At 43.1% G+C, this 116494-nt stretch overlaps 2 protein-coding genes across 4 annotated transcripts; both read right to left on the bottom strand.

Annotated features, from left to right (window-relative positions):
* Positions 1-45257: 45257 nt before the first annotated feature.
* On the bottom strand, positions 45258-68416 carry KIAA0408 (KIAA0408 ortholog). Of its 2 annotated transcripts, none has more exons than XM_087776358.1 (7): positions 68382-68416; positions 60891-60994; positions 56354-56552; positions 53243-53584; positions 52817-52896; positions 50097-51471; positions 45258-48176 (listed from the first exon to the last, which is right to left on the bottom strand). In XM_087776358.1, the coding sequence occupies exons 3-7, from the start codon at positions 56486-56488 to the stop codon at positions 48003-48005; spliced, it is 2106 nt and encodes a 701-aa protein (XP_087632484.1). In that variant the 5' UTR covers positions 56489-56552; positions 60891-60994; positions 68382-68416; the 3' UTR covers positions 45258-48002. The 2 variants fall into 2 exon arrangements, with proteins under 2 accessions (XP_087632484.1, XP_009459038.1); XM_009460763.2 differs by having other exon boundaries at positions 56354-56497; positions 68382-68396.
* A 164-nt stretch (positions 68417-68580) lies between these two features.
* MTCL3 (MTCL family member 3) lies at positions 68581-99402 on the bottom strand. 2 transcript variants are annotated; one of them, XM_087776355.1, is made up of 7 exons: positions 98413-99399; positions 97849-98073; positions 94226-94384; positions 71835-71906; positions 70022-71197; positions 69108-69122; positions 68607-68717 (listed from the first exon to the last, which is right to left on the bottom strand). In XM_087776355.1, exons 1-7 carry the CDS (start codon positions 99370-99372, stop codon positions 68607-68609), a joined length of 2718 nt encoding a protein of 905 aa, XP_087632481.1. In that variant the 5' UTR covers positions 99373-99399. The 2 variants fall into 2 exon arrangements, with proteins under 2 accessions (XP_087632483.1, XP_087632481.1); XM_087776357.1 differs by lacking the exon at positions 69108-69122 and having other exon boundaries at positions 68581-68717; positions 98413-99402.
* Positions 99403-116494: the final 17092 nt, after the last annotated feature.

Here is a 116494-nt window from a genome sequence, read left to right as displayed (position 1 = left end):
TGAGGAGAACCCCCGGTAGCACCGCATCGGGGAGGCAGCCACCGCGGGGGCCGGGAGGTGGCAGGGGAGCGGGTCCTGCGGCAGGGCGGGCCCGGGGGGGAGGCTGAGGGGCTGCACCCCAGCCCCCCGGCTCCTGCGGCCACTGGAAACACTAAATCGATGTTGGGTTTTGTTTAATACAAGGTTCTAGTTCCCCTTTTCGGATGAAGAGCTAGCGAGTGGTTCCGGGTGAAATGGAAAGGGCTGTGATGCGGTGTGAGGGTTGTTGCTAAATGAGAAGAACTGGAATATTTTTAGGTACCTTTTTTTTAAGGTAGCATTATTCCCTGCCTCCATCTGCCTTTTCATTGTTTCTATTCCTTCTTTTCTGGTCATCACTATTTTTTGCTCGTAATAATTTTCTAGTTCACACTTTACAGAGAAAGAGGAAATTGTGAGAATTGAGTAGTGTCAGGAGCTGCAGCGCATTTCTCTTTAAAAGCAGAGATGGCTTTATTTTTCTGAAGTACGCGTTATGTAAGTGTATTGCTTCCACAGCTGAATTATTTCAAAAGATGGATAATGAGGTTCTCAGCTGGGTTGAGGCAGAGCAGCCTGCTGAGCCCTATGACCCCACTGTCACGGGAAAGCTGACCGGCTTAGAGCTTATCGTGTAATAGATCACATTACATAGAAACACAAAGCATGTAAAAATACTCTAATGGTAAAAGAGGTAATTAATAAAAAGAAACTTCTGACTATCACCAGAGATTTCATGGTATTAAATCTAGATATTTTAATAGTACTAAAGAAGTGTTAATGGCTGCGATCATGTCTCTGAAGTAGTTAATTTAGGAATAAATTGATTTATACCTACATGTTAGTATTTTTTTTAGATTGTAAAATGCTGGGTTTGTATATATTTTTTTATTTTTCACAGAGAAAAATCTTGAATATCTACTGTTCTTAAAGCCTTTAAAGATTCACTGGGCCCTGCACTTTTCCTCCACCGAAAGCATAATCCTGTACAGGTCTAACGTTCTAACCCATCGCTCTTTTTACAGTGTCAAAATTTACTGCTTTTGTGGTTTAATTCGAAGCTAAAACCAAATGCAGAGAGATTTGGAAGCAAAATAAACCTCTCGAGATTCCTCTTGTGTTACTGGTGCTTCCTGTGCTGACCCATTTCCCCCTGTTAACAGACGACAACTGGACAAACAACATACAAAATCTCAGTTAACTGTTTGGGGTTTTTTTAATAAATAATTTCAGCCTAAAGTAACACTTAACATGAATAACACTGGAATATGAATATCTGTGAGTTAGCTTATCATTCTTGCTATGTTTTCACTAGCAGTGCGGTCAAACCTTATTTTACTTAAGTTGATCTAGATAGGTGCATGTTGCCAGCTGGCCTAAAGTAACAGGGGTGCAAAATCCCTGGACTATCAAAGATAACCAGGGGACGGCAGGCTGGAGTCAGCCTGAGCGTAAATTTATATGATCTGTGTCCCTGAGGCAGGGCTGCTCCTGCTTGCGTTGGTTGTACATAGTCTGGTTGTATATTCAGTCGGATTTATTTCAGGATGCTGCTGAGGAGTGCCTCTGAAAATATGAGCAGCCTACCCTGACAAGAAATGGCATAAAGAAATGAAAAGATCACTTCATCGTGTTTATCATCTCTCTTTATTGCCTTTTAGATACATGTGAATAAGATAGGATTTAAAATATTAACAAAAAGCCTGAATCTTCACAGAATGCCTTTCTGTCTTCTGGTGCTTAAACAACATGTACTTCCCAGTAATATACCAAGAAAACAAATTTTACAAGCTTTTAACTGCTGAATCAAGTGAATAAATCACAATTAATAATTTATTTAATGCAGAGAAATTTATTTTTCTATTCCTATAAAGCCAGTGATGAGGTACCATGTCATCATTTCCAAAGGTGATTAGGATTTGTGTTGTTTTTCCCTCCGCACTTGTTAGCCAGGCGTTACTGGGAGGCTGGGTTGGTCTGCTCCGAGGGTAGCTGGTCGATGCACGTGCGTGCGCGCACGCTGGCGCGGTGCTGAGCACAGACCTCGGTGCAGTTTCACAGGAAGGCAGGGGATGCTCTGCCCATGGGGCTGAGCTAACATCTCTGCTGAGAGCGAGCAAACATTCCCCGTCGATGAAGACAGCAGGCACTGGCAAGGGGAGCCGCCTGCCTTTCCATTTACCTCCCCTTCCCCTTCTGCAGAATGATAGATGGATGGCTAGACAGACATCCTTTATAGAGTGTTTTGTAACACTAGGTATTGGTATTATTATTCATCAAATGTGGTCAGACATCTGTGGCCATATATATTTTAGCAGCTTCTAATCTGGCATGCTGTGCAGTATTCTGACTGCTGTTTTCTCATCCAAGCAGGCAGAGATGGGTAGAGAGCATAACCACATCTTTAAAAAAAAACCTGCCAAGGCAAATAACAGAAATTCATCTTTATACTGACTGTGCACAAAGATGTTGTGTGGGGAACTAGCCTCATCTCAAGGCCTAGGTGGTGAAAAACCTGCCTGCACACCTGGCACCCAACCTGCCTGCAAGTTTGGGAACCTCAGAGCAGCTGCTGTGCTCTAAATGTCATTGAGGGAGGATGGGACACCCAGCACAAAAGTGAACCAGGAAATTTGCCAGGATCCAGTGCATGAGACAGGTTCTGTCTGTCACGTGCTGGGTCACACAGCGAGGGCAGAGACCCCCGTAAGTAGCACGAGCACTCACCTGTATTCATGCCGCTCCCACAGCACTTCAGTCTCTTCCTCTATTGCTCTGTGGTGCACCACAGCCGTTTGTCAAACAGCTACAGCAACGCGTCCTTACAAAGTAGAAGAGAGGCCAAAGTGCTACCTGAAATGCACGTGATAGAGGGCTTTGAGAGGAAGGTGGAAAAAGTGTTCCACCCAAAATGCGGTGGGATCTGGCAGATCCCGTCTCCCAGTGGGCTCCAGTGCGGCTGACTGGTGGGTCCTTGCAGCGGTGCTGGGCTCCTGCTATGGCCCAGACTCACTCAGAACCAGGAGCTGAGCCATTGCTTCTCACAAAGGTTTCTCAGAAGAGAGAAAGTTTTTTTTCCGTGCTATTATTAAAAATCTGTGTTGCTATGACTTGTAAAGCCTTCGTCGATGCAAATTATCAATGCGAATAAGCTCTTCCATACTAGAAGATGGAAGGTGGGCTTATTGGCTTAGGAACAGAAGCCACCGTTTATTTTGAGACCTTTTTTCTCAGGATTCGTTTTGTCAAACACCACAAATAAAATGTAGAAAACACTAGAAGTAATTCTCCAAAATTTTCTCTGTGTTAGCTGCTGTATGAGCTCATTCCTCTTCCTCCTGTGTCCTGCTGCCACGTAACAACCTGGGACTTCGCAGGTCCCTTATATACTACTGGGCCTCTACTCCGCCACATTGCTTTTGAAGTGGAATCAATACCGTTTCAAACAGCACTGAAATTCCATCTTAATTTACTAAATCTAAATGTATATTTAAGGCTGTAAGGTGAGAGAAGACGACAGACCACAGCAAGACCAGCATTCATTACCCCCTGCACTCAAGCCTAGGAGACTCAGTACTGGGACTGACTGGACATTTTTTTCCGTGAACGAGAAAAAAAAAGGAGGTGTGCTTTCCTGTGGATTTGTGCCTGCCTGGTGACTCATCTCGCTCCTTTGCAACAACCCGATGTTCCCCATAGGGCACCCCAAGGCAGAGGCAGCACACCCCAGCATGTGTGCTGGGTGGCTGCCAGTGCACTGGGTGACCACTGCCACAACAAGGGAGTAATGGTTGTTTTGCTTAACTTTCTCTTGAAAGGGAATTAATTTGAGTCCACTAAGGTGATTTACATGAAACTTTCAGGAATCCAAATACCTTTGAGACCTGGAGACCTCTGTCGGACTTGACTGACATAAAGCAAAGGATGCAGAAAGGGGTGACTGATGTGCAAACAGCATAATCCCATAAAACTAATTTTCATGCTAAGAATCATGGTAATAAATGTGGTGTTCACACATACATTGTGTTTCTTATGTGGATTCTTCGGAGACTGCTAAAGAAGGACTAAGAATGAACTGTAAAAAAATTAAAAATGGATATTCTCACATAATTATTTGACTTACGTTTGGAAATTTAAACTGGCAAAATTCCTTGGAAATAAAGTCATTGAGTAGGTAAGGGTAAGTGCACATCAGAGTTTGCCTACTTCTAACAGATGCTGTAGGTTCAGGGAAATTCTGGTGGCCAAGCACCTTCTTCCCCATTTTACAGATAAGGATTTTCACTGGGAAAGGTTTCTTTTGGGCTGACATCCTCGCTGGCAGCCTCTGCAGATGCTGGCTTGCAATCTGGAAGGGGGACAAATGTTCACAGCCTCCAGGGCTTCCTGCCTGCAGTGTTTGGTGCTGTGAGAGTAGGTCAGCAGCAAGGATCGACCTGGCAGCCCCTAAAGAAGGGGAAGCCTTGGAGTGAGCCAGATCACCTGGAGTAGAAATTCATGTCTTTTTGCGCCACCTCTACTCCTTCTCTTCTTGATAACTGATTTAATTATGGCATCAGTTTTTCTTCTGGTTCCTGCAGTAAAGGAGATTTGTCTATCTTTGCTTCCATTTTGAAGCATAAAGATGCTTTTGTAAGACCCCACCTGGCCAGATGGCTGCTGCTAGTCTTAGCGCTTCAGCAAGTGAACACAAATTGTCAGATTACCTGATTACATCACCCTCTGAACATACATGCATTTGAATACATTACTTGTTTACAGCATAATAACTTCAGAGCTAATGATGATGCAGCAAGAGAAGCAAGGCCAAGGACTGGGGGCCATTAACACCTCTCACTACGCGTTGGATTGGACTACAGACTTGTGTTCATGATGTGCCGGGCTAAAGAGATCACTGTCCATGGCTGCAGGGACTAGAGACATTGCATTAACAGAGTTTCCCCACATTTGTTAGCAGTGCTGCAGCAGTTTATATTACTATATACCTTCCTCGAGGAGCTCACTCCTAACCCAGTACCTCCTCCATCATGTTGGCACAAGGGTTGGTATGTCCAGATCATTAACTGAATTGATGCTTTTTTGATTTGGCTGAAGAGTAGCACAGCCAAGGAAATGAAAGTTGACTTTCAGACAGATAAATTCTCTGATCTAGTTCATTGCATGACTATACAAGCCGTTGTGCCAGGCACAACGAAGGAGGGAAGCGCAGTGTAGGTACAAGATGCCAAGGTGAGAAGGAAGAACGGGCCACTTCAGCAAGCGTTGCTGCAGAATAAAGGCCCACAGAGCCATAACCCAGTCTGCTTTAGCAGAAACTAGTATTTCTGATCATTCCTGCAACAAGTATTATCTCCTGCTTCAATAAGGTATAGAGACCCTAGCCCTTCTTGGCAGCTTTTCTATCTTTTTAAAAATAAAATGTTTCAACAGTAATATGTCTGTTAGATGACACAACATAGCCGAGGCATACATCTGAGCTATCATAACAGCTTTTTCAACAGTAATAACATAATAAATATAACATTTCTTGCTTTCTCTGTTCCCCAGTAGTTAATGTCTTTTTTGACATTTCATCCGCATTGCCCTGTGCTCCGAGATCCCTTTCTGGATCCAGTCAGTCTGATACGTGGAGCCGCGTGTACCTTACAGCAGTTCGCATCAGGGAAACCTCCGCTTTTTCCTACAAGCAACCAGATACACCAGATACTAGCACCGTTTCTGGTAAATATACCTTTCCTCTGACACCAGACTTACACGCATAAGGCCTGCACTAAATCATAGGATTGCACGCATACCTGTCACCTGCAAGCAGAATGAGCTTAGAGAAGAAATTTGTTGTTGTAACATGGTCATCTGCCCAAGATATTCAGGGCTTCCTGACACACTTTCCCAGGTTTTATAGCTCATGTGATATGGGTAGCTTAAGGACTTCAGCTGCCTTTTCTGACTCTCCCAGAGGCACAAAGGCAATGTGGGAGCCTGCAGCCTGGGAGCAGTGGAGTCTTCATCCTCTCACAGTAATAACATTTATGCTTTCCAAGGGGGCTGCTCCTCTGTTCTTGCCTTATAGAGTCAAGGCAGGAAGGAACAAGGAGCAAGGCATTAATAACAATGGCAAGTTTATACAGCGAAGGCAGAAGGGAAGTGTCAGGAGAGTAACAAAAAGGAGGAGGAGGGGAAGAAGATGGGTGAGGTGGTGTGCACAGAGAGCTTATTTGGCCTCACCAAGACAGGAGACAAACAAATCTATTTGCAAAGACGGTATTGGCGGGTCAGCGCTTTTGACATGAAGCAGAAGGATCCCTTGCTGTCACCGTGCTTTTTGAGCTTTGCAGCTGCAGGGCTTGTGCTGATAGGTAAACACTGTGTTGTATATCAACGCCCAGGTGTCATCCTGTCTGGGATGGCTGTATGACACAGGTCATAATCCATTTACCGAGGCTTGGGTGAGAAAACAAAGATGAATTCCTTTAGCATGTAACACTTCATGGTGGCCCACCTGGAGAAGAAACCAGGAAGCAATCTGTGTTATAGATAGGTAGATGGGTAGGTAGGTAGGTAGATAGATAGATAGATAAACAGACAGACAGACAGATAGACAGAGGTGTGTGTGCATGCATACAAATGATACTGTTCCAGGTTTACCTTGCCATGCTCTTTGAAAGAGTGGTGCATTTTGATAATCTTGAGGTACCTACTCTACATAGTCTTGCCTCGGCATAGAACAAGAATGGTAGTTTTAGCAGCAGGACCACCCTACTCTGAGACCTGCCTTTTGAGTTAAGGGTGGATGCTGAGAGCAGACACAGAATTGTTATCCAAGCACGTCCTTCAGCCCCAGGTTCAGGGGCTGCAATGAGTTTCTAGAGGAACATGCGATGAGGTGCTCCATTTAGTCCCAAGGACTCGAAGGTCATAGAAACAGTGTGATTCACAGTAACATGCGCCATGCAGCCCGGTCTCAGACTCAGCCTACATTTTCTCCAGCACAGGGATACAATTGCCCCTTCCTTTCCCAGCGAGAGTCACTGCACCCACGGCAGACCAGGGGAGAGCTTTCAGCGTGGCTGCCTGCAGCTCCCTGAGGCCAGAGGCAGAGGCCGCAAGCTCTGGTGCTCCAGCTGCCACCTTCGGGTCTGGGACAACTACTGGGAATGGTTTGCTCTAAAACAAATAGCGGAAGAGCTGCCGGTTGTCTTAGCATTTCCTTCAGATTAAACAATAACAACCGTTATTAATCAGTAATAGTGGTTATATGCATTCCTGTAGTAGAGCGATACCTTAACAAAACCAAATGGAAATATGGTTTTCCTACAATAATAAACCAATTCAACTTCCCTGTAGGGTTATACAAATGGGGAAACCCAATGTCTACATAGGACATCATAGCTGGCGCATTGATGATGTTAATGATACAACTGCAGGGAAGGCAACACAGCAATCAATATGCATTTTAGTTTGGCCTGGTATTCACAAGACAGGCTTGACTTCAAGAAGGAAATAACGAAGCCTTGCACCTGAGGTTTACCTCAGAATGGAGACTTCGAGAGTTGCAGCTTCTTGATAGGAAAACACCTCAGCTCCTCATTTACTGCTGTCTTCACCTAGCCACGAGGGATGGACACACTTTCTGCAGTGGAGATGCCGGAGTAATTACAGTAAGAGGGAGGGCCTCAGGTGCAGGTGAGGGTGAGGAGGCGAGGCAGGCAGCCCACGCCTGCAGCACTCGTCTGCACCAGGGGAGGCTCACAGGAGCCATGCTGAGGCTTGTGCATCACATACACCTTGGCTTGGTTTCCTCGCCCAGGTGCCCACACCAGGAGGAGGTACCTTCACACCAGCAGAGAAGAAGTCCTGATGTGAACCAATGTGAACCAGTTAATGCCAGGTGAGAAATCTTTCATGTTTTCAAGTGAGAAAATAGACACCCATTTTTTAAGCACAGGGGTGGAGTAAGGAATCAACCATGGGAACAAATGGCAAGAGAACTAGTGGGGGTTTTAGCTTTTGGTGTGCGTTTGACTCAAGTGTCTTCCAATCAAATTCCAAAAAAACTTATGCTTAATATAGGAATAAATGGCTGAAATGCAATGCTCTGTTTTGTTCAGCCGGTCAGTGAGATGGTTCCCAGTCTGTCTTGGCCTCAGAGTTTAAATCAGTGTCCAGTACCGAGTGCCATCTTGAGTACAGTGTTACAGAAGGCCAAATGTTCCCTGGGGATAAAACCAAGCACTTTTAAAAAATATCAGTGAGGGCAGGGAATGTATGATGATATAACCTAAACTTCAGTCAGTGGGGTCCCAGACTACAAAATGTGACTGTCCTACAAAGCCTATGTACAGCTGTGGCAGCCAGAGCGGGATCTGCCAGCTGTTTCTGTGTAATTCAATAATCCAGTGTCACAGCCCCCAGCTGGGCTGGCTCCACTCCTTCCCTCAGGCAGGCAGCAGAAGTTACATCACCGTAATTATAAAATGGCCCGGACACACTCATCAGGCAGAGGCAGATATGTGCCCATCTCATCGTGATGTAGTCCAACACATGGCTCCATGAAATGTGTTTTCAGCTGTCTTGCAGAAGACTGTTTCCCAGTCCTGTTGTGGGAAGGAGTCAGCTGCCTGCTGGCCACAAGCTGCTTTTCCAAGGTGCTGTATAGAAGAGGTGACCAGCTCTGATCGATAGCACAGAGAAACTTCTGCTGTATAACCCTGCTGAAGTTGGCTTTTATTAGGGATTTGCAAAATGACCATGGTTTGACCAGCTGGTTCCACCACCCTAGCCTGAACTGCCTCAGCACAGCCTTGGTTTTTTCCTTAGTGATCCAGCTCCTCATGGTGCCTAAGTGATTTGACCAGAGAGGGTGACCAAAGAGCCAATTTTCTAACATTTTGTGCAGAACACATATATCTGTCATTTTAAGCTGCGTTTTTTCAAGCTGCCACATTAGGACCAGATTCCAGTCCCTCTGTGTCTACAGCTGTATTCGGTTAATGACCTGAGACTTCCACTAACACACAGCAGCTACAAAGCACATTTCAGGTTTATGGCCACTGTGTACCTGTGGTGCTTCAAAACAGCTGCAGCAGACCGATGGATCTGACCAACGTGGTAATCAAATATTCAGGAACCTGTGTGGGAACAAATGGGGCAGTGTAAAAACAGTTGACTATGGGCAGGGTTTTGTGGGAGAACTGAGGAAAAAATATCCTGTGGTGGCAAAGACCGATGATATTTTGAAATTGCTCATCATGAAGTTCAGTTATTGCTCTGGATATCTATGCCAGGGAATACTCTATTCTCTTCCATACAGTTACCAGGGAAATTAAATAGGAGGTTGCTACTATTTCAAGACTCAGAATGAAAAATAAAAGTGCTGGCTTGGTGCAGCAGAGTGAATTTACAGGGAGTCTCCGGCCAGGCTGTTGAAGCAGACTGAGAAGTGCACATGGGTCTTTATTTTTCATGTCAAAAGCAGACTTAGGCTCTGATTTTTCAAGCAGAAAAAAACTGTAGTGGAGGTGTGTGCCCCTTACTTTGCCTGCAGTACGGAGTGAAAGAAGTTAAATGTGCAGATGCTATTCAATGAAGCACAGCTCTGCCTTAGTTAAAGGTGTTGCAAAGACTTTAATGGGAGGAGTGCTTTTCTGCTGTTAAATTACTGCTGTGCCTCATTTGTAACCCCTGGTAGTTACTCTGGCAGCTGCACACTGATATAAGAAGGTCGCCAAGAGAGGCTGAATGCTGCTCACAGGGCTTGAAGATGTGCTGCGGCTGAAGTAAGAACCAGAGCTTCAAACAGGAGTTTCTGCGACGTGGCCCAAGAGCGTTCCCTCCCTTCTCCAGGAAGTCTGGTTTCTTTTTCATCACGGGCTTAAAAACGCTCAAGTGTATATTGATGCAAGGATCTGGCGTTAAACAATGAGGATAAATGTGGAGAATCAGTTATTTGCTGTACAGATTTATTACCCCAAGTCACTACAGGAAGAGCAGTGGCAAGCAAAGCCCTCCCCTAAGTTATATTTTGATAACTCCATCAAATTAATGACATGGTATTACATCCTGAAATTCACTGGCAGTTCCTCTGAAACTCCCTCTTGTGCTCTGCAATGGCACATGAAAATGCGTCCTCTGCTGTTGCTGCTCCGAGTCAGAGGAATGAGCGATCTCCTATGAGGCACCGTATCTTCAGTGCACTGACAGTGTATCAAATGCCAGAAGTCCTCAGTGAGCTCCAGAGCATCTATTTAAACGAACAGCGGGCATCAGGGTAGAGAAGAACAGGGTGTTAATCCGATACTGCCGAGGAGTGCCTCTTTGCTGCAGGGACACACGCTACCTTCACTGACTCCTGTGATGGCTGGGGCAGCGTGGAGTTAAATGGTGTCGCTGGAAGAGCGGGAGACCCCTGAAAACAGAACAGCCTCTCGGCAGAGCCCAGCCCCGTCCTGTCAGGCCACGCACCACAGGGCAGCCGATGTCACTGCTGTACCTTGAGGCGTGGCACTGCTGTACCCTGAACTCATATCAGAAGCGACAGAAGTCATCTTCAAATGCTGCTTCAAACCTCTGCTCTCCTCCTCCCTCTGCCTGCCTGTAGCTACAAATGAAACACAAGGGGTTGAGTCTGTCGGATTTGCAAAATATTTACCGTAAACATCACAAATTGTGATTTCGTGAGAAATGCCACAAGGGGGAAGAATCGTATTATTTACAGGGCAGCATTCCTTTAAAACATTTGGTTTGTTCAGTCAAATTAAGACTGAGGTTGCTCTACATACCCTTTGTTGGGTGAGGCAGGGAGGGATAGAGGAGAAAGGATAGAGTCAAACAAATCTCTAAGACCCAAGGAAAGCTCAGTCGAACTCTTCAAACAACTCTGGTTTTGTACCCAGAGTGGGCAAACTGAAGTTTTGCATCATATTGGTGAAAAAAAAAAATACTTTGTCTGGCCCATGCAAAATCAATCGTTTTCAAAAGCAGGCATAGCAGGCTCTTAGGCAAACTGCTTTTGCTTAAGATTTCGTTAATCTGTTCAACAAAAGATTATAAGTTTAACAGATTGCCCAGCTCTACAGCTGATAGTACTTCCTCTGTTTTTAATAATATATTGCAGAAACCAGCCCCGAGAAGGTTGACAGAGGCACCCCGTGGCAGCATGGCTAGTCAAAATGCCTGTAGGCTCAGTGGGTATGATTACCCTTTTAAAAAGTTTTTGTTCTCATCACTCTAACAGCATCTAAGCACCTTGGTGGAAAATGAAAATCCCAGCCACACGTTTCAGTTTCGTTTGAGGGCAGCAGCGCTTGCTTAGCAAGCAGAGCTGTACGTTGTGCTAACACTGCGCTCCAGAGCACAGCCGTATGGCGATGTGATGCTGGGTTTTTACAGAAAAAAAGCGGAGGCCAAAACAACCTGCTGCTTCAGATTAGCACATCAGCTTTACAGCCTATAAGCCGTAACCGCTAGAAATGTATATATACATATACGAGCATCGTTATGCTCATGGATTGACATAATGAAGACATGCTTGCATGACATTGTCATTTGGGTGCTCTTAGATAGCTGAGCAGTTCAATGAGACAGCGTAATGAAATACCGAGTGTGAATTGCTTTAAAATAGTCTTGGATGTTCCCAAACTTTTGCCTGAGTGCTTTGACTATAAGAAGAGAAAGAAGAGGGGCACTGAATTAGCATTCCTGGCAAATGAATAAACTGTTGCTGCCCGATCAGGAAGGCAGACGTAACATTTTCTCTCCCCAGGAAGTAACAAAAGCTGAGTTCATACTGCAAAACATAATGAGGGATGTTTGTCATAAGTTAAAAATCAATGAACTCCAGCTGTTCCTGTGGTCCTGGAAGGTTCATTTTCAATGAAGAAATATTTCTTCTTGCAGGAGCATTCCAGAAAACAGACTTCACTCTCAGTTACAGTGTGGAAAGTCAAGTTGGATGGAACATAGCTTTCCAAGCTAGTAGAGAGGCTCTCTGATGTGCCCTGAAAATAAAAAAAATAACATGCCAAATGAGGATTTTAGCCCAATTTCTATAATTAGAAGATTAACAGAATGAGTCTTGCCGCTTCTTCTGAACAGAGGTTCAGCCTCTGTTTTGAAAGTCGTCTCCTGGCTCACCAAGAAACACTTTCTATTACCAGTCTGTCACACCGAAGTATCCAGGAGACAAACCAACTTCAGGCACAAACCAGACTAGCCTTAGGGTGTCTATCTAGTAAAATATTGACTTATCTAACCAAGGAAGTATCTCACTAACCAGAACAGATGGATCATATGGGATTTTGGCTTCTCCGTCTTCCAGTCCGGATCTGCTTCCTCTTTATCATTCAAGAAAGTCTTCTGGGTAAGTGTGTTGCCTCCGCACAGGGATTAAAGATGCTTTAAGTCTCCTTTGAACAGGAGGAGTTGGCTCAGAAGGCACGTGAGGGATGTGGATTTCCAGTTCTGCTGATTATTCCATATGAACATGGCAATAAACCTGCGTGATGGTGAGGAGGGAAAATTAAATGCAAACTGTGCACCCAGGCAATAAATCTGACAGAACCCTCTTTACTGTTGGAAAAATGTCCCACATACAGCCTGTTTGGGTGGAAAAGAAATGATTTCATAGTTTCTGGAGTTCCTTTCCTGTTTATGTCAGTGTCTCTCCCAGGAAAAAAAAAAATCAAAATTCTAGTGGGATTTTTAAGCTGGGGTTAAAGCCAGCCAGCCAGCCATCAGAAGTGATCATGTCACTCCTGAGAGCAAGCCTGGCAAGAAGTAGTGTCTGGGGAAATGGCTTCTGTGTCCAGTTCGCAAGCTCTAATAATGCCAGCACATGGGTGAATTTAACGAAGAAACGCACTGGAAGAAACCTACCTGTACTGCAGGCAAATAAAGATCAGATTCACAGAGCGGCTTGGTTGCTAGCCATTATTCACACACACTGAGTAAATAGCTGTGTCAACATGAAAGAAGACAAGGGAAGTTACAGTGAAATCTTGGTTTCACATTCTTCTTTTAAGAAATGTAAAAACAGAATAATGTCTTAGGGAAAGTGGAAATATTCCTGAAATTTCCTGAAATATTGCTGAAATTGCCTTCTATCCAGCATTTATTCAAAGGATCCCCAACTACAAGTTGGAGCTGTGACTTCCCAGGAGCGCAAGGCTCATAACTAATGAAAATGCGATGTTTCACAAGTTTTATCATCTTCTAATGGCGGTCCAACCAAAGGATTATAGGGTCTCACCTACAGTGCTGAAATTAGGTACTGCACTGTATGTATTAAATGGTAAGTGTAAGTTAAGTGCATTCATTTGCATGGTAAAGCCGTTAAAAATGGGAGCATTTTTTCTTCTCAGTTTCCTCAGGCCACACCTTTCTTGTAAAGCTAATTCTTGCCACCAGCTGCAGCCATAAGTGGTACTTGTCCACAAATGCATTTCTCTGATGTCATGGATTTGGATTCAGTGATCCTGCTTTGGAATATGTTACTATAAGTGAATTCAATTTACCTAAGCCAATGAAAAAGACATTTTTTAAACTACAATCAGCTCTCCTTAAAAAAGCCCACACAATTTTGCAATCAACATATGCACAAAATGTTCCAGAAAATAATGTATTTTTCTTAAAAAGATTTAAATAGACTTTTCTGAAATCTGAATATGCAATACAGCCTGATTTTTGTTGGCTTTCATCCAGGAGTCATAGAAAAATACACTAAAAAGATCAATGGCCTTCTGTCATTATTTCTGATAAATCCTAAATACTTGAGAAAATCCCAAATCTGGAAGTATTCAAACGAACACAAAAGAAGACTCAAATAACTGCAGGTTATCTACCCTGATATCACATTCCGTGTAGTATGTGTGGACAGTGTCAAGGCACATAGTTTATGGAAAATGTTTAGTGTAAGACAACCCTGATTTCACCCATTGAAGAGTTTAGTTGATAAAAGTAGTTTGCACATGTGTAACTTTTCATTATTTTGGATATTCTAATAAGAGATATGACCTTAACTTAAAACTTTGTCCAACTGTGTAATGCAATCAGCTTTGAAACACACAACATTCTTGTTTTAAAAATGAGTACTCTCCGGCACTCCAGTACAAAGAGATATGTGACCCCATATCTCAAAACTGGTTGTTAGTGAGGAATCATCATTGAAAGAGGATGTATCTGGGGAGCTTCTGCAGACTTCAGCTTGAGTCTAGCCATAGTCACCATTTTCGTGTGGACCAAGAAGTAAATACCAAAGCACAGATGCTAAAACTGGTGGCTTCAACAAGATGAAAGAAGTAGATAAGATCAGGCTAAGACTGTCAACCCTAGTGATCCTGATCACTTGGTAAACTGGAACTATTCAGTGAAAATGGCTTCAACACAAACCTGCAAAGTTTCATATCAAGGAAGAGGAGATACAAGACAGGCTAGCAGACTGAAAGGCACTATCCTAGGAAACAAACAAGCAAGCAAAATTACTTAAAGAGTTCAATCATGAAAAAAAGATTACATGGTTACCTGGTGACATTTCATGAGGAAATACATAGGGTTTAAAATATCTCTAGTTGTATAGACGTGGTGTTACAAGAACAGTGGCTGGAAAATGAAGCCAAACCAATTAATGTGAGAAATCAGACATATACCTATAACCTGCCTTTGTGTGTATGTCTGTGTGTGTGCGTATATATATATAAACTCAGCAATCCAGAACATGCTGAATGTTATGAGAGGTTCCCCATCACTGTGGTCTTTAGTTTCTTTCCAGAAGCCTTAGCTAAACACATCACTTTTCGGTCAAAAATTAATTATTCCACTCAGTACAGGAATAGCTGGATGAAGTGTAATGGCCTGTTGTTTTACAGGAAGCCAGATTTGCTGATCTAACAGTTCCTTTAAATCACTGAAGCAACAAACTAGCAGCATTAGCAAGAGTATTAGCAATAATTATTCCAAAAGCCAGTCCCAAGCAAAATATTCAGTCAGCATAAATGCTTGTGTTTCACACATATTGCATTGATGCCCCAAAATTATGCTCTGGAAACACCATGATATGGGCTATTGTGGCCACATGTTCAAAGACCCTTGGTTCCTCTGTGCCCAATGAGGGATTAACTTGTGTGGGATCCCAGCAAGGGATCTGCCATCTTTTTTTTGGCAGTGTGTCTGTTTTACTGTGGCTTATGAAGTGGCTTGGGGAGGCAGTGTGGGCTGCCCACTGCATGGCAGAAGGCCGCACACAGCTTTTTACAAGAATTTGTTTCTTATAGATTTTATTCATACATATTGATTCAATGAAAGAAAGTTACATGTGAAAAGCAGATCCTCAATGCATTTCATAGAATCTCAACAGGTTTCCCATTTAGATGCTCGAGGAGCAGAGACACGTGGAGAAAGACAAAAGATAAAAATCAAAGCAGATAGATTATAAACTAGATCATCCTTAGTACGTTACTAAAAATTCCTGCTGGCGCCCTTCATGCCTATTACCTTCATGACTTGCAATAGCAACAGTAACCCTTAAGAACAGAAATCTTTACTATACCTATTTCAGGGCTGACAATGGACCTTATAGTTTGATACTGATTTTTAACTTGCACATTTCAGATGCAAAATAATATATCCTAGGACAGTGTGTTGAAACCTTTTTTGACTTGCTGACTCTTAATTTTATTTTTTTTAAACATGTAGCCTGCCACTGAATTTAAACCTAGTGACAATAGGGTTGCCTTCCTTAGTTCCTTCTCATAGACCTTTTAGAAGTAGTATACAAACCCTAGGTAAAAACACACTGCTCAAGGCAGTATGAGCACATTGAGTGGTTAGGGCTTAGTGACTTTTATCTTCACAATATTTAATGCCAATCACAGCAGAGTAGGAGCACCCAGAAATGCTTGTGCCTGTTGGAACCAAGGAGCTCCCTGGCATTCAGGAGAGCTCTTCTCCAACCACCATACCCAGTTGCAAGTGGTAAATACTTGGTGATGCCTATTTGCAGCAATTTGTGTAGAAGGCTAGGACCGCTGCTGACAGGTGATCGTGTCCCTCAGTGGGGCACACAGAGATGATGGCCCGAAGCAAGCTGAAATGTAAGTGCTAGGAAAATCCCAGGTGCAGAAAGACACCAGAGTCTTTCCCCATGTAGGCAACATGATTGCAAGTGCATCAGCTGGCGTCATCTAGAAATCCAGGCCATCACGTACTCTGATACCTGCTAGTGTCTTCAAATATTGCCTTAGCACTGCTTTAGATTTGGCAATGCTAGAGGGGTCTGGTTTGATGGGAGCACCTAGCATATGATATCAGCATTTGAAAGAAGACTTTAGCAGGGTGGGAGATGAATGAGTGGGGAAAGCCCAGGGTTGAAGTTGGATTTCAGAGGCAGACAGTAAAACCCAGCAGCCAGGAGACAGAGCAAATTCAGAGCCTGCTTCTGCATGCCTTGGTTTTCCTGGCTGCTGGCTGCAATAGAAATGCTAGTGAGGAAACTAATCTAGCCGTTAAAGGCAGAAAGGAGCAATTTGGGTTGCGATGAAGCACAGATACACAGTAAAACTGTCAAACGTCACTTGAGCTATTCCACCTTCACCGGGTCCCACCTGTTTTTATACTTTACTTTGCAGAACACACAAGTTCACTATCATTTTACAAACTTCACACGTCAGGGGGCCTCTCTCCTTTGAGGTAATTTTCTTTAGACAATGTAAATGTCAGCTGCCAGTTGTAAGTATTATTATTTACATGGAGCTGTCAAGGAGTGAGGGGGAAACAATGCAGGCAGCTCACTTCTGTCTTGTTAGCTCTCAGGAAAGGTCGGCAGAGCCCTTCAAATGGGACATGCTGTCAAAGCTGAACCGTCTTCCAGAATCTGCTCTGCAGAAACAGTGCAAGACAGCACATGCTTTAAAGCCAGCCAAGGTAGCACTAAAGTGCCAGGTTTTTTTTCTGTTGCCAAAAAGCTCCATTACTTGTGGCGTAAGAACCCAAAGTGGCCAGAGAATGGACAGAGCTCACGCTAGTAATTGCATCCAGCTGCATTTTGTGTGCTTTGGGGATTACTTTTTTTAGTCTTCTGTTTGACCTAACTTACATCTGAGCAAATTTCATCCTCTGATGAATATTCCCACATATCCCCATTTCATCCTTCCTGAGCTGCCAGTACACAGAGCAGCTCTGCACCCCACGACCTGGATGGGGGCAGAGGAAGGCCCTTCTACCCATGCGCTATTTCTTACCAAGTTGTATAGCTCCCAGCTCTAACGCTGAAGGTAGATTTTGTCCTTGAAAACTCAGAAAAGGAATATGGGACGTGCAGCTGAGAACAGTAAGATTCAAGGCAGATTATGGCACTCAGCTGTGGACAGACTGACCAGAAATGTTCTAAGTGCAAAAAGGAGATCTCTTAACAGAGGTTTGACTCAAATCCCAAAAATACTTAGGTGCCTAATTCCCAAGGAAAACAATAGAAATCAAATGGCTAAATGTCCTGCCTGTTACATAAAAGAAGCAGCAAGAAATGACTTTACTTCTATCAGAACTGATGATGCAATTCTGTGAAAATCTCCCCAATAGGGACAAGATTAAAGGAGGAAAGGCAAATCCTAGATTAATGCCATGAACAACTTTGTGGTATCCAGAGGTGCTCTCCCAAGAACATCCCAGCCCAGAAATACTCTGGAATAGTTTCAAGCATGTTGGATTTCAGACTATTAAATCCACCTTCCAGTTTTCGGCTTCACCCAATTAAAAAAAAATCAGAAAACCCTCACATTTCCCTGAAGGCATCTAAAAGAAGAGAGACCCACTTACTATTGCTGCTACATAATACTTCAAGAAAACAAAAATGAGCAGGGCTTTATGAACTCTGCCCACATCAATATTTGCTGTTGTGCCTACTCCTTAGCCAGATCCACGTTGTTAAAGAAATGGGATCTGCCCCCAGAAGGATGTGGGTGAAGCCACATAGGAAGAGTTGAGTCCCTCCCTCCTGCTCCTGGTTTTCCGATCTGAGGGCAATGCTGAGCTGGACTGCGTGGTTGCAGAGCCTTGCCCCTCTCGGCGTAGCTACCATTTCTATTTTTACTTTATTGGTGCACTCAGCTGTTCTTTTTCCCCTTGGCCCGCACCATGTTGGGATCTCAGCTCCTGAGCCCTGCCTACAAAATTCACAGACAGAAAGCACTGAGACAGAGAAGCATTAAAATGAAAAGTAGTTTCATGTGCACTTAAGCCTACTGTTACTGTAAGGCCAAGTCCTTTAAGAGAACACTGTGGTGTACTTAAATCGGAGATTGAGGAGCTTGTTTTCACTGCTGTTTCTGATTCTGCCATAGGAGGTCCTCAGGAGCAGAAGCACGTGAAGACAGACAAAAGCCCGCTGCCAGACCACATTTTGGATGAGGTTATCATGGCTTGAAAAATACACTGCTCATTTACCCGTGAGGTTGTTTTCCCTTTGACCCAGAGTTTGTCTTTGCTAGCAGATACTGAAAGCTCGCTGGGAAGACTTGCCAGAAGTTGTGCTCATGAGGGAGAGGGAAACGTTGGTTCTTTGGTTCCTCCGACTCTTCACCGTCAGCCATAGCCCCTCTGGCCACCCCAGCAAGAACCCTAACCCTAACCCTTTCCTGTGGGAAGCAGAGACCGCTTGCCATGGCTCCTCAGCTCCTGGCTGGACCCCCCCCCCCCCCCCCCCCATTTTATTCCCTCATTCTGTCTTTTAATTGTCTTGTCTGGGGCACTGCGCTTGCTAGATAGCTCCCGGGTCCCTGCATGCATGCGAGGGCTGCTCTTATGCTCCAGGCTCATGGCTGGGCTGTGTGTCTGTCCTAGCGATGAGGCTGGCCGGGCAGGCATCCCAGAGCTGCTGGTGGTGTGCCAAGCTGCAGTGCCTTGTTGGCCACTGTGCATGGCCCTGATATCTACCTAGAGGGCTGTGTGAAGAAAGGTCCAACTCTCAGCTCCCCACAATTGCCCCTTTGGAAAGTCTAGCACTGGGAAGCCTATTATTCCCATGCATAAAAAGCATTTCATCTTCTCTGATGGCAGCATAGCTCTGGGACTAATGTTGTTAATCAAATATTGCAGAAGGAGAGTTCATACACACTGCCATTTTATAAGTTCTGAAAACCTATTTGTAGTTAAAAGGAAAACCAAAATTACACAACCACACAGCTCAGATTTATTGTAAAGATGGATTTTTAGAATTAAAAAGTGATAGAATTTAGGGGAAAGAGTTGTTACCAAGAGAACAATGTTCATATAGATTAGCTCTGTGGGCAGTTTTGTAGGTTTATGTAAGAAGTGAAATTAATCCATTCAAGATGCACAGTCAGCCCTTTCTCACAAATAAAATAAGGCGTCCAATCACATTTTGACAATAGGAAACAATATGTGTGTTGCAAGCTGGTCTGGCTGGGACTGAGTTAAATTTTAAGTTATTTCCATCTGTTTCAGATATCCCAATACATTTATCACAGTGAAAATACTGAAGAGCACCATTTCATGATAACCTGAGAGAATAAGACACTGCTTTACCTAGTTCTATGCGCTCTCTTCCCATTTCCCTGACCTGTGAAAGTCACTTACAATTATTATGCCAAGAAGCCAAAAGCCAGCAAAAACGTGGGTTGCCTTGGTAGAGGAACTGCAGTGTATGGGGGGAGGAGTGTGCTTGCACACAGACTATCCTGAGCAGACAGTTTTTTTATGTCCCTCTGGCTCTGCTTGTGCTCTGACAGCACTGATGGTTTAAATGCAGCAAACAAGTCTGAACAAAGGTATTGTCTAAAGCTTGTGCAGGACCATGTTCAGGCTTTCTACAGCAGGGACCCTTCCGGCAACCATTTTCTGCAGAGGGCAAACCAGCATGGACAGGACTGCCCTGGAGTAGGATCTTTGCTGCAAAGGCCTGGTAGGCATGAAAGCAAATGCTGTGAGGAGAAAGGGAAAACCAATTCTCCATGGCAATAGCGGGTAAGACAAGAAGGAAGGGTTTTAAATGAAGTGCAACGTCAGATGTCCTGTTTAGCCTATGGAGAAAGCTCCCTGACATCAGGGTTAGCAAGCCATGGGAAGTGAGCTCTCTGAGGCAGTTCAAGTCTGGCTGATCTTGCCTTGATATTTGAGACTCTTCCTGAAGCTGCTTCCATCCCTATTTCCTATCATTTTATGAGCTATTCCAGAAAGCAAATATCTTTTCCTGGGATTAAACTAGCCTGGCCAGTGAAGTTGTCTTCTGTTTCAGGCCATGCATCATACAAATACAATTTTTCTTTTATTAAACCTCAGGGCATCTGGGAGTTTCCCAGGCTATTCCGTGTGCTAATAGTTTTAGTGTCATTTGGTTATGTGCGGAAATGCCTGTAATTCCCTGAGAATTCCTGCCTTAGCAGGTAGTCCTGCATCAGCCAATAAGCACAATAAGTCCACAGAAAGTATAGCTAATGTCCATGTCACCTATATATGGCCATATAGCTAATATAGAAAAAAAAAAGAGAAACAATGGCAGCTCTACAGCACACTGGCAAAGCCACAAGCATGTAAACTCACAGGCAGCCCTTGCTGAAGAGAAGCTAAGCTAGCCCAGTGCTTTCCAACTTTGTTTTCAGAGCACCAGGCATTTCCCAGAGGAGAAGGAGACCTTTTTTCTCACTTTCCTGAGCTTGCTTTTCCTTCTGTGAACCCCTCAAGAATCAGTCCATGCACACAGTTGACCACAGATACTGCTATGGGAGACAGCTAGTTCAGACTACATTTCTGAGCTAATTGGAAATGCCAGGATGCAGAAGGAGAAATGGACGGGCAGTTTCCATGGCAATTCACTACCCTATTAAAAATAATCAATATAATGGTAGTAACAAGTAGCAATTTGTTACCACAGTGCAGGGAAGCAGGGAGCAGGTTCACATTGTCTGCACCGTACCAGTGCGGTGTTCTTGAGATGCTGACGTGGAACCAGCAAAACAGAAAACCACATTTGACCTGATTTTTAATTTTTAAAAGGTTACTGCATCCAGAAACATTCCTGACATGAGCAGGAATTGCATGTGTCAGCATCTCTGAAAAACAAGGCCCTAACAAGTATATACATGAATGCAGTATCAGGATATGGACCGTGGCAAGAAACGGCCTGCTCGTACACATATTTATTTACAGTCTGCTTCAGTCAATACAATTCTATTTCTAATGAGATGCCAGACACCAGACCATTTCCTGAGAACACTTACATCAGTAAGGAAAGACCTATAAAACAAGATGAAGATCTCAGGAGGCTTGTTTTAAGACATTATAACCTTGACAGTTATGAAGTAAACAAAGCTGTTTTCACATCTGTAAGCAGAGATTTTGAAGAGTCAAATATGCTGAGAATTTTTACTCTTAGTGCCAGGTATTTGTACTCTTATGTCTTGTTCAATAGAGTTTATCAAATGCATGCTCTGTTTTTATGTTTTTAAGTGATTCTCAATACATCTTCATGGAACAAATGCCATTTTTTCCAGCTGGATTTCCAAAAGAGCTTGCTGCTCGGGCACATCTGATTTTTACAGAATTTTACTTTACTGCTGTCTTTAATGGAGTTGCTGCCATGGGCAAATGCCTCCCTATGCAGTGTCGCAGGCAGGCTTCTCACCACCCCTCTAGTATGTTGGCAGGGCTGCCGCACAGCAGTCCCCTCAGTGCACAGCAACATATATACCTCTTCGAACACGACATTGAAGTGTAGCTCTCTAATGCCACATGCAGCAAACAAGATATTTAAAATGCATGAGAGTACTTAACTGCTATATTAGCTAATGCTTTTTAAAGCTTTCAACACACTTTAGCGCAGAGAAATTCCTTAGGAGGAGAGTTTCAGTGCGTGGTGTCAGCCTGTGCCATCTGCTGAACTCGTTCATCAACAGCCTCTGCTCTGGGGTGCTAAAACACAGTGGCTTTTGTTAGGGTGTGCATCTCCATGGGCGCCACGAGAAAGGCACTGGTGCAGCTGGGGGGTGGCCTTCCATACAGTCGGCGGTACCAGACAGGGAAGGGTTTTTCTACCCTGTGATCACCCATACTCACCATCTGTCCTTGGCACACGTATCAGGGTAGACATACTCCCAATGACGGAGTGAGGGCACAGAGAGGACGGGTTGCAGGGTACGGGGTGGGAGCACGCGTGGCTCCGCTTGGCTAACCTACCCGCCTCTGCATGGCCCAGCGTGGCTGCGCTCTCCTGCCGCCGGCCTTCTGGGCTTCAGCCGAGAGCCTCCAGGGACAGTGGCTGCAGAAATGAGCCAAAAATCCACAGGCAATGCCACGTGCATCTCTTTTGTGTGTGGCCTTTCCTCCTCCGTGCTAGGAACGGGATAAGCTGTGAACTGAACAGCTGAAATTCAAACACTTGGGGTTGAGGAGCATGCTAAAGATTAAAAGCAGCATCATGCTAGCAGGTAGGCACCTTGTGCAGCTCATGACAGCAAGACATCTGATGGAAAAACTGTCCTCCAGTCTCAGCCTTGCTCTCACAGCACTGCTTGCATGCAATTAAAGTCTCTGCTCCGAGAATTTGGCAGTACTGGAGGACGCAGAGAGTTGGCTGCTTTCGAGACTGAATTCCCTTGCTCTTGTTCAGCCTTTGAGGCAGAAAGAGCCAAGCCAGCGGGAACTGGCTGGGAACCAGCCCCTTCCCAGCCGGCCGGTGCCGAGCAGGGATACGGGGTCCCCCAGGTAGGGGGGGGCATCGCTCCCCCGCCAGGAGAGGGTCTCCTCCTCCCCCCCGGCTCCCGCTCCAGGAGTGCAGCCCGTCCAGCAGCACTGCAATACCAGGCTGGCTAAAACCACTGGTGAAACTGCACCTGGGCTCCCCACCTGCTACCACAAGATGTATGGCATAGACATGTACCTTACAGCATCCAAACCCTAGTCCATCCAGCAGCAGGCAGTGCTGCAAACACAGGTTGGTTAATTCCTTACTACACTGCAGTCCTTTTCCTCCCCAGTGACAGTTAATAAACAAAAATACTAGAATGATCCTTTAAAAATAGTTCTGCTATAAGAGCATGTGGTTGTAATTACTGTCTTTATGGACAAGTCTATTATTTTTCTTTCCTTCCATCTCCTCTGTGTTGTAGGAAACGTGCCAGTTTTCAAGCATCCTGCTTCATTACTATTGGAAGGAAATTCCCAAAAAGCAGAGTTTGTTTAACACAGGCTCCTGAGCCCATCCCAAGAGTCACCCCCAAAAACTGGGCTGGAACAAGGCTGAATGAACTGAAGTTTCTAAAACTCCTGGGCACTTCCTTGCTTCTTTGCTTTCATTCTTTATTTCTTTCCATTATGTTAACCTCTTGCATGTTTTCTTTCCCTCTTTCTTCTCCTGATTCTTCTCACCCCAAGTTCAGTGTCCCTTCACCTTCTCCCCATTGCCTTTTCTCTGCCCCATCTCTCTTTTGCCCAGAGCTTTTCCATCAGTCCTCACGCTGTCCCCAATGCTAGCCTGCTCCCCATGTCCCTCTGTCCCCCTAGACAGTTCCTTCCATTTCCCAGCACCTGTTTTCCCTTCTGGGAGTCTGAAATCATCCTCTGTTCTTATTTTTCCTCTTCTGTCCTCCTTTCCAAGGTTTCCCATGTCACCATCTTTTCCCCTTCCTAGCCTCCTGTCCTTACCCAGTCCCTCAGCTCTCTGTCCCTCTGCTCAGCTGCCCTCCAGCATCCCTCACTATCCTCATTTACCTTCCTGGGGCCTTTCCTCACAGCGCTCCTGCTCCCCATTGCCTCCATCCACCACCCCCATCCCTCTCTCATGCCTGCTTCAGGTGCCGCCAGAGCCAGGGTCCCCATCCAGCAGTGCTCCATCACTCTCCCCCCGCATTAGCTCATGCTCCGGTGGGGCTGGCACCGATGCGGCATGGGATTTGCACGGGGCCGCGGGGTCTGGGCGGCTTGCCGGGGGGCTGCTGCCATGCTGGAGCCAGCGCTGCTGGATGGAGGCATTGGCACTCGCTTTGCACCTCCATGCCGCCTGGGGGAACCGCTGTTGGAGCCAACATGCACAAAGCAGCACGGGCTCCAGCCCTACTGCGAGAAGTTTGTTTGTAATGAAAACAGTCCTGCTGGATTAGGGGAAGCTGCCTCTTCCAAAAAACACATCAGATTTCAATATTAGATGGGGAGAAGTGGCCAAAGTAACACGACCCATGAACTACCTTTGAACTTTTGAGTTTTTGGCATGACGGCAACGGGCACAGTGTTGCATTCAGCCACCAAACCAGTCCTGCTTGCATGGCTAAAACCACTCCTGCTACTGCTGCTAAGGCTAACCGCAGAGTCCTGCCACCCGCTAGAGAATTTCGGAGTGCAATACAAATGATAATTAATGAATTATCAGAACACTGAGGGCAGATAAATATTTTTATTATTCTCTCACACACAAGGATTCAGATCAGGCATAGTATGTATTTCCAGTGCCACTCACCACCTTCATTCTCACATCTTTTGCTACAAGAAAAATAGTCTAGCAGGTTGGTGTGAGGCTTGATAATCCAGGAGAGTGGGACATTGGGCAGTCACTGGAGCACTCAGAAAATTAAAATGCATTTTTATAACAGTATTTTTGGTTTAGAGATTTGGGGATTTCTTTTTTTTGTTTGGAAGCATGAACACCGACAAAACTGGAAAATGCAAATGTGTGTATTTAGGATATTTCTGTGTTCAAGCAATGAGCCTTTTTTTTAGGGAAAATCTGCTCTGTTATAATGCAAGGCTTGCATCAGCTGCCTTTGGTGAAACCACACTGTCACATACCTGTCACATGCATAGACACTTGTGCACACACGGTCAGAGTACTCCTCCTAGATAACACACTCAACACACCCCATAACGTTAATTCCCAGTCTTTGCAGAGCCAGAACTGATCATAGATTTATGTCTTTCTAGAAGAGAGCAGAAAAAAATGAAAGTAAGTGGAAAATATTGGAAAAGTAAATGCACGTGCTTCTAAATTTCCAATGTTATTTTATTTCTTGATGTAATTTATTATCAAAAACTATTGCCTCAAAGTTGGTTTGAGTTTCAAGGAAGTTCTCTGGCCTCTGAATGCCTGTCACTTCAAGTCTGTACAGAGTGTTTTGCTGCAGTTCAAAACAGCTCCCAGAAACTGCGTTACCAGTCTGGGTCAAGCCAGTAGCAAATGAATGGGTGTATAGGGAGAGGGGTATGCAGGGCTGCACGTGGAATTAGGGAAAGGATCAACTGGAAATGACATTTTCCTGGTAGACAAAAACATAAAGGAAAGAACCAAAGTGTAGTGTAAAGAGAAAGTAATTGGACCAGGCATGAACAAATGAAAGAGAGAACCAGAACATAAAAGCTGAAGAGCAGAAAAAAATATGCAAATACAAATACAAGTACTAACCTCAGTGTTGCCCAGTGCAGACATGAGATACTTGCAGGACTAAGCCTCGTGTAGACCATGAACGGGCTTGTTGCATTAGAGTGAATTGCTGCCTTATATATGAGAGGGCGAGAGGGCTGTACAGGGCTGCTCCCCCTCCCGCTTCAGGGGACTTACGCAGAGAAAAGGCATCAGGAAATCAACCTCTTGAAGATCGATCTTCAAGACTGCACATGTCCTGACAGTTTTGCCAGTCCTAAAACAAGACTACATGAGAGACATGACTGCAAACCAGAGATGTGGCGTGCACTTCTCCTGACTCAACAGGAGCAGCCCCCAGCTGCTGCTAGCAAAACCTCATGAAAACAAGAGGAGCAACCAGTGAAGGCTGCACAGCATGTTGCGGTGCTGAAGTTTGCCGAGTCATGAGCCTGGGATGAGCATATGAGCTAAAGACAAATGTCTGTTGACAGCAAAAACCAAAGCAAAAGCATCATGGGTCTTCCTGGGAGGCAACAGAAACTGGGCTTCACAAGCACAGAGCTCACTGGCATGCAAGGCCAGGGGGTGCTGAGCATGGGAAATGTTCACACCGAAGGACATGTGATTCGTGTAATTGATTATTCCTCCTGATGGAAATTATCCCAAATATCAATCGACTGCTCCAGCTGGACAAAACACCTCTTATTGCAATACCCCCTGTCTGCTGGCCACCGAGAGAAAGAAAGCCAAAAAAGCAAATCCAGTGCATTTTTAAATTGTGATTGTTTCACTCAAAACTACCTGCAAAGCACTAGTAAGATCAAAGGCTAGACTTTAACTTGCCTTTCACTATTTTTGCTGTCCACAGAACAGGTCAGGAAATGCACTGTTTCAGACCAAAAGATGACTGTTGTCTTCTCAGGCTGTTGTCCCAAAGGGGGAGCCTACATTGGTTTACCTGCAGACTGCCACCGTTGCTGCTCTTACCCCCATGTTTCCACCCCTTTCTGGTGGTTGTCAGAGGCTGTGCAAAAGGCGTATCACTATGCTGGACTGTTAGGGAAGAATTCGTTTTCTTTTGATGGGTTACTGGGCTGAGGATTTAACATAGGGAACCACTCAGCATGGGGTGCCACAGGCCCCAGAGCCACTACAGCAAGGGGGCAGGACACAGCTGGGAGGGGGCGGGTGAAGGGAAAAAGGGAGAGAAGCCAGGTCAGCCAGCAACTGAGCTCTCAAGTGGCCTAAATTCATCTAAGTACCTAGGGGGATAAAATTCTTCATGGTTAATGCTTATTTCTATTTCAGTCTAAAAGGACAGTTCAGATAAACAGTCTCCTTGAAACAAACCCTCGAATGCTCCTCCAAGTCTGACCTGCGTGAACCAGCCTGGGGTGTCATGTGCAATTACACAGATCTGATTTCATGCTGTCCTCAAAAGGGACAAGACTGGCTCTGCTGCACATGTCCAAAGCCTCCCTTGCACTGTCACCAGCAGAAGTGGAGACCCATGGCAGACTGACTTCAGGGAGCGTCTCAGACTGAACATGAGTCTTTATTTTTCCTCTGGGTTGGTTTTCAGCTGGACCTCTCCCCAGATCCTGCCTGCCAGGCTGGGGCACAAGCATTAGCGCTGGGCGTGTATGACTGGGAGTAAAGTCCCCTCCAGCAGCAGCGCACGCTGCAGCCTGAGTAAGCAGCACCATCTGATGCCGATGGCATGGCAGGGTGACGTTAGTGCAAGCCAGCTTGGGCCGTGCGTGCCTGAGCTGAGCGTGCGTGTATGTATGCGTGACCGTGTCCGTGTGTAGGTCCTTTCTCATAGACATAACAGAGCTGTCTTCACAGGCACGAAGACTGGTACACACGTGATTTTTGTCCTGACTTGGCAAGGCTTCCCCCCATCTTGCTGCCATTAGTGCATTTTTTCCTTTCGGTGGTCCAGCCCTGGAGACCACCCTGAACTCTTCATGGGATATGTTTGGCAGCTACAAAGGTTTGCATGCCAATTGGATTATATTTTATATATCAGCAGCCATGCCTGGAACAGCGCCTGATCTTTTGGCTTCCTTTCGTGGTGACCTTTTCTTTCATTCAACTGCTGCATGCTCTGATGCCCGTCATTCTGCCAGGTGCCAGGGAAGCAGCAGCAGGACAGAAATCCTCCAAGGATGTATTTGCCCTTTCCACATGAGTTCAGGCACTACAAGGAGGTTCATGAGGAGCAGCTTATGAACAATTCAGCTCTTGTTGGACGATGTCCTCTGTGTCAAGCAGTGGGCCAACAGGAGCTTCTGGGTTTGACAGCTTTGGCTTGTCTGAGTTAACAGCCATGCAGTCAACCGAGCTCTGGCTCATAAAAAACAATAGGAGCTCTTGTCATCCCTTGGAGATGATATATGTCCTTTGGCTAGTGGCCCCGTGAAAGTTTGTGTGTTTGTACAGATCCTGCCCTTGCTGTACAGCAATTTGGGTGTGCTCTCTAGCACACTCTTATGCTGCTATAGGCCACCTCTTGACACAACACAGTGCTTAAGATCAAACTCATATCCCACGCCACATGGACCAAAGGATAGTGCCTACCTTTTCACAAACCACAAGACACTGCTAGCATCAAACCATTCCCTGCAGGTGCAACAGATGCTAATCTTTCACATGGGTCTGCAGGGTGCTCCATGTAACTTCATGGACCATGCATAATGAGGAGTGGGACCCACGTGTTCTCCTGCGACCCACAGGAATCTGACATGAGATGATCCGGCAGGCTTTACCCACTCCTGCACCCCCTCCTGCACTTTGCCCTGTGCGTTGGGAACAACATGCATTCTTTCCTCTGGATATATATTTTGTTTTCACCCTGGAGACACCTTAACAGCTAGAAGCTCATGATGGACCATGGTCGCTGAAGGCATGGGGTGAAAGCTCCTGCAAGGAGAAGATGGGAGCACTGCTCCATGGTCCTGCTCACTGAGGCCGCAGGGAACTCGGAGTGCAACAAGCACGTCACTGAGGAACATGGTTGCCTCTGGCACATTTTACATGATGCAGGAAGTGTGAAAGACCTTGAACTAGACAGAAATTCTGTGTCAACTTGATGGGTACTTTTATTGCCTATTTTGCTCTAAATGATAGCCAGGCCCAAAATATCCAAGTTAATATATCATAGCAATAGAATTTCATGTTGTGTCGTACCATGAAGGACAAATGAAAGATCTAGTCCTGCAAAAATATTTAGTACCTTCAGAAGACTCTCAAACAGCCCTTGGTGGCTATTTATAGCAGATGCACATTGCTCTGTGCTGCTCTGAGGTCCGGGGTCTGCTGTCGCAGAAGGATGCACAATCTGGAGCAAGCTGTATTTGCTCATGGCTAGTAAACAACAGAGTTTATTGTAGGTCTTCTTCCACTGCTGTTTGCTACTCACTTTTAAATGCTACTCACTTTCTCTGCCAGAAAAGTACACAATTGCTACTAACAATCAGAATAAATTACAATCCTAAAGTAATTTCCACTGAAATAGAGACCCCTCCAGGGTGAATCACTCCAGCTTAGCCCTGCGTGGCTGTGCTAGGGTGCAAGCAGGGACAAAATAAAGACTATACTGGAGTACAGGAACTTGAAAGAATTGTCACAAGCATTTCCAGTAACACGCTTCGCTGCTTCTTTTTCAGTTGAATGTTCCCTTTGCTATCACCTTTTCCATCCTTTGGCTCCAGTTCAGTGAACTACTTGGCTACATGTTTAACTTCAACCAGTTAATCATGCGCTTATGTGCTTATTGTTACTCCAAACATTAGACCAAATGGACTTGTTCAAGAGCTATTGCTCAGTTGCTATTTCCCCTGGGAACACATCGTGCTGTCATAGCGTCGGTCTTGGCCTATCTACACCTCATTCTTGAGATGGCAGCTTTCTGGGTCCTCTGGAGAAAGCAGATTCTAAATCAGAGGCTTCGTGTGATACTGCACTATTACTACCCTGCAGCAACATCTCTGAAGACAGCAGTCTCAAAGTCAAACCCTTCATGGCATTCAAAGCAAGGGGTAGGAAGAGTATTTTGTCAGCATATTAGTTTCTCTCTAGTTGTGCATGCGGTTGCACTGCATTAGCCTAAAGGTACTTCCCTGCTTATGTGCCTGTTAATACGTACCTCATTCAGTTGCCTACAGTTTAAAGTGAATTGGGTCTGGCAGAACACAAGCTTTGTTTTCCACTGCAAGCCTCTTTAAGAAAGGTTCTCCTGGGACTGCAGGTTCATGGAGGGAGTGCAGGGAAAGCTGCAGAGCTGGGCACAGAGCCACTTTTGCCGGGAGAAAAGACTCATGTAGTGCCATCTGCCCTGTAAATGTTTTTGGCAGTGTAAACATACATACCATGTCTTCAACATGTAGCACGCCCCATATAGAGAAAGCTAACATCCCTTGCTAAATCACACCCCTTTCCCCCTGGATTTCACTCTACTTGGATAGATTCTTACAGAAATTCTAAATACTAAATTCTCCGTCTGACTTTAGTCCCTGTCATTTTTGACAGGCCTGAGTTAGTGTGCTAACAGGAATGCGTGTCTAATGCTTTGTTCATGGTTGTGCAATGAGGATGGAAAAGCTGTAACGACTGTTCCATGATGCAGACACTATAAATAGAGTGTATGGAAAAGGATGCTCTCTAATGCATTATGTTCTAATCAATAACAACAAGCTGACTCCAATTATATTTTATTGTCTCTGAGGAAAGCATTTACATTGCAGAACTGCTGTGACTCACAGCAGTGGTTTAGTTAGGAGTCAGATTCAATTAGGAATATTTCAGACTAATGGCTATTGTTTTCTGCACCATTCACTGGTCTTGCTGCATTTAATATGCAATCCCCTCATTGAATTCACACTACTTACATATATGGCTGTCTTCACAGGAGCGCTCTCTAAGGTTGTATGAACCAAAAGGTTCATATCCTAGCTGGATGCAAACTCCAACAAACATAAGAATTCTTTCTATGGGGAAGTCCAGAGATCCCAAGTGCATAGATCCTTCAAGTTCTTTTAACATAAGTAAACAAGAGAGAGAAGAAAAGGGAAGAGAGGAAGATGGCAGGTCAAAGGGATTCGCCCGAAGTTGCACAGCAGATGAGTGGCAGAGAGAAGAAAAAACCCCAAGTTTCCTATCCCCGGCATTGTTAGGCCTGACTGCAGTCCTTGGGTACCGTGGCTTATTTTCACAACGGTCTGAGCTATGTTGCGTTACCTTGTATCTATGGCAGACTAGCAGCTGGTGCACAGAAGATTACTAGCGATACCCAGGTCTTAGGTGGCACATGGCAATTAACCAACAATTCAGTCATGTGGCAGAGACCTGATTTGTCCATGGGAGCTTGAGGAAAACCTTCACAGAACATGATCAACCTGCAAACTTCAAATACTCAGAACACGAGTAAATAAAATCCAAATACTGAGTACTAACACAAAGAAAACTGGGCCTGGGAGAAGCACATAATTTCAGCTTTCAGCCAGTTTCCCTCCTCAGAATGAAGTGAGGAGAAACACTGAGAAAAGTGCATGTTTTATCTTTCTTTCCTAACAGATTTAAAAGCTTGGCTAATGCTTTAAAAAAAACCCAAACCCTTCAATTATATACTGCAATATGATAAGTACAATGGTAATTATTATAATTTCATATATCTATTTTCCATAGCAGCATTTACATCCGTGGTTTCTCCAAAGCACTTTCTGACAGCCAGTGAGAATGACTTGTTGGGAGGTGGAAAGCAGGGAAGCAGAATGCATTTGGTGTTCCAGGAGAGCATTCACATCTACGTGGAGGTTGCCTACAGCAATTAATAGTATAAAGTTCCTTTTGTCTCCCTAAAGTGGCAAATTTTAAGACACTGCTTGTACTTTCCTGCTTTTTCAACTGCCAGGCAAGGAGAGAAACATGGGGAGTGAGACTGAGAGGCAGCGAGAGAAATAGGCGACAGTCAAGACCAAAATATAAGGCAGTCTTATAAGGCAGGATAAACCAAACAGATTCATTTGTCTCTTGGACACAGTTACCCTTTGGTGAGAGGAAACTCACCTCTGTCAGTGAGTTACAGACGTCAGAAGCCAGGACCTGAAAATATCCATTAGTACATTATTGGCAGGCTGGATCCCAAAATAGCTTTGCCTTTGAGAAAGATGAGGTTGGCTTGCTGTAGCTCTTGACTGTTGAAATTGTGGACGGTGACTGTGTCCTGGGGAGCTGCTAATGTCTGGAGCCTAATTTCCAGAGAAACTGTGCATTATTGGGATGTACATTTTGCTAGAAGTTGTTTTTTTCCCCCTTTGTAAAGTCTTGGTAGTACTCAAGTACCCAAAGCAAGCACAGGTACCCAGTTATGCTTCTGCTAGGGCTGTCCAGTGGGTATTCTGACACAAAATGTGAATTCACATAACCAAATCACTGCTTGCCCAGTGCTTTGGGGGTCTAACATGCCACGTAAGCATCAGGTGTGCTAAACTGTCATGGTCACTTGGTGACATCCTCCTTCTCCTCCTCCGTTCCTGGCAATGCTATCCAGTTTCACAGGCAGTACTGAGGCCCATAGGGACAGAATGACCACGGCTGTGTAAATGGCATCACCAGGGTAAATACATAAACACACAGTGTTAGGAGGTAGTCACACCTGATACTTTCAATACCAGACAATAGTTAGTACCTCTGCTATGACCTAGTCATTCAGAAATGAGTCATTGCTGATCTCTTTAACTTGGTGAGCCTGTGAGTTCATGTGGAAAAAGATTTACCTCATTTTCTAGTAAAATGTCTTTTAACATTTGTCTGCACAGTTATAAGAAATGCAGGGTGTAGGATGCCTCTTGGTGTGACAAATTATGCTAGAGTATTTGGAGATGCAGTAGTTACACTTCTTTTGGTTATAACATTTCCAGCTATAGTGTCTATCTGATTCTGCCTACAGTAGGAACTTTCAGCACAAGGATAAACATTTTTTTTTGTCTCTCCATCTCATCCATTTAGTGCTGTATACTGTTCATGCCCACAGGTTCTGATCAATGTGTGTTTGCATGTGTCTGGCACAATGCAGTCCAAATCTCCCCTGGTGCCTCCAAAAAGTACCCAACTAGATTTGTGTTTCTCACATTAAAATGCATGTCTCTTAGTATTCTGATGTTTTTAAACAATTACTTAGCATATGATTACCCTCCTACTTTATTTTGTCTACCCTATTTTAAAGGGCACCTTTTTCTGAACCCTAGCTTGGCAGAATACTAAATACTCTCTGGTAATCTAAGAGAAGGGTTCACTTATTGAAAAAAAATTATCCACTTAAACACTTCTTCAGTGAAGCCAGGGATCAGAAGCACTAAACAGGATCAAGGTCTAAGCAACAGGATTCTGTGTACTGCATTTGCATGCTTTAATGATTATCTTCTTTAAAGGGAGAGAGGGTTTTATTTTACCAAACAAGAAAACTAGCAACTTTAATGAGACATTACCACAAAGATTTCGTAACAGCATGTTTCAGAGCAGGGGCTAACCTACTTTGTACCTGTGCAGGCTGGACTCGCATCCCTGCTTTTGGCTTGAACTTAGGCTCCTTTCAACCATCACTTGCCCCATGTCAGGTGGCTCTTCTAGGAAAAGCTAAGGAGACTATTCCTAAGCAGGATCCAGGATCAACTCCTTCCCACCTGTGGTCTGCCACTACCAGAGGCAACGGGGCCATGGGATGCTTTGCACAGCAGGGAGGTGTGCCAGGGAAGCTGCCGTAGCGCCGGGCTCACATCAGGGAGCATCATCTGGCTCTCCCTGGAGCCGTGTCCCATGGAGCTCCCGCTGGCAAGTGGTGTCGGCAGGGTGAACTCAGCCCCATGGTTAGGCCAGGGGCTGCTCCTGAGCAGCTGTGCAAGCCCAGCCAGTGAACTTCTTACGAGCAGGACTAACTTTTACATGGATATTTCAAGTGCAGCTTTCAGCTAGATCTTTCCCTATATAGTTTTACTGTTTATCTGACCTTGAGGAACTTCTAGCATTTCTACTAGTCATTGGCAAAACTCCCATGGACTTCAATGCAAGTTAAATTTGGCTGCAGAAAGAGACATGTCATTTAGTCTGTGTGATGCTTTTTGGTCTCTCATTAGCATTTGCTGCCCGCTGCTATACAAAACAAAATGACAAGTTTCTAAAAGGAAAGATTATTCTTTTGTATGTGTGTTTTCTAACCACCTAAGTAACAAATAGACATGGTAATTTCACTGCCTGCAAGTGAACGTCTGGAGCTTCTTGAAAATCATCTTTCAGAGGCACCATGTGAACTTGCAGAGCTCACTAACTGGGACCCAGGTGCTTATTCCATGACTAAGCTGTGCTGAAGTGACTCAGAGACAACCACAAAGTGACATTCAGTGGCTTAGCATCTCTCAGGTCAGTGCATGCCCCAGCTCCACTTCGTTGTGTGGATGTGCCCCAGGGCATCTGTAATCCATGTTAGCAATTAACTTGGTGTTGGCATAGTGAACCACAAAAAAACCTCTGCCCAATTTGCAGCAGTGGTGAAAAGAGCTGATGTATGTTAGAGTACAAGAAGAAGGGGATGGAGAACAGGATGAAATATGCACTGTGACATCTGATAATCCAGGGAGAATTTCTTATCCAAAACACATTGTTTACTCCTGCCTATTTTGAGAGGACAGAGTGGTATTGGAGGCAACTCCAAAGCATAGTTAGAGGCAAGGCAAAATTTTCCTTAAAGGATGCTTGAAAAATTTGGGACCATTTTCTTAGACTGAATGAAAAAGTTTGAATAAAAAGAAGCAAGACTAAAACCACGTAAAATGACCCAGAGAAAGTGAATCAGGACGTTGCATTCATTCTCTCTCTCATAAGAGCAGAGGGAAGAATGAAAGAAAAGCAGGTTAAAAAATGTACATTTTCACCATATGCACAGCTAACCTATGTTGCCATTAAAGCAGGCACCTCTTAAGGCAGAAATGCAAGTTATGTATGCTTACAGCTTAAAGCAGTTTCCAGTGTTGTAGCAGTACAAGTAAGCAGGGTCCAAATCCCAATCTTAGCTGGTGGCGATGTAGCTATGATGGTGGATGTGAGAGGTGTGGGTTCAATTTCCTTCTCCACACTGTAATCTCCGTTTGGCCAGGGAGGGAGGAAAGACAATAGCTGGCCAGATGCTGAAACTTGGTTTGGAAACCTGACCTCCATGAGAAATCTCTGGAATTACACAGTTCAATGCCTTTAAAACATGGGTCTCTCTGTGCCTCTGCTTTCCAGCTACAAAGTGGGAACAAGAGCATTGGACTCCAGGCAAAAAATATGAAAGGGCCAATCCATCAATGTGCACAGACACATATTCCTGTGATCAAGAATAGGAGAAACAGTATCTTCAGAATAAATTAACTGATATTCCCACTTCTGGAGATTTTTGTTGTTTGGTTGTTTGGGGTTTTTTTCTCTCCTTGCCCCAAAGTACACAATACTGCTGACTGCCACCAAGGTCTAGCTAGGCTTGTACTGCAGCAGCAGTCCTACTCCTGGAGGAGGTTATTCTAATGGCAGAGAGTCAGGAGGGCAGCAGCAGCGCTTGGTGAGCCTTGCCTGCGACTCAGCATTCCTCTCCTCTTCCTGTGTTCTTTAAACTTCGGCGACTGAACCTACGTCCGTACTTTTTCTCCAGCATGGGCCTTCAACAACAAAGCATCAGAAACGGTAGCAAAAGTGGCCTCAGAGCGAATCTAGGAACCAAGTGTTGTCAACAATGTGTTGATCCTTTACTGCCATACACTGATACAGTGCTGAAACTACAAGTCCCAGCATGCAATATCACATCTTCATCAAAATGGAATATTGGTTGCCTAGCAATTAAAAATCTTGGTAACAAAATATCTATACTTATGACTATGTGAGCAAATATTATCTGATTTGGTATTGCTGCCCGCTGTAAACTGTGTTTGAGGCTTTTGGTATAGCAAAATTCAGAAGTCAGCAGGTTCAGAGCACGAGAAAGCTGCCAGGTTCACACCAGAGGAGAAAAAAGGGGATGCAGCACTTTTTGACTGCATTCTGCAGTATATACTTGTATATAAATCACACAGCAAATATCAGAAGACGCAGTTTGGCATCATGTCTGACCATGCTTGAATAATCAGGTCAGTCTTATTTGTTGCTGTTCCAATCTTTCCTACAAATACTAGCTTCCTTGTTTTATTCTGATTCATGCAGGCCCCACAACCGCCTGCGATTTGGCAGCTTCTACTGAGTTAGAAAATGTCAGCAGGAGAGGGGAGGGGTGATTAAAGAGAAGAGAAGAGACAGAAACTTTTCCAGCCATCAGCTTGCCTGCTTTTTCAGCATGCTTTGTGTGAGCTCTGCTGGCAATACCTACAACTTCTTTCTTTCTTTCATTAGAACATCTGATTGTGCTAACTGTGGCTGCCCAGCACTTGATTAAAGACGTGTTTTTAACTAAAAAGAGTACAATTAAATGTGAGAGTTGTATGGATCCAAGACCTTAATCAGGGGCAGGAGAATAAAGTATTGCAGATTTGGAACCTGCTGCATGGAATCTGTTAAATCATACTGACAGTCACAGACCAGCTTGGTTTTGAATCCAATACGCCTTATATGGTAAATCCAGCAATATTTTAATAACTTTATCCACTACCTTGATAATAAGAAGTTCTTTTGATGACAGTCTGCAAGACTGTCAGCTGGCCTTTGGGATACCCACATTTCCCCAGAACTAGAACTAACTAGGGAGATATTTGTTAATTGAAGAAAAAAAAGAATACTCTTTGCATCTGTTCAGGTCCTTCTTTCATGGCTCCTTTCCTTAGTATTCTCACAAATTCAGTGATAGGAAATACTAGATGAAAATTGATCTTAAACACACAGGGCATGATCCAAGACAGAAAAGACTTCTAATGATTTCAGTGGATTTTGGATTTGTTACTATTCCTTCTGCACCGAAAGGGAGTTCCTGTTGTCTCTCTGCTATGTCTGCAGAGTGACTAACATAATCTAAACAGGCCAGTCAGCCAAAGAAAGTATTATTATAACCGTTATTTTGCACAAGGGGAATGAAAGCCAAGGCCCACAGTACTGTGCAAGTGCCTCACTCACTCCTGTAGAAATAAGCAAGCACTAGGTCCCTATTTGAGAATCTCGCCCAGCGGTTTGAGCAAGATCAGCTAAGGTGTGTCCTGGTAGATCAGAAGAACTGAGCACAGGTCTCCAAAGTCCCAGTCCCACGATCCATCTTGCTGCTGTTTCTATTCTCTGGATTAAGCCCCTACAGATGAACAAGAACAGAAAATGAATAGTAAACATGCAGTTGTTAGACCAGAAATGTACGTAAAAGAATGAGCCTCTGTAGAACACACACCCATTTTTAAAAAAGACTCTTAAGATTGTGAATACGGATTTACAGAATTACTTACCCAATTGCTCCATGGTTCACTGTGTTGTCACATAGTGACCAAATCTCTAAAAATTTCTTTCCTTGCTAATCTATGAAAGTAACTAAAGGCTGTAACCAACCAGTAAGTTACTGTGAACTGAGCCTAAGCAGAACAAATGGTACCTCCTCAGTCTTCAGTGAGATCTAGCGTTAATATAATATAGCTTTGAACTACTTAATAGGCTAATATTTCATGTTGGGGGTGGGGGGAAGAGAGATCCAAGAGTCTGAGGTCCCACATGGAGAAGCAGGACACAAAGCTCAGAGAACAGGTCTGCCTTCTCGTCTTTTCAGCACTCTAGCCAGAGACCTGCCACTTACCCTGGGGTAGCCGGGTACAGATCACGAGGGACTGACTTCTGCCCCCGACTTGGGTCTTCTGCCTTTGGCTATAACAAATCAACATGTTGCCAGACCTGTTGCAGGGTGTGCACAGGAACACCTTATATGCTGTTTCAGGCCAGGCTAATGCATTATCAGATCTGACCAGCTCTACTAGGGCGGTGGTGACAGAAAGTCTTCTGTACCACAACAAGAGCATGTTAATGGCACAGTAATACCTTTGGACTGGAGCACCGTTCTGGGCAGGGAAAGTCTGCTTAGGCTGCAGTGAGCCGTCACAGCAAGCACAACGGTGCTGGCTCAGTAGCAGGTGCCCCCTTCTCACCAGTTGCCTCCCCTCCTTCTGCGGGAGACACTCACCTTCCCAGGAAGAGCTGCTGGAATGAATCACCTAAGTCCCTCACCCACTTCAATGCATAATCAGCTAGGTTTTCCCTTCCCCAGCATTAGGTGAGCTGGCATCAATCTGAGCATTTGGCTTGTAAGGTGGTGGAGGTTTCACTCTTTCCCTCTTGAAAGAGCAGTAAAAAAGAGCTTGGCACATCTTACGTTGCTGCAGCTGTTTCTGCTCTGATCTTCTGCTTCACTTCCTTCCTCCCACTTCCCCCCAGAAAGTCAAGAATTTCCTGCCATCTCTTTTTCTGCTTCATTTTCCTTCACTTCAAAAATAGGAATGTTGTTAATGCTTGCTCCACAGGGCTGCAGAAAACACAGCTAGAAGATAAACATGCACCAGTGCGGTGCTTTAAGATTTAACATCTCATGTCTAGCATGCTCACACTGTAAGCTGCCTGTGGGGAGAAGAGTGGTCTTCCCAACTCCCAAATTTGTGACTTAGCTGGATCACAGTCATTTATTCTACCTCCAGACAAAGTCTAGTGATCAGAAGTTCTTCTTGTGTGATAGCATTAAAGAATTTTGCAGATCAAGACCTGTCAGAAATGATGGAGATGGACGAATGCCCTCTCCTCTTGATTCAACTGAAAGCTAAAAGCAGTGTGTGTAATGAAAACCAAATTCTCTGTGTCTCTGCCAAAGAAATAAGAAATTCAAGAATGGCATTTCCTTGTTCCTGACCTGCTGCAGCTGGCCTTTACTGTAATACTCAATTAGTCAACAGTGGGTAATATCATTGTCACGAAGAACAGTTTTAGTCAACAGTGACTAGGTCTGTACACTTAGCACTTCAGAAAGAGCAGAAGTGAGGCTGTTGTTTTTTTTACTGTGTTTAGGAAAAGAAACACTGTAAGATTCACTCTTGGGCAATCCTAAACTTGCTATGGGTGGCAAGAAGACCCTTCTTTCCTCCTGCCTTTCTTGGTCAGTAGTAACAGCAAGGAGTTCTGAAACAAAGATGATTACTAATGACACTCATTGCACAAGAGCTGATTCCGGTTCAGCTCTGCCAGTTGTTTCTCTGTCAGGAAAGTCGGTGCAAACCTGGGAATCCAGCTATGAACACGAAGAAGTCGCTCTAATGCTCCTCTGTACAAGAGGAAGGGACCACTCCTTTTCCACATCCATCTATGGCAATAAGCCATCAACGCTGAAGCCTGTGCAGCAAAGCTGGTATCTGCTTCCCTGTTTTAGTAGAGATGTCCCAGGTGTGGCTGGAGCTTGGACTTTTTTCTGTGGATTTTTTTGGCATTTTTGTTGTTGTTCTTTCTTTTGTAGGTGTTGAGGTTCATGGATTTTACACAGTTGGTCTTACAGGCTAGAGCAGAGATCACCAGTGTGAAATATTAGCAGGAAATTTTGAGCTGCATGAAGTGCTTTGAGACGCATTATAGCCTCTGCACGCTGATAATACTTATACATGCATGTAAAATTTGAAGTTTCTCTCTGCAGTCATTCAAAATTCAAACTCTGTGGGAGGTACCAGGACTGGCAGATTAATTTGAGATTTGCTTTTGGATTTTAGGGAGGTTCAAGCAGCAATTAGACTAAACCAAAGGTCTGAATTTGAAGACTCAGTTCCTCTCCAACTTTTGATAAATTCTGGTCAGACACAGTTTACATTTGACCACTGTGTGCCGAGTGAATGAACTGAATCCAATCATCTTGAATTTGGGAAATCTTCAATCTTATTTGAAGTCCTTTTTCTACAGCCTGCCTTTCTCCAAATCACAGGAAAATGTACATAGGAAAAAATATGAATATACTCAAACTGGCCCTGTAAAGACAGCTGCAAATCTATAATGTTCGAACAGAATGGCATGAGAAAGGATTAGGACTGCTTTAGCTGAAATGAATGATAAATGACTTGGTTCAGCTCCCTACCCTAAAATGTCTCAGCATTTCCTTTCACTGGGATTTTGGTTGGGTCCCAAGTCCAGTGTAACGCCACTGTTTGTTCCAGTTTAGCTCAGGCTGATCGTAACTGTGTACAGGCCCCGCTATTGCTGTTTCCATACAGTGGAGCGACAGCGCAAAAGCAAGAAGGAAGCTGTTAACAAAATTGATCAGTGTATATACACGTGATGTGTACATATTTGTGTGTGCATAGACATAAAAGGAAAGCAGGCACTCTGAATGAGTGAGCTTTGATTATCTTAAATGTTGCAGCTCACAGAGATAGTCTCTCCAGCATTACATCAGCCTGGTCCTCCCAGACATCTTTAAATGTATACCTCCTATGAAACACAGCAGTCTAGACCAAAAGACATATGGGCTGGCACTGAATGGCATCCTAGGAAAAACAGAGTATCTAGCACATAACTACTCATAGGAGGCTGTACAAGCAGCATAGTGCTACTTAAATCACCAGATCGCTGTTATCTTCATTTCTGAACATGGCAAATTACTTTCATCATCCACTTTCCACTCACTACAAGAGAAACAATTCCCCGAGCCAAGCTTAAAGAGACAGTTCAGTTCTAAAAACCTTGGTGGGCTGACTGCAGATCACTTTGGCTGGAGATTTTTAAAGAGTTTTAAATTCTTCTTGGCCCTTTGTACATCTAGTTCAGCTTTTGGCTAACTTCCAATATCGAATGAGGAATTCTTCTTCACTTTCTGTCCAAACTGCTGTGAAATTTTGCTGTAAAATGAATTAAAATTGCAGAAACCCATCCAAGAGGTGGTTGAGAGGAAGACAGACTCCTGCACAGAAGAGGCAAAAGCTTTCTCCACACTACAATAGCAAAAAAAAAAACCCATAAAACTATTCAGCCCCACACTGGCTGCTTCGGTGCTTGTTGCAGAAAGACCACAAAAGGCATCTTCCTCTGGCTTCGCAGAGCTGGTCCATGGAAACGTCATGTGTTTTGCAGGTCTGGAGGCCTGCAGCAGAGAAGCTGGAAACTGAAGAGAAGCTTCCAGGCAGCTATTTTTACCAGGCCTATTTCTCTTCTCCTTGGGTGGTTGAAGCTTCACCTCCTGATGGAAGGAGAGGGAAGGAAGGAAGGAGTAAAACTACAGAGAGGAGAAATGCAAGGTCAGCTTCTCTGCATGGACAATACTGTTTAATCTTAAGCAGTCAAAGTCTCATAAGCTAGAGGATTTTTCTGACTATCTCTGTTTCCACTTTCTTTTTTTTTTTTCCTGCAGTACAAGAGGCAAAATCAGGATCAGAGCTGTAAGGTAGGCTTACAATATTTGGAAGGAAAAGGTGACCACATATAAGCACATTTTTTTCATTAAAAGATTTGATTGCATTTACTTATATGAAAATGAGCTTTCAGAAACTGCTGGATCCCATTAAGTTGCATGCTGTTTTTAATGTAAAGGATTTCAGTACCATTGTTTGGGAGGAGTCTGTTTACATACAATATTAGACATCATTTTTTGGTATGTACCATGTATCTGACTGTGGTACTCATATACGCAGTAAATGGTGTCTTACAGCAGAAACAGCTGCATTGGACACTGTGGGACTTCCTGAAGGAAAAATTCCTAAGATGTGTACACACACACTCACACACACACACACTCACACACACACACACTCACACACACACACACACACAGAGGAGATGTGACAGTGTACAAGCCAGCTTGTGAACATCTTACCTCCCTTGGTAGCCAGCTACTTCTTTGAGTAGGCATTTTGGTTTCAGAAGAACTCCCTGTGCAACTTCCTACCAGCAACAGCTGGTAGCTCAACTGCCTTCAGGTGCATTTGGAAAAAAAAATATCCCAAACTCCCAAAACAAACAGAATATCTTTGAGGAAACCAGAAAGATTCTGCAAAGAAACAAGCAGACCATATATACCCACATACGTCTGTGGTGCACTTCCATCAATAATATCTTCAGCAGCTCTCCATCATATATGGTACCAGAACTGCTGACCTGCTGCAGATCTCTCATGATCTAGAAGTAAAACTCAGTATGATTTTCTGCATCACCATGCCAGCTGGCAGTGTCATGTTTGCAGAGATCACATATGAGTGCTATTTTCTGTAATGAAAGTCCTTTTCTACTGTGAATATGACTTGGTGATGCCAGAAATTCTTCTAGCTGCAGTAAACTACTTTAGGGAAATTTGAGGGGCACAGGCAAAGACTGTGCGGGCACATCTGCCACAGGCAGTTGCATACCTCCAGTTGGAGGGGCAATCAAAACCAGACTCCTCAGCATTAAGATGCCTGTGACACGTTAGCAAATTAGTAGAAGTCTATGCATCCACTGAGACTGAATATTAAAGAACCTCTGGCTTTACTGGGGTGACTAGTCAAGGGATTTTAGCTCACCCATTAATATCAGCCAGTACAGCTTGCTCACCTGTATTACATGCCTTAGACATATCTATGCAGTGCCTGCTCTTTCCCCCCCAATTCATATTGGGATCACATCTACTCCATAGTAAAAGGAAACATTATCGCATGCAATAGAGCAGTATATTTTGGGCTCACACATTAGAGAATCTGATTTAAATGTGTAAGATATATGGAGTCTCCCCTAGTGTCATTTTTCAGCGAATCTTGGCCATACACACACAAACATGCACCACTAGGAGGAATCAAACTCTGGACCCTTAAACAGAAACATTGTAGACTGCAGTTACTAGAGAAAAGGCATAAACCAGCAGCCTCTGGATAGGTACCAGGAAAACTGTAAGAATAAACTCTAATTGGTACATTGCACTCACTTTTTTTTTCCCTTAGTTTTTCTTTTCCCTCAAAAGTAGTAAGGGATTTAACACTACATGAAACAGATCTGATCCACATTCAGGAGATGCCCCATCCTAGGACAGGTTCTACATCTCCTTTGCTCCCCAGCTGTCCCTAGAGAAGGACATCCCTCTGCAAAAGAGCATAAGACTGTAATTTTGTCATAGTGTGGTAAAAATCATCCATCCCTTCAGAAAAGACCATAAGATTGTATTTTTGTCCCAGTGTGGTAAAAAACATCCTGTGCTGAGGACTGAAGTTGCTTGTACTCTAGTCATGCTGCCTGCCACGACCAGTGGAGTTGAGGTACAGTCTCGCTCTTGCTGTACTCAAGCACAAGGTTGGTTCACATTTATCTTCCAGGAATCTCCCCATTTCAGCAGTGTGACAGAGTGTGCCCTTGCGCAGTGCTGGGGATCCAGCGTGGGTGGAAGACACAATATGTTGCGCATTCCATAATGTTCATGCTGCGAGCACCATCATGCACCTCCTGGTAAAACCGACTGCTGCCACAGAAAGGCTTAACAACTGAAACTTAGCATTCTTCAATAACCACCATACCGTCAAATATGGGAAGAGGAAGGACTGGTGTTAATCTGACATTACGTACATCAGCCTTTCACTACCTTTTGCTTTTATGGGCTCACAGAGCAGGAAACGCGTACATGCAAAGGTGCTGACTGAAAGAAGGCGGTACATTACTGGAAGTTTCAGGTGGTACGAAGCAGGCAGCACAGAGGATTTTCCATCAGAAGCAAAGAACTAGCCACAACATTTACTACAACTGTTGCACCCTCCTCTTTGATTCTTCTGTTTTCTTTCTGATTTTTATTTGCACACTTTCACTTTGATCATACTGAGGGTTTGATCTCTCTTACCCCATGGAAATTCTGATACAATTCTTTTTAGAGGAACATAGTTAGCAAGGCACCCTTAGGTATGAGCTCCCATAGCCACACAGGAACTGGATCAACCGTACACATCAGAAACAGGTCTCTGCTGATGCAAGTACTGTGCACAACAGAAAAGGTGAGAGGCAGAGGGGTAGAAGCAAACCTCAAAAGCAGATTAATCATCATTTCAAAAAGCAAGAGCACAGGTTTTGTATAACGTATGCCACTAAGAGTTGATGAACAAAGTGCATTTTCAGTGATGCAAAACAGGAGATCAAGATCTAATATATTTGTGAATGGCAATAGTAATATCAGCAGTTTTTAGAATAGGCTGTCCAAAAAAGATTTTGACTGCGGTACAGATAGAAAGTCCTATGGTATGGCATATATATATAGACCAATGGCAATAAACCACATATACAAATACACATCCACTGGGAATCAAGGAGGGGTGGGAAGGCCAGAGGCAACAAGGGGCTTTCATTTAGTGCATTGAGAGCAAATGCATTCTGCCTTCCAGTCTAAAAAGCATGTACACAACCAAAGACACCGTTACAGATTAGTCCAATAGAGAATATCAGCAGTATAATGGCTAGAGTTGTATATTACAGATCTCAAAGCCAAAGAAATTCTTTGCATAGCAGCACTGTGAGAATGGCATAAGTTCTTGCATGCTAGGAAATTTAGGCTTGGTCCAGAAATAACAAAACTCTAAGGGAAATGGCCTGCCTGCTGGGTTGCTGTAGGTCTTTGCTAAAATGCTGTTGAAGCCATTTGGATACAAAATCCCTATTTACAGAAAAAAAATTTAAATAGACAACTAGAGAAATAAATTGGTGCTCTGAATGCTCTGGAAAATTATGTTACACTGATTGCCAATTCTTTGCTATATGTAACAGCTAAAACTCCCTTACAGTATGTGTAGTAATGAAAGATAATTGTGTTGTTGCTGCAGAACAAGCAAAGTTCATCCCTTCAGCAAGATTTTAAAGATATATGTCTATCACTAACACTGGAAATACAAAACATTTAGCAGAAATATACTCTGAGTTTGAGGAATGATATCCAGAGGTTTTAAGGGAAATTTTTTTCCTCTACTCCTGCCTCTAGCAGAGGCTCTGAGTCAGGTCAGTTTTCTAGCCTTCAGGTGGCCTTCTATGTTGCATATGTAGATAAGGTCTGACAGACTCTTCTCCATGCGTTTCTACCCTGCCGCGCTCCTCCCTAAAAAGGTCTCAGGGAAAGATTATGGCTCCATCTTCCAGCGTGAGGGAGAACGATGCTTTCGGTCAAGTAAGTACCAGCCAGCTGATTCCCACTGACATCCCCGTTTCAGTGGGCAGTTGACTCTGTATGTGCAGGGAGTTTTGCATTTATTTCAGTACTAAAGCCCATAAACATGCAATAAAGAGAGTCTTAGACTTGTTCAGAGCACAAGAAGAACCTATATCTGCATTAAGACTTTAGACAGTGTATGGAGGAATAATATTAAAAACCTATTTCAAAAACGGGCTTACAAAACTCACCACTTCCATAGGTGACACTAGGATTAATAGAAAGGTCAAGTTACACTTAGATCATTTGTGGTTCTTGCATGAGTGAGGGAGGGAGAGTGAGTGAGTGAGTGAGTGAGTGAGTGAGTGAGTGAGTGTGTGTGTGTGTGAGTGTGTGTGAGTGTGTGTGTAAGTGTGTGTGTGTGTGTGTGAGTGTGTGAGTGTGTGTGTAGAGTCTCTTGCTTCTGAGCTTCCAAGGTAACTATATTTCCTTGTCAGACATAACATGGGGGGACCTGAAAGACCAACGGAGCTCTTCCCCCTCTAGCAAATATGTGCAATAAAGCCATTACTGTGGTTCAGTACTGACAGTTCTGGGAACTAAAAAATTCACCACAGCGCACTGGCTCTGTTACGGGTGCAGTTGAAGAGAATATTTAAACAGTGTCAGTGGCAATTTTCTAAAATTGGTATGTCCAGCTAGCCACCTGCAGACCAAAATCACCAGTTTTGCTACTTTTGGGCATCAGAACCAATGTCTGTAATTAGACGGACACAGAAAATCTTGACAAAATGGACTTGTCCTTGACCTGTTAGTTTATTTCAAAAACCTTCTGTTCATTAAACTTACATACATCAGGGAATGTCGTAGATATTTGATCCTTTCTCTGTTATTCAACAACGTGATATATGTCAAAGGCGATCAAAGAAACTGAAGGGAACTAAAGAAACACCTTCACTGACTAATCAAGGGAAATGCTTTCGTAGTTACATACTTCAAACGGAAGTGCACCACCATTTTTCAGACCAAAACTGCTTAACTTTACCATGAAGGTAAGTTTAAAAAGTTTTATTGCAGTCACCACTGACTGAAATGAAGAATCATATTTTTTTACAGTTCTCTCATATTACACTTTCCTCAGCCTTACGCATTTAAAGCTGCTCAGCTACTTAAGCATTTAAAAGGTCAATTTGCAAGGCATTTTGGTTTGCTAATTTCCACAGTTAGATAGAATCGTAAGCCATATTCCAAATTCACTATGAATCATCTTTAATTTTTCTAGTTCTAAGGAAGTTAATGGAGTGCAATCCCTAAATTAGGGCAATCAGGCAAATTTATAGCACTCAATTTTTCACTCTAGCACACAGATTTTTGTCTCTATCCAAACTGTATAAAATTTCTTCAAGATTTTCTTCAAGTTTTTCTGTCCTTGTATCTTTTCCAGTAATAACTTTGCAATAATGTCTGAGTAACTTTTGCTGAATTGTTGATCTGTTTGAAGCCTTCGTATATTGTTGTGGGATTTTCCCACCACACACACCTAGAAAGGACCAGAAGTCTAGATTGGGCAAATTACTCTGAGCATATTTTTGCCATGCAGGCAGCCACAATGGCATGATAAGGTGGGATTTATGGCTCTACTGCCTGCTCGCTCCAATACTGGCGTGCCTGAACAGTTACTGATACTACTATACAGGCCACATTGCTCAGAACACATGGCCTCCTGTTTTCTGTCTGCAAAACCAAAGTTGTACAGAGGAAAGAAGAATAAGGCCCTAAAAGGAAGGGAAAAGGCGTGGACTCTCAACATGACCGGAGTAAGACAACAGATCACTATCAAATTAAGCACAATTAATTTTCCCTATATTGCCACATATACAATTCACTAGGACAAAAGCCTACACTCTCTCTGAAATCCTTTTTACATTCACATAAGAAGATGTGCACATTAATGGATCCTGGGATGATTTTTGAAATTCCTTTGAACACACTATGTTTCTCCAGGAGAAGAAGAAAAGTTGCAAGACAAGATCAGGCTGATGTTGAAGAAGTGCCTTTTTACTCCTTTTAACCTAGACATGCTGTTTAAAGGGAACATTTATCATCATTACCACACTATGCATCCAGCCTAGAGAAGGGTGCAAACATTCCAGGATGAAGGATACTGTCTTTCTGAAAGTTCAGCAAGAGTCTGGGTAGCATCCATATTTCTTTCACGCTGTGGGAAGGAACAAGCCAGGCTCTGTGCACGTCATTCAGATGGCCCATAATAGCGAGTCAAGTGATGGCAAAAACATACTTCCAACGCCATGTGTCTAGGATTTCGGGCACCATTGTGATCATACCTCAATGCAATATTTCTAGGTGCAGCTTGTTGCCAGAGTGCAAGTAAACTTTGTAACTGACTGCCACGAGTCAGTCCGGGAGCAGTAAATGAGCAAGTGGCTCAGGCACTCTAGTCTAGGAGAAGAGTAAAAAAGGAGTGTGGCTGCAGCACTGGGAACAACGGTCCTTGTTCTCCTGCCTTGACTGAAAGTAAACAAGTCCATTGTTATCTGACTTTGCCAAACCTCAAAGTATAATGCTAGAAGGAAAAATAAGTTTTACAGAATTGAGCATATACAACCCTTTTCTTCCCTTCATAAATTGTATGTTACACTAGTTGAAACTACCAAAGTGTTTACAGTATGCTATATATATAATGGCACATTTAAGCTTTTTAAAGGGATTGGAACATTTCAGGAATGTCTCTGGTGCTGAAAAAGGCTAATGTATTACAAATCATATAGTATTTTAATTCAGAAAAAATATGTTTAGGTATTTTGACCTAGCATCATAAGGGTTAGGAAACCGAACGAGGATGCCATGAAGCATGACTGATGAATCAGTCGAGCTAGTCTGCTTCAAATACATATTGTGCAAGGCATTATCGCTGCAATCAGTCACAAAAATGCATATTTAGTTTTTGTACATTAAATACTACACCTGTGAACCTATGTAAAAGATATACAAAATATAAATGTCATCAGGACTGTATATTTCAAACTTTTTAAAATAAACACGAAGTATATATATATGTAAGCATATAGGTTGTAATTTCAATGTCAACACTAGCACAGTTTGTCTCTTCTAAATACAGACCTGTATACTTCCTAGTCCAACACATGCACCTACGAACACATGATCATGCATACAGCTTTACATTCTGCTGTTTGCAGAAGAGTCAGAATATACAGCACTATACATTGTTTCAACTCAAAATTGATTGGCAAATTAAGGAAGATGCCATTCAAAAGAAATTCCTTGTGAGCTATTACCAAAAAAACAAGAGAAAACCAGGGGTATAGTTATTTCATCTCAATAAAAACACTGAAGACCATGGTGATGATGACCTAAGATTCAAAACGCTTTGTCCGGCATGTGGTGGGGGTCACTCTTGGACAAGATACAACAGTGTAGAACTGGTTGCTATAACACATACCAAACACAGTTATAATGCGGCATAGAGCTTTCACAACACCATCCAACCCAGCTCTGGGTTCAGACTACTGAGGTCTCTGACCGAAAGGAGACAGAGCAGTTGTACGCTGTTCTTCTCACAGCAGGCGGTGCTGATGGTGATCTGGATGCCCATCTGGAAGGTAAGCGCCGATTTGCTGGCCGAGCGGGCCGAGAGAAACCCTTACCACTTGAACATTTAGCTGGCACAGATACCTAGAACACAAAGGCAATTCCTTGCTTTAACAAGTTACGGCTTTTGTGGAATGCAGCGGGAATGTAGGAAGACATTTGGGGTGACCTCAGAACAGGTGGTCTGAAGCTATTAAAAGGAGCACAGTAATGCGCAGAATGCAAAAGAACAGCTATTTCTATGTATAGGGTTTCTCACATCAGTTGCGGTTTAAAATATATGGAGACAAGTGTCAGACACAAGGACAGGTATAAAATGTTAATGCAAGCCAAAACTGACATTCACTTCTCATTTCTTTTCATTTTTGGAAGTTTTTCTGTCAATGAACACTGTATACTGTTCTAAACATAGAATATGATCTTACACTACAGGAGTATGATCTACATACTTTTCAGGTATTTTTTGATAGATCCGATTTCAGCAGTCACATCTTGCTAAGAACTCTGTTTCCATTAGAGCAACGTGAAGCTGTTTACACTTGGTAACTAATTCAGAATGGTTATGTATTAATGCGGCGTCATGTCTACATGCAGAGCCTTATATACACAGGAAAACCAACAGATTTTGATCATAGCTACAGTGATGTAAATTGGAAATAATGAAAATAAACCAAATGCTTCATGCAATGTGTAGTTCTTTACATCTTTGTGACGTGAATGCTGCTGGACCTAAAACAGTACCCCCTAATCAGGCAATATTCTACACTTAGTTTGTACAGATAGAAATGACAACATAAAGTGTGAGCCTATGGAGAAAAAAAATCCAATTGGCTTAGTAAAGTTATTCTGGACTTACATCAATGTAAACTCAGTCATTATCTACTCATTATTTCTTCCCTACATATTCATTGATGAAAATTTGTTTTCCTATCAAAAATTAATTGGATGAAAAAGAAATCAGAAGCTTCATGGTTTTTTCTTTCTGTGCTGTAGTAAAGATGTGTCTGCTAAGCAAGATATTGCATCACTGCAAGGCTGTCAAAGACATGCAGAAGAAAATCTGCATAGTCGGATTCTCAGCTGTTTAAATCCACATAGCTCTACTTAAGTCTGTGAATTTGTGACAGTTTAAAGCATACCAGCTGACAGTCTGAAGCCATTTAAGTTTCTCAGCTTCAAACACATTTGCCTTCTCTTTTCTGAGATGCTAAGGGGCATAACTCTCTGTTCATTGGCAAAGGAGCTCTTCAGGAAAAATTACTTTTCTTTCTTTGTGGCCTTTTATAGAACCTGCAACTTATAGTGTATTTTCAAAACCATCTGTTTCTCTTTTCATTAAGAAAGAATGTTGGCAAAGGTAATATTTCTAAACTTCTGCAAATAAATTTCAGCCAAATCTAAATTAATTAATCACACCGTACTCTTCTGTTTCTGTGAGCCTATGCTTGAATATATAAGAGAAGCCTGGAGCTGATACATGAGTAAGAGGATGTCACTTTATTACTGGAAACTTTATGGAGCTACAATACCCCTTTTCATAGGCAGTTCCAAGGAAATCCTGAACCAAGCAGCACCCTGGATGCTGAAGAATGCTATCTAGGCCCTCTAGGATTTTGATATGGCCAAGTGTGCTTAAGCCTTTTGGGAAGGCTTAAGAAATAACTTGTCAGCTAAAGGAAGGAGCAAGGGAGTTAAAACCTGATTGTGATTCTCACTAATTCAATCCTTGAATAACTGCACTGCAGTTAAAATCTAGCTTTACACAACAGCAGCAGAGATCAGAATCTGGCACACCTCGTCACTGGTCATTCTTACTCAAATGCTTCTGCCCTCCCTCAGCTCTATTATCTTTAGGGGAAATGCTCCTGATTCATCCAGATCCTGGCCTAAAGTGTCTATTTTTACACAATTATTTACAATATCATGTTAGCCTGACTCATTTTAGAATCTGAAGCTTGGTAGGAAACTGAATTATTTTGTTCTTGCTATTCGTATGAACCTTACCTCTGGTAACTTCTGTCTCTCTTTTCCTTGCTTGAGTTGCTGCCCAATATGCCTGGCTGAATTCCTCGGAAATTCTTGCTTTCCTTGCTCAATCTGGAGCATTTCTAAATACTGACTCAATGTCTCACAACTCCCATCGGTGAATTCAGAATTTGCCCGTGTCCAGTTATCTTTGTAGCATTTCGCATTAGATGGAGAAGTCACTGTGCATTTTTCATAGTTTTTCAAAAGCTTTTCAACAACACCATAGTTCGACCTTGAGTCAGCTGAACGCGGGCGACCGGATAAATTACTTGGTCTCCAGTCATGCTCATGAAGCATGTGCCTATAACCACTAGTATTTGGAAGTCCATTTATTTGCTTTTGTTGCCCTGCCGTTCTGACAGCTTTGCTGGCATTGCCAGTTTCTTGCTCCTTTGCTGCAGAGAATTTGGGATTTGAAACACAAGATGTATTTACAGTTTCTGTCCTGCTAGTAGCAGAGTCACACAGTGGGCCACAAGGTTTGTGATCTTCTGATGCTGTTCGAGGCACCTGGTTTTCTTGCAAAGCATTATTACGTTTATCTGTGTGAAACACAATCCGGTTAAACTCATCGATCTTTGCTGCTAAAGTTTCATTTCGTTGGGTCTTTCCCAAAGTATACCTAGAGTCTTCCAAAAGATCATTGTGCAGGGTAGCAGGGGCATACAAGTCATTACTGTAATAAGGGCTGCTGTGAGACTTGGGATTTTGTTTCTGGTGCATCTTGTTGCTTTGGGCCATATTTCCGTCTGAACAACTCTTCTGGGCTGACAGCAGGGAAGGTACACTTTTATTGTCTTTTCCAAGTTTGCCCACATCATATGCCCATGTGTTGTGGCAGAAACTTGTTGGTACATTGCACTCATTTTTGGTTACAGGTATTGCAGCAGTTACCATCACAGGACCTTTCGCAGCCTGCCCTTCATTTGCACAGGCTGCTGCAGTTTCATTCTGGTTTATAGGTGAAGGATTCATCAGTTTCCTTCCACTCCTACAGTCCTGAGCCTTGCAATTGCTTTGGATGCCTGGATCTCTTATTGGTGCTTCAGAAAGCTGCACAACTGCAGAAAGTGAGTTTGTTAGTTGCCGAGAAGTGCTCCGTGGAGGAACTGGTGGAGCTTCTTTCTTTTGCCAAGCTCTGAAGTCTGTTCCTCTGTCACCAGTAAGACCACCATAAGACATGTCCTTCAAAGCCTTGGTGGAGCTCATCAGATTCTTCCTATTATTATGTTCCTCTCTTTCAAAAGCAACTGAAGTCTGTGATTCATTGCTGGACACATGGCTCATCTCAGGCGGAATGACTGTGTTTTGGGTTTCCTCAGATTCCCCCAGGAAAGGAAGTGACTTCATTCTGGAAATAAAAGGAGAGGTGTTTTAGGGATAAGCAATAAGGGTATTCCCCCAGGGGACCTCAGCATGGATTCATTCTCCCCATGAGCAAGTATTTTAACACTGGCTGCTTAAAAAGATTTGGGAGCAGTTTTGCTGCAGCTGATACACCCAGCATATTTGAAACATACATGAAGAATTCGAAGAAAGCTCAACAGAGGGAATCTTGTATTCCTTTCCCTTGCCACTAAAATTCTTTTTCTGAGTTTTTTGTAGATGATTGCTTGTGTTCTTACCTACCCTACAGTAAGGACAGTGGGATCTTGTGAGTTCTAATGACTACAGTGAAAGTCTACCTGATTATGAAGTGAATGAAGAAAGCTTTAGGACATAGTGCATCCCTTGTGTAAGTTTCCTAACATTATGCATGACAGTACAAATGTGTCTTTTGAGATCTGTTCAAAAATCACCTTGCTCAGCCAGGATTTAGAAACTGTGCATCAGCGCTGAATCTATTTGCTTTAAAGATACAAACACTAATGCAGCTACAATAATAAATTAGCGACAGACAGCCAACTGATTGCATGGGGGAGTGTAAGGAGTCCCTCTGCTCTTTGAGAGAATCTGAGAAGAGCTTGCCATGATGCAGTCTTCCATGGGGTCCCAGCATAGCTGAATCATAGCTTTTCTCAATCTCTCTCATGGTGTGCACCCTGTCACACTATGGGTTCAGTCTTACCTTCTGAGAATTTCTGCACAACTTGAGAAGAAGACTGGTGTTCAGCTTGCTAAAGGAGACCATGAACATTGAATTTTTAACAGATGGCGGAACGTTCATTTGCCATACTTTTCAGGGTCTGGCTTACCATCTTTCAATTAGTACAAATGTATGGTTGTTCTTCCTTCTGTTGCCTTCTTTGCAGTCTTGGATTGTCAGTCCCTGACACACCCCCCACACTTAAGGCTAGATCTGGGCTTAATCTAAGAAATCTCCCAGCCTAACAAATCCATACGGTGTTGTATAGAACTACATGGAAATGGGACCAGGGCAGACAGAAATACCTGTTCTCTTTCCCAATCATCCTCTATATAGCCATTAGAAACAAGTACAATTTCATCTCCTATAAGTACTAATTTCATTTTGTAGGTTCTATAGATGAGCTCCATTTTGCTAGTAAAATGTGCCCTTGCATCGTATTTCAGTATATTTCATTTGAGTATTTTATGCTGAGCACTGAAACACAAGGAAGATAGGAACTGCCCAACCCCTAATAAACTCAACAGCAAACCCCTCTTCAAAGTGAACAGGAGCACAGCCTCATTATTCATTTTCTTCCTCTAATATAATGAGTCCAATATGTTTTTACCTTCTGTGGTTGGACTTCTTTCGAATTTCCTCTTGATAGCTGCATAATTCTTCACTGACTCTGGCAAGTTCTTTAAGAGCCTTTATAAATATAAAACCAGTCCTTTAATATAAGCCTTTTAAATGGTATCTCCAGAATTATTTTGAAACTTGTGGTGATTTGCATTTAAGACTCACAGCAGAGGAAAGTAGCACAAGGAGAGATACAAAAATGCCCCCAGGTTATGAACAGAGGTAAAGAGCATGCTGTTAACACACTTAAACAGTGAGAAGACACCCATCAATAGCAAACCAAGGAGGAAGTTGAGACAGTGCCTTGCTGGAAAGCTAAAATCAGGGAGATCAGTTCTTTAGGTTAACGTGGCAAGCCGAAGCCCTCAGTATTTTCCTCACCCTTGTAACTGAAACATGCTCATACTTTACTTACTACATTGAGATCACCAATATAATTCTTGGCATTTTTCTTGGAAGTTTTGATGCTGAGGCTGTCTTCAGGTTCCTCATGGTTCTCCAAGGCCAGATGGTCCATTAACAGAGTATTGTTTCTGCTCTTGGCTCTGGTTTCTTTACAATCATGTCCTGTTTTACTGAGCAAACTCCCTTTTTCCATCCTGCCATTTGCCACATTGTGTTGATAGTTCAGCTCCACTGTGTCACTCTCTTCCGAAGTAGGGGAATGCGTGGACAGCTGCAGCATCTTGCTCTGAATGGCCTTATTATCATGGACGTTCATATTGCTCTCCCTTCTAAGTTTTACCTCCTGGTAAAGCTGAAAAAACAATAGAACCTTCTATTAAATCATGGTACTGTGATGAACTTCATGGTAAAAGAACATATTCATCTTCTGTTTTGAATGATGCTTCACTCAGTAGCACCAAGTAGGAAGATTTTATACATGTGTTTGTTAGGAGAAAAGTGTTGAGTCACACAGTGTGATAGTTCACAGACCGTTATTGTCACAGGATGAAGAAAGGGCTGTTACCGTTCACAGACTCTTTGCCATGGTTTTAATGCACAGCTTCCACCCATAGGATGGGATGGGAAGAGATCTCATGAGGTCAATCACCCTGCCTTGGGCCAGGAGCTGTATGGTTTGTCTTCCAAGGAATATCAGCGCACTATGTGGTGGACACAGCCCTGATCTGATGGATGGGGAATGTGAGGGAATGTGAGGGAAGGAGAGGGCTCTGGCTACGTTACAGCCTGTTAAAGTATATTAGTTTAAGGAGGGGAAGTGAATTCTCATCACATATAGCACCATCTGTGCTAGAGCAGACTCTTCTGGTTCTCAGGCAAGTGGAATTCTTCCCTATGACTGGAGTGATAAATCACTACTGCAGAATGGTATCATTTGGCAAAGTGCTGTCACCCTCTTATCTTCTTTCATGCTATCTGCTGAGATCCAGTGGCTTTATTAGTAAATGAAAAGGTGTTAATTCCTGTCACCTAGCACATTCAAACTAGGGAACTGTGATAAATTATGAATTAGAAAAAATAGCAACATCATAAAAACCTCTTCTGCTTACAGTGTCATTTCCAGTGCCAAGAATCCCACGGCTCTTTATAAACATTCATTCTTAACTTGCTCTTACAAAGAAAGTGCAGAGCAGCCACCTCTGAACAGCCATCTGCCTGCTCTCTCGCAGTGCACAAGGCCATCATAACAGCTTTTGGAAGGACAGTGAAAAAGAAAAACAACACGAAGAACGTGTGGCCATTTCATGGGTGGTGCTGTGGCTTAGAAGTGTTCTCACATTCAGAGACTTGACACTTTACCTCATCCTGGGCTTTCAGATTTCACTCCCAAAGCCCAGCTGCTCATGGAACCTGAGGGCTGAACTTTGTCATTTCCAAGAAATGAGGGCCTCATACAAACAGTATGCAGTAAGAAGGAAGGATACCACCTCATAGCTCAACAATATCATCTCCTAAACCACATAAGTCTTCCTGGAGACATCCAGGAATTAGGTTTTGGTGGGTTAGAGAAAACCACCAAATAAAAACACAAGCTGATAAGGTAGCACAAGTTTTATTGAGGAAATCCCTCTACAGATGCTGATATTTAAAAGGTATCTCCCCTTTTCTCCAGCCATGTGGCTTTTGGCGAAGAAATGTCAGGCAACTGAAATCAAGGGCAGCTACAGACACAGCTTAAGAGAGGACCTTAGGATATCGATAACCTTGGGGTATCATCTGCAGTTTTGTCTGGTCCTGCAGTACCCAGTGATTTATTTCATTCCCTTCCCCTCAGCCCCATTCCATTCTTTATCTTTTTCTGTCTCTGTCACACTTTCCTAATCCATATGCTAATAAAGCACATGGAAAAAACATGGTCTTCGCTGCCATTGTCAGGACTACTAATAGCCAGAATACCTTTTCACAACACATTACCATCATTCCGAAACAGCTCATATACCTAACAAACTGAAATTCAACTACACACACAGATCACATTACTAACTTTTGAAGCATTCTCACCTTGGTGGTGAAATTAGGTAAGACTGCACAGAAATGTCCTAACACAAAAGACAAAATGTGGCAAAGACTATCATACCAAAGTCTGCAAGAACTGCAGGTAAAATATAAGAGAGCTGACATTATGGAGTTATGCTGCAGGCTGGTTTAACGGGCAGTGTATGGCTGCAATTCATTTGGGTCTGATCATTTTCCTTCTCATACTTTCATGTGAGCAATCTCTGCCATACATTCCTGTGTTGCTCAGCCACAGGGCAGTGTTGGCAGAGACCAAGCAAAACTACTCCATGTGTATATTAGAATGAAAAATGTGGAAAGCTCAGTGGTGAAAAAACTTGCTTCTATACGTTGCCAACGCAGATTCAATTTAGGCATTACAGAGTGCCAGAGGGTTCTGCTGCAGGGACAATTTGGGGATAAAAGAATAATAAATAATTACCTTAACTATGTCTGGAAGGAGATGCATTAGAAACGGCAGGGAGTGAGTGTTTGTTAGTATGTGTAAACACAAGTGGTGTCAGGACTTTCATACTATTTGCTGTAGCTGTTTTCTCTACTAAAAGCCGTCCATAAATGGAGCAGGTTCTAGCCAGAACAATTCTGCCACATGCAGCGGTTAATGTATGACGTTCTTTTTAATATTACCATTTTCCCCCAGCAGACCTGTGCCATCTAATTCCTTTTTGCAAGAGAATTATACCTAGATTTTTTGTTACTAAATATGCATTTTCCTAAACCCCATATATGCAGTTGTTCAGCATGTACTTGAAAAAAGCATGTGGCTCATGCCCAGCAGAACTGGCAGCAGTATATACAGCTAACAATATCATAGCAAACTTCACACAAAGTGATGTTTAACCTCCTGCTTCGTATTCATGACTATTAAATGAGCAATTGCAAATACTGCTTAACCCCAGGCTTTGCATCCTACCATCAGCTATTAGAAACTTCCAGTGACAGACAAGAAATAGGATATAATTCAGGAAAAAAATAAACTGAAGCGACCCCTAGTCGCTTCACCCCAAGTCAAAATGTTAGTGTTCAGAGTTTTGTTTAAAAGTACCTCTTCTATTTTCTTCTGCATGACCTTCCATTGACATTCCCATTCTTTCCTTTCGTTGTCAAATCTCTCCAGCAATTCCATCTTCTCTTTATTCCAGTTCCTCTCAGTATTCTCCAGTTGTTTACGCAGGTCCATGGTTACAGTCTGTGTAATAGCAAGAAGATAGCTCTGCTTTTTTTCCTTCTTCCCTGAATGTTTCCTGGAAGTTTATCAGAATAAGTCTTACTTGTGTTTGATTCTAGCTTTCAGGGAAAAAACAACCAAGCAAAACCCCAAAATAATTAACTGAAATGTGCTTGCAGGAGACAGCATCACGCGATCTGGAGTATGACTGGGACATAGACGAATTAAGCATTATAGGACACAAACGCAAGGGCAGAGCGGCCCAATCTGGAAAGGGGAGGAGGGACACGCATCCAGCATCAGAGAATTCAGGAACGTCTGCCACAGCAGGCTCTGTACCTTGGCCACTTCGCATCTTTGCCATCACTCTTCACTATAAACCTGTTTTCAGTGAAATTCGAGTCTGCATGATATTGAAAGGCACTTCAGGACCTTGGGATCCTGATGTCTGCCCTTGAGGGTGAAAGCTATTTGTTCAAAAGATAACTGCAAGTGTAAAGGTATCATGTTTGCTCATGCACTCCTTTCACACAGGCATGTAGCACGACAAAGACTGTGACATTCTTTTGGCAATTGAAGACTGTAAACTTGATACATACAGAAAATTCTCATGGCTATATGAATGCTTCAGCATACACGAACAAAAAGAGGACAGGAAAGCCCATAACAGGTAACAAACATACATATACAGTAGAAAGCATCATTCTACTATATAAAGGACTATAGGTCACTATAAAGAGTTCATGTATTTTGGATTTACAAATCTAAATCTATAAATGTTAGTTCTAGGACCAGCATAGGGAAAACTAGAAACTATTTTCCAATAGCACTAAGTCAAATCTAGCTCAAAACCTTGCTCAGAATATTTAACTAATTTGTGCTTCAGTCTCTCTTTCCTCTTCAGAAGTCTTTAGTATCTTAGTATCTGTGAATGAAAAATGATTAATTGAACCGCTAAATATGTATATTTTAAGGGAAATATTTTGGATCTGCTCATCTGACTTTGGAGCAAAACAGTTACAGTTTTTTATGGGCCTAATGTTCCTCTTGCTTTCTTAGGCTTTACAACAGAAACTCCACTACCATCATTTTACTATGCCAGCAAGGTCAAAATAACACTCATTCGTTCAGTTACGATGGCTCTTGTGGTATAATGACTGGTAGACACACACTGATACTTGAGTTTGTTAACTTTGGCGCTCAAAGCCAGCTGTTGTGTTCCTTAGGTGGACATGGAATCTAGTTCTAGTCACAAAAGGCCTCTGCACTGCTTTGGTCTCCTGCCAGACACCAAGTGTATGGGGAGGCAAATGAATTACCAGAGAGTTAAACTAGGGGTAAGCCCAGTTTACCTTCCTGGAATCTGTTCATTTCTCTGACTGATGGTCAGTGATTGTCTACTCACAGGAACTGCCCATTTTATCGCCCACATTTTCTTTGATACAGTGAAAATTCATTTTTGAGCTCCACGCAAAGTTCTTCCCCATCCTGTATTTTATTGGACAAGTCTTGTTGATTCAGCTGTGGCTACTGTGTAATCACTGCTTACCAGTGTCTGCGTTATTTCAGCTGACTGGGAAGCTGATGCCAAACTTAGGAGTCAGCTTCTTTCATGAACAAGTAAGCAGAAGAGCTCAGCTGACGCCCAATGGGTTACTCAGGTCTTTGGGTCATAGGAAGTCCTGCTACAGGATCTCTCAACTGACAGCCATCATGGGCCCAATCCTAACTCAGGGGCTGCAAAACTGTTTACCCCAAGCAATTTTGGATGGAGGACTTAGAGAACAAGCTGCCTATTCTTCAAACATCTCTGTCAGCCCGTTTCACAATGGCGTAACCATGTCACCATGTAACGTGGTATTGGAGCTTCCTCTTTCAAACTCTGACTCACACCTGTCTTGCAGCTCTGAAATGGCAATCTGTCCCTCAACTATCTACAAACAGATTTCAGACCCTTCTTCTTCCACCTGCCCAAAAACATTCAGGGCAGCTTTATAAACACATAAAACTCTCTGAAACAAAGAGATGCTGAAAGACAGCATAGCATTCTCATCACAAAAGAAGTCAAGCACTGGTTTGCTCATGGCTTCTTAGGGAAGGCAGCCAGGCTATAGATACTGCACCTCTCCAGGCCAATGCTCAACTTTGTGCCAGACTTCAGTAAGTGCTGACCAAAAACAACTTAAAAAAATTCCACTGCACCTAAGACCTGTTGCAATCTAAACATCTATTGCTAATGAAATTTAAAACCATTTCAATAGTTTCTCACTTTGCTAATTCAAAGGTTGCAATTTTTAGTACAGTAATTTTCTTTTTTTTTTTTTTGGTTACATCTATGTCTTTATAACCTTTCAAGACATCTCTGAGAAAGAAACAAAAGTCAACTTTGTGCTCCACTAGAATCCTTCAAATACATGTCAGAAAGATATAGAAAAACCTATAAATGCTGCAAAGTCATGAACAAGACAGGCAGGCATAATCTGTCTACAACTTGCACAAATGGTGATTTTACTAGGGCACTATTAGTAATAATGACCATGCTTCAATTAACAGCACATTACTAGAAAGAAAGTCAATACTATATAGCATATTTTTTTTTTACACATATAAGAATAGATATATAATATGTACTCCTTTCAGGCATGCATATAGCAATGAAAAGGCCCCTGGTGGTTTCTTAGTGCTGGGAAATACTATTGCCATGTTTGCATTCATCTTAACAATTTCCAAGTTGTTTCATATAGGACTCTGATTATAAAAAGAGATTGGAGACCATCAAAATGAAATCAAGTCTTGGAAGAGGTTAGTTACAGAAGTTAAAGACAGTCACTTGTAGCTCTAAGATCCACAAAAAGCTTGTATTGCTTCTTATGCTTCTCTGATTTCCTCTTGACATAAATTCTGAGAATAAAACTCATGGTTATTGATGTTAGCAGCTGGATGACTATACAGTTTCGCTGCTATTGTACAGTGGATAAATTCCTCTGAGAGTTTTAACTCCTATTTCTGTGACTCTTTCCCCTTTTTTTTTCTTGGTGTTTTGGGTTTTTTTGTTTTTGTTTGTGTTGTTTTGTGTTTTGTTTGGTTTTTTTTTTTTTTTTTTTTGCGGGGGGAGGGTGTTGCTGTTTTTTTCCCCTACTAGCTATAAAGTCCAATTTGTCGTCCTGGTAGTATACCCTCTGTCTGTATAGTGCACCGAGATGTCCCCCTGGGTATTTCACATGGCTTAAGCAACCCAAAAGGATGTAAAATGCCACATTATAATTTGCTGTGTGGATCAGAACCATATCTGTGCTCTTGCAGTATTAGCACTTTCTGCATGTCCTAGACAAGGTCAGAAGCTCATTACAGCAATCAAATTCAAGCAAATAATCAATTTTGTCTACATCAGCTGCATTTTCCCTTAACTTTTCCTTTAGCCTTCCCTCCTCTCAAGCAAAAAATATTTTAAGCAACTATTTGATGTTAATGTTATTATTCCCGCATGTCTTGCCTGTGCCCTTTTTATCCACATATTAAAAATGCAAAATAGTTTGCAAGCAACCTCTATCAACTTCTGAAAATAATCTGCAGTGACATCAGCTGAGATGTTATTTTTCAACAGAGATTAATTAGATTGGATGTGTACAACCATTCAGATACACAAATCTTCCCTTGATTTTACAGGAAAAAAAGTGATTAAGTTATATTTCCAACAGTGCTGTATTTTGGATGACTAAGGAAATTGTAAATTTATGTATTTGTTCAATTATAAAAGTGTGCCACGTGTTACAATATTGTGCACTTTATACATAAAAAGAAACTACAATTGAGTGAGAGAGTGAAAGAGAGAGAAGGGAAAGAAAGAAGAAAGATAAATGAGAGAGAAGCGAGAAAGTGAGAAAGTGAGAAAGTGAGAAAGAAAGAAAGAAAGAAAGAAAAAGAAAGAAAGAAAGAAAAAGAAAGAAAGAAAAAGAAAAAGAAAGAAAGAAAGAGAGAAAGAAAGAAAGAAAAGAAAGAAAGAAAGAAAGAAAGAAAGAAAGAAAGAAAGAAAGAAAGAAAGAAAGAAAGAAAGAAAGAAAGAAAGAAAGAAAGAAAGAAAGAAAGAAAGAAAGGAGGAAGGAAGGAAGGAAGGAAGGAAGGAAGGAAGGGAAAGAAAAAGAGAGAGAGAAAGAAAGAAAGAGACTCGAGTGCTCAGAATGCTACCTGTCATCCCTGTTCTGCTGATATATCTGTGCCTGCTCTGAAGAAACTGACTGAACTAATGAAGTCTTTCTCTAAGAATGAAGACCATATATAACATACACGGACACCACATTACATATAAATAACATTAGAGAGACGTTTAAATAACTGTTTGCCACATTAGCAATTTGCTTTCTTTTTTAATCTTAACTGTTCAAAGCCACTGATTTAAAACAAACCATAACCATACCTTTCATGGAATAAGAAATCCTTTAGTTTTTCAGTCCATTTCTAAACAGCAGTGAAAGCAATGAAATGCATAGCTAGCTGGGATCCAGTTCTGCGAATCTTGATCTTTAAAAGAAATAAGAAAGCTAAGCAAGACACAACCTTTCAACGGGGGCAGCATTTGCAACTCTTTGAATAACTCCGCAACTTTTGCAAACTGAAAAACAGTTCCGTTCAGCATCATCCCAGCAGCTGGCTTCCACGTGACGTCAGTGCACGGAGGATGGTTTTAAAGCCATCTCTTCCAACCCCCAGCTCTGTAACTTTATATCTCCTCATATTTTGTGTAAACAACTCCAAGTCCAGGACATTTTTAGGTTTTATAGTGCAGTCCAGTCTTTAAAGCTTGCCAAAGCAGCCAGTGTTAATACTAAAGCTATGACAATAGGCAATTTTAGGTTTCTTTTATTAGCGTCCATGTTGTAAAGGAAGATTTTTTTCTGTCGTCCAGACCCAGTTTTCAGAGTTATATTTTTTAGTATGATCATTTTGAGCTTTGCAACTTGATCCTCCTAAACTGCTTTGTAAAGGGAGTTTGTTTAAGGCAGCAGTTTTGTTGGTTAACAGCTATCTTAAAGAGCTAAAAGCAAAGCACTCCTCCCTAAAATCTTTCCCCGTATTCTAAATATGCTGTCACTTATGAAGTGCAGAATTATTGGGCACTGTGTAATCCTACTGTCTTGCATTCTGGGAATGGCGGTAATGGCTTCTTTGGGATATACCCAAATATTCCTGCTACTTTATAAGGTTTCTGGATCAGATTCTCCAGTCTGCTAAGATACTTTGTGTCTCAGCAAAGCAAAGCACTTGAAACTGGATGGAGAATCTCCCTTGCACAGGGAAACTCATCCCTGGCATTAGGCTAGCAAGGAAGATCCAGAAACACCTTGGCCTGGATTTAAAGCACTGAGAGTGCCCATAGCAAGTGTCGGCATGGGGTGAGGGAAGGCAGCATATGCGACAAAAATGACCCAGCAAGTGAAAGTCCATGGGAGACCCAGAAGCCAGCGTAGCAAAATTTAGCTGCTCCCCCTGCTGAGCCACAGGCACGAGGAGCTCAGCTTGCTCCTTGCGTCTCTGCCCACCACAGTAACTCTCCTGTTGCGCTATGTGTTAAATTGCTGTCATCTGGCACACTGAGAGAGACCCCCGGGCAGAAGCTTCACGCACATACCACTGCCCTGCCGGGCACTGTGCTTGGATGTGTCTGTGGACAGTGACTGAGACCACCCATAGTCAGAAAATTCACAGTTCAGGGAATGTTTGTCCCTACATGTACCTGGAGAAGGGCCACAAAGTACTTGACTCATGCAGCATAAAACTCTGGACAAATTCTGCTATCAGATGGGTGTCTTCGAATACACTAAGCAAGAGTGATGTACATTTTTGTGGGCAGACCAGCCAATGACAAGAGGATCAGTGAGATGAAGGACACGATATGAGGATTCACACATCCTTTGCTTAGTCAGCACTCTCCTCTTTAGAACAATAAGGTTTTATCTGTGATAAAATCCATGCACAGCATAAAAATTTTAGCTCTGGGTGCATTTTATAGTAAATACCAAAGCAGGTTTCAGGGAAAACACATTTTTTCTCCTTATATGGTCTAGCTGTAAGTCTCAGTGAATACATTACTGGGGTGCTTATTCTGCTCCCATGGAACATAAATAACGGGACTTGGGCTATTTGTGAAAATTTCAAAGATGACCTAAAAATTGAACAAAGATGCCCAAGTACATGACTGAATGCTCCTGAAGAAAATCCCCAGTCCCTAAACTCTGAGAATTTAAAAATTCCCTGTTCATAAAGCAACAGCGTGACTTTCTTTTGTGAGGTTATGTCCCAACACGCCAGCTGACATGGCTGGGAGTGAAGCCCGAGTGTCTCGGAGCAGAACTGAGCCCACAGCTGGAGGCCGCGTGCCACAGCGCTGCCTCCTCCCCAAAGCCAGCACAGCTGCACCACTGCAAATGAAGACAGACTCTGAAGACATGTTTTTTTACTCTTATCCATCCACATAGGCTATTATTCTTGTGTCTTTAACATTGCTAACTCAATGCCCCTCATCTTCTTACATGAACCCTTCAAAGTAAAATACAGTAAAATTAAAGAAAACAATGGACTAAATCCTAAGCTTGAGTTTTCACTCAGGCAAAATCCTACATTTGTCAGTGTGAGGAATTAGAAATGTGTGAGACTGAGGGGCTCATTAGGAGACAAGAGCTGGACCCCACTCATGGTCAAAGGGCCATGTTAAACTCAGCCTAATATGGGAAAGGCAGAGAAAAGTTGGGACAAAGAAAACATGAAGCGAGCTCTAAAAACCTGGGCTTATTGCTCTGGACACCCTTAAGTGTAGCAGTAGAGACTTCTGCTTTTGAGGGAAAAAAGTTACCCAACAGAGACTGTCCCTCCCGCAACAGCAGCAGACAAAGCAGCAAATGTGGCTTTCTGGCTTCTGGCACAGGCAAAATAAGCAGAAAGGCTATTGTAGGTTTACCGCACCTGACACACTGCTTCCACAGACAAAGCGTACTTTGTCCATATCTGGTATCAGCTCTGCTTGTGTTAAAAGTCAGCACCTCAACAAAAAAGGTGCAAGGGCATTTTAAACAAGCCCTCTGCTAAATTTGTCTTCATCATGCAAGACTGAAGACAAAGGAGCATGAGTTTCAGCATGGGCTATAATCTGATTGTATACTCAGGGTAGTGTGTATTCTGGTTAATAGTCTGTGCTGAAGATCATTTTAGAGCATCTTCAGTTCTGCTGTACCAGCTTGGTTATGGCACACCCATTTTGCTACGTCCACATAGATTTGGTAACAAGAAGGAAGAACAGCACTGCTGCCACTGTAATCAACCCAACCACACCATCAGATTCCTGAATGATTTATGCCCTGATAATCCTGGCAAATACATCTCAGGAGTGGATATATAAATCAGGATATGGGCAGAAGGGAATAGAAATTCTGTCTCTTCTTACTGTTGTGCACTTCTGCAATAGTGGAGAAATAGAGCCAACAAAGTGTTATGTCACTTCTCCAAGGTTACATTGGAAATCGGTGGCAGATACTTTAGATGTTTACTTTAAATAGAGCCACTGTAATTTTCCCCATAGGCAACTGCATGTGTAATGGCAAAAGTTGGGTTTGAATATCACTTCCCCTGGCATTAAATCAGAGACAGAAATGTAAGCCAATGGGAATTACGTCCCTGATACTGATGCCTTTAGAAGTCTCCTACTCACCTATCAGATTCTGGGGTGATTAAGGGGAAGGGCATCTAATATCCTAAAGCGCTGCTTGTTTTCGTAAACAACTCCCAAAGTTCATGTGCAGTTCATCTCTTTTTATAACACATATTTAGACAGCCATGTTTTTGGCAATTTTCTATTTTCCGACTGCCAGGCATATTTCTGCACTATAGCACCTGCTCTCTTCTAGTTTTGATTCTGAAGCACTGGTGACATGTGTCAGCAGACACTTATTCTATCTCTAACTGGAGCTTCAGGCATGGATATTTTTGGTTGAAAGAAATATCTCTGATCCTGGAGAAGATGATCGTTCTAGTATCATGGGAATTTTTCAGTAACAGTAAAGAAAATATTTGTAGAGGTATTTTATCAGGGCATTCAGAGATGCCTCTAAATAGGAAACAAATGTAATTGAATTTATCTGGTTGCGATAAAGGAAAAAATGCATCTATTTTCTAAATGACATAAAAATTCATTCGAGTTACTGCTGATTTACACAAATGTAAAAATGTCAGAATTAGATCTATAGATGCAAGATCTCTTCTTTCTGAAAGAACATGGGATAAATTCCCTTGGAATACAGGAAACAGAAATTTAATCTTTCAGAGAAATGTAAAATTAAGGCAATCTCAGGGTTCAAATTCAATAACATTTTTGCCAGAATATTAATATTCTGCCAGAATATTCCAAAATGGGAACTGTGAATCTGCTATTGGTTTAAGTGAGATTTGAACTGATAGGTAACCTGGCATAGCCAGCTTGTTGCCACATAAAAGCAAAATCTTATATTCTTCTTATTATCGCTTTTCAGAATTAGATGCTATGCGGCAGACAGAACCCAGTGAATCAGCAGTGTTCTGTCTGGCTCTGCCCCGCCTGACTCCCACGCACTCCTGCTAGAGGACGTGGACCTGTTCAGCTGCATTTACTCACTCACCTGTGAGGTGGACTTTGCCCACCAGGCCTGTAACTGAGTGGGGAGAATCTGCTTCCTTTCTCAGCAAGTATAATTATTGCACTTTGTGAAACCAAGTTATTTCAGTTTAGCAAGACAGACAACACTTATTTCTTTGGCTAGGTGTTATCTTCTGGCTATGGATAGATGTCCATACCGATTTTATTAGCTTTCTCAGCAGCTTTTAAAATAGTGAAAAATAGAGGGCTGTGAACTTCTCTGCAATAACTGGTGCGAAACAGATAAGCAGCATAAATCACTCCCTTCAAGCTGAAAGCAGAAGGACATGAAAAACACATCTCATTTCTCATTGAGATTTCTCTGTACTGAGGTTTGCAGGGGTCCTCACTGTTCTCCTGGCTCATCACAGATTCAAAGACTGTGGGGAGCTTCTAAAATTATTTTGTATGCTTTAGTATGCTTTAATTTCATATTGTAGCCTGTGCAATAGCTCCTTAAATGTCCCAAAAGGTCTCAGCTTTGATTTGCTTTGTTGATGTCTGACAGAATTAGGATGAGGAAAGCTCCTGCTATATGCAAGAAAAAACACTGAGAAATCAATGGGATTGTAATTGTCAGTCCTGTGCAGAGGTTATCTCCACCTTTTCTCATGAGGTTCATCCTCACCTCTTCTGATTTCTGAGAAAGAAGCAAATCTTTTCCAATTACTTCCAAGATGTATTCAATGTATGAATTCAATGTATTAAACTTTCTTACTACTTTACAGTAGTACTGTTACTGATACACTCAGTGTAAATCAAACCCTCTCTACTCATCTTTATTACATACAAGGCTGAGGAAAGTATAAACAAGTGTGGGTTAAAATCTGAAAACCCAGAACTTCAGATCAGATTTAAGTATGATTTTTTCTCTTTTATGGGATTGAGTCAGTAACATTTAACAAAACCCAAATGATCTTTACGTCCCCCAAGGAAGACACTAAAAGAGAAAGAAATTCAGGCAAAATTCAGTCTTGTGCTAAGATTTGATATGACAAGTTTAAGCCCCAAATTATTATACTTTTAATGTCCAAATTGCAAGTCCTTAGGGGAAAAAAAAAGAACTTCTCAAGCAGTTGCTGAAAAATTTCCTACAGCGGTTGCTGAGAGAGAAAAGCGGCAAAAGGGCCTTTTCCCAGTGATTTGAGGACTATCGTTACAGTTACAGAAATTCACTGTGAAGGGATGATATACTTGACCATATCTTGCCATAATAGTTTCTAATATGTGGAACTTAACTTTTAGGCAACTGAGCATAAATTAGAGCAGCTTAGAAATTCCTCAAAATTACCTTGGGCCTGACTTTCTCTTCAATCAGGACACTAGGCAAGGCTATTAATCTCACATACATTGATTATCTTTTCCTTTAGACATATCTTGCTAACTACAAAATAAATAGTGACGATAACATCCCCTAGTAGGAATAAGTTTTTGGATTAAATCAAGGTTAAGTGGTTTAACTGATCAAGGTTACTACACCTGCAGAGTATGCTGAGGGAAAGCTTGACAAACGAGGAGAAACAAACAAGCTTCGTTTAATACTGAATATTGTGAGTTTACTATTTTTTTCATTCTCATAAAATAAATTTTATTGCCATAGCTCTGCTTCCCTCTGAGAGGTTTCCCTCAAAATGGTGTCTCTCTACTATCTCAGGTAGGAGAGCACAACCCAGGCACAGAGATGAACTGTTCTCACTGGGGAATGGGTTAAGTGAACAGAGTGCTAGCATGGTAAATCAAAGGCAATCCTTACTGCCAGCTAGAAAAACAGCTGCTTTATTTATTACCAGATTTTTTTATCATGGCATCTGCATAAAAAAATTCATTAATATGCTTACTTGTAAATGATCACCTTTGGAGAATTCACATTTGTGGGACTCAGTGGTTTCAACATAGGTTGAATAAAACAGAAAAGAAAACTGAGCTCCATTGGGCATTTCAGATGAGGTTTTCATAGTGGGAAATCTACTGTTTGTAGGAACCGCCTATGTTCAGTGTGATAGAAAGATCATGAGTTGCCTGTGCTCTCAGTGCAGCCTCTCATAGGCAAGACGGGAATATTCAGTAACTATTGATGCGCACCTATGTACATAAGCTTCCCTCACTTCTGGTCACTCGCCTCCAACAGCATGGTTAGGTGGGGTTCACTCAGCAAGCCAAGAGATACCATGTTCATTCAAAACTCGTTCTGAAATGAGCACAGGTCTTACGAGGAGCGGCTGAGGGAGCTGGGGTTGTTTACTTTGGAGAAGAGGAGGCTGAGGGGAGACCTTATTGCTCTCTACAACTACCTGAAAGGAGGTTGTAGTGAGGTGGCGGTCGGTCTCTTCTCCCAAGTAACAAGCGACAGGAAGAGAGGAAACAGCCTCAAGCTGTGCCAGGGCAGGTTTAGGTTGGATATTAGGAAAAATTTCTTCACTGAAAGGGTAGTCAGGCACTGGAACAGGCTGCCCAGGGAAGTGGTTGAGTCCCCATCCCTGGAGGTCTTTAAAAGACAGGTAGACGTGGTGCTTAAGGACATGGTTTAGTGCTGGACTCAGCAGTGCTAGGTTAACAGTTGGACTCGATGATCTTAAGGGTCTTTTCCAACCTTAATGATTCTATGATTCTATGAAACCTGGAGAGAGAATCCAGAGCCCTGGTGGCTACAGACTGGAAAATGTTATCTGATAAACTAGGTTGTCAGGAAAAGATATTTGACATCAGACAAGGTGACTAGCATCACTCTCTTCAATTCAAGTCAGACTGTAGCGTGGCCATTTTTCTAGAGCACAGAGAGAATGCAGCCAGCCTACATCTCTCAGAAGACTCCTCACCTACTCTGATACCTCCTCCTTGTGCATTTCATTCTCAGGGGCTCCAGTTCCTTGCTACATTTCCAGATATAGTACTCTATATACCAACCATTCTGATTTTGTCCCCTCTGTGGTGTCTAACCCACATAATACAGTGCTAAAAAACATTGTCATCACAATCATGCAAAATATATACAAGCTGTGACATACAACTGCAGAATACACATCGAATGTGGTTTTACTATTCATACGTGGCTACAATACAAATTCTTTTTCTGGGAGTGCGAAGAGGAAAGGAACAGGCTCCTTACACCCACTCTGCATATTTCTGTTTTGCTTCTGATTTGGTGCAAATTAATGAATATTAAATTGGTTCCAGTCACTCAGGAAATTTTTGTTCAAAAATGATAAAACCAGATGAAGTGAAAAATATCGTTTTCTGTTTGCTTACCTGGAACACCACGGTGAGCGGGTTTCCTATTCAACTGGGTGACTTTTTCGTATGTTTTTTGCAGTTTTTTTGGTTTTGGTTTGGTTTTGGCAAACAAGTAGTCTTCAGTGTTTTTACAGCAGTGGCTATTACAGAAACTATGTCTCTTGCACTTCTTATCTTGGAGGGTGGACAAAATAAACAAACTGAAAATAATACTACAATGAACAGTAAATGATGAATGGCTTACAGTACAAAAAACAGTGTAAAAAGGAAGACAAGTTTAAATATTGTTGTGTATGAAAGGGATGAAAATAATACAAGGATGAGAATCAGTAAAATGATAGGCTGGAACATCTGGGAAAGTAAATACAAAGACAAAGAGAACAGTCAATTAATGGAATAGCAAGTCCAAAGTTTCAACAAAATAAATAGTGAATCAGACTATGCTTGTGGAGGGACCAAGTGCCCATCTCCCATTGACTTCAGTAGGAGTTCTGCATGGTCAAGCCCCGAAATGTCCAATTTAACTATTGCTGTTATTTAACTATTGCTGTTATTCATTTAGAGAAAATACTAATTAGTTTGCTTTAAATTTGTATAAGCCCATGCAGTGCTCTGCCTTTAAGCTAATGGGAGCTCTACAAGCTCAGAACTATGGCTAGATCAGAAAGTGAGCATGCTAAATGCCGTTTCTGTTTGATTTCATGCAATACATGTATAGTAATTGATTAGCTTTAAACTCACTGCGTCTGTGACTTTCTGATACAAGGAAACAAAAGACTAATTAGTCAGCGTAGGAATAAGAAATAATAGCTTTTAGCTTCACCTGGCAACTACTTTGACTGTAAACTAGCAGGACAGCACAAAGCAAATTAACACAGCAAGAGACTTACTAAAACATTGGATAATACCATGAGCAATAACAAGATTTGTCAGCTATAGGATTGCACGATAAGATAAGGGTACGTAATTTTCATTTTTCATGGCAAAAGATCTTGAGTCAGCAAGGAATTTGCTCCCCAAAACCTCTCTGGAACAATTCTGCATAAAAATGAACTACAGAAAAGATGCTACTCACTGCTGCATGTAAGCAGTGACCCATAGGCCTTCAACAAGATACAATCAGTTACAGCAATTCCAATATTCACACTACCGTGTGGCTCTGTGACTCTGTAAAGTAGATTTGCATGGTTTATTTTTCTCTGTGGTTTGTCATATTCTCTATCATTTTGGAAATTTAATGTTTCCTCCTGTTTAAAATTAATAAGATTTTCTTTTTATTCATTTAACAGGAACCCAACCACTAAGAAAACAATCACGTTCATTTATGTGCCAAAAATGCTGTCTGCACTGTCTTTACTGGCGATGAAGGCACAACTCTGGCAAATGCAGTGGCAAAGCCAGAAAGGAGTAAAATCTTCCACCTCCTAGAGCATAATTCTTTTAATTTCCAGGAGACCAGACTTATTCGCTGTTCACAAATATTGGTAGAACAAGGTCAAATGTATGGCCAAATGAGGATTTAAAATAATTTAAGAAATAGCACTTTTTGTCCACTGTCTAGAATAAAGAATTTTCATGTGCCATACATCAAATTTGAGGCTTAATTGACTTGGCAGAGCCTTTTTACCTGTAGGCCGTAATAAGTAAAAGTCTACCTGACTCACTGACAAAGGTTCATCGGCACTTCGATCATCCGAAGACTTTGGAACTTCGAGTCTGTCGATGAAAGCCTGGAGCTCTTTCCTGAAGGCCTTCATCTGTGCGTTGATCCGGTAAAGAAGCTCATGCTCACGTATTCTGCTGCCATCGTCTTCCTCATCCATCAGTCCAAAGAGGTCCCCATTGGCTACATAAATTCTTGCCTCTGTTATGATAGTGCTCGTGTCAGAAATTAAGCGATCTATTGTCTTGCCCAGCCGCTCAGCTTCAGAGCGAATGTCCTTCATCTGCTGCCTGTCAGTGAAGCTTTTTTGCCACCCAGATGGTGTCGGATAAAAAGACCTTGTGGGTGTCAGGCACCGAATGTTGCGTACCTCTTCGGAGTCACTTTCCCCACCGATGGGGCCTTCCCTTTTGCGGTGAGGGGGGCGGGAATCATCATCGCTCTCTTTTTTTCCTGCATCACTTTCCGCATCACTGTCTCTGGGACTGCCACGGATCCCAAGATGAGAGGCCAAGTCATAGCGTTGCATGTTGGACATTAAGACTCTGTTCTCATATTGGAGTTGCATGACTTTGCCACTCAGCTCATTGATCTGCATTCGTGCAGCTTTTAGCTCTTCCTGTAACGCTTCTGTCTTGGCATTATCATGGTGCCTAGAGCTCTCATGGGCCCCAGACTTGTACTTGTATTTGTTCAGCTCAGCTGTTATGCGCTTGTTTTGTTCTTCCAAATCAGCTAAATTTCTCCTCAGCAATTCTGTTTCATCTTCTACTAGCTGCAAATGCTGTCGTAATTCTGACAGGGATTCACTCTGCTCTCCCAGGAGCGGGTTAGTGGTCCCTGAGAAATCATCTCCCCTTAAATCATCAAGCTCTGCTTTCAGTCCTCTATTTTCTACTTCTAGTTCCACTATTTTCCTCCCAAGAATGTTAGCTTCCTCCTCCACAAGTCTCAATCGAAGCTTGAGTTCAGCTTCCCTTGTGGTAGGTGGCCCACCTGCTTCACCTTTTGGCAAGGGACTGTCCAAATCCCCATAAAATGATCTATATTTTTGCAGCTCATGTTCAAATCTGTCTTTCTCTTTATCAATCTTAGCCATTTTCTTCCTCATCAAGGCTGCTTCTTCTTTGACAAACTGTAACTGGCATTTCAGGTCTTCATTGTCCTCCTTAAAAAAAAGAAAAAGTAGTATTTGAAGAAACTTGATGTAAAACAGGAGACCTCCAGTGCATGGTCTTAAATTACAAGATTAACAATCTCAGGTACATAGTTTTAGATACTAAGAGATTTTCCTGCAATCATTTTTTCATCGATCAATCAATTAAAGAGAGGGAAATGAATACTTAAATTTAAAAGAGGGGGAAAGACTAATTTACTTGCAACTAAAGTTTGCACAGTCCCCAGAAAATACATTGCGGGGGGGGGGCTTGTAAAAAATCCTTATATTTTCTAGACTTGCAACACTGTAATAGACTGTACAGTGTCCAGAAATCCTGAAGTCAGCACACAAAGGGCCTACAATCTTGTTTCACTGGTGCTCCCATTTACTTATTTTGCCTAAAATATCAAGTACATGAAAGCTGGTGGGTTCTGTTGCAGCATCAGCGGTTTGTTTAGGTGGTCCTTGACATAGTGTTGTCTGATTGCAGGTCTGGGGTAAGAGCTTTCCGTTTCACAGCATACAGGAAAACGAAGAGCAAAGCAAACAAGCAAGCAAAGTGAAAATCTACAAATCATGTACATCATTTCCATAGTGTCCCTGAAGCCTCCACATGAGAATCCAGGCTGCTGTTATTACAACATACCTCTGTTGGTGTCTGCTGTGACTTTTTTTCTGATTTTGGTAGGTCTTTGCTCCCTCTTCTTTTCAGTGATTGCTGCAACAACAACAAAATGAGATGCACCGAATATTTCACTAAAGAGGTATATGATTCAGTCACTCTTTTAAAACATAGCAAGTCAAATGCAACTACAAAGGAATTAATTTCTTGTAATCCTTGAGATACCAAATACAGAGGGGAGACACAGCTGCCCAAAAATGACACAGCAATGTTATACAAGTAAAATATTGGTTTGATCAGTCTGTTACCTTTTTTATTCAACACATTTTAAGACTAATGCATAATGAATGTTTAACACATGACAAGAGAGGTAAGAAAGCAGGTATCCCAAGCGGTAACTTACAGATGGGAAAGCTGAGGCAAGCAGGGAAACCCAGCTTGCCCATTTGATATGAACCCTAATGGGGCCAAGGCACTTAAAGATGCATCTAGCCAGACATGTAGCCTTAGGTTTTTGTGGTAGGCAAGCTACATAAACCAGTGTCACTGAGATCCCGTCAGCTGACTTGAGTGTACGTCTACAAGCACACCTTTCTCTGTGTCCCACCCACAGGCTTCAAGCTTGCAGTGTATTGCGGTCACACCTCTGTAGATGTACGCTGCAGACAAACTCTGTGCAGACAAACTCACACACAGATCTGGTCGCTAGGTTTGTTCTGTTTTCAGAACATATTCAAGTAAATACAATTTAAAACTGCTTGGACTACAAAGTCCTAGTGAGAAACAAAGCATATTAGCTTAACAACAGCACCACAGAAACACACGTATGCACCACCACGTGAGCAAGCTTCTTTGGTGTCTTCTCATCTGCTATGGAGCCAAAGTGAGTAGAAAAGAAAATCCTGCTTTTAGAGCAGGATGCACTGGGATTGAAGCCTACTAGCATATCCAGCAAAAATCTTGTAATTGCTGACAGTAGAAAGTTTGTTAGTGGGCAAGCAGTAGCAGTGGAAAGCAACTGCAATCATCCCACCGTCAACACCCAATACAGATCATTAAGAAAACAGCAGGAGAGCGGAAAGCGAGTAAGACAATATGGTAATACATAACATCCCACTTGCAGCTGTTCCCAGTTTTTATGTTCCCCAGGTAAAATGTAGGCCCTGAGGCAGGGCAGTGATACAACCAACACCATCTCCCTCCGAGATTATGCTCTGGTAGAAGGATCCTTTGTGCCACTGAGAAACATGCATTTCCATGCACCAGCCAGGGGAGAATCCAGCTGTATCTAAAAGCCATCCAGTTCCACACAGTGGGAATTAAAATATGTTCATAATCCTCAAGGAATAGAGTACAGTGGGTGAGCATGCTGTATATAACAACCCTGTGCACTGTTCGCCTGCTGGTACCAATTGCTCTCTTTCTTCTGCAGATCATCCCCATAACAAATACTAAGCTCATGGACTGCTCGCTCCAAAGGGAAAGTCAATGCCATTGAAATGACTCACATATAAATCTGAGCAATCACAAGAGATTTCTCATGAGGCGCTTTGCTCAAATTTACTATAGAGTTATGCAAGAATTAAGAAACACGACCTCAGTTTCAGAATCAGAACTAAAATTCACAGATGGGTCCACCAAGAACCAGAATTAAAATTTTTATGCCTCTTGCAGAAACACTGAATGCTCTCAGTAGACAAAACAATAAAACTAATCAAAGACCATTAGCTGTGATAGCTAGATAGCTGGACAGCTGTGAATCACAGGCTTCTAAAGGAATCCAGAAAAGACAAAAAATAATTAAATTAACTCGCTTTTTCCCTTTAAATATAAAGCCAACAACTTTGAGATCCAGTCTACAAAAAAAATGTTTCTTCTCCAGGGTCACGCACCAATTATCCTATTGCAGAAATGGTATATGCATGTGGAGGGTTTTTTGTTGTACTTCTTTTTGAATTGGCAAATTTATAAAGCAATAAACTTTCAGAGGAGCAGCTTCCTCCCCTGTATTACCATTAATTATACCGCTATGTAGAAAAAAACCTTTTCAAATCAGTTAGCACTGCAAACTTCTCCTTGCTCCAGATTCTTGCCAATACCACCCACTAATAAAATAACCAAGGCATAGTTAAACTATATTTCCGCTTGATTACCTAAACGCCTTCTATTCACCCTGCAGAGCTCAGCATCTCTCCAGATATAATGAGGTTCTGAAATGCTGAGCTGCAACTTCTTGTGTACCCTACAACTTTTCAGAAGATAAGAGATATATGAAAAAGTTTCCTGTGACGAAAAAAAGAGAAACTACAGAGAGCAAAAAGTATTTTTCTAGGTTTGACACAAAATGAAAAATCTGTTTTTCTCCTTTCTCTCCACATCTTTTGTGTTCCTTTTGGTAGTCAGGATAGCAACATTTTAATTACAATAGTTGTGGCTATGTAATGACTAGGCACTACTTTCTGTTCTGCTCTACCTGAATTAAAACAAACCATCCACAGAGCTTCTATTATTCACCAATGAAACGATGGCGGTTTTTAGCAACAAAATTTTATAGCAGAAAGCAATGAAGAACATGCACAATTCAATTAGCAGGATGATTTGGGTAAGTGGATTAGGCCCAGCTGGAATTGGTATGATCTCTTTTCTTGTGAAAAACACCACGAGACAGTTTCTGATCACTAGAGGTTAAGATCTCACTTGCACATCTCAGCTGACAGATGACATCTGCAAAATCACAGTGCCCCATAACATCGTGGTAGGGCACTGAGGCAATACTCATACTGAACAAAGAGTGCCACATATCAAGCAGTATATCCCGCTATAAATAATACATTTTTGAGGTTTTTTTCAGAGATAATTTCACAATTTACAGTGGCTACTCTTTCTATACTTTCTCTCAAGCCTTGTATAGTCCACTTTTCCAATCCAGTTTTCAACATTAAACAATTTATTGCTGCTAATGAAAAGAAATCCATCAAAGTAAAACAGAAAAAGGAAAAAGAAGTTCAAATAAACATGTGACAAAAACAAAAATAGCAACCCAGGCTCCTGCAAGTAAATCTTCATATTATCCCGGTAACTGGACACTATTAAAACTGTCTGCATGTTGCTTGTTTTGACATATGAACAAATGTTAGACAGGGTGAGTGAGTGATTCAGCCACCTTCATGTACAAAATCTGTTTGTTCAAAAATTTTTATGTTAGGTCACCTTTTAATATAATTCACCACTTGTTGATCCTTTTCCCATGTCACAGTGTACCACAAAGCATGCTGTAGTGCCACTAAAAGCCACCTCTGCTGTGTTCTCAATTGTAGCAAAAAAATCTGCCCCTCATATTCTAGAATTGGTTTTGAGAGTTTGTTGTGAAGGATAATATGGGGCCTCACATAACGTTTCTTCCGTATAATTTTCAAACTCATATTCAGTTCACTTTATTTAATGATTATGAATTAAAAAAAAAAAGACAAAGGTAAAGTAAGAAACCTAAGACTGCTTTTGCACTATCTGATCAGTAATGCTTACCAGACAGTGTTACGGTTTTAATAACCTTGAACAAAGTTACCCATCTGCAGGAGAAAAGAATAAGCAAAAAATGCATGTAATACTATTTCTACCATGGGGAGTTTGCTAAACTGCTCAAGTACTAATGAAATATTTCAACAGCACTGGGGATAATAAGACCAGCAACTGGGGCATGTATCATTATATTGTATAATCTCTGCTTACCTCTGAAGGACTAGGAGGTAAAACTGGGTTTGACCTGGCTATTCTAGCATTCACTGTAGCCAGCACGCGTGGGGCTGCACGTGTGTTCTGGCAATGCTGAGACGTTTCCACAGTCTAGGTAAGACCACAGATAATGTTCCTATTATATGCTCACCAGATCACATGCAATGGGCAATTCTGTTGTCATGTTCAGCACCATCGATTCTCCAGTGACCTTCACTGGAGTTTATCCAACGTCTTGCTGGAGATGCTAAGCGCTTCTCAAGTCCAGATAGTATAATCCTTCTCCTGCCAGCCCTAAACTGCAAGCCAAATGTGCAGTCCTAACATCACCTGTGATGTTCAGTGCTTCTCAGGTGTGAAAAGACCTGAAATCTACTCTGAGAGTAACACAATGCAGAAATCATAGCGTCACACTCCACCAAGTAGGAAAGCTGTGAAATGAACTCAAATTCTCACTACCTGATCCTAAGCTGCAGTAAATCTCTCAGCAATTAATAAAGAAGCCCTAAGCAAAACATGCCAAGATTTTCCAAGATGCTTATGTTTGATTATTTCAAGCCTGATCTGGGGGTATATGATCTAAAAATCAATGTAGGTATCCACAGGAGAAATTCCTGACACATAAAGGAATTTATGGGTGCACAGAGCCCCCATAACAGAGCAGGCTAAGGCAAAGGGTGTGCAGCTTCTTGAGTCCCCACAGCTTCAGTGGAACCTTCTCATCTGCACACAACTGTACTGTACATGGTTACGGTTAGCTGCCTTCCAGCTGCTGTGACCGGTCTGCAGAGCTTTCAAAAATCAGAGTAAACCTAACACCATCTTTACAGTCTTGAAAAGTCACTGAATATTTAATAACTTTTGGGCTGCACAAACTTGCCTCTGTCGGGCACAGAGTGACTATGACCAGAGAAATGGAAATTTGCCCTAAGACTCTCTCTGCATTTTCCCTTCAGTCAATACGGTGGGTAGCTCATGGAGCTGGATCAAAACAGACGCAAGACAGATTTTTCAGCCTACTGCCACCAACTTGTAATTCAATGTATTAGAATATATAGTAAAAACTAAATGGACGCTATCCATGTTGGCAAATTGGAAGTGCATATTCTCCTAAAAAAAAAAAAAAATCTTTTTTTTAAAAAATGTGTCCCTTACTCTGCAACTCTATCAGTGCAATTTGCCAGCAACAAACTCAAGACACTGCCTTTGTCTGTCATTGGCACAAGTACATAGAATGATACAACTCTTTACTCCTACCCCCCTTCAAGGGCAGGAGAAGTCCTGAGTATTTCAGTATTCTACTTGCTTGCAAAATTAAGGCAGGAAAGAAAAAGCAAGGGATAAGCGAAATGCAAAGCAGCACAGCACCCCTGCCCATGAAGCAAACACGAAGTATATCCCTACTAGCTCTAGCAATGCTCTCTTCATATTAAAACTGGCATATTTGAAAACACTGCTGAGGATCGATACAAAATGAAAGCAATCTTTACTACTTCACTATGGAGAGAAAAACAGTTCTTATATAGTCTTTTGAATATCTTCATATTGCAGAAGAGAAAATAGGAGCTGCCCTCCAATATTTGTATTATTTCATTTGCATTTATTTAGGAGTTATTTCAGTTATCATTTTCAGATTCTTTGCCATTTTTCATTTGCCAATTAAACAAGAAAAAAAATAAAAGGAGAGAAAAAGATAGACAACATTGGCACTTTACCCAGAGAAACCTTTTGCATTTTGAACCAAAACCACATTGCTAGAGCAAATAATGATAACTGTGGTATAACTAGGTAAAAGCATTCTTCACAATGCATAAAATGAAGCAGCACATTTATGCTTCCATTACATTTGCTTCCTTCTTTTTCTTATTTGAAAATAATCCTGAGCAGCAGAAGATGAAAGCTGCCTTTGCAAAGCTCCCCATATGGCCTGGTCAAATAGCTGGCCAAACTCTGATACTTTGCTTTCTGTGATCACACACTCCTTCATCCACTAGCATATCATAAAATAGGGGAAGCAACTTCTCTGAAGAGGAAGAGGTCTCCTGCCATTTGAACCTTTCAAAAGATGCAAGAGCTAGACACACTTATTTCCCCAGCGCTCTCCAAGTAGGCCTCATTATGGATGCAGAAATCACAGTCAGCTTACACTTGGTTCCCTAATCCCGAAATGCAAAAGCAAATCTCAGAACACCATGAATATTTCAGAGTGAAAGTACAGGAATAAGGTATTTTGTTGCATAGTGATGCTGGTTAAACCTATTTCCTAGGGCTTCCTAAGTTGCTGTATATTTGTCAGCTCAGCTATTTGTCTTTTTCAGGAGAAGAGAGTCAGTCTTTTTGTCAGGGTTTGCACAATGCCTAGTACAATGCACTGTCCCAGTCTTTATCTGGGACCGCCAGTATGACAGACAGTATGTCAGCATAGTTCAAAACACCACCACATAACAATACCAATAATCACAGTCACAGACATGGATATGGCAATTATGAATCAAATACATACGAGATTTTGCCAAATCTAAAAAGAGTGTTCTTTCTCACACCTATTATCACATGTAGAGTTTTTCAGTCTTCTTAGAAGAATATCGCAGAAGAGATTCCAAAGAAATTTTCAGGAGAGCAGGAAAGTGCAAGCAACCAGATTAGGTTCATTGCCTTGGTTACAAAAATGCGTATATATAAACCAAAGCGTAGTTACCATATCCCAACAAAAAAGGTTAGTCTGAAAATGAAAAGTAGTGAGAAGGAAAAGAAGAATGATTCTGCACACAATGTGCACCTTTACAGTGCTCTCTGGAAATGTATACAGAAGCCAGTTCTGCAAAGTTGTGGGCTGATCACACACGTACATTTCCGTTCAAGCCCATTTCATACTGAAGAGTCATATTAAATGCACAGACAGCTCTTACAGTCCCTCACCTGGATTCACAGGGTAGGATGGCATCAAGAACATGCACATCTGTGTAGGTTTGTAAGCACACAGCTGAGAAAGGAGCTTTGCAGCTCGCCCTATGAGGCTGTGCACCTCAGACAACGCCTCCAGTTAGAGAGACATCTCACAAAAAAAAATCAGATTTTAAGAGTTCATTTGAGAGGATGCAAAAATTTAAGATTAATTCAGGTAGGAAAAATTCTGAAATCTGCACATGGTCTAGAAGCCTGAGCAGTGAGCAGAAGATGTTCTGTTAACAGGGGAAAGAAATCCCTCTCTCACATGTCAGCAGTCACCACTCTGACTATAAGGAAGGGTCTTCTGTTACTCATCATCTCTTCTTTTGTCTGTGCTTACTTGGGAAAGTTCTATTAACCAGCCGTTTGTAAATCAGATGAAAAATATTTTCCGTAATACAACATATGGGGAAATTTCAATGGTATTTGGGAACTTAGGTTATTGAAAACAGAGGATCAGACTCTGCAGTGCTCTGAAGTTTTGCCAGTGTGATCCTGACACAAATTATATCTAAGTTTTAATCTAAGTTTTGTTGAGCAGCTCATGTAAAGAAGGTGATCTGGAAAAATAAACCACGGAGGTCAGAAGCTAAAATGGAAGGAAGACATTTTAGCAGTTTGGTCATCCCCACACCTACCTTTCTCACTCTGGTACCAGTCTGCTCTCCCATAAGCCTGCACCTAGTGCTTTTCCTGCTGTTTCGACCATGCAAAGATGGAGATGAGGGGAAGGAGAATATCGTAGCGCTGGCTGGAGCAGAGTGTCCAGCGGCTTCACTGACTACAAAACGCTTAGAAGACCTGTGACTGGTCCCCATGCCTCATCCTCCTAAATGATGACTCTTCCTCCTAAATGAAACTTGCTCAGGCTCCTAAGGGAAATGTGTATTCCTAGCAAGGGAAGGGGCTGTGGCTCTTAGGCTGACTTAAAACCTTCATGTAGAGATTGACTTAAGACTGTTACTTAAAGGTTCCCTTTGCTAGAAACGTGAAAAACTCATTCTGAAATTAAGTTTGACAGTCTTCAGCTCATTATAAATATTTGATGACTGGGATGCATTTTTAACTAGCTATAATGAACAAACATCCCAGTCTTCAGCATTTATCATAAATGTCACTGAACCAGCAAATCACCTGCAAATTAATGCCACAGCAGTCCTAATGGGGTTATGCAAGAATCAATTGTTGGTCCTACGCTAATTAACATTTTTTGCCGCTGCCTGGAAAAAACATAAAATAATATTGAATAAAGACTGCACATAGAGTACAGGTTGGAGAAATGTTAAATACTGAAAAGGGCGGTCACTGATACAAACCTTGGTGCAATCAAATAATCTCTGTTTTAATATGACTAAATATGAAGATAAACATGTAAGAACAAAGGGTGAAAGCTATGCTAAGACAATAGGAAAACAGCCTAGAGAATAGAGAAGATGTCTTGAAAATCCACTTCCCTGAAAAAGGGGGTCAGGGTCATAAAGGATAATCAGCTGAAACAATGTCCAAGTGCAATTTTGTGACCAAAAGGCTTAACTTAGTCCTAGGATTTAGATGTCAAACCTGAGGTTCGCTGTGCAATAACAAGAAGGGATGTGCCTCTCCACAGAGTCAAACCACCCTCAGACAAGTGGAATGAATCACTTCCAAGTAGTGCTCACCTTTCTCCTTTGAGGGAGGCCAAATTCCTAACTTAGGTTAAATGCTTAATTTTTAGATGTCTAAATGATATCAACTCTAAGCATGCAGATTTGAAAAAAACACCACCAAAGCCTTGATGCTAGACTCTTGAATTTAGCGTGGTAGTAAGAACATACATTTCCTGGCTGGTAACTAGCTTTCAGCAAATTCAGATGAGAAGGGAGGTGCAAATTTTTAACTGTTCCTAGGACAGTTCAGGAGGAGTTGTGGTAGACTCTTCTCAGCTGTCAATTTTTAACACAGACCAGCACCCTTTTCTGAGAAGTAGGCATCAGTTTAAATAAAATAGCTGGGGGTATTTTATGACCCATGTTATTCAGGAGGCCAGACTGGTTGATCATATTATACAGTTCTGGCCTCATAATTTCTGAATGCATTAAACCTGACCAAAGTTTGGGAACTCAGCAACAATGCTCCTAGAAGCACACCACAAGGAAAATGAACCTTTGAGCGTATCTACGTGACCATCAAGGCAATGTTCCAGTTCAAAACTCTTTCTGGGGCACTGTTACTGCTGCTTCTAATTAATCATTTAATCAAAGATCTAAACTGCTAGCATCTGTAAAAATTAAAATAATTCAGCCAAGCCTGTAATATAAAACACTCTTGGTAATTAAGCCAGTTAGATGTCATCATCAGTCATGCTTTACAGGGATGTAGAAGCCTCTCATTACACACAACACAGATGGAAACAGATGCATGGCAAATACCTTCTAAATGCAAGTATTCATCTGTGACCTAAGCAAAGAGCTTGGTTATTATCCTAACCTGGATTCATTGCTGAGATCGCCAAAGTCAATTAACACAATCATACAACTAGGATCAGACAAAACAAAATAGAATTGATACCCACAGGTCTCATTCTGCACATCTTTATATATGCTGTTGTTAATACTAGCAATGGGAAAAAAAAATCACATAATATGTCAAAACATCTCCGCAGAAACAAACACTTCAGAAAAGCACACCTGCACATCTAAAAGGTTAATCCACTGCCCTTTACTTCAAAATAAGAAATGAAGTGCTTGGAACTCTTAACTATGGAGTGTTATCAATACCTGAATCTGCTAAAACGCCAGGGGGTTGCATTTCTTGGTATTATGAACACTGTGGTAAGTGAAAAATAAACCTCCAGGTTGTGGTTAACAAAGATCAAAAGCCTGGTGTTCTTGCTCCTGGCTAGTATTGATTCCATGCGATTCAGAAGAGCAGCTGGGCTGATCCCAGAGCCCAGCACACCCTATAGCTGGGTGTCCTCCCTGTCAAGTGACTCATCTCTATTTAACATGCAGTGACACACACCATAGAATATGGCTATAAATGTGTGCAAATGAGAGGGTCTAAAAGAAGGTGGTTGCTCAAAACATGTCATTCTGCTCTCCGGAGTGTAGTACTTAGAGGGCAGTTCAGAGGTAGAGCACAACTAGCACACTGGTAGTCAATGAAGAATCAGCTGGCTGCCTTGCACAATCACATAGAATCTCTACTCCTGTCCAGCCCAGTCACAGAAGCCATTTGTTGGGCAGTATTCCCCACCACTGTACTGTGTATAATACTTTTTTTGTTGTACTTTGTTCTTCGTACATTACTCCCCTTACTGCATGTGAGGTATCCGCCTGATGGAAGGTTTAGTACTTTGCACACGGACACACACACACGTAAAGCTGTACTGCACAGAACACAACTAGTTGCACAAAACACCGTGCATATCAGCGCAGCAGGAAAAACGCCCTGCTTGATAGCATGTACCTGCCTCTGACCTCCTGTTCGCTCGCTGTGTTTTGCCTGAGAAGAAAGACAGCTTGGACAGACCCTGAACTCTCCCTGTTTAACAGAAATAACCTGGAAACCATTTCCTCTCTCCCCTTCCAGACGTGACCTTTTCTAACCCCTGTATGCTCTGCTGCAAAACGAGACATTAGATTCTGCTTGTTATTAACAAGTATAGAGTTGAGAAAAATCACAGACCAGGCGAGGCTGAAAGGGATCTCTGGAGATCTAGTCCAGTCGCCCTGCTCAGAGCAGAGGCAACTAAAGCAGGCTTCTCAGGGCCATGTCCTGGGGGGTTCTTGAATATCTCCAAGGATAGGCACCGTGTTCAGTGTTTGACCACCTTCACAAAAAAGTTTATTCTTGCCCCGTCACTGGACACCACTGAAAAGAGTTTGACTCCTTCTTCTTTACACCCTCCTGTCAGGTATTTATACACATCGACAAGATTCACCCCACACACGCAGACCCCTACTCTTCTCCTGTCAGGGCCCTGAGGGCACCCACAGGCCCTGACCAGCCTCACCTGAGGCCTCCCCACACACCCTGCCCATGGGCCCAAGAGCCCCATTTCAGCTCAGCCCAGGGGGCTTCAGGTCCTGCTTGAGCTATGTGAGAGGAGTACTGGTCTCCACCGCAGTTGTTCCTCTGCCCAGCCATGGACCCTGTGGATCCACCTGTGGATGGCTTCCCCGCTTCACCTCAGACCTGCCTCATCACCATGAAGCTGCCTGGTAACCTGGACTCTTGTTTGAAGCTGACCATGACCTCTGGGTCCGCCCTGCTCACCCCGCTGGGGTGCTGTGGGACTGGGCCTTGGCTGGCAACACCCCTGCCCCGCCGGCTGTGTTATCCCCCAGAACTCCCCATCCCACAGGGAGCGGCCAGCCCTTGCTGCTCCCCGACATCTCCAGGCTGAACAGTCCCAGGTCTCTCAGTCCCCCCTCATTTGACACATGCTCCAATCCCTTAATCGTCTTCACAGCCCTTGCTCCAGTACGTCCATGTCTCTCTTGTACTGAGGAGCCAGCACTGGACCCAGCACTCCAGGTGTGGCATCACCAGTGCTGAGCAGAGGGGAAGGATCACCTCCCTCGGCCTGCTGACCTCATCCAGGTAAGTAAGGAAGATGTTAAAGACAACTGGCCAAGTGTTGACCCCTGGAGTCCTGCCAGAGGCCTGAGTGTGTTAATAGGCCTTCATTACCCTGACGAGCTTCACCTGGGGCTTCCACCAACAGCCCTGCCCATGGGCCCAGGAGCTCCACCTGATCTCAGATCTGGACCTTGAGTCCCTGCCTGAACTCTGCTGTAGCTGTATCCAGCTCTGTCACAGCTGTGCATGGCCACGGACCCTCTTGATCTTAGCCCTCATCGGTGGCCTGACTTCTGGCTTGACCTTGCACTTGCCTCATCACTTGCCTCATGATCACTAGACCTGTGCACTGACTTTCCAGCTTAATCTCAGACCTGCCTTGTCACCACAAACCTGTCAGATGATCTGGACTCTTGGTTGACCCTAGCTGCCGTCCCCAGGCTTGTTCTGGTCACTTTGCTCAGGTACTGTTGAACTGGGCCATGGCTGGTGGGGCCGCTGCCCTACAGGCTGTGTTACTGTGCTGGGCTTCCTGGCTCCCAGTCCTTCAGAGCAGCTGGCCCTTGCTGTTCCCTGACAGGGACACCACTAGTCACCAGCCTCCAGATGGACTTTGTGCTGCTGATCACAACTGTTTGAGCCTCATAGTTCATCAGCCAGTTTTCAGTCAGCCTCACTTTTCAGTTATTTAGCCCATACTTCATCAGCTTGTCTAGGAGAATGTTATGAAAGAGGTTCTCTGCACCATTCACCAGTGTGCACACATTTTTCCTCATTTTTATTTTGCTGCTGAAATACCTGTAGAAGCCCTTCTTGTTGCTCTTTAACATCCCTCACCAGATTCAGCTCCAGGTGGGTCTTCTCCAACCTAAATGATTCTATGATTCTATGATCCCTTCTTCAGGAACTAATTATTAATCATGTATAGCAGCACATAAAGAAGCTATACTTGCTTCAGTTGGCTTTTCTGATTCTGTAAGTACTGGGTACTTTATGCTAGCCACCTAAGTTCTCAGAACCATCGTTCTGAAAAATTAATGAGTAATATATCAAATAGTAAATATAGCAATTTCTGTGATAGTTTTGTTGCATATGGCTCTGTTGTCTGTGTTCCCATCTGAGGTCTTGCCAGTCTCTTTCACCTGTTTTTACACTGGAAGCTGCACTGTTACTCCCTGAGGGCCCACAACGTGCTCCAGAACAGCCATCTGTACTAAGACATGACAAGGTTCTCCTTCCTCACACTGGCAGCTGAGTTCAGCCAAAACATAGGACATTGTGTACCTCCATGGTGCTACTTTCTGCTTACTCTCCTAAAGCCAGGACAAACTACCTAGGGCTGTGAGGGCCTGCCAAAGAGCCACCAGGAACACAGGCACCTGAAAGATGCACTGGGAAATTCTATGTGTAGAATAACTAGTAAATCTACCAGGCTACAGAGTGACCTGGTTTTTTAACCGTACACTTGCTAGCAGCACCAGAGAATGTAAACGCAGAAAATTGTTTCGTGTGGGGTTGCTGAAGAGCTCAATTTAAGACTATGAGAAAGACAGCCCTGAAGCCAGCAGTGAGCACATGCACTGAAGAGAAACAAAGCTATGGTAATTTTCCTTTCAATCTGAAACAAGCTCAGCTTTGACCTGTATCAGCACATTGCTAATGTTCTGTTTTTTCAGGTGTTTCTTTGAAGGGACTGGTACACTTAAGCAGGACTGAACACAGTGCTATAAGGTACAGAAATCACATATTACTCTTATTCATCAAAGCCTTAGTGAGACTTCCAGAAAGATTATGACATTTGGTGTATATTGATTCCATACAAAAACATGTATCTAGACCTCTGGTTCAGCACTTAGAAAACATCTCTGTTCTGTCTCCATAAAGCTTTCCAGCTGGTAGAAAGCGATTTTGCGAAGTCATCTGGATCTCCTCTAAATCTAGAGACTCCTGGCCTACCTCTATACTCCCATTCATGCTTTTGTAGCAGTACAAAGAGGTTGAATTTGTCCTGTCTATCATGCAATGTCTTTCTTCAAGAAACTAAGCAAATACACAGTATCTTACAAAAGAATTCCAGAGACCTGCCAAAAATGACAAAATGGGCATAAATACAATGACAGTTGGAATTTAAGAAGCATAACATATTATTAAAAAATCTTAAGCAAAATAACAACAGAAGAACCAGTCTGGATTATGTACTGTCTATGGATACAACTATGGATACAACTGTGAAAGGTAGCACGACAGCTATCAAAAAGCCAGCTATACCAGGGAGCTCATTTTTACACTTTTAAGTTACCTGGCAACTTTTTCTTTCATCTGAGCAATCGAGTTGGTACTTCTATGTCTAAAGTATGTATATGGACACTTGAATGTCCATTTGAGCAAAGAAATACTGAAACTGGGAAGTGCAAAAACAAAAACTTGTCTTCTATGATTGAGGACCATTATAGAGTCCTAAAAACTTTGTCTTTTCCTAGAAAATAAGTAAACTTCTCAGGCTTACAAACAGCACAGTGCCAACAAATGATTAGGAGATGACTGAATATAAACCAAGCAATACTGGATTTCCCAAACTCTCCTCCATTTATTTAGGTCTTGTACTTTGAGGACCTTATTGAAGTCAGTAGCAAGATTGCCTACTTCGGTAATAAGATATAAAAAGCCTTCTTTCTCCTTTAGACCTCAAGGAAGTCATACCTTAAAGTCTGTAGCAACAGAGATACATCTTTTCTGGCCTGCCCCACTGTGAGTTCATGCTCACAAACCATTTTCTCTGGTAACCAGTTGCCATCCACCACCCGAGCCACAGTTACCGCACTGTCCATTACTCCCACAGACAACTCGGCATGCCAGTTGTGTTGGCTTTGACACTGCTGGTGATTGCCCCTTGCCAGTAATTCTCAGCGGTAGGAATTCACATGGCAGCAATGGACTGGACTTGCTGTTCTGTGTCTCATTTGCCATCTCATCTGGCTCCATACCAAGTCAGAGACCCTTTGCCTACTTTTTACACTAGTAAATGAAATGGCCAGGGACTGTTCTCAGGACCTGATGCCAACTGGCACTCCACAATTCAGTCTCTTTTCAGCTAAAAGGACAATACAGCTAAACTTCCCTACAGCCTCCTTCCAAACAAGCAGGACCACATCCAAACTGTCAATCAGGAATAAGCTCTGACCCAGGCTAGACCCCAAATCATGCCCAAGTACTGAAGCAGTGGTAGCTGATCCAGGCCAAACCACCCGAGGGATGTGCTAGCAATCGCTTGTCAGTGTGTGGACCCTTCCTTAGCCTGATTTACTTTACAAATATAGTTTTTGACTAATGGAAACAATTGTGTAGCAAGGAACAACTTTGAGAAGAATGATCCAAGCAAAAAAAAAAGGTCTCAGGTGCTGACTTGAGACCAGGATGTAGGGACTCATGTACTTTCTCTAAAACATAGTTTCTACATGTTTGGAAGCTCAGCTCTCATCCTGTGCCTCTGTTCTGGTTATTTTTTTTTTAAGATGGTCATTACTTTTTTTTTTCTTTAAAATAGAGCTTACTGCAAAGAGACTTTGATTTTACCTGAAGACTGTATGTAGTATCAATAACAACTTTGACAAGAGAACTTGCAAATCTAAGGCTGCTGATATCCATCACAGAAAGGAAGGAAAACAAGATAACATTCTGCCACAAGGAAGGAAGTCCTATGCCCCCATCAAACCAGAGTAGCAGCATTACGTTTACAGATTCAAAAGAACTGATCAAACCTAACTTTATTTTGTGTTGACTAAATTCTTTTCTGTTTTAAACATATTCCAGATACACTCTTTTTCACTACAGTTGCCACTCTTTCATTATTACTTCCCCATTAGCAAGCAATCCTGCCGCTTCTTTTACACATCCTTGCAAATTTTAAGACAATTCAATAGGAATCCACAAAGCAGCACACCAACTTCAATGACCCTCTGAAAAAAAAATCCCCTCAAGGGATCTTTACTCACAAAACCTCTTCACGATAAGATATTTATGGAGTTTTATTCTTTTGAAATCATTCACTATTTATTACATACGTTTTGGAGCTATATTATTGACCATTAGGCTGTTCGTTTTCAGTTTTGATAAACTGTCTTGAAGCAAACGGCTCATGTGAATTGCTGATGGCTGATACATAATTAAAATGTAATTTTATGAGGTTTAAGTGTCAACTACTTCGCAAGTGTGACGTTTTCAGAGAATTACTACAACAGATTTTGTAATAGAAATTAATTTCTTTCTCCATTATTATTCTTTTGTCATATTCAAAGAACTAAACTGAAGCAAACTCTGATTATCTGCTTACTGCGAAATCGCAGTGTGCTCTGAGCAAAGATGTCAGAGTCACACCCTCACAGATGATGAATAGCATCCCTGCTGAGTATTGTTTTTAAAGGAACAAAATATTTGGGCAGGATACCAAAGGTAACAGAATTTCACATAAGCAAGTCTGACAGAAGTAACTGGGGGTTCTGCATCTGCAGGGATGTGGCGCTTAGAGAATCACTGAGCCGTGCTTGGAGACAGGACTTTTTTGCTTTTTCCTGTCTAAACTCAGGCGTAGACTTGTTTCTCATCTCTTTTTAAAAAAGCCTTCTTATTATCCTGTTGTTCTTTTCACCGAAGCAAATTGAACTTTCATGAGGCAACAAACTGAGATTCCAGATCATGGAAACCCTGTGCTTAAAGGTACTTTTAGTAGAAGTGTTGCTGATAGACTCGGTATTTGGGTCCTCCAAAAGATCCAGAAAGGAACCGGGCTTGTGAGAGATTTATTAAATCCTCCCCTGCTGCCATCTGGTGCCAGGAGCAAGCAAATTACTGTAACTCTTCGAAGAGTACTGCTTACTACAGTGATCCTGTGAAGCCTATCAGCTACATCAGCAGGCATACTAGCGTCTCATCTCTCTTTACCTTGTCCCTACTCCTTCCATTACCAGCTGTTTGAAATGAGGCTCAGCCTCTGAAGATAAATGAAAACATGAGGGGCAATTAGGAAGTGCTTGGGAGGCAGTATTATGCATGGGCTCAGACTTTCCCTTTCAAAGCAGCACAACCAAGTATCCATCTCCAGTGACTTGTATGCATGCAGCATAGGAAACAAACAGAAGCTAGAAATCCACGCACAGTTACAAAGCTGTGGCCTCACTGGGATCACAGAGACATGATGGGATAGCTCACATGCCTGGAGCGCAGCCACGGATTGATACAAACTCTAAAGCTGAGGAAGAAGGGTTGTGCTCTACACAAAAGAGCAGTTCAACTGCACGTAGTGTTGCCTTGTAACGGATGATGGGCCAGCTGCGAGCTATGGGTAAGAATCAGAGGACAGAGAAGCATGGGTGGCATCATTTGGGGTATCTTCTACAGACCATCTGATGAATAAGAGGAAATAGATGAAGCATTTTTCAGACAACTAGAAGAAGTCACATGATTTCTGCAATGGATTGAAGACAATTTTTGCCACAGGTGATAAACAAGTGAGCTGTGGGAATCATTTGACGGACCTCTTGCAAATAAGGAAGCATTGGTCAGGGGTTTGATGGCAATGGCAGCCCCAACTGTGAGATGGTGAAGTTTAAGGTCCTGAGAGAAGGGACCAAGACAAATAGTGGATGAGAAAGTTTCGGTTCTGAAGGCATCCAAAAATGTAATGCTGCTGTTGGATATGGTTGCCTTGCCTATTGGAAATGCTGCAAACCACCACCCATTACAAGACTTGTTTCAAGTTCCTTACAACCTCACAATTTAGATGTTGCAGATTTTCCACGCCAAGCATCTGTCTCAGGATAAGTTATCAACATTGTTCATATTCTGGAAAATTTCAGAAAAATTATTCAGCTCTTTCCAAGAAGAGAATATCCTGGTTTGCTCATATTAAATTATTCTAGCAACTGTTCATTTGAGAAGTTCCAGTATGCCTGTGCTCTGGAACATTTTTGTGTCTGTATGCAACATATACCTCATACTTTTCTAATTCATCCAAATCATGACTGGCCAAACCGTAACCTTTCAGAAATCTTCCATTGCTATACATAACCAGGTAATTATTTCTTGGAGTTTACTGGTTTAAGTTGCTGAAAATTCTGTATTTACAAACTACCCCATCTTCTCCCACCCCAGCTATCAATCTGCACATTTTCTCCAGCTGACAGAGTATGTTCCAACTCCAGGCCAGAAGGCAAAGCCTAACTAGTCCTGCAATTGTTGCCCCATGTGGGTCTAGATAAAGCTGAGGCTAGGCATTAGAACCAGAAATCCAGTGCTCACAGTGATATAGTTGCTGTTTCCTAGCACAGTGAGTGATCCTCCACTGCTCCAAGTCCAGATGCAAAAGCGAAGAGCTAAGGCTTGGAAACAAGAAAAGGAATACAACAAGCCAAGGAAGGTGACAGATTTGTATGAGGGGGTGGAAGAATCAGGGGAAAAGGACAAATTTCACAGAAGAGAGAAGCTGTAACTAAGAAATGTGGATAATATACTCGGAGTAGAATAAGAGAAAATGAACTGGAAAAGACTTGAAATCCAGAGAGGAGATTGGACACTCATGAAGAGTTGGAAGGATGCAGGGAAAGAGGGAATGGAAGGGAGAAGGACAAGACTGGGACTTAGGAACGAGAAGACAGTAAAACAGCCACTACTACAAGACACATCAAAAAAAAAAAAAAAAGGAAAATTAAAAACAGACACAGGATCAAGACTGCGAGAGAGAACCTGGAGAATCTGAGACTTCATGAGTTATAGGAGAAAGACTGGAAATAAGTGGTTGTGGTTAAATGGCAGGAGAAGGGGCTTAGAGAGAGAAAGGGCTGTAAGAAAGGAGAGACACTGGATTTTTATCAAAGAGACATAGTGGGCAAGCTGACATTGGTGACCTATGGGACTGGGTCGGGATCATCCCTTACCAGCTCTTTTCACAGCTCTCCATTTTTTTGGGCTGGGGGGTTGTTTGGCGTTTTGTTTTGGTTTTTTTTTCACCAGCAGCTTTTGTTGTGAAATTTCCAGCTACCCTCCTGATTTCTGTGCAGCCTGAGCACTCAGAGATGTATGGAGAGCTAATCTGTGCATAAACAGGGCAGGCAAAGGTTGCAAGAGTAAGCAGAAAGTGTAATTACTTTCCCGTGGTCTCACAGCAGGTTAGTATCAAAATCAGGAACAGAATTCAGATTCCTCCTCCCAGCTCCAGTGCCCAGTTCCCCAGACCCTGCTGCCTTCTTCCATTTCCACGCAGCGTACAAAACAGACTGACTGACAAGACAGGCACCACTCCAGCAAAACACAGGCCCATGTAGGGAGGCATAAACTCCTCTTCCTGCAGTCTGAACTGATGGGACAAAAGACATCTCTAGTTCACATGCCGTGTAGCTATGGCTATCGCAAGCTCTGTATCTGAGCTAAGAACCTAGGCTTAGAAGAAGAAAATGGTAGCTTGACAACATCACCCTAATGTGGCTGTAAGAACTGAGCTGCCTTGCATCTGCCCAGCTTGGAGCACTAGCAGAGCAATCTGTTTCTATCCAGAAAGACATATGTCTCTGAAAAACACTGTGCCTCTTGCAATTACCTATCTGCATTGCAAAGCCCAGGGTCCAGCACATCTGTCGCATTTTCCCCCTACTTCATTTATGTCACAACAAACCATCTAAAGCATGGCTAACTGGGCATTTCCTACATAGCTGTAGCAAATGAATGAATTCTTAGTTCATGCTATTATCATGAGAAGCTCTACAAGAGTTAGCTAGGCTTTAACAAATGGTTACCATCAATTTAATGACATTAACTAACATTAATTAATTAATTAACAACTCATTAACAATTTTTTTTTATATCTGAAAAAATTACATCTAGCTACAGTTGGTTTCTCTTTCTTCTAGGAAACAATTTCTCTAGGTTGTTTTCAGCTTCCCAAAAAGCATTACCATTAATAATAACAAAGAGGAAATCAGCAGCAGTTGCTAGAAATAAATTCCGAGAACTGCCAATGCCGATCTTGTGTTTCCGTGTGTACGTATGTAGGAGTAACACTAAATGAAACAGCTGCAGGTTGGGGGACTGAAAGTAAAAGTGACTGAATGAAAACGTATGCTTTGCTGGAACACCTTCCAAATCCTGGATGCTTGCAAGCTTCTGCTGCCATCAACAACAACTTCCATTTGTCATGGAATATATCAATTATTTTTTTCAAAAGCTCCAAACCAAGAGAGTAAACAGAAACTATCTCTCTGTATTAATGGACGAATACATTCACAAGTCTGTATTCACCCAAACGTTCACTGGAGAACTCTAGATTTGTCTCTACACAAACACATCTGCTAGCATTTATCTTTTATACATGTTTCCAGTCAAGCCTACCATGTTTTTTAAAACAATATAGAATCCACACAGAGAGAACTTTGGCTTTGATCCTGCTCTAGAGACTACCTAACAAAAAATTATGCTTCTGCTTCCAACATTTTCTATTAAGTCTTGTAACTATTCTCTGCTATCGCACACTGTTCATTTTAAAAGGAGAACAAATTTCCCATGGCAGTTATACATAAACAGATTTTAAGAAGAATGGGAAGGTTTGTGTTTTTGCAGTACATTTGATGACATAAAAGTACAGAAATCAGTCATTACAGACTCTGACCACTGTTATTATGCTGTAAAATAAAAATGCTTCATTGTCTTTGGAGACTAATTCTCCCATTAATTCTAAGCTCAATAAAGTGAAGATCACAATCCAGACAAAAGGTCTTGACTCTGCATTCCTATTTATGCTGAGTAGAACTTCCTTAAGCAGGAGGTTGCATTGGTTATAATGGCTGTACTGAAATGAGAAAGGGTTGTAAACCCATGAAACTGGAGGAAATAACTCACAAGCAAACAGAAAATTAACATTATGACTACCTGACAATAACATTTAAGATGCATGAAACCTCTGATTGCCGAAGAAGAAGAAAAGGTATTTGTCACGGAGAAGTTCTAATGCACTTCAGACTGCTTTGGATGGTTTTCATGGTTGTTTCATGTCACATTTTCATAGCTTCTTCCCAGATTCTAAATTTCAAATCTGTAAGATTTAGTATTTTTCACTAGCATCCTTCCATTGGTCCCCCAAGTCACGGCAAGCTTGCAAAGTGCATAATGAATTGGCTTCACTTCAAACTTGCTTTTCTCTGACTTGCACCTCCACAACCATCCTCCAACTTCCCCCATGCTGTGCTGAAAGTCCTCGCCTGAAAAGCAGCCTTCTCCTACTGAAAGGGACTCAGCAGCCTGTTTGAAATACATAAATGAAAACTCCTGCCTAATTATGATGATGCATATAATGACTGGGCATGGCAGTTCTCCTCTCCCGTTCAGTATAAGGATGTATTTCTGACTCTTTGTCCACTCCATCTCAGCTCTGGTGTAAAGTCTTACTGCATTTTTCCATTCTGGCTCAGTGTCCCCATTCTGTGCTAATGGGAATCATCCCTCTGTTTCAGCTTCATGAAAACAGTGTTGTGTAGATGAGCCCCTAGCTTAAACATGACACTTTCCTTTCTTCTGGAGTCTCAAGTATCCTTCCATTGATACAAAGAGCTAAGACAGAAAGGGGCAAACACCTAAGCTAAAGAAAGAAGTGGAGAGCAGTATGCGCAGCAGAACCGTAGCTCAGCGTAGTAGGCCAGAGGGAAGAATGAGGATAAGGAGAAAGTGACTACTGATGACAGAGGTGAAGAAGTCTATTTATTCGGTTCATTTCCTGCAGGTACATAGCTCTCAAAGAGCGTAAGATATTAAACTGCCACTACGCTTTATTGTAATGTGAACATCTATAAGAAGCAAGGTAAAAGAAGCTTAGTGTGGTACAACCTATCACAGGGCAGGAGGAAAGGATCCAGAAATGGGAATCTACAAGAAAGTACAGTCTGAACGGAGAAGAATATGGAAAATTTGGAGTAAAGCCAAGCTTAGCAACAAGTTTTAAGGATAACTACAGAAAGATCACGCTCTCAAGAAGATGATCGTCCTGGAAACTGAGTTGTAATTGATGGCAGAAACCAGAGTGGAAACAAAAGAAAGTCTCAGGCAGAGGAGAGGGAAGCTGAATAAGGCTCAGATTTCATGCGCTTTTCAAATCTGCAATTAGCTGGAAAAGCAGCAGAAGGTGGAAAAAAACACCTGTTTATCCTCTACTAACACATTTGAAATTCAGTTCCTGTAAAGAAAAGATATGAATATTTTTAATACCACATCACTCAAAGAAAGCACTTGCAGTTCCTAAAAATACTATGACTTATCATACAACTGAAAATTTCCTGCCTTTCTTAACAACTGAAATACATCTCTTCTGCTTCATACAAGATCAAAGTAGACACTGGCATTCCTGCTAGGGAATATTACTAAAAGGGAAAAGCAGTGGCATTCATTAAACTTTAAACAATGAACTGGAGAGCTGTTTCTAAAATCTGTTCCGACAAGTCATACTTAGTCAACAGTTTCTCTTTTTACTGCATGCTTTGCTATCTCTGTCGGCCAGGCTATTACTGCTGTAATACAATTTTCTGCTTACTTAATAGCACAGTATCTTGCATCTATATAATGGCGAATGGAGTAATTCTGAAGATGAATTTGATATAATGTAAAATTATGCTTAGACTGAAAGGCCAGGTAGAGTCTCTCACTCTCCAATACTCCCAAAAGAGTGTGAATGAAGAAGATGGGAAGATGGCTAGATCCCCAGTCTCAGTGTGCCTGCTAGTTCCTAGTAGTAGTTAGCAAGGGAAAAATACTGGTCTTCATAAAAACCTGTGGGGAACATCATCTGCAAAGTTAGATGTCTCTGACTCCCTTCAGCACTCTTTCTGCATCTGTCTTAACGTAAGTACAACATCTCAAAGCCTCTGAACTCTGTTACCATCAGTTCCACGTTTCCCTTCTTGTACAGGAAAAACAAAGCCACAGTTTGGTTTCTCTTTCACTTAGGAAACACCGAATATTTTAGTTTGCTCTCAGCTTCCCAATCACCAAGCTGTACTTCAGCACTCTTGGCAACTTTCAACTTTTGCCTGATGTATTTTGTGCCCCCAAAACAAGTTATAGGAAGAAAACCAGTTAGTTCAGCAATAAGGATTTGAGAACTTAAAATACTTTGTGCAGAAGTAAATAGCAACACTAACCTCTTTCATTTTTTCCAGCTCATTCTGTAGTGCTTGTTTGGCAATTTCAACTTCTATAAGCTGCTGTCTTAATTTTTCATTTTCATCTTCTGTTACAGTACGTTTTTCTTCCACGTTTTCTAACTCATGGTGAAGTCTCACTGATACATCTTTTGCAACCTAAATGAAATGAATGATATTTCAAAAGAAAGATTAGAAAAAAGAATTACTGCTGCAGGGCTTAGAGCCTAAGCAACCATTTACAGGTTAATTCTGGATGTTTTGATGGAAGCGGTATGAGAGGAAACATGTAGACAAGGACATCCACAGACAGAATTCTAAATGATTCCAAATTCAAGCCGATTCCTTCCAAAAAATGGTATATTATTCCTATGGACTTCACTGGAAACCACATTAGACATTAAACCACAACTCCTTCTTAGGTTCTGTTATGTCAACAGTAAAACAGGACCTTCATTATTCCTGGAGACAGTGCAGCATCTATTTTCTCTCAACCGCTGCTAGCTTATGTTTTTCAACGTACTAAGGCATATGCAACAGAGTCAACATGCAGAAGCATCTAAAAGCAGGGCCCACCTTCTCCGGGGCTACCCTACCTGTGCCTGGTATAGGACCACAGACAGACACATCTTTATTTTGACCCTGCTAGTTCCTCTCTCCTTCATGGACAGTTAATCTAAATACCTGGTATTTACTACTATTGGTTAATTTAAAGAGTAAAATATGAACAAACAACATTTTTACTGACCTTGTGTTCACCCAAATGGTGTCCAATATTTAAATGAAAATGAACACCAAGGTTTTTGTTTTTTTCTTTTTTTTTAATGCGTTTTCACAGGAACAGAGTTAAAAGGCACATGTCAAGATCTAATTCCTCTTCTTCATATAAAGTAACTAGAATTTTGCCATTCAAGCCACTTGCATTATATTTTGTGAAACCACCAGAAATTATCATCATGCACCAAAAATATTTAAATATACACTAATCACTGTTACAATGGTGATTTAGACACAGAGTTTGAAAAGCTTTTTTTTTTTTTTTTTCCCCTGCTTTTTTTAGAACATTGGAAAGTATAATTAATCCTTCTTAGCATTAGCTAGGGGAGCTCAGAGAGCTATCTTTTATGGCTTTCACTAGAACTATCTTTATGTTTGTATGTCAAAGAACTCTCTTTGACATACTAAAACTCTAAAGGAAAAATAATAATAATTGCAAGCAAGCAGTCTAGAAGAATCCGATCTATCAGAAAACAGCAGCAGCTAGTGACTCAGCCTCCCCTGACAAGAAACCCAGTGTGTGTGAATTACTGATACAACACTGCAGTGTAGCAGATCATTCAATAACCTCCCCCACTGCACGCACAGTCAAGACACATAATGCCCAACAGAAGGAGAGGGTGGAGGGGAATTTCAATTATAACCATACTCCAAAGAGACTGCAGGATGAGCTGAGAATCACACCACAGGGCTGTATCTTGATGTCTTTTCCTACACTCGGTATTAAACTGCTCATCTGGTTGTCCAACCAAAGTAAATAGAAAATCATGGGGGACATTTTCAACGGCATCCTATCAGAATCTGTCTTCGGACCATAGATACAGTCTGTGTCAGTAAATACAACCAAGTAACAAAATCATTACTGGTAGTGATTTTTTGACACAAAATTTGGTGGAGTAGCAATTAATGCAGGGAAATCCTACAGAGCATTCTAGATCACATGGGAAATGGGACTCACTTATGCAAGATGCATTTTAATACAGCTATATGCAAGACTGTATCTCTGAAGGATTAAGTCCCCTAATATACTACACATGCAAAATGGACAACATTATTTTGGATAGAAATTCTTCAGAAGAGGACTTAGGAACACTAGAGAGAACTACACATGAGTTACAATTATGGTTAGATGGCACCTGGAATTCAATTCAGCAGAAATTTGGCATTAGACATTCATCCCTACTCTAAAGCAGAACACATTCATGATCTGTGGGAACGCTTTATAAAAACACTATTCCTTTCCAAATAGTCAGTTGTATCGTTACTAGGAAAGACAGGGGAGAAATCCTAATTAAAGTGAGCTCTTTGTCCAGCTAAACCTAAGGCCTTAGCTAATATCTCCTGTATTGCAGGTGAGCACCTCACGAGAGAGCCCACTTGGCTCCCAGGCCCTGCGCGTGTATTACTTGCTAATACAAAGTAGCATTGAGCCAACAAAGAAACCAACTCTGGAAGCTGGAATCACGATGTTCACTTGGGACGCAAAGGCTCACGTTCAAATTCTGCCTGCAAAGGTGCGTGTCTCAACTATTCACCTAAGCATCATTCTCAGTGTACAAAATGTCCCTTGCTTCGATCAGCGATTCCATCTGACCCCTGACAAGGGGGTCATTTTGCTTCTGATGAGGAAGACGCTATTTTGTTGAGAGCCACATGAACAGCTGTACTTACAGAACTATCACGGCCACAACAGCAAACGTGGGTTTTGAATATGCACAAGAAAAGAATATCAAATAGAAATACAGAGAAGGGTATTGGCATTTTAAATGGCATTAGTGAGAAAATTACTGGAACGTGTCTTGGACTGGTGTCTACATTTTAATAAGAACGATGACAAGCTGGAAAATTTTCAGAAAAGATGATCCAAGTCTGCAAACCAGGCTTGGGAATAACAGACTCTCAATCCATTATACTTATCAGAAAGAAGTTTAAGAATGGCCTTGTTCCTGATCATGTATTAAATTAGCATTTTCAGCTACAGTCCACTGAATCCAACAAGCCATAGGTAGCTAGTCCTATACAGAGAACAAATGTTGCTATACAGACGTCTGTACTTCCATGAGAAACGGAGAGAGATGAGTCAACTGAAAAAAGTTTAGGAGTCCTGACGCAGCAGGAGCCTTAACAAAGTCTAGTGGATGGAAGCAGAAATTAAACAACTTTCAACTAGCACAAGAATGCGTTTTTTTTCTGTAATTGGACCAATCTAGAATGGAGATGATGGAGATTTTATCAACAACAATCTTTAAACGAGGACTGAAACTTTTCCTCAACAATGGGCTGTGGTTCATTCAGATGTTATGGATTAAATACAGTTGATTACACACAGAAATTTGATGTGTCTATGGTTTCAGGTGGATGTGGAAAATCCTGCCTTCACTGAAGATAACAGCAGTTTTTCCATGGACACCAACGGAATCAGGATTTCGTGTTGTGACTCTGCAAGTATTCAATCTACCAATCCTCTGAAATTTTTCCTAAAGAGGACAGTAATCTTCTCAAAATCAGTGGGATGATTCAGTGAGGTTGGGTTAATTTTGCGGTGATAGGGTATGTTTTGCGTTCAGCATAAAAGATCCAAAACCTCTAGATCCCAATTTGCATTTGAATCACTTCTTGCACATTAACTTTACAAAAAATGATTTGACTAGAGCTGAAAATAGCCTACCTACGTACTGAAGGGCTTCTATTACCAAGGTAAGCTTGGCCATTGCTATCCTATGAGCTGCGCCGGGGGCACAGCGTACGACAGAAGGGACGGAAATGCCTGAGTCATGAGGACCGAGAGCACGCTCGCATCTCCGTCTGAGGCACTCCCTTCCCTTGACAGCTGCTCACGTCCATACCTTGAGGTCCTGCTCCATGCTGCGCAAGAGCTCGCCGTCGATCTCGCCAGTCTGGGCGTAGCGGAGCCTCTTGCGCTCGGCCTTGCGCAGCCGGTACTGAAGGATCCGGCAGTTCTTGTTGGCTCGCTCCAGTTCGTGGCGCATTTCTTGAAGCTGACAAGCGTCCTCCTCGAAGAAGCTGTCCCTCATCTCGTCCATCTCCGTCCTCAGCTCATCTATCTCGTTCTGGCACCGGGGCGAGAAGGGGACAGGCACGCAACAGGTGGGTCAAAAGCACAAATGTCAGCACGTACAGGGGAAGGCAGCCAAAACGGAGCTCCTCCCCGCAGGGACAGGGGGGATACAACCCAGCTCATCAAAAGCACCGCAAGCAAGCAGGGAAATGCCACTGCCCGCAGGCCCCACGACCGGGCCATCTCAACTCTGCCTCCGGCGCTAGCGCCGGGGGAGAGGGCGGCCGGGAAGCCCCCCTCCCGGCACGGGGGTGGAGAGGCCGCCCGGCCCCCGCCCGGCCCCGGTCCCCCGCCGCCGCCCCGGCCCCCGCCCGCCGCCCCGGCCCCTCACCTTGAGGCTCTCGTTCTCCTCCCGCAGCTTCTCCATCTCCTCCTGCATCTCCTCCTGCAGCTGCGGGCTCAGGGCGCCCTCGGGCGCGCCGCTCCTGCCGCCGCCGCCCGCCTCGCCCTGCCGCAGCCCCTCGGCCCCGGCCGCCGCCATGGCAGAGGGCGAGGAGGCGGAGGCGGCCGGGGGAGGCTCGGCCGGGGCGGCGGCCGCGGAGGCGGCGGCGGCGGAGGCAGCGCTGCCGCTGCTGCTGTGGTTGCTGCCCTTGGTTTGCATCTGGGCGGCCGCCGCCAGCCCCTTCCTGAGGTGGAACTGGATGAGCTCACTCTGCAGGCATCCCTCCTTCCAGTACCCGCCGCCGCCCGCCGCCCCGCGGCCCTTCCCCGCGCCCGAGGAAGATGGAGGCGCCGGGGCCGCCTCCCCCGCGCCCTTCAGCGGAGACCGCCCCGCTTTCCCCCGCCAGTGCTTGGGCGGCGGCGGCGGCGGCGGCTGCGGCGCCACCGCCCCCTCCCGCTCCCCCCCGCCGCCTCCGCCTCCTGCAGGGGGCGCCTCCTCGGCGGCCCGCGGCGCCGCGGCCTCGCCGGTGCGCGGCGGCGGCGGCGGCTCCTCGGCGGCGGCTTTCCCGCCGGGGGCGGCGGCGGCGGGCGGCGGTTCAGCACCGGCGCCGGGCTGGACAGCTCCCGGCGGGCCCGCGCCGCGCGGCGCCTTCTCGGCGGCGCGGGCGCGGGCGGCTCTGGGGGCCTGGCCCGGCGGCGGCCGCGACGAGGCGGCCTTGGCGGCGGCGGCCGGACCGCGGGAGGCGGCGGCGGCGGCGGCGGCGGCGGCGGGCGGCGGGCGCGGGGGGTTGTCGCGGGCCCGGGCCGGAGAGGAGGCTCGCTGCTGCTTCCTGCCGCTGCTGCCCTCGGGATGGAGGCGAGGCTCGGCGGCGGCGGTGGCGGCGGCGCCCCCTGCAGGCGGCTGGCTCATGGCGGCGGCTATCTCGGGGAGACGTCCATCACCGGCGGCGTCCTCCGCCTCCGCCGCCGCCGCCGCCCCGAGAGCTGGGGGAGGAGAAGCGGAGAAGAGGGTCGGGGTGGGGACGGGGAGGACAGCCCGGGGGCGGCGGGGAGACGGGCTCTCCGGCGCGGCCGACGGCCAGCCTGCCCGCTCCCTGCCGCCGCCGTGCCCGGGCTGCTCCCGAGCCCGGCCCCACCGCCCGCGGGCACCTGCGGGCAGAGCGGCGGCCGGGTGAAGCCGGCCGAGGCTGAAGCCCCGCTGGACCCGGAGCGAGGGGCTCTCGGAAGGGGTCCGATCTGCGCGGCCGAGATCGCTTCCCACGCCGCCTGCACCTAGGGGCGTTTTCCCCCCTGCTGCCGAAGCCTTCCCCCTGCGGGCCGCCGCACCACAGCGACATTTCCACCCACGCACAACCTCCCCTCTCGCTCGTCCTCGCTACCAAGCCGAGTACCGGTCTGGGTTGTCGCTGCACCTGCCTGCCTCCTCAGAGGCCTCTTCCAGGTGTCTGTCACAGCCGAGCGGCGAGACGCTGCTGTACAAAGGGCTGCACACGTGGAAGCAACAACAGATTTCCCTTCAGCTTGGACAGGGGCTCTTCCAGGACAAGGTTAGGCCTCTGAAACTCGGGAATCGAGCGCCATAAATGAAAGGGCCCCTCCAGTCGGCTTCTAAACCCAGATTTGTCCCAGTTTGTTTTCCAGAGGCATTGTCGGGACTTAAGACTGATTCGGGTTTGTTACTGGTTATGCTGACATAGGACTGAGGCGTAATCACTCCAGCAGGTTTTCCAAACAGCGGAAGCAAGGAATGCACCCTCACCCAGTAGGCGATGTTATGTGGTATTCGCATACACACGGGTGCTCACATGGCAATTTTCCCCCACAGTGACAAAACTGGAGTTTTCATGGCCACAACAGATTATTAAAAAGGGCTGTTAAAAGCCGTATCATGCTGCTAATGTTCCTCACTATATTCTGAAAATAACGGCTACAATCCACAAACTGGTTCCCATAGCCTTTATTCAACTGTCCTTAAAGGGAAAACGTGGGCAACGGTAGGAACAATGGCATTTCTAACGCGGCCTACCGATTCCCTCCTAGAACACGGCTTAACCATTCCCTACTAGAAGAGGGAATAAAGAAAGAAACACGACTGGGCAAAGTCAGTGCAGACATTTTACCGTACCCTGACAATTGGTTTACTCCCTGGAACATACTAGACAATGAGACTGTGTTTGCTCTGCTCTCACTGGCAGGAGCACAGGGTTTCCTCTCAAATGCACTGTCATTATCACCCTGATTTTAACCAATATACTGGAAATTAATGCTCAAAAGAACACAATTTGGCAGAAACTTCCCAGGCATTAATTAGCGAAAAGGGAGCATGGGAGTGTAAACCTATCAAAACTTACACTTGTATCACGGCACTGTATAGAAGATTTGCTTGGCATCTCTATCGGCCACCACAAACAGCATTCCCACACTGCTGTTGTTCAGAGCTACACAGGTGCAAAAATGTCATTCTTGACATCCAAACCTAAAGAAACCGCAAAAAGCCAGGACTCGGCTTAGATCCTGTATCTTACTCATCACTCTGCCTTCTACCTACTGTTCAAAATGAAGTTAAAAATAAAACCCGGGAACCCTACACTATACCTGGATCTTTTCGGGAAGTTTCACTGCAGCAAAGTCACCAGGCTCAGCCGGGATCTGCCGGGACCACAGCCCGCACCCTGCGTGCCCCCAGTTCCAGGACCGGCTACCGCCTACGGTCCAGTTGGCCGATATTTTTTTTTTCCCCCCTCTTTGAACTGGCACAACGAAAGCCCCGTTTGAGCCCAAGTCCGAAATCTCCATCCTCACGGAACTCCGGGACACAGCCTCCTCCCCAGGGGCAAACCCACGTGGCGCCGGGACGCGGCGCCTCCGCCGGTTTTCCTGCCGGGAGCCGCTGCCCGGGCGGAAAAACGCGTAAATAAACGGCAGCGACAAAAGGGGACGCTCCGGTGGCTCCGCCCGCCGGCCTGGGGATCGCCCCTGCCCGGGGGGTTCGGGCAGGGCTCCCCCCGGCACCGGCCCCCCTCCCCTCCGAGATCCTAATTCGCAACCGCCGCTTAAGGTTTGGGAGCGCTTCTGCCTTTTGTCCGGGTTTTAAAGGCGCCGGAGGATTTTCGCAGGTCCCCCTTTACAGCTGGCGGGTTTGTTGCATCTGAATCCCGAGTGACATTCCCTTTTTGGAGGAAAAAAAAAAACAACAAATAAAATAAAGGCTTGGATCTAAAGCAGCCGCATTACTCACCACCACTTTGTCTGCTGCCGGGCTGGCGAAATGCATGCACAGAGAGACGGGCACCCGCACACGAGGTACCCGGCGCTGCCAGAGCCTCTCAGGAAAATGAAGCAATATTCATGAGCTGACCTCACTGGGCCTGGGAGACGGAGGGGGGGAGGGAGGAAAGCAGCGGAGGGAAGAGAAAAGAAAAGATTAAACGGCAAGAACCCCGCCCAGGCCTGAAGGCTGAGTTGCGTCCCCTTATCTAACTGCACATGGTGGAAGAGGATTACAGCGCCAGTGCGGGAAGGAGCAGGCTGCATGCAAGGGATGCGCCCGGTTTCCCTTCCCAATGCATCCCAGCAATCGATTACTGATCAATTATTTAGTGTCCCCTCCAGGGGAGCCTGCTCTGACCAGGCAGGGATGCCGGGTGCCTTCTGCACCAGCAGCGGGACGACCCCAGGATTTTCCTTTGTTCGCTGCCTTCCTCGGCGCTGGGAGCTTGGCGGGCCCTGGCTGCGTCCCACTGACAGCAGCCCCCTACCACCGGGAAGGGCAGAAACAAAGGCAGCCTGCTCTGCTCTACCGAAGGTCATCCCCTGGTGTTATTTATTTGGGTGAATACAGGGACTAACGTGCCATTGGCCGTTCACTCGTATCGTGGGAAACCTCAGAGATGGTCATCTGTTTCACCTGTTTGTTTTATCATGAGGTGAATTTACCTTTGCTCTGAAGCACCTTAGATGGCTCTTAAGACTTTGCGCTTGAAGTCTTTCACAAATAGAGACAAAGAAAAGGAGAAAAAAAGGCTTCCTTTCCTTTCCTTTCCTTTCCTTTCCTTTCCTTTCCTTTCCTTTCCTTTCCTTTCCTTTCCTTTCCTTTCCTTTCCTTTCCTTTCCTTTCCTTTCCTTTCCTTTCCTTTCCTTTCCTTTCCTTTCCTTTCCTTTCCTTTCCTTTCCTTTCCTTTCCTTTCCTTTCCTTTCCTTTCCTTTCCTTTCCTTCCCTTCCTTCCCTTCCCTTCCCTTCCCTTCCCTTCCCTTCCCTTCCCTTCCCTTCCCTTCCCTTCCCTTCCCTTCCCTTCCCTTCCCTTCCCTTCCCTTCCCTTCCCTTCCCTTCCTTCCCTTCCCTTCCCTTCCCTTCCCTTCCCTTCCCTTCCCTTCCCTTCCCTTCCCTTCCCTTCCCTTCCTTCCTTCCCTTCCCTTCCCTTCCCTTCCCTTCCCTTCCCTTCCCTTCCCTTCCTTCCTTCCTTCCCTTCCCTTCCCTTCCTTCCCTTCCTTCCTTCCTTCCTTCCCTTCCCTTCCCTTCCCTTCCCTTCCCTTCCTTCCCTTCCTTCCCTTCCTTCCTTCCCTTCCCTTCCCTTCCCTTCCTTCCTTCCCTTCCCTTCCCTTCCTTCCTTCCTTCCTTCCCTTCCCTTCCCTTCCCTTCCCTTCCCTTCCTTCCTTCCCTTCCCTTCCCTTCCCTTCCTTCCCTTCCTTCCTTCCCTTCCCTTCCTTCCCTTCCTTCCTTCCCTTCCCTTCCCTTCCCTTCCCTTCCTTCCCTTCCCTTCCTTCCTTCCCTTCCCTTCCCTTCCTTCCTTCCCTTCCCTTCCTTCCCTTCCCTTCCCTTCCCTTCCTTCCCTTCCCTTCCTTCCTTCCCTTCCCTTCCCTTCCCTTCCTTCCCTTCCCTTCCCTTCCCTTCCCTTCCTTCCCTTCCCTTCCCTTCCCTTCCCTTCCCTTCCTTCCTTCCCTTCCCTTCCCTTCCTTCCCTTCCCTTCCCTTCCTTCCCTTCCCTTCCCTTCCCTTCCCTTCCCTTCCCTTCCCTTCCCTTCCCTTCCTTCCTTCCCTTCCCTTCCCTTCCCTTCCCTTCCCTTCCCTTCCCTTCCCTTCCCTTCCCTTCCCTTCCCTTCCCTTCCCTTCCCTTCCCTTCCCTTCCCTTCCCTTCCCTTCCCTTCCCTTCCCTTCCCTTCCCTTCCCTTCCCTTCCCTTCCCTTCCCTTCCCTTCCCTTCCCTTCCCTTCCCTTCCCTTCCCTTCCCTTCCCTTCCCTTCCCTTCCCTTCCCTTCCCTTCGCCCCAGCCAGGGGGAGACTGGGTTTCCAGGCTGGAAATTCCTCCCCAGAGATAATTAACTGCGGATTTCATGCCCATAGGTATACCAGCATATACATACATGCATACGTCTATGTACAAAATATATATACACAAATACACTGTACATACATAGATATGTAAAAGTGTGTGCATACACACATGTGAACACACATATAAAATATACATATGTATGTGCATTTTTATATATTGCGTGTACATATACCTACATATCTCTGAGGTCCTTGTGCAGCCCCTGGGGAGAGCAAGCTGCCCCCTTTCCAGCTGCCCCTGCCCCACAGTCCTCTCCACCTCTTCTGATATGACAAGCAGGACTCAACACATCTGAAACAGCCTATCCTGGGATGTGGAAAGGTACTCGTTCCCAGTCCAGATGCATGTCCTCCAGCCTTGAGCCCAGGGACTGCATGAACTGGATATATATAGAAGTGATGAGTTAAGGACAATCAGAAAATAGGAAATGGAACATTTATGCTAAAGAAGAAAAACACTGGGATGATGAAAAGCTGCTTTTAAAATGCATAATATTTAATGATTTGTTATGCCTTTGAAACTCATAAGCATTGACTGACTGTAGTCATACCAACTAAACAGAATAGTCGATTGAAAACATGAGGAATGAAAATACAAAATATTTCTGGTGCTGGAGCTGAGAAATCCTATGAAAGTGGTGGATAGATTTTGCTAGAACACCTAGGTTCCTTGTGTCAGTGAATATACAGAATAGCAGGGATGAGGTCACCACAATAACATAGCATTTTGTCTACACAATATCCTCCAGAAGGACAAGCACAGCAGTCCCTACCTTTAAGCACTGGACAGCAAATAGCATCCTTTCTGCTTCCTCGGTGGATGAGATCCCTGGATGGATTTTCCACAGTAAAACAAAAATGGGATGTAATGACATCTCATACCACCTACAACAAGTTTTAATGTGCTTTTGGAAAGATACAGATCCTTATTTTCTCATAGGAGTGTCCAAATGAAAACCAGGTCATCAGATTATCTTCATTCACATTGTCAGGCCATACGTCTGATAGTAGAGACCAATCTTATCGTAGAAAAATTCGTCCATCTCTCAGTGTTGTTTGGGATTGTTGACTTTATTCTCAAAATTCCTATTCTGGCCAAAACTTCATTGCTGACACAGTTATAAAAATTGACATGGGCACAAAAATGCTTCTACTCATATCATTTACTCTTCTGGGGGGAATGGGTATAATCTATACAAGCTAAAGCACTCTTTTTTTAATAAAAGCTGTATTTCCATTAGGAAATTTGCTGCTAGATCTCTGTAGGCATTTTACATCACCAGCAGGTCATGATATAATGGATACAGTAATTATATCTACCCTAGAATAAGTCCAGCATGAAGAGACCTAAACAGAAAAGTTAATACCGTAAAAGTTCCGTTTATGATCAGGTTTTGTTGTAGAGTCTCTAAAAACCTGTGGATGGAAATAATACACAGAAAGTAAGATCTTAACTTCACATAGCAAAACAGGGGTTCTCAGCTGACTATTACCATTCAGGAATGAAGCACTGACATGGTGCTGAACAGCTGTACAAATACATTGGCTCCAATGTCAGTGGCAGGCAAAACAGTGGCAATCAAATATTAGAAATTATTTAGGGAGAAGTAGAGAACAAACCAGGAAACATCATTATTGCCCCAGTATAATTCGATGGTAGAGACAGATTTTAATTACCAAGAGCAGTTCTGGTCCCCCATTCAAACCAGGCACGGTGGAACGGGGTGAGGTACAGCCAGGGGTGACCAAGGTCTGCAGTGGTTCTGCTCAAGGAATGACCAGCTACGGTAGGAGTCTTCAGGCTGGAAACGGGGTGACTGAGGAGAAATACGATGCAGGTCCCTACAGCCTTTAGTAAGGAAGGTAAACAAGGGTAAAAGGTTCACTGGTACTTACAGTCTCTTCCCATACAAGTAGTGCAAAGACGCAAATGTGAATGAAAGAAACAAGCATGTGATGGATTCCAAAAAAACATAAAAGAGTCCTTGTGGTTAAGCTATTCAACTCCCTGCCACAGGGTGTTGTGAATATAAGGGTCTACATGGATTTAAAAAGTGATTGAACAAAGTCATGGAAGAAAAATCAGTTGAGGACAACAAAGGCAAAACATGTAGCTCAAAAAAACTCTCCACTGGCAATTTTTTTTTTTATCTGGGAGTGTCTGGGAGAGATATCAGTATATGTTTTTGTGTTCTCTTCTAGCATCCACTATTGACCACAGTCAGACACCTATGAGTAAGCTAAAAGAGCTTTGATCTGGCTCCATGTGAAAATTCTTATCCTGTTAGTATCACCCTCTAGCTTTGCCTCTCTCTCTTTCCCACCTTCTTTTATTTTCTTCATTTCTTTTTCATTCTTCCTCCTTAGATTTCTTGTCATGCAGAGCATTGGTAACCTGCTGCAGCCTGGTAGAGCATACCTGTGACTTTTTCAGTACTTTTTTGCCTTCAATAGCTAGAAGTTTTTCAACTCGAATTACAACTGTGAATACCTTGTTTTCTAGTCCCCATTATTGCTTGCTCACGTAGAGGCATATTTTTTTATTCAGCCTGTGACTGCATTTAGTTGTATGTAGTTGTGCAAGAGATGAAAGGACACTAGACTGAAAGAGGAGGAGAAGAAGAGAAAGGAGAGGAAGAATTTCTCCTCCAAGCAGAGTTTCAGTTTAAGTCATATAGGTTTCTTTTCCTAAGTTAAGATGAGAATCCCTTTACATAACTCCCTGAAAGTATGACCCAAGCATCACCTCCTAGCTTTCAGTAGAGAATACGTTAATAACAGATTTCAGAAGCAGGTTGGAGAGGACGCTTTTCCAGGAGGATGCCTGGGTGGCACGCACTTGCTGTACTTCTACCACTTTGCTTACTCACCTCCTCTGCCCTCTTGGGAATATTCTGGGTTATGCTGGGGCAGAAAGAGGAGCTGCTGGAGCGTGCTGTGCTAGTTCATGGTACTGGCACTGCCCCAGCTGGCACAGGCTGCAGCTTATCTCCCTGCTCAAGGAGATGTGCCGGACACGACTAATTATACACCACACCAGAGCCCTTTTTCTCTATCCATGGAAAATTGAAAGTTTGAGACTTTAACTCACCATTTTCTAATATGTTGACTAAATGGCCCTGATGTCTATTGTACCAAGCAGTAATTTGAGAATAAACAATGAATACTTTGTAACTGTTGTCCTTTCTTATTTACTTGGAAATGGAAGAGCTTTCCAGACATACTGTGTAGAAGAATTGCACAGCACCAAATCATGATATTTCAAAAAGAAGAAAGCTTTATGTTAAAGAGTAATAACACGGGTGAAAAAGCAAAGCTAAGAAACAAATAACATTTTAAGTTCATATAACTCATCAAATAGAAACATGTTAACAGCACCAAATAGTTTGTTAAAACAGGCATATTTTGTCATATGTGTTTGACCAGATCATTATATAAAATCATGGTGGTCCTGGTTGTCATGTCTCTCTCATTTTTCCTCCTCCTCCTCTCTAGTGGCTGCTTCTCAGCCAGAGACAGCTATAGCATGGCACATTGAGGCTGCACCTTCTGTTCATCTATGTCCTCATACCCACAGACCGCACCAAGGGGACCGGATGCCCCGCCAACGGGACAGCAGTACCATCTGCATCCACCCTGACGATTCATCCCCATAGGAGAAGTAGGTTGTGCTACTTTTCACTGCTATGTAAAGGAAAGAGCTTCACCCTTCATATTTGTAAGGGATCTCCTATATCCCAGTTCAGGAAGTCTGGCTGTCATGCACTCTGTCATACCTGTCTTGGTTTAACCCTTGCGTTCCCTAGTTTCTTAGCCTCGCAGGGGGTGACAAGGCACAAAAAAATGAAATAGTAATGAAAATTAGAGGAATCTTTGCCTCTGTCAATGGAGAATAAAACTAGGTGAAATTAGATCTGTTGCTTATTAGAACTCAGTCCTTACAGTTATAAAATAAAGGCTTGGTTCTATTTTTGCTGTCAGACATTTCATTCAGCCTTTCTGAAGGTTTCAGGAAGTTTTATACTCCAGCTTTTTATTCCTATGGCAATCAATTGTACCTATTGTTCAGAAATGATGACAAAACTGAGCGTGCCCTGAAATAGGCCAGTGTTGCTCAACCATTTCTAATGTAAAAATGACCTCTACCAGTCTCTTATCTCTCTGGACTTGCTATAACTTCCATTACTAGCATGATTTAAAAAAAAAAATTAATTTGGAACTTAAGACATTATTTACACTAAAAAAACAGATATCTGTATCACCATGTTTCCTTCAACTCTGCTTTTTCATATTCAGAGGATAGGATTATACCAAACATGCATAAATCCTATCATGCAGGCATAGTCTATATGTCGCATTAGTATCTAAAGCTCATTGATTACTTAATGATGCTAATGGGAGAGGAATGGTACAGAAAATTTTATAGCTAAGACTGTAGGAATGAAAGCCAAAGTACAGAATTTCTTTGGGTTAATCAGTCTTGTACCTTGTCTCATTGCATTTGATAAAACATGCTCACTGGTTCCCGAAGAAAAACAATATTCCTGTTTGGGCACTAGCACAGTACCGATATGTTCAAACAGCCATTTCCAGGGAGGGATTTCAAATATAAAGGACAATGATTGCAGGTAACCTCAGACCTCTTCTGTAGCACTAAGTGGATGATCTTAAAAGAAGCTACTCACAAACAGGCTGTACTCCGGGGTCTGTCTGCTTCCTCCCAAGAGGGAGGCTGTGCCACAACCTGTGTGTCACACCGAGTGGTGGTCCACGGTCAATGTGAGGGTTTTGTTGCTCATCTTATCTTTAAAGTCCTCATCATGACTTGCTCAAGCAGAGGTTGCAGAGGTTCTTACCCCATTGTGCTCCACCATAGCTTAAAGTAAGTGACGACAGCGGTGCCTGCATCTGAGTGGGTTTACAGACCCTAAGTGTTCTCTGTGCCTAAAGAGAGTTTGGGAGAAGCAGGGTCACCCCAGTCTCATATACCTGGTGACTAATGAGGTAAAGTCCTTTCTAAAGGTCTCCACAGTAGGTGATTTTTCTTTGTTAATCCATTACAGCCCAGCAGTTGGCCATTGCATCAGTCAGGCAAGTGTAAAATGAAGCTGCACAACTTTAAAGGCACTAAAGTGCCCAGTTCCTTTGATTGCTAGGAGACTTAGGCCCTTACCTTGAAAAAGCAGGGGTTGAAGTGAGGAAACAGGTGATGAAACAGTCTGCATTTTGTTAGTTGAGAGGCTTGAGAGTGTTTTTTTTTTTATTTAGTGCTAATTTAATTGTCATTTCCTCCTTGTTAATTTGGGATGCTTGTTCTGATAACTTATGGATCTGTATAAATGTTTAGGCTGGAACTGTATCTTGCTACTCTGACTTCCAGGTGGCATCACATTACCATACACATACACTTCCAGATGCAAAATTCAACACAGATTCTCCAAGAGCTGGTGTTACGCAATTGGTTGCCTTTCCACTTGTGGTGCCTCCTGAATTACTCTCTGCCTCATTGTCATTTTCTTAGTGATAATTTGTCTTTTTATTTTGTCTTTAGTCTCTCTGGTAATTATTCATTATAACTTGTATTTCAGGATCAGTGGATTTTTGTACATATCTCAGTCATTTTCGAGCTTAATGCCATTTTCAGAGATAACTCTTGGACTAGGAGCTTTTGAAAATGTTGGCAGATTTATCTGTGTTCTTTATTCACCTAAACACCTGAAAGCTCAACACAAGTAATTTTAAAAATAAGTTTTTTCGTTCCTATGTCTTAACGGATTTTGAATATGATGAGTTGACATTTTATCTGTTAATTTACACTTGCAAAGGCTAGGGAAAAATCACTGTACTTACGCAAGCTGAAAATTAATAAATCAATAGTGAATCAGATCCTTTGTTCACCAATTTGTTGGGTTTTCTGTCGTGTCTGTTATGCTGTTATCTACATCCTGGATCATATCCAAGCTTCTTACATAATGCCCTAGTGCTTTTGGAGAAATTAGAGGACTTCTGGCAGACATCAGAATAGTAAAATCAGGATATCAGGTTTTCTGCCTGGTACACGTGCATGGAAAAAGCTCTTCAGGTGTATCAAGAAGTACATATAACAGATTCGTTGCATAGCTTTTGATTCAGGGGCTGCATATGAGAAGAGCAATTGAGAAAATGATTTGCCTATAAATATCCTTCCTTGTGTACACTGATACTGCTTTACATGGTTTTGAACGACAGGCAGTGTCGATCAGCTGTGATTATACCTCCAATAGCTTCTGTGCTCTCCCCGGGCTGCCAGGGAGCAGCTTGGCGTGCGAATGAGGCCAGAGTCCCCGTTTCTATGGTGACTTCACCCGTACGTCACCCCATCAAGCAGCCCCTCTTCAATGCCATCGTGCTGGCGGGGGGAGGGGGGGAGAGGAGGTGGGGGTGAGGAAAGAGCATCTCCAAGGAGGAGCCTGGGAAATCAGAGTTGGTGTGTTACCTTTGTAGCCTTTATAGTAGTCTCAGAGGGTCAGAGAATGGAAATAGCAGAGATCTGGTTCCTGCAGGGCAAACTCCGGGGGGATGCTGGGCTCCTCCACCCTAACTCCCTCCGGCGTGCTTTGCATCTCGCAGAAGCACAGCAGAGACAAGGTGCTGATGGCCTGATCTTGTTTGGAGTCCCAGTGGAGTAGTGTTATTCAGCACAGCACATCTACTCTGGAGTAATTCTATTACAAGTGAAATAACAATCATCAGGCTCGGTGGAGTAAGGGCAGGGCAGGTGAGATCAGAGTCCAGCCGTGAGTCTCTGGTTCACATTGACGTAGTAAAATGTAAACCCTGGACAGCTGATGCTGCTGCCCACAGAGAATCAGAACATTGCAGAACACATCTGAGATAATCCTTTATTGATCCGAGGTGCTAGAGACCATGATTAAAGGGTACCCTTAAGCTTAAGGTAATGCCTTTGGGTTGGAAAGGGTGCTGCTGATTGAACCTTTCTCTGTCCCTTTCCTCTGAGCCTGAGCTGTGGGGTTAACTTGCTATCTGTCCCAAAGTCATCAAATAAATCCAAGTGCTTCTGTTTGGTCTAACTAATCTGTTATTAATGAAATATATATACAGGAGAGGATGCCCCACAGGTTTCATTATTACTGAGGGAGAAAGTCCAAGGAAGGCACATAAACTCACCCTGCTGTAAACTCGTACTTTCTCAAAAGAGCTGTCATCCTCTCTTTCCAAACTCACCCTCTTTTCCCATACTCCAAGTTGTTTTGTAATTGTGGAATAGGCACGTGTAGAAAGCAACAAAACCTCATATTACAGGAATATCCCTTAAAATCTTCTGGGACTAAGTTTTGGCTCCACTCAGGTCAATAGCAAATCTCAGAATGTCATTAAAATGGCCAGCCCTGAACGTTAGGATTCCTTGGCCATTTTATATTCAATGTCTCCTCTAAGCCGGCACAGGATTGTTCGCAGTGATTTGAGTACTGACAGATTTAATTTAGAAGCTTTACTAAATAAACTGCTGTAAAGCAAATACATCTTTTCACTGATTATTTCTGCCATGATTAGAAAAAAACAATAACTTGTTCACTTGAAATACTTCATATAACCTGAGAAATTCTCTGAATTGTAAAAACAAATTGTAGTACAAAGAGATTTTAGGAATGGACTTTATTAAAACAGCAGTTGTCTTTGCTGTCTTTGCGTTTAACAAATTTTTGTATGACAGAAAAAAATATAAGCAAAATAAGACTTACTTAATGCATTAAAGTAGATGTTCCCAGTTTTATGATGAGGCTTTTCTTTTGAGAGGTAGTACTGTGGTTACTGGAAACGAAGGGTCTCTGTGCCCAGCTGGGACTGCCGAGGCTCAGGCCCAGAGTGGTGCAGTGCAGTCCCGTCTCCTGTCTGATGCCGGCCGTGGGTACAGCGTCACAGTCTCCTAAAGTCACGATAATATTCGCTGCCATCTCTTCCCCTCCTACCCGTCAGATCTAATCCTGGAATGAGCTACGAAAACCAGATTAACTCAGGGAAGTTAAGCCCCTTCTCTCACAGAGGATCGAGTTCAGTTTTTTGAGGGGGAAAAAAAAAAGGCATTTTTACCCACTTTTTGTTTGCATGCACCTTACATTAGTCCATAATAATTTTAAAAAAACACTTAACGGAGTCGAAGCACAATTCCAACTTTCTTTTTGTTTACCATACTTTTAATAGCTTGAAATACGGAAAACTCCAGTGCTGAAGGCTTCACTACCATTAAAGCCCACAGAATGACACATGTGGAAACTTTTTTTGAGCCCAGAATATCCCTCTTTCAGCAAGAATAAATGGCTTCTTCAGTGACTGCTGCAGTGATGTTCTCCCTTGTTGCAGGATGTTTTGTGAGCCATTGGGAGTCTGAGCACTGAAGTATGAACCTGACTTGATTATGTTTATTTTTATAGCCTGTCAGCCCCATTTTCTAGGCTGTGAGAATTTCATAACTATAATAAAGCAGTTAGATTGGATTGCACATTGGGTACTGTATAATGCAACAGAGACTTGTACCCCCAAAAAATGTTGTGCTCCTGCAAAGATGAGAAATTGAGAAGCTGTGAAGCAGTCTCATTTTACCACTTCCCAGAGTAAGGAATGTTCCTGCTAGCATCCTTCTTGGCATACCAGAAAAATCGAATAGTTTCCCCACATGCATAAAGGAAGATGTTGATCTGTCCATAAAGCACTTGGAGACATATAGAGGAAACTGTAAGATAGGTGTTTGATGTATACTGCTGTTGAAGTAATACTGATGAAAGAGAAAACGATGGGCCCAAGTTCAGGGAAGCCTTCTTTCCTATCCTAGGAAGCTGAAGGTGCATACGGGGAGTAAGTACAAAAGTTCAGTTGTATATTAAAATATTCTTGATGAGGGCATGAGCTTAATATACCACAGGTGGAAAAGTCTTGCTGAGAATGGAAGCGATGTGAGAACTTCTCTACTTTGTAAGAAAGAGGTAGCAGCTTCTGTTCCCCAGTTATGCTCTTATCGTCACACTTGCAATCATACTCACTTGGCAGGGACTAGAGTTGCTCGCAGGCTCAAGCAGAGCATTACAAAACCCTGTGCTCTAGTTCTGATAATGCTAAAATTCAAGTATGCTAAACTCTTACGACTGCAGATCTCTCTTTCTTCTCTTCTACAACAACAGCAACAGCCTTCACAGCTGCTCTGCTGTGTCTTATCTGAGAACATACAGTGCTACAGTGGTGGTTGCCTTGGACAGGATTTCTCAGTGATGGTTTGCTGGGTCCACTCAATGATTTCTCTGAAACCCACTCATTTTTGCAGAAGCCTGCTGGGTAAATTTAACCTCCTTTTATCTGCGCTCTACTGAGTCATCTTGCCACAGTCTGCTTCATGCCTGTTGGGACACTGAGAAGCCAGACACCTTCACAGGCAGGAGCACGACACTTCGGAGTCCCTGCAGGCAAGGGCCAGGCAAAGTGTCCCACAAGGGAAATCAGAATTGGATTCTGTCATATGAGCAACTGTGACACTGAGAATCCAACAGTGGAGGATTACTAAATCCAGCGCTGTGTCTTATGTTTTTCATATGCATTTTCATGTCTTTTCTTCTTCAGCATAGACAGTAAATGAAAAGGAACTGCAAGAAGAACAGGGTATAAATAGGGACAGAAATGACATCTTAGAAGAGATGGGTAAGTTGCATATAAGTGGAATTGCTGTACCTTTTTCTCCCCTGTATTCACTACAGGGAGTGTTCAATAATATATATATTTTCTCAGACACTACAAATACTCGCTGCATTTTGTTTCTTTCTTGATTTTAGATCAGAATTAAGTGAACACTATGATTACTAGGTCTCGAATTGGTGAAATGCCATAAGACTTTTATCATATGCAAAAGACAGGCACAATGGTTTTCCCCCATATAAAGCAACAGAAAAATGCAGATAGATATTTCAATGTCTTAATGACTAGGCGGTGGAAACACCTTCTGTCATTTCACTGTAAAATATCAGTGGTGTTAATGAATGTTTTTATTAACATTATGCTGTAATTAATAGTATTACTACATGGGTGGGGTTGTTTCTTTTGATACAGCAACAGAAGAGTCAAGACATTTGTCAGATGACATTGTTATCTAGGAATGGGGGACACCTGCCTGTTATTTAGCACCACCCCTCTTTTCTTTGCCAAGTCAAGAGCTAAGCACAGTCACCCGATTCCCCAATGTATCTTGGTGGGCAAACCTTACAAAGCAAAGCCAGAGCAGCGATGGTGAGCAAGAGCCTGCCAGAGCCAGGGGAAGAAATGCAAGCCTTGCAGGGGCGAGGCAAAGCCCAGCACAGCTCTTCACTGTCCCATGTGTGTGTCCCTCAATTCTTGTGGGAATTTAGGATCTGAATTCTTCCTGAACCGCCCTCTGTTCCAGGCTGGGGAAGAAAGAGCATGAGAAGCAGGAGACACTGCTTGTTGTTTCTTGCCTCTGTCACATAGGGGCAACACTGAACAGTGGCAGCAGGGGCTGTCAGAAGCAGACTCCCCCCAGCTCGCCTTTGAGGGAGGGGAGCAAGAGCAGGGGGATGGAGCAGGTCATTCTAGGAACGGCGTGTGACAGGCAGGGTGTAGGGATGCCACTAACCTTGACATGTTATCTGGTGTCACTTGAGAGCATGTATTGGATAAATTATGCGAAGCAAAACAAATGTAATCCAAGTGCATTAGTACATTTCAACCTTAAGCAAATGAGCAGATTGACAGTATATTTATGTATGAAGGAACAGGTAGTTTTATCCACTAAGGCCTCTAACACTTAATCAGTGGCTTACATGACTTGTTGGCTCAGTCACATGCCTGAAAATTAGGAGTTTATTGTGCATCCATCTAGTGGATAGACTTTGTCTCTGAGTAGTGGCTTTTAAATTCCAGAAGACTTGACAAAAGTATGAGACTGCTTTTCACCACTGCAACACCAAAAAAAAGAAGACCAAAAGGAAGAAAAGCAGTTAGATTTAGCCAGACAACTCACCTTTTAGAAGTGTTTTGCAGCTTTTGGTGAAGAACCTTTTAAAGCTACATCTTGTAATTGCTACCAAAGCTTTGGCAAAAGATCAAACTAATTCTTCAAGCAAGTTTAAAGCATAACTCAAGCCCATGTGCCCTCATCAATTACCCTTTCAATTAGTCTGATTCAGGCCATTCACATAATGGTGACCTGCACCAGTGATGTGAAATGAGCACATCTGTGATGGCAGAGTTATTTCCATGACTGCCTGGTGAGCACATTAGTGCATAGGCAGTGTCCCCTGACCAGGGAATTCTGGAAACCATAGATCGATAAGTTCCTGAGGCAAGAGCAACTGCTAATCTGCTTCCCAGACAGCAAAATTTGGTCTTCTCCCCTTCAGTATTTCTGAAAATGATGAAAAACTCATGAATATGTGGACAGGAACTTGTCTGCATCTATAGCTATATCCACCCTGAGACTCAGATTCACTGGTTGGTTAGTGGTTGAACGGTGACACAATGATGTGAAATATATAAAATATATATCACACATACAAGGGTCATAGAGATCAGAGGAGCTATTTCTTATAGGAAAAATAGAAGTCAGAATGACTCCAAAGCCTTTTTCTGAGACACAGGTTTTTTCTGTACACTACCACATTACCTGGCAGCACAGTTTCATCTGGATCAAACCCAAGCTGACTTAGTTCAAGCATAGCATGTGATGTTTTTGCCAGCTTAAGGCGTTATCCTGGCTGCAGGAAAAGAGCTAATACCTGATACAGCATAAAAACTGATGGGAAAAGTTACTTTTTTACCAGTTTTTGAAAGCACCTTTGCTGTCAAAGTTTTGTTTAACATCATTCTGTGGCACATTGCCACAATATTTTTGATCTAGCACAAGAAGCCCTAAAATCAGATGTACCATCTCATTACATCCATCTGCCAACAATTGCTGACTGAGAGAGGAATGTGGATTTTTTACTTAAGTGCTAAGATTTGGCTTATCTGCATATTTGCCAGTGTATTAAACCCAAGTTCTAGTCCAATCTTCTGATTTTTTTTTTTTCAGTAACATGTGAAGGTAATAGAAAGATTGAAAGGTTTTATAGCATCATCTAGTGGTCGTATACAACTTTACAGGAGCCTGCAGTTTCACCATCCTTACTCAGATTACCTGGCACCAGTTCTGACTCCAAAGGAAAATGTGAGGTAAATTCCTTATTTCCAGCTGTCAGCCTGTGGACTCTAAGGAAAAAAAAAAGATCATTGGGTCAGAAGCTGTGTTATGCCCACACTGTTAACATTCACAGTTGTGGAACAAGAATATCAAGTATCTTATTGTACGTTTTTTTGCAGATGAGGTTAAGCCAAAGAATTTTGGTGTGGGATTTTAGTATAAGGATGGTAAAAGCCCACGATCAGTGCCTATCTTCCATTCTGATGGACTCATTCAGAGTTGACAAAATAAACTATAATACTTTACTTTTTAATTACTTGTTCAAAGACAGAGAATTGCAACAAGAATCCAAATCTTCTGGCTCCAAGGCTGAGCTTTTTTAATTAGATTAATTGGAAGAAAATGCAACGGAAATCCAGGAGGAAGTCACAGACTGCAGAAACCTGCCTTCTGTAAAGCTTGGCTGTTTACGTTCACTGTTCTGGAGGGTTTTTGTCTTCTGCCTTCTTCCTGAAAGCTTAAGA

This window comes from Nipponia nippon, unplaced genomic scaffold (assembly GCF_047370975.1).
Source record: "Nipponia nippon isolate SJK-2023a ecotype South Korea unplaced genomic scaffold, ASM4737097v1 scaffold_4, whole genome shotgun sequence".
Taxonomy (NCBI): Eukaryota; Metazoa; Chordata; class Aves; order Pelecaniformes; family Threskiornithidae; genus Nipponia; species Nipponia nippon.
This window is presented reverse-complemented; position numbering and strand designations above follow the sequence as displayed.

Coding starts and splice junctions, on each gene's coding strand:
- KIAA0408 (XM_087776358.1), bottom strand. CDS start 56,488: ATGGACCTGCGTAAACAACTGGAGAATACTGAGAGGAACTGGAATAAA. Junction 53,585..56,353: donor TGCAGAAGAAAATAGAAGAG/GTACTTTTAAAC, acceptor TTGTTTTTTCAG/CTTTACCAGGAGGTAAAACT. Junction 51,472..52,816: donor AAGAAGTCCAACCACAGAAG/GTAAAAACATAT, acceptor TTTTATTTCCAG/AATGAAGTCACTTCCTTTCC.
- MTCL3 (XM_087776355.1), bottom strand. CDS start 99,372: ATGAGCCAGCCGCCTGCAGGGGGCGCCGCCGCCACCGCCGCCGCCGAG. Junction 98,074..98,412: donor AGGAGAACGAGAGCCTCAAG/GTGAGGGGCCGG, acceptor CCCCGGTGCCAG/AACGAGATAGATGAGCTGAG. Junction 71,907..94,225: donor AGCTGGAAAAAATGAAAGAG/GTTAGTGTTGCT, acceptor TTGTTGTTGCAG/CAATCACTGAAAAGAAGAGG.